The 144,179-nt window shown below is 44.5% G+C and overlaps 1 protein-coding gene across 1 annotated transcript; it reads left to right on the top strand.

Moving 5' to 3' along the window:
* Positions 1-37,752: 37,752 nt before the first annotated feature.
* KLHL31 (kelch like family member 31) lies at positions 37,753-116,626 on the top strand. The gene is made up of 3 exons (XM_069606132.1): positions 37,753-38,017; positions 110,610-111,812; positions 112,714-116,626. The coding sequence occupies exons 2-3, from the start codon at positions 110,641-110,643 to the stop codon at positions 113,444-113,446; spliced, it is 1,905 nt and encodes a 634-aa protein (XP_069462233.1). The 5' UTR covers positions 37,753-38,017; positions 110,610-110,640; the 3' UTR covers positions 113,447-116,626.
* The last annotated feature ends 27,553 nt before the right edge of the window (positions 116,627-144,179 follow it).

The following is a 144,179-nucleotide window of genomic DNA, read 5'->3' as shown; positions in this document are numbered from 1 at the left end:
GGTTGGTATAACCACCATTGGCAAGGCTATTCAACACTGTAATGGCAGTGGATACAGTTTGTTTATTTATTTATATAGCGCACCGGACCCTCAGGTATCTGGGCGCATTCAAGTTACATAGGAGGTACATAAGCATGGGTAAAAATATACAGCATATAGATGTAACAAATTGCATATAAGTACGAAGTATATGAGAAATATGTACATGAGCTACGTTACAAGGCATTACAGATATATACAGGGAAGGCAGATGGATGCATTAATTATGCTTCTTGCAAGAAGAGCCAGATTTTAGTATTTTTTCTGAAGCCATGGTAGGAGGGTTCAGATCTTAGGTCAACAGGTGGGGCGTTCCAAGTTTTGGCTGCCAGCACGGGGAAGCTACTTCATCCTGCTTTCTGAAGCTTATATCTTGGAACTTTGATTCAGTGTGAGTGTAAGGTTCTGGTAGGTCGGTCAGATGTGTTTCTGGAGAATTTGCATGCCAAGTATTTAGGCGCCGTGTTGGTGAGGCATGTGTGGGTGAGGGATAGTGTTTTGAACGTGATTCTGTCCTTAAAAGAGAGCCATTGGGTGTTGCGTCTAGCAGCTGAAATGTGCTGGATTCTTGGGATGTTGAGGGCGGTTCTCAGCATGTTATTTTGTAAAGTGTGTAGTTTCTTTATATTGTGCTGTCCTGTGCCTAGGTATAATGCGTTGCAATAGTCTAATTTCAATACGATTAATGCTCTTGCCAGTTTAATGCAGCTTGCTGCTGAGAGAAAAGGTCTTCAGGCATTCATAAGTTTGCAAGTGTATGCAGTGGCTGAGGCTGTGGTGTTGACTTCTTTATTCAAGGTTAATGCTGAGTCGAGATAAATGCCATGGATTTTTACCTCCTTGGGAACATTAATATTCATACCATATATGTTGAATGATTTAAATTGGTTGCTTATTTTATTTAGTCTTGCCATGGAGCCAGTGAGAAGTATCTCAGTCTTTTCGTTGTTAAGACAAAGACTGTGGGTGGCCATCCAGGCTTGGATAATGAGGCAGATTTTGTCGAGCAGTGTTGAGTCAGGGTTATAGTCACCTGAGATGGGAATGAGAATCTGAGTGTCATCTGCGTACTTAGTGTAGGTGACACCCAGATTTTCAAGATCATCAAAGAGTGGCTTAGTAAAAATATTATACATCGTTGGAGAGACAAACAACCCCTGAGGTACTCCGCAAGTGACTGGTATAGGCGCAGCTGATGCATTTGGGGTGAAGACCCTCATGGTTCTATTTTTCAAAAAGGATTGTATCCAGGCAGTGGCTTTGGTGGAGAAGTGGGCTGCTGTGGTCAAGTGGTGGCATAGTACTTTGTGATCGACTAAATCAAACAAGGTCCAAAAGAAGAAGGAGCGCAAGCTTACCTTTATCCTTTAAATCGTCCATTTGGTTTTTTAGATCAATTAAGGCTGTTTCTGTACAGTGTTTAGGTCTAAAACATGACTGTTGTAATCCTAGGAGGTTGTTAGATTCGAGGTGAGCCTGAATCTGTAGATAGGCTGCCCTGTCTAGAATTGTCAGGAGAAACGTAACAGTGGTTATTGGCCTGTAGTTGGTTGGGATGTTTGGGTCAAGGCTGGGTTTTTTTAATAGAGGGATGACCCAAGCATCTTTAAGATTGGTGGCGATGATGCATGTTTTGAAGGATGTATTGATTAAAGTTGCGATAAAGGGCGCTAGCTCCCTGGCGGCTTCTTTAATAATTGGAGCAGGGCAAGTGTCCCCCTGGCATTTAGAAGGTTTGAGGCTGGTTATTATGTTTATTACTTCGTGGATGGAAACGGGGGCGAATTTGAATCTGTTGCCTGGTTTTACAAAGGTTGCCTGCGACTCATGCAAGGGAAGGTCCTCTGAGAGACTTTGTTTTTTTATTTCGATTTTCTCTTGTAGGAGATTCATTTAATTAAGGAGTGCGGATTGAATATTCGTGCACCAGGTTTTGTCTTTGGTGCAGGTTTCCACTGGAGGTATAGGAGATGCTAACTCTCTCAGGATGATGAATAGTTCTCTAGTGCTAGAGTCGGCTTTGTTGCTTCTATCATTGTAGGTGTCCTTTTTAGTTTGACTGATCTCAGATTTGTATCGCGTAGAGCTTTTGGAGAGTTTTTCCTTATTGAGTGCTGAGAGTTATTCTTCCATAAGGATTCAGAACTTCCTTTTTCGTTGTGTTAGGCTTTTAGATTGGGGGTGAACCAGGAGTTTGTGTGCTCAAGGTTTTGCTTTTGGCATTTTTAACGGCGCTATTTTGTCATTTGCTTGCTGTATGGTGTGGTTGTGTAAATGTACTACTACTGAGGGATCTGTGTTGGTGTGGGTAGGATTGGTAATAGGTTAGCGTATAGGTAATAGATTCTCCACTGTTATGTTGGGATTGTTTCTGGTGAGTGCCGGGGGAGCCGGTGAGTTCGACAGATATGGTTGTATAATATTTGTAGGCTGAAGGAAATGATGTGGTGGTCGGCCCATGCACATGGTTCATTAGATAGGATCTTAATGTCATAGTTAAGATCAGCTAACCAGTCTAAAGTTCTTCCTTTGTTATGCATGGGTAGGTTGATGCGATGGGAGAAACATAATTCAGTGATAGTGTTGGCAAGTGCTGAGGCATTGTCGTCGTTCGTATTGTGTAGACCGGTTTATAGTCATAATTTCGAAACAAAAATGTCGACAAACAAAAATGTTGAAAAAAAATGTCGAAAACAATAATGTCGACATCCTATACTTATAATGTAAAAAGTCATTTTTTAGAAAAAAAAATGTCGACAAAAAAAATGTCACTTAGAACTATCAACACCTCACCCAACACCCCCCTGCAACACCCCCACCACCACCCTCCCACCCCTCATACTCAACACATACTAATTATATATTTATTTATTTATTTATTCAATAATTAAATAAATAAAAAGAGTATCATTTACTATGGGGAGGGTTCCCCCCCTCACCCAACACCCCCCTGCCACCCCCCCACACCCCACCCAACCACCCTCTCACCCCTCATACTCAACACATACTAATTATACATTTATTTATTTATTCAATAATTAAATAAATAATAAGAGTATCATTCACTATGGGGGGGGTCCCCCCAACCCCCCCTCATCCAACACCCCTCTGCCACCCCCCCACACCCCCCCAACCACCCTCTCACCCCTCATACTCAACACATACTAATTATTTATTTATTTATTTATGTATTTATTCAATAATTAAATAAATAAAAAGAGTATCATTTACTATGGGGGTGTCTCCACCAACCCCTCTCACCCAACACTCCCTGCCACCACCCCACACCCCCCACCACCCCTCATACTCAACACATCTAAGTTATATATATTTATTTATTTATTCATACAATAAACAGTCAAAATTTCGAAAAAATATCGAAAAAATGTCGACATTGTTTGTCGACATTATTTTTTTCGACATTTATTTTTCGAAATTTTGACTGTCGACATTTTTACTGTCGACATTATGACTGTCCACCGTGTAGACCCAGGTTGAGGTCTCCTAGTAGTATGATTTGTGATCCTGTTTTAGTGTTAGAAGTGAGTAGAAGTGAGTAGTGAGGTGATATCTTCCTCAAAGGTAGATATTGGGCCTGGTGGTCTGTATATGAGGTGCATGGTTATGGTGTGTGACGCCGTGAGTGGTAATTTATGATGGGAAGGGTGGGTGGGGTATGACTCTTAGTCCCAGCTTGGTAAAGTGTAGTCTTCGGGAATGGCTAACGACAGGGTTGGTACTGCTGTGGCATAAATCCAAGTCTCGGTTATGGCTAGGAAGTCTAATTGATTGGCGACTATGAGGTCTGCTATGTCTAGGACGTGTGCTGACATGGATCTGGCATTTACTAGTGCAGCTTTGATAGGAGATGTGACGTAGTCAGGTGTATTTGGAGGCGGTGTCATAGTTGTTAGACCGTGGTTGATTGGCCTTGTTGAATCTAGATCTGAGCCTATGGTTTCTGAGGCAGGCAGGTTTGGTTGGGTGTGGGTCAGGTGGCATATAATTGGATCCATTAAGATGGGAGATTGGGCAGTTGGGGTTAGTAGTTGTCCTGCTGGTCACAGTGGGCTTGACATAGCCTGGTTGGTACTATGTGTGCTGATGGGGCTGGCGTAGTGGCCATAGTGAGGGAGATGCAAGGTTTACCAGCCATGGCGGTCATGGTCTTGTCTGTCTCCAAGGAAATATGTGCCTGCAGGTTAGATATGGCAGCCATGGTGTATGCAAGTAATATAATTTTGAGTAGTAGGTTAAACACTGGCAGTATGCATAGGTTAGTGGTGGTGAGCCGGTATATGACCTAAGGTGCAGAGAGAGCTGATCGTAAGATACTCCGTTGGTAGGTTAGGGGTAGTCTCAGCATAGCTTCATAGAGGTAGGCAAGATGGTTCAGGTGTGATTTGTATGAGACAGAGATAGTATAGTCTGGTAATAGTGCAGTCCTAGAGGGAGGCAGGCAACGTGCATGCCTACATGGAGCTGATGTGGGCAATGTGTCATATGTCTCAGGACGTGCCTGTGGTTTAAGGAGGTGACACTATCTGTGGATAGTAGGCCAGACGAGGATAGATAACACTAAGGCTGTTGATTATACATAGGGTGAACAGAGGATGCAGAGGGTGCTATTGCGCACAAGAGGTGTGTGGGCTAACATATATTGTGGCACAATAAAGCAATATGATAGAGTAATGTTAAGCAGCAGGCATAGCAGTATGTTTCAATACGGTTAATTAGCGAGCATGGCAATATCTTGCAATAATATTCACCAGCGAACACTGCTTTGTGTTTCACTAATGTTAAGCAACGATCATTACAGTATATTTCAATAATTATAACTAGCGAACATGGTAATATATTGCAATAATATTAACCAATGATGATTGCAGTATATTACAGTAAGTTTAACCATCAAATAGTACAGTATGTGTCAGTAATGTTAACTAGCGAGCATGGCAGCATATTGCGCTTATGTTAACCAACGTGCCTGCTCATGATGGTGAGTGGGTCAGAGGATGCAGAAATACGTGGGGTCACAAATAATGTGGTGCATTTATGCAGTATATGTCAATGAAGTTAATCAACGAGCTTGGCAATAAATTACAGTAATTGTAGCTAGCGAGCCTCTGGATCCATTACTTGTGGGGGTGAGCCAGCCACCATGTGAGGTGATACACGAAGGCCAAATACGTCAGGAGGTATTACCGCCGTCAATATAGTGAAGCAGTGATGATCAATGAGCGCAGGGGGGTGTTACTCGTATTGGTGAACAAATAACATGATAAGCTAACAGCATTGAATTAACAACATTTGCTGATCATCGTAGATAGGCGTATATGGTGCTGTTGCCACAGGGGCAACAGATGAGCATGTGGTGGCAGTGTTGCGCAACAAGGTCCAGAACATCAAGGGTTAATACAGTAGCAGCATGGTGTCGGGTGCAGTCAAAGGCATAGTTGAATGCCGCACAGTTTGTGTGAATATTATTCTTATCGTGGAGGGCATAGAGGGCATGCGTTAGTTGTTCTGTGGTTTTTGCCGTGATGTAGTCAGACTACAGACATGGTGGGCAGGGAGATTCTGTGCAGGGTCGGTGAGATCATATGCAGGGGCTGTGGGGTTGATGGTCTTACCCTGGGTGCCAAGTGGGTCCAGGTGAGGGTGGCGGCTTAGCAGAGAAATTAGAGCATGTCACGGTGTGCAGAATGTGGCAGTGAGCTAAGTTGCAGGTGAATGCACCGGTGAGCCCTTGCATTTCGTGCGCTTTCCAGCGCTTAGACAGGCTCGGACAGGAGCCTTCCTCGTGGGCCTTCGCAGTGGGCGGGCCTTCGCCATTCCACTACTAGGGGCAGTTTAGAGGCAGCAAAGGTGATTCAAAATAGGGTGGTGGCCATCTTAGTATATGTTAACCATTGTGGTTAACTGCAGCAATGATGGGGCAAAATACTGGATGGAGTGCGCGGCTGCACTCGTGATGCCTAGAAATCGGAGCAGCAGGCTCCGATCAATTTGGTTGGAAAATCAGCTATTGCAGCTGAAATTCTTCAGAAAGCCCACAGGGTTACCTTCCTATCCGATCACGTTCTGGGGTGAGTGAAGCTGCTGCTCCTACAGTGTGTGGCGGAGGACAAGCTCCTGCTCCTGGTCGCCTCCTAGGTTCTAATGCTGATGGGCTCGGACAGGAGCCTTCCTCGTGGGCCTTCATAGTGGGCCGGTGTTCGCCTGCCTGCGTCCCTGATTGGTGGATATGCTGCATGGCAGCCAATCCACTAACAGGGGCAGTTTAGAGGCAGCAAAGATGATTCAAAATAGGGCGGCGGCCATCTTGGTATATGTTAACCCTTGTGGTTAACTGCAGTGACGATGGTGCAAAATACTGGATGGAGTGCTCGGCACAAGGTCAGTTTCACAAGATATGTCACTCTCTGCGACAACATTACTACTTATGCTAGGTAAAGACTGGGACTGTGCAAGTTATCTCCCTATGTCTCTTCTTAATGCACATGCTAACATTCTGGCCACTCTCTTGATGGTGGTCCTACTAAAGATAATGCATTTGGACCAAATAGGTTTTATAATGGATCAGAATAACCTTGACATCATTAGGAGGGCTGTTAATGTAATAGACTGAAGGAGCAGTCATGGCAGAAAATGTCAATAGTCACATTGGAAGCCCAGCAAGCGTTTGATAGTATGGATTGAACGTATCTGAGATATATGTAGTAAGCATTTGGTTTGGGGCTTACAATTATCCAAATGATTTTGGTCAGCTTCCAAATTTCCACCACAAGAATACATTTTAATGGGGTGTTAACAGCCCCCATCAAAATAATATGAGGCACCCGTCAGGACTGTCCACTTCTCCTCCTTGGTCCTTTCAATGTCCATAGAACCCCTGGCCTGTGTAATAGGCAAGATAGAAGAATTGTGGGAGTGAAAAGTAGGGACCAACAGCACAAGATCGCATTTTATGCAGATAATGTGTTGTTATTTCTGGGAGACGCAGGGAAATCATTACCAGTAGGAATGGAGGTCCGATGTAGTTTTAGAGAAATATCTGAGTTCTTAATTAATTATGCTAAATCTAAAGCACATAGTATAAATGAAAACCACAAAATGGTGCGTGTTTGGGGTAGAGCATTTCCTATCGTCTGGGGAAGTGATGGGATTGATTATATAGGGGTAAAATTAATGCCATCCTATGGGGACCTGTATAATGTTAATATCTCTGGCCTTTGGTGGGATCTGCAAGAATTGTCCGGGTTTGCTAGAATATCAGAGGTAAACATGACTTTATTACCAAGATTTCTATACGTGTTTCATGCACTCCCTAAACATATTTCAGTGATGATGACTAAAAAGGTTGCAAAGTGAAATATCTTCCTTTATCATGAATTGGAAAAGGCATAAAATTGCGAAAAAGGTCCTTACTCAATCCCAAATGTTAGCAGATATTTGTTTGCCGCGCAAATTACACCCATGTTAAAAAGAACATTAAAACCTAGTGTCAAAGGATGGAGAGATATAGAACAAGACGCTAGATCCATCCTGCTTGTTAAGCTCCCTTTGCTGAGAGGCGCATCAAGACAGGCTATTAGCCTCCACTAGTTGTTCACTACTATATTGGTATAGAGCATTGAGAACAGGGGGATTGGCTGTGGGACTGGGACCCTTGTCGTCTATTAGTCATAACCCAGAATTCACACCGGGGAGGAGTACAGATTATCTGGAAGGACGGGTGCTATAACATTACCGGACCTATCTAATGAACGGAGTCCTCTATCCTTTGAGGAATGTGAAGCTAAATGTACAGTAGGGGAACGAGAACGCTTTAGATACACCCAAATATGGCACTGGATCACACACACAGTACTGAGAATGACTGGCACCAGAGCAACTAGGGGAGTTGAGATCACAGTGAACAGGGTGTCATTTCTAAGTTATATGAACTGTTGGATAAGGCTTCTCTTGAAGACAGGTTATCCATCATGGAGCATTGGGAAAGAGAGTTAGATACAGAAATCTGTAAAGAAGTGTGAGGACATATTTGGGAGAGGGCACATAAGGCATCTAAATGCACCACCATTAAAGAAATAGCGTGCAAAATATGTTAGTGATGGTACCTTACCCCATTACGTCCTTTTCACCTCTTTGTTGGAGAGAGTGCTGAAAAATGGGTGCCTTGAGTCATATGTGGTGGTCTGCGGTGGTCTGTCCGAAATCTCACATTTATTGGAAAGAGATACTGGGACATAGTAAAGATATTAGGGTTATTCAATTGCCATTAGACTCTAGGGTCATGGTTCTGGGGGCTCTGTCGGAAGGGTCCTATGCTTTGAGAGGAGGCCAGGCAGATCTGCTGAGGTACTTGTTGAACGTGGCTAAATTAATGCTAGCCCAATATTGGAAAACTAAAGAGGGCCCAATCCTTACGCAATGGTAAGTTAAAATATGGGGCGGGGTGGTCCTGGCGATGGAAAAAATATATGCGTTGGCCAATGGAAGCTGTCACACATGTCTCAGAGTATAGCTCCCTTTTCATGAATTTGTGCGTGAGAGAGAGCACTTTCATAAGCCTATGTTGTTGAAAAACTTAAAAATATTATGAGTTAAGGATACCTTCTGGCCAAATGGAAGATTACATTAAATGGGGACGGTGTAATTATTAAATGGGTTTGAGTAGGAGTTAATTTTGTTGGTTAAAACTTTTAACTGATTTTTGTCAAGACTGTCTGCGCACCAGATGAAGATGGATATCTACAAGTGTATGAAGATATATGTTTAAAAGGCACAAATAAAGCTTTACAAAAATGCAATACACAAGTACAAAACTATTGCCATTGCCAATGCTTGTTATATGTTGGGACTATTTCAGACAGTTTTCAACTAGACTGAACACAGTCAGCCTCAATCAAATCCATATACTAGGCTCTTCTTTAAAAAAAGTCTATGGGAAATCTGTCCATTCGACCATTAAGGCCACTTCCATTTCAGTAATGTTAAGCTGGTTCTGTGAGAAGTGTTGTACAGTTACAAAGCTGGTTGTCGTCGTTTAAAAAAAAAATCTTTTCTTTTCTTTTTTAAATTTCTTTATTGATTTTCAAACAGCGCTCAGTTACGCTTACAAAACAGACAGCCAATAGTTACGTTTACATCCAGAATTGCACAGGGCTAGCATAATGATAGACAACACACTGCAACATGGTAAGTTGCAGGGCGCAGCCATAGGCATAAGTGCAGACACTCTGGGCCCCGTCTAATGCACTTTTGTATCTTCCATGAAACACTGGCAGTTGAAGGTGGCTTGTCATCTGATGGTGGAACTGAGATTGGATCAATGCATTCTATGCAGAGAGCATTTCCCCCTTCATCGCCATTTCGTTTGTACATGAGCCATACTTTAGTTTCAATCAAAGACTACGTCTTCAAATCCACCATCTCATAAACTCCGGGCCACTCGGTTTCTTCCAAGTAAATATACACACCAAATCAATGAACTTCGTTACATGCCTCCACTTCTTAAGTCTAGGATACAATCGCAACAATCGGGTCTCGGGCGTCCATTCATATCCAGTTATACCAAGATCTAGCACCTTCTGTCGAATCTTATCCCAAAAAGAGTAAACAACAGGACAGATCCAGAATTTGTGAATTAACAACATTTAGGGCATGCAGCTGAGTATTTGGTTGAAAACGTTTTAGACAGCCTATGTTGGGTCAAATAAGTTCTATGAAGCAAGTTTAGTTGCAACAACGTGTGTCTGTAATTGTAAATCGTAATTGGTTATTTATAAAGCGCTAAGCGCAGACCCGGAAATCAAACCTGTCTTGTTCTGCGTCGTCTTGCTTCCAAGGCTGTCTTGTTCTGCGTCGTCTTGCTTCCAAGGCGAGCGTTTGCCCCTGAGCTATCCTCCCGAGACGTCTGGCACGTCTGAGCTATCCTCCCGGTATTCCGAGAAACCCTTTGTATGTAGCTCAAAGCTGCGTCCCACTTTCTATCATCAACGCTAGCACCAATGTCCCGCTTCCAATCAGGTTTGACCTTATGATCAAACCAGTTTGATCCTGGGGTATTATGGTAGATTATTTGTTTAAGTCTGACTGCAAGAAGGGAGCTTAATATCTTAACGTCCTGATTGAGCATGGACAGGGGCTGGTATGATTCATAAAGGTGTTTATGCTTACCAGGCTTCAAAATGGGCACTATTATGGCTTCACGCATACTCCGTGGAAATTGCTCTCTCTCAAAGGCAGAGAAGTATGTTCTCTTAGGTGCCACTATATGGTGGAACGTCTTGTAAAATTCAGACTGGATACCATCGCCACCCTCCATTTTATCCAGAGCTTAAGTTTGTAATCACTGTTATGAGTTCCTGCTCCATTATGGGGGAGTCCAGCCTCTCAGCTTGTTCAATAGAGACCGTGGGTAAAGCTATGTGGTGCAACGTCTAATCAATATCATGTACTAGCGATTCTGTCTTGTTATTATATAATGTCTCATAATAACTTTTAAATGTGTCATTTATTTACAAGTAAGCCCTCCAACCACACCATATTCATCTATCATGGCTTGAATGGCCTGTCAGGGTTTCCTCCTTCAACAGCCACCAAAGCAGTTTCACTGCAAATAACTATTGTACTCAAATTTGTCTAACCTATCCCAGATCTGAATGCACTGAAATCTCAATTTAACCAGCTCGGTCTTGTATAGCACACTGCCTCGGGTACCATTCTCAGCATCTGCAATTTCTTGCTCTACAATGGTGAGGGTATTATGTAACAACTTCCTGACACCGCCCACTTTGCCAATCGATTCACCTCTAAGCACCACCTTGTAAGCATCCCATATCACCCCCCCGTGCTCAACACTACCGTCACTATCATAAAACTCAACAGTTACCCCCTCTAAGTGTGCTTTAAATGGCAGGTCTGCCAAGGATTCAGGCTGTAGTCTCCATGTTATCAGGAGGGCTGGGCTTGCCAACAAAAATGTGGCACACAGGGGGGCGAGTGACTCGATATTATCCTTCCCAAATTATGAGGTTGGAAAACAAATGTATGCATTCCGTACCAGTGATTAAATATTCAATGCGCATGTACACTTCATGTACTGCCGAATAGTCCGAGAAGGTCTTAGCTGCCCTATTTTTCACTCTCCAAATATCTGTGGGATCTAGATCCTCTATAACCGTAAGGAGGGCCTTCGACGCAGCAAATTGTGTGCTACGTATGACTGATCTATCTAAGTGGCGATCTAGGACACAGTTAACGTTGCCACGCATATCCACAACATATTCCTAAGGGAGGACAAGATTTCATAGAGTTCATTAAACAAATGAGAAGTTTACAATTTTGCGCCTATGTGTTCATTTTGCATATTTTCCTGCCGTATACGTCCACGCTTTCCGAGTTGTGCAGATTGCTGACGTGTGAATGCCAGCATTCCTTGGTTATAAATGTTTTGATTTCATTATTGGTTTCGAGGCGAGAGGATAGCATGTTTTAGATAAAGATCCCTCTCACTGCCTCTGAACTACACTACCATATTCGATCCCACATCATTCACTGGTCTTAATAAACAATATACATATTCGATTTAGGCCTTGTGCGCAGTGTACAATTACCACTATCACATTACATACAGAAACATGTGATTCTTTGTCATCAAGACTTGTAATTTATTACAGAATTATAGACTATTTTTTGTATACCTCCTATAATATGTGTTCTTAAATAAATAAAAATAAGATATCTACAGTGCTAGTGCTGTGAATATGCTTAAAGTTCTCCTTTAGAAATATTTACATCGTCATTTCATTATACAATTCATTACAGCATCAAGACATAATACACGATCTAACAATTCATTAAAAGGAATTCATAATACATTATTATTTTTTTGTAAATGCTAGATGCATTTGTTTACAACAGACAGCTAATATCCTATTCTGAGTACCCCACCTGCACACGTTTCGGTCTAATCTTGCTCCTAGTGCATAGACATTCCTCGGGGTCTTCTTAGCCTCATAGGCAATCTGTAAAGGAGATAATAATCTTGCTCCTAGTGCATAGACATTCCTCTGGGTCTTCTTAACCTCATAGGCAATCTTCAAAGGAGCGAATAATCTTGCTCCTAGTGCATGGCCATTCCTCAGCCTCATAGGCAATCTTCAAACTAGATAATAATCTTGCTCCTAGTGCATGGCCATTCCTCGGGGGTCTTCTTAACCTCATAGGCAATCTTCAAAGGAGATATTAATCTTGCTCCTAGTGCATGGCCATTTCACGGGGGTCTTCTTAACCTCATAGGCAATCTGTAAAGGAGATAATAATCTTGCTCCTAGTGCATGGCCGTTCCTCTGGGGTCTTTTTAACCTCATAGGCAATCTTGATGGGAGATAATAATCTTGCTCCTAGTGCATGGCCATTCCTCGGGGGTCTTCTTAACTTCATAGGCAATCTTCAAAGGAGATATTAATCTTGCTCCTAGTGCATGGCCATTCCTCGGGGGGGGTCTTCTTAACCTCATAGGCAATCTGTAAAGGAGATAATAATATTGCTCCTGGTGCTTGGCCGTTCCTCAGGGGTCTTTTTAACCTCATAGGCAATCTTCAAAGGAGATACTAATCTTGCTCCTAGTGCATGGCCATTCCTCAGGGGTCTTCTTAACCTCATAGGCAATCTTCAAACGAGATATTAATCTTGCTCCTAGTGTATGGCCATTCCCCGGGGGTCTTCTTAACCTCATAGGCAATCTGTAAAGGAGATAATAATCTTGCTCCTAGTGCATGGCCGTTCCTCAGGGGTCTTTTTAACCTGATAGGCAATCTTCAAAGGAGATAATAATCTTGCTCCTCGTGCATGGCCGTTCCTCAGGGGTCTTTTTAACCTGATAGGCAATCTTCAAAGGAGATAATAATCTTGCTCCTAGTGCATGGCCATTCCTCGGGGGTCTTCTTAACCACATAGGCAATCTGTAAAGGAGATAATAATCTTGCTCCTAGTGCATAAACTTTCCCCAACTCTCTTCTTGACATTGCTGGTAATCTGCATAGGAAATTCTATTCAGGTCACACTCTCATTCTCTTCCTCTGGGATTCTCATTTCAATAATAAAACTACATGAATGGTATGAATGTTATCCTTCTATCCCCATTTTAATGTCTTCTATTAATCCATTCATTTATCGATTACAGATTATTTAGTTAAAGACCACTGCACTTTTTGGCACCTTATTTTCTGCCATTTTCTTTTTTAGAGTTTCCCATTTGTCAAATATCGCCGTTTTCTTTTTACTGTGCAATAGACGTTTGTCAGATGTACAAAGCATTGATATTTGATCACACTTTTTTGTGGATTCCATACCCATTATTAACATCAGACAATACAGAAATGATGTCAAGTCCCTCCGCTCCAAGAGGATTTCTACATAAACTGTAATATGCACCCCGAAACCCTCAAAGCCAGCCAGCCGAGAATCATTCCCTGATACCCAATATCACAGATCCTTGCCCTTTTCAATACTGTTGCACGTTTCCTACTAACTATACATGTTACCTATTCTCTAATAAATTACATGATGTTATTTTTTTTAAAACTTTCTTTATTGTTTTATAACAACGAACTTCACAACGCCATACAACCCAACGTACCCCCCACATGGATACATTTAACAACAGCAGCAATACAGTTCAGTTAATATTATTCCAGCATCACCTAGGTATATATAAACACCAGTAGACTAACACACCACTGCATCTGCAGGTACAGTTCTAACAAGGGCCTTTAACTTGTGGCCGGCTCCACATCATGTAGCTCCCGATCCTTTTCAAGCAGGTAGCACCTGAAGGGGGCCCAATAATCAAATGGGCGACTAGAGGCAGGAAGCGTCGCTGCATACCTGGTCTCTCTCTGCTCGCACAGGCGCATACTGTCCAGCCAACGTGAAAACATGGGGGCGACTGGTCTAGCCCAAGCCCTCTCCACGAGGGACCTGGCTATCACCGTAGCCATCCCTGTATGTTTTTTCTCAGTACGAGTTCCACCCTCGATCAAAGCCAGTAGCCACAGTTCTGGACCAAAAGCCCTCACATCTGGTAACATACTAGACTTTGCCTCCTCTATGGAGTCCCAAAAAGCCTGAATCCTGGGGCATTGCCATGCCGCATGATAGAAGTCTGCAAGCTCCAACCCACACCTCTTACAGGCAGATGATCTGTCTGGGTAAAGCCCATGCAGAAGAAGTGGAAAATAATAAGACTGGTATACAAACTTGTAGTGTATCATCCTGTACCGACAGTTTATGGATATGTAGCGGGTTTGCATGCAGACAAGTTTCAATTGTGCTTCGCTCAGTGCCCTTCCCAGCGCCACCTCCCATTTGACTTTGTAAGGATGACTCACCGTCCCCCTCCCAGCCCTAACCAATTTATAGGTAGTGGACACCATTTTCCCAGACAAGCCAGGGTTGATCAAGTGATTCTGCACAGGAAGTGGTACTGGGGCTTGCGGGAAGTCAGGCCATTTATCTTTCAGGATACTTTGCAACCTATAATAGTGCAGCAGCGTCACCGCATTATGCTCCCCTCTGAGGCGGAGTTCCTCCCATGATATGAAACGACCATCCCGCACCACATCCCCCAGTGTCAAAACACCCAATGCCCGAAAATGCTCCCCAAATTACCTCTCGTGTGTAGGTGGGATCCCAATTACCTTGTATAGAGGAAAGTCGGGCAGATAACAGGGGATAGATCAGTGGCACATCCAACCCCAGGCTTTACTTGTTGTCTCTATGGGTTGGATCTCGCCCCGAGGGGCCGCACCTCTATGTCCCCACAGCATGCCCAATAGCACATCCGGGCTACTTATGTCCCTCGCCAATCGTGTATATGGAGAGACATTGACCGAAATGTTCCAGCCAGGTATATATTGCACATGCGCAGCCAAATAATACATATTCATGGCTGGATATTCTAAGCCACCAAGTTCATACGGTCGGGTCAACATTTCATAGGCTATCCTGGGTTTCTTCCCAGCCCATACCAGTCTGTCCATCATCATTCCCCGTACATGGTTCCAGTAACGAACTGAAGGCCACACCGGTACATTGTTATAAACATATAGAAGCTTTGGAAGTATCACCATCTTAGCCAAGGCTGCACGGGCCTCCTGTGAGATAGGTAGTTGTATCCAATCTTCAACTTTTTGCTCTATTGCTTCCAATGGGGTCATATAGTTATCTCTGTATAACCTGTCCCTATCAGTGGAGACTGAGATGCTTGGATACCATATCGATTATGGGCACCAGCGGAACCTATCCCCTATATCCACCTGCTACACAGCAGGGGTCAGGGGGAGGATCTCAGGCTTATCCCAATTAATCCTGAGCCCCGAGTGCTCACCAAATCCAACCACTTCTTGTACCAGAGGGGTAACATTTTTGCGTGGGTGCTTTTATATACAGAAGTATATCATCTGCATATAAGGCTATAGAAGAGAGGTGTGTACGAACCCAAATCCCCCGGTGCGCATGTAGCTCTTGGATATGGCAGGCCAGCGGCTCCATTACTAGTGCAAATAGAACCGGGGAAAAGGGGCAGCCCTGACGGATACCACGTGTGGGGTAAATGTACTGCGAAAGCAGCCCATTCGTATATATCGCCGCCCGGGGGGCCGTGTATAATAGCTTGACCCAGTTAATATAGGTAAACCCAAATCCCGAGCGTAGCAACACTTTGCATAAAAAAGGCCACTCAACCGAGTCGAACGCCTTCTCGGCATCTAAAGCGGCAACCACCATTGGCACCTCTAGATTAACGTTATGGACTAGGAAAAAGAACCGGCGCAGGTTATACTGATTGGATCTACCCAGGATAAATCCTGGTCCGGTAATACTCACACTGGCATGTGAGGGAGGACACAGTTTGTAAGGATCCTAGCTAGTATTTTATTATCCGTGTTAATAAGTAACAAGTGACAATGGCCTATATGACGACATTAGTCAGGGGTTTTTGCCAGGCTTCAGAAGGACTGTCACCTGCGCCGACCTGGTGGATTCAGGAAGAGACCCACAGTCCAAAGCACTTTCGTACATTCTCATCAGGTGGGGGATCACCAAATCAGCATATGCTTTATAAAATTCAGCAGTTATGCCGTCCATCCCGGGAGCTTTCCCATTTGGGAGAGACTTAATAGCATCACGAATCTCATCTTCAGTGATGGGGACATTTAGATCATTACCCTGCTCGCTGTTGATCCACCCAAGAGCTATCTCGTCCAAATAATGTATCAGTTCGTCATGACCAGGAGTGGGCCGGGAGGTATATAGCTGATCATAATATTCCCTGAATTCCTCACTGATCCCTTGTGGGTCAGCCTTGATTTCCCCATTTTTACCCTCAATATCCACTATATATGTGCTCTGGCGCTCCTTACGGATAGCCCAAGCCAGCGTTTTGCTCGGCCTATCCCCCTCTCCATGCCTGGCCGCAAGTATTGCATCCCCTATAAACTTACTACTAGCTAACTTCCGGAGCTCCTCTCTAAGCACCGCCAATTCACTACGGAGATCAGGTGAATCCTGCCTCCCTTGACTATTCTCTCTTTTGCAGATCTGGGATTCCAGCCTTTGCAGGGCTTGGCGGACAGTCTTAAGCACCACCCCATCCTTAGATATACAACATCCCTGTATATAGGGCTTAAAGGCTTCCCATATTACACCCTGGTCCGGAACTGAACCCTCATTTGCTTGAAAATAGGTGACAATTTCCTGTTCAAGTTCTGCACGTAATACTGCGTCTTCAAGCGCAGTGGCTCTAAATCACCATCTTAGCAGGCTTGGAGAGGCCTTAGATATCTCCAGACACACCTTAACCGGTGAGTGGTCCAAAAGGGTCCGGGGCAGGATGTACGCCCCGATCACTCCGCCTAATATATGAGAGGTAGCCATTATATAATCAACCCTAGAAGCACTACTGTGAACCCCCAATAAGAATGTGTATTCCCTGCCCCCCAGGTGCTTGTATCTCCATACATCTAGCAGCCCATGATACTGGGATATGGAAGACCATGCTTTAACTGCCTGTGGCAGCGCTGTTTGCGTTGTAGATGACCTGTCCAATTCTAGCGTGAGGGCCAGGTTAAAGTCACCGAACCACAATATTTCGTATCCTGGGAATTTGTGAATATGGCTTGCACATTGATGGAAAAAGTCGGGCGAATCCGTGTTGGGAGCATAAATGTTCCTCAAAAGGATATTTGTGCCCTGTATCTCACCCGCCAGCATTATGAAACGCCCCTCCTCATCTGCGATTTGTGCGTCTAGTCTAAATTGCAGCGTGCTATGTATATAAATGGCAACCCCTCTGGAATGTGAGGTGTAGGAAGAGTTATATCTGTGTACACCCCACCCTGGGAATCTGGGGAGAGGAACGCCTCGGGCCAGGAGTGTCTCCTGGAGACACATCACGTTTGCGCCATGATTCCTACCATAATTTGCTATTAAGCAGGTTTTCTTCTGATTAGTAAACCCCCTGATATTCCAGGAGAGGAGTGATAGCATCGTCCCAGGCCTACCCCCCGAAGCTGGATTAGTCATATCACCGGTGACTCCCTATTATGCCCTGCCATGAGTCTCATCATGTGAACATTAGGAATGACACCCCATTTACCTGCATCCGCTGCGGCTATGTATTCCATGAAAGTTACCAAGTAACAACAAGCAACCCCAATCCCACAAACAATAGAGCATACCCACCAAACAGCTGGTATCCCCCCAACCCCACCCCACCCACGCCAGAAACAGAAACCTACCGGCATCCCATCAACACTCCCCTCCTCATGCATCCACCTGCTTCAACCAAAACAAACCGCAGATAGTACGGTCAATGAAGCTCTAAGGGCGGCCTACGCGCTCCTAAAGGCGACAGCAACTATGACACCACATCTGGGACTTTTTCCTGTTGTTCCGGGTTATTAGTCAAATCATTATTACACACACCATTTCAGCGCCCATCATGTCTTTTTGCTCGCTCAAGGGTGTCACAGGGAGCGGTCCTGTGGCTCATGAGGATCAGGCAAGTTCATCGCAAACCGCTCCGCCATTTCCGGCGATGTGAAACAAATTGTGGAGCCATTGTGTTGCACCCTGAGCTTGGCTGGGAATAGCATCGCATAATTGACCCCTTTCCTGCGCAGAGCTGCTTTTGCCGCTTGAAATGTTTTCCGCTGGTCCTGTACCCCAGGGCTGAAGTCAGGAAACAGCCTGATTGTGGAGGAACCCCAACACAGTTCGCCCTTCTCCCTGGCAGCACGGAGAATAACATCACAATCCCTATAGTTGAATATTCTGGCTATGATCGGACGTTCAGGAGCCCCTGGCGGGGGGCGATTAGCCAGGGATCTGTGAGCCCTTCCGACCATGAACAGTGGGGTAAACAGGGGATTATCCAAAACTTCCACCAGCAATGTTTCCACAAATTTCTCCATGTTATCAATGGCCGTCGACTCCGGCACCCCAAGGATCCTGACATTATGCCGCCCCTCTAAGTCCTCATTCTTGGCCTGGATCTTCTTGACTGTCTGCTGCATTTCCGCCATTTCTCTCTGAAGAGTAACCACCTTGTCCTCACTTTCCCCAATCTGCTGCTCTGCCTCAGACATATGGCCACATAGCTTCTCTATTTGCACAGCTGACACATCAACTTTGCACGTTAAGGCATCAATTTTGCCCCCCAGGCTGTCTGTACTATTCTTCAGGACCAACAACATTTGGTTCAGGGTAGCCACATCCAGCTGAGCTTGTGGGGGGCGGGGGGCTGGTCGAGGCCACTGGAGATGTTTGGGCCTGATCAGGGCGGGCAAACTGGTCCATTTTGGCCTGTTTTCGATGATTCCCCATTCAAGCCAATGTCTTTAATCCTGTCACAGTAGTAACAGAGCTCCTGCAGCTCCAGCAGGGTCCGACCCCACCAACTGCCCAGGACCAGGAAGAACCACACACTGCCCCCACAAATAAACTAGGGCACACCACTACCCAATCTGGTGTGCAGGGCAAAAATCAGTTGTCCCGAAGCTCTGGTGCCGAGTCTCAGGACAACCCCTCCTGCCCCCGGATGCTACCTGTAAGTGCCATACAAAGGGGCTTAGGCAAGGACTGCGCAGCGATGCGCCCACCATACACTCCCCATCAGCCGTCCCAGCCACTGACTTCAAATGTTCTCCAGCTGGCGACTCTACCCAACCTGGCAGGATCCCAGGCGCCAGCTGGGTGAAACTAGTCCAGGACCTTGTAGAATGGTAGAGGCTGCTCTCCGCTAGGCAGCAGCCCAGAGTCCAGACACCAGTACCTTATGAGGGGTTCCCCCCAGCACTCACAATATGGCGCTTCTCCCCCACGGGGCGTAAGTATCTTCAGGGTTCAGGCTGCTCGGGGACCGCCTCCATCGGCCTGCCACCACCAGCCGGTCCTTAATGGTGTATTTAGGGCCAGGGAGAAGCCAAACAGGGACTTGCCCAGCACCCCGGCGCCACAAGGAAGGAGCGGGAGGAAACCCCGGAGCTCCCCAACACGCCGGCAGCCTTCTCCGAACTGGAGCCGTGCCGCGCTCCACAGAAGCAGCCACTGACCCCACACAAGCAGCCTCCACAGGTATCTCCCCTACGACTCTCCTGCAAACCACCGGCTGGGCAGTCCGCTCCTCCACCGCCTCAGCTGCTGATGCGGAGTCCAGCAGCCGTCACCAGCATCGCTCTGCCGCACACCCAGTCGCGGCCCCACGATACCTCTCAACTCCGACGGGGCTGGGGACGCTCCACCCGAGCAGGAGCCTTCCAGGGGAGCGGGGACACCAAAACCTCTCTCCGCTCTGTCACAGCGCGGCAGCCACCCCATTATGCCAGCGGCTCACCAGTACTCAGGGATCCTCCTCAAGGGTCCTCCCGCCAGGCGTCCCGGACCAGACGCTCCCCCTCTCCCCTCCTCCACCAGGGCTCAGCAGGGCCACGGTCTTCAGTGCACCCCTCACAAGGGCTGAGGTCTCCACAGAAAGCGCACACGCCGGCCCGCTATTTGTCACAACCCCTGTCGCTGCTATTGCCACTCGATTTGCATCCCAAAAATGCAGGATATTAATCAGGATAGTGATGCTGTCGCCGGAGCCTCTCAGGCTGCGGCTATTTTGCAAGCTGCGCATCAGCGCCCCCCTCCATGATGTTTTTTAATAACATATATATTGTAAAGCCCGTTCCGGCCCCCCTTATACAATGTGTTGGAGCCCTTCTACTGAGAGCGAACGTGGGTCAAATAACCATGTTTTAGCTTGCTGAACGTTTCAGAGGAGATTCTTTGTATTCATATTTTCCAAAGCAATATAGTTCTAAAGCATTAGGCAGTGCTTGTGATATAAAAATAGAGAACAATCATAAACCCCGAGCTTCATCGCACACTCTCCCCCTGCCCCCTCATCCCTCCACCACTTGCTGGGAGAAAAGTGGATGAGGGTGACCAGCCATCTTCTTCAGGTACAAGTGTTAAACCTGGTTCTTCACTGGACCCATCAACAAGAGATCAAGATGTGAGAAGACTAGAAGCCAGAGTCTCTGCAGTTATTGGAGACATCTCAACAGAGGCAGATGCTGCAGCAACTACAATGTCAGCAATCATTGAATGTGCCCCCCAAGAGGAAGTGTCGGAATCAAGTCTGCCAGAAATAATTGAGGCTGTCCATCTCGAGGAAGAGGCAGTCGGTGGTGGTACCAGTCTGCCACAAACAATTGAAGATTCCCCCAAGGAAGAAGTGTTGGAATCAAGTCTTCCAGAAATAATTGAGACTGTCCATCTCGAGGAAGAGGCAGCCAGTGGTGGCACCAGTCTGCCACAAACAATTGAAGATTCCCCCAAGGAAGAAGTGTCGGAATCAAGTCTTCCAGAAATAATTGAGGCTGTCCATCTCGAGGAAGAGGCAGCCAGTGGTGGTACCAGTCTGCCACGAACAATTGAAGATTCCCCCAAGGAAGAAGTGTCAGAATCAAGTCTGCCAGAAATAATTGGAGACATCATCTCCCCAGAGGACGTGGCAGGTACTAGTCATTCGGAAGAATCTTTATCTGCTTTACAACATACTGAAGACTCAGGGAACGGGGGTGTGAAGCACAGAGCACGGAAAGATGATCTACAGGTGGCAGACTACTTGTTTCAACGTCCAAAACCAGATCAACTTTCCTATTTCTTTCAGCACCATCCAATTCAACCTCCCAAACATAGACACATCAAAGCCAGCTTAGCCTTTTGGAGGAAAGATGGGGGAAAACGGTATTGGTTAAGTTACTCTGAAATACAAAAGGCCCTTTTTTGCACAGTTTGTTTAGTGTTTACTAAACATGGAGAGAGGGGTCTTTTCATCAACGGGATGAAAAACTGGAGGCGTATTTACCAGTGCATTGCAGAACATGAGGCAGGCCAAGGTCACCGGAGGTGCACAGATTCATATATGTTAAACTTTTCAGGGGTCGACATAGGCGGTTTACTCTTTCACCGACAGAAATTAGCTCGAAGTGAGCAAATCAGAAAAAGGAGAGACATATTGGAGCGCGTTATTGATGTTGTAAAAGTCATTGCGAAAAGGGGGCTCAGTTTTCGTGGGAAATCAGAGTCCATGTCCGAGCTGGATAATGAAGAGCTGGATCATGGCAACTTCCTTGAAATCCTTCTGCTCCTAAGTAAATATGACAGACCTCTAAAGGAACATATTGAGGTCATTCAAACCAAATCCAAAAAGAAAAGTGGGCAAGGCCGGGGTGCTTCTGTGACCTTCATGTCAAAGACTACAGTTGGGTATGTGATTGAAGCCATTTCCAAACTGATCACAATGGTAATCTGTCAAGAAATAAAGGAAGCAGAGATATTTTCCATTCAGATAGACTCAACCCAAGATGTGAGTGTTACTGATCAGTGCTCTATAATTATTAGATATGTTGCTGACACTGTACATGAACGCCTACTAGCAGTAACCAACTGCACTTTGTCTACTGGAAAGGGGCTGTTTGAGTTGGTGTAGAGTGTTATTAAAGATAATGGTCTGGACCTACGCAAGTGCATTGGGAATTCAACCGATGGTGCATCCAATATGCAGGGGCAGTACAATGGTCTCACATCCTGGCTCAGTAAGGAATCCCCTGGTCAAATACATGTCTGGTGCTATGCACATGTATTAAATCTTGTACTTGTAGAGGGGACACAAGTATCAAATGAATCCATGGCTTTGTTTGGCCTGTTAAACTCCTGTGCCGTTTTTTTCCGGGAGTCCCACAAAAGGATTGATGTGTGGCGTGAGCTGTCTGTGGAAGGCCGCACAATCCAAATAATAGGAGAAACAAGGTGGTGGGCAAAGGATGCAGCACTACGGAAAGTTTTTGGCTCCTTTAATAACCCAAACAAAGCAATGTTCATTGATGTGGTTGTTGCACTCAATAATATTGGCTCAAATACAGATAAATTCAATGCAAGCGTCCGTTACCAAGCTTTAAACTTTTCTGAATCTCTGTGCAAATTCCAAACAGTGCTCACAGTTCAGTTATATCTCAGAGTATTTAATTCGACAACTCCATTATCTAAGTACCTCCAGACAAGTGGAATGGACATCCTACAGGCACAAAGAATGGTCTTGGACACTACAAAAGCGCTTGCTGCACAGTCAAGAAATTTTGATTGTGTATTCTGCAGCTGAAAAATTTGCAGAATGGGCCAACGTGGGCTTGGAAGAGAGAGGCTATGATAAAAGAGTAGAAACTGCACTTCCAGAGGGTAGAGTGGCCCACAAAAAGAGGATGCCTGGAATGAATGCAAGGGATGAGCCAATCACCTTGGCTAAAGACCGGTTTAGAGTTACTGTACATAATGCCATTATGGACAACATTCTTCAAAGCCTAACTAGTCGTTTTAAAACCCACTCATCACTTGCCGCAGATATAGCATGCCTGGATCCCAAAAATTTCAATGAAAGTCTACCCGACAATGCTCTTACAAATATGTGCTCCTTGCTTGAAAGACTGGATGACTCCATAACGCTACAGGGGTTAAGGGAAGAACTCTCAGACTATGCAAGGAAGTGGACTAAACTGAGGAGGACACTACCAGAAGAGTATGCCTTTGAAGCCCTACACAGTGAAGATCTAGCACTACACGATTTTGGAGGGCTACCTTTAGTACAGAAATGCAATACATGCCGTAACTGTGCAATATGTTGCTATGCAATTCTAAAAAGGTATGAACTTTTTAGTAGTGCTTACCGGCAATTGTATTTGGCATACAAGTTCATCTTGACCTTATCTTGCACACAGGTAGCATGTGAAAGAAGTTTTTCAAAATTGAAGAATATTAAAACCCGCCTAAGAAACCACCTCTGCCAGGACAACCTCGAAGCCTTTATGCTCATGTCAGTGGAGCGTAATGTGCTTGTCCAATTGCAAAATCCGCATATAATCGACCTGGTTGCACATAAAAGTGCATTGTTGCAGGAACTCTTGATTGAGTGATTTCCAGGATTTTCATGAAGCTGGAAGCAGGATTTCCAGGAGCTGTGGACCCTGTCACAGAACTGTATGCAACGTTATGTTATTTTATGAGTTGTGTTGTTATTGTGTCATCATTTGGCTGTACTGCTTATTAAATGCAACTCTATTTTCATTACTGGTGTCAACGAGTAGACATGCTTTGAGTCTGGTTCTGCAAAATAAGTATTTTACTAAGTGATGATGTTTTTATTTTTTAAAAAGAACAAAAGGAATGTTATAAAATAATAATAATAATAATTTAGCATTTATATAGCGCTACGAACCCTCAGGTATCTGAGCACCGCTTATTAATACCCACGGTGTGTGGTGCTCATTTATCGACCTCGGAAGGATGAAAGGCTGAGTCTGATCCTGCCGGGATTTGAACCTGCATCAGCAGGCTCTGCACAAATGTCAAAGCAAGTGCTCTAATTCTAATTTTTTTTTTTATAGTGCTTTACTCGCTGTGCTATAGGACCGGGTATCACTTTCCCAGGCGTTTTACATAAAACATAGCATGCAACAGACACATGAACCCTCCATAAGTAGCATTTTCTGTTAAGTTGTGAATTGACGCGATTCACGGATGATGGTTTGAGGGCCACTTTTTTGAGGTGAGGGGTGGGCCACTTTTCTGAGGCGAGGGGTGGGCCACTTTTTTTGTGTGTCCGGGCCTATTTCTAGTCCCAGTCCGACCCTGCACTTACCCTGTCCTGTGAAGCATGAGTTCTTCAATAGTCATCAGTTTTCATTTTCACCTGCTTAACCGCCAGAATATGGCCTATCCAATAGGGATACACTTGCACGTGACCTTCTTTCAGAGCCTCGGGTTATCCTCCCCTTTCTGTACATGCACCCCACCATCACCCCTGGCTCCAAAAGCCCAGTAATCTTAATCTAGTGGGGGCACGTAGGTTCTTTATTCTAAGAATGGCCCCCAGATCGATGTATAACTTGTGAGGTCTCCCTTAGCGCCTGAGCTAGTTTTTCATTCCGAATAATGCCCCACAACTTAGTGTACCAGTCCGTTGGGACTGGGCAACTCTGGGACTTCTCCAGTTGGGCTATGGTTAGCCTTGCTGATAAAAGGGCCTTCCCCACTAATTCTGCAGCTCTTTTGGGTAGCCTTCGCCCTTCTGTTTGTGTTTCCAGTAATCGCAGCACTGGTACTCTGGGGATTGAGAAATGTAGAATAGCCTCAGTTTCCTTAAGTTCCAATAGTACATTAGCTTCGGACAAGTCCACCAGATGTGCATTAATTTCCCACCCCTCTGCCATCCCTGCCAGCAAAGCCCTGTCTCATCTGTCCGGTATATGCTCATCCTGGTGGGGGGCAGGTACCACCTATAAAGCATCTTAGATAGATGTTCCGTATGCCGAATGCAAACAGATGACTTATGTATGTGCTGCCAGATTTGTTCCCACCCCCTCATGTTTATGTTCCATTCCAGATCCTTATGCCATCCTCTTATGTGCAAACTCTCTCCAGTCATAGGCTGGGAAAGGAGGGTATTTTATATTCTAGAGATAAGACCTTTGTTAAACATCTCGAATGCGGTATGTGTGCGAGTTGCGCCCTTGTCATGGTGAAGTGCCCAATATCGAGGCTGCCAGTATCTAAACCTTTATCACTAATTTTGAACAAGCCTGTGCTTTCTTGGAATAATGAGCTAGTGGTGAACATATGTCCTAAAAACTCACACCCTTCGTTCTCTCAGTTCTGGAAACTAGGGTACCTGTATGCTGGTGTAAATTGAGGGTTTCCAGGTATTGATGTAGCCAGCCCCAGGAAAGTTGTGAGCCCCAGGGAGTCATATCTACCATAGCAACACATCTTCCTCCATTCTTTTCCATGCCTTATTTAGAGAGACCTACCCAACCGCTTAATATCCGTGACTGTAAAGCCTAATAGTACTGTAAAACGTCTTGGCATGCTAAACCAACCAGACTTTTCGAAGAAACCTTGGCTTCTTCCCTTGCCAAATAAAATGCATATCTTTTTGAAGCTGCCTAAGTATTTGGTCCATAATACAAAGAGGCATCTACACTGTCAGTTGCTTGCCGGCCTACCACAAACCGGCATTGGTCTTTGACACGCGTTTTGGGTGTAAAGGTAACAGCCTTTTTGGCTAGATGTTTTGCTTAGATCTTCGCATCAATATTAAAGAGTGCGATTGGGGATTACTGAAATGATTGCCTTAAATGATTGCCTCACCCATTGCGGTCAAGACCGATTCTTTATGTATGCTGGAGTTAAAGAGGTTGACAAAAGGCTGGTATTTCTTATTTTTAATTGCTTTTTTGGGTGGCTTCTTATATCCTGGTGACACTTTATTCTTTAATCAAACAATAAGTGACACTCATGCATATTTCTCTTAAATCTAAATGACGTTTAGTAGACTGAATATGTCTATTTTAAATTGTTCTTCAGATTTCTTTTGAGATCTTGGCTCTTGAGAAAGGGTATGTCCCGAAACGTGTCGAGCTCATTGTTTGGTTCTATGATTAAAAAACATTGTGGTGATTTAAATCTGCTGTTTTACTTATGATGAATCTGCTATCATACGTGCTGTGAATCTTTTACTGTTTTATAGTGTAGTGGTGTGCGTGGGACTGTAGTGTCCATATCCTTGGAAACTACACATGTTTTCAATAACCAGGATGCAGCCTCTATTGAAGCCAAGGGAGGAATCATAACCTCTCCCCGCAAGGCCAATAACCTCTCAGTAGGATATCACCTTTGAGTCAGTGCTGAAAAAGCAAAGCCAACCTCAAATCAAGGTGATCTACACCAGAATTCCATTTAAGTCGGCAGGCATGGGAAAAGGGTGGGCTTAGAGCAGCCAGAGAGGGAAGGTTGGCCTGAGAAGGGGTTCCACCGTCTGGGTTTTCCTCCAGTTCTCTCTGTGTTCCTGGCCCCTGCTGTACCTGTAGACCAAGGCATCACTGGGTATGTCAGAAGACATGGTCACCTGTTATGTCAACTGGGATTGGCCCCCTACAGCTTGTTTTGGATTAGTCCCCTGTGGCAATTTGTCTTAATAAGGAAGGGTTCTCCCACCGCTGCCTTGATTCATCTTTGGAAACCAAGAAGAAGAAGAATACACGTTTGGACCTCTTTTGGGAGTGCTGTCCATTCAGCGTCCTCTATCATGAAGGTAACGACAGAAGGTACCCAGGGCAGAGGAGAGCTGTGTCTCCTAACCATCCTAAGGGCACAGTGTGGGTGAACTCTAGTGGGTCAAGGCATGCCACTCTGCAAGCTGCACTAAAACCAGGCTGCTGACTGGAAGTGAAGGAACCCCTGTAGGTGCCAGCCACACTTCTTGGACTAGGAATGTAGACCAAGAAGAACGTTTCCCTAGTGGCCCTGGAGTGGGACTCACAGTAACCTGGGATGCCTAATAGCAGCTGGAATCATTTTCTGCTGCTTCAAGCTGCCTTTGAGCTGCTTTGACATGATTGATGCCTTTAAACCATCAAAGGGCGCAGCGTGGCATGAAACCGAGGCTGAGGCCTCGTTGCTAGGATACTAGCAGCAACTTGTTCCCCCCACATCTGCCTGCAGGCGGAAGTGCCGGCCACACGAAGGCCCACATAAAGGCTCCTGTTTGCACCCTGGAGCCCAGTCATCTTCGCCAGGAGTCATCATGAGGAGAGGGCAGGAGCCCCTCCTCATGCACAGCAGCATCCAGCAACACACCTCGTGCATCGGCCCTTATGCCCACGGCACCATGCAGCATCGAGAGCTGCTCTGCTTGGGGTAAGGTCTAAATCCCCCAACTTCACCCTGCCTCCACCTGCAACCCCGAAATTTTCGTGCCAACGGGTAGGCTTCCTCGATCCCGTACTGCCTGACCCTTCCCGCCTTACCTCACAATGCCGGGCGCAGCGTGGCATGAAACCGAGGCTGAGGCCTCGTTGCTAGGATACTAGCAGCAACTTGTTCCCCCCACATCCGCCGGCAGGCGGAAGCGCTGGCCACACGAAGGCCCACATAAAGGCTCATGTTTGCACCCTGGAGCCCAGTCATCTTCGCCAGGAGTCATCGTGAGGAGAGGGCAGGAGCCCCTCCTCATGCACAGCAGCATCCAGCAACACACCACGTGCATCGGCCCTTATACCCACGGCACCATGCACCATCGAGAGCCACAGAAGAGCTGCTCTGCTTGGGGTAAGGTCTAAATTCCCCAACTTCACCCTGCCTCCACCTGCAACCCTGAAATTCTCGTGCCAACGGGTAGGCTTCCTCGATCCCGTACTGCCTGACCCTTCCCGCCTGACCTCACAATGCCGGGCACAGCGCGGCATGAAACCGAGGCTGAGGCCTCATTGCTAGGATACTAGCAGCAACTTGTTCCCCTCACATCCGCCGGCAGGCGGAAGCGCCGGCCACACGAAGGCCCACATAAAGGCTCCTGTTTGCACCCTGGAGCCCAGTCATCTTCGCCAGGAGTCGTTGTGAGGAGAGGGCAGGAGCCCCTCCTCATGCACAGCAGCATCCAGCAACACACCACGTGCATCGGCCCTTATACCCACGGCACCATGCAGCATCGAGAGCCACAGAAGAGCTGCTCTGCTTGGGGTAAGGTCTAAATCCCCCAACTTCACCAAGCCTCCACCTGCAACCCCGAAGTTTTCGTGCCAACGGGTAGGCTTCCTCGATCCCGTACTGCCTGACCATTCCCGCCTGACCTCACAATGCCGGGCGCAGCGTGGCATGAAACCGAGGCTGAGGCCTCGTTGCTAGGATACTAGCAGCAACTTGTTCCCCTCACATCTGCCGGCAGGTGGAAGCGCTGGCCACACGAAGGCCCACATAAAGGCTCCTGTTTGCACCCTGTTCGCGTCCTGGAGCGCGACAGAGCGCCTTACTCTGCTCTTCTTTACACAAAGTATGTTCACTGGACCAGCATCTCCACCTGAATCCTGGAGGAGCAGGAGCTCCCTCCATCCACTGCAGGAGCAGCAGGCTACAGGATCGAGGCCCACGTGCCTTGCCAGATGCAAGGTAGGCCATATGCCTCTCCCAGCTGCACTCTAGATTTCGGCAGCATGATTGTTTTTTCCGCCACATTTGGTAATTGTACCCTAGCATTCTAACCCACCAGCTTGTGCCTTATAGATTTGCGCTCTGACACACTACTACTGTCTTCGCACACAACACTTTAGCTTTGTAGCTTTAGGCACGACTCGGAAATCAGTTGCTGCCCTACTGCATTATTAGCTTAAGTGTCCTACCCTCCTCTTCAGTTTATGATGCTGCCACACTGCATCAGGTGTTGTGCCTTATGGTCGCTAAGAGACCACACCTGATTTATGTTGTGCCTATGGTCGTTAACAGACCACATTTGATTTGTGTTGTGCCTTATGGTCGCTAACAGACCACATTTGATTTGTGTTGTGCCCTATGGTCGCTAACAGACCACATTTGATTTGTGTTGTGCCTTATGGTCGCTAACAGACCACATTTGATTTGTGTTGTGCCCTTTGGTCGCTAACAGACCACATTTGATTTGTGTTGTGCCCTATGGTCGCCAACAGACCACATTTGATTTGTGTTGTGCCTTATGGTCGCTAACAGACCACATTTGATTTGTGTTGTGCCCTATGGTCGCTGACCATATTTGATTTGTGTTGTGCCTTATGGTCGCTAACAGACCACATTTGATTTGTGTTGTGCCCTTTGGTCGCTAACAGACCACATTTGATTTGTGTTGTGCCTTATGGTCGCTAACAGACCACATTTGATTTGTGTTGTGCCCTTATGGTCGCTAACAGACCACATTTGATTTGTGTTGCGCCATTATGGTCGCTGACCACATTTGATTTGTGTTGTGCCTTATGGTCGCTAACAGACCACATTTGATTTGTGTTGTGCCTTATGGTCGTCAACTGACCACATTTGATTTGTGTTGTGCCTTATGGTCGCTAATAGACCTCATTTGATTTGTGTTGTGCATTATGGTCGCTAACAGACCACATTTGATTTGTGTTGTGCCCTATGGTCGCTGACCACATTTGATTTTTGTTGTGCCTTATGGTCGCTAACAGACCACATTTGATTTGTGTTGTGCCCTTTGGTCGCTAACAGACCACATTTGATTTGTGTTGTGCCTTATGGTCGCTAACAGACCACATTTTATTTGTGTTGTGCCCTTATGGTCGCTAACAGACCACATTTGATTTGAGTTGCGCCCTTATGGTCGCTGACCACATTTGATTTGTGTTGTGCCTTATGGTCGCTAACTGACCACATTTGATTTGTGTTGTGCCTTATGGTCGTCAACTGACCACATTTGATTTGTGTTGTGCCTTATGGTCGCTAATAGACCTCATTTGATTTGTGTTGTGCGTTATGGTCGCTAGCTAGTCGCTACCTGAATCCATATCTGAACAATGCCAGCCTGGCTATTATTCATCATGTTCCCTTTCTGCATTATGCCCGATTGCATGCCATGTAGCAGAAATAGCTATATCCCATTCAGAAATGGACTTGCCAAGCTTGGCTGTCCTAGACACCACCCCATTCCCTGCCCCACACCCTTCCTGCCTTCCCTACCTCCTTTCCCCCACAGTGCACCTACAGACCATAGTACTAAAATTAGTGTTACTTTAGGTAACCTTCCACCTAACCGCACCATAGATGACCATCCTGACAACACCCAGTACTCGCGCAATATGCTTGCACATCACCCTTCAGCCTACCTTAACCTCATGTCCCGTAATGACAGACTAGGTTGTAGACTCCCCGCCTTACTTAGCAAAATGACCAACAGTCCTACAACTAAAATTATGAATAAAAACACCATTGCAAACCTTGTGCCATTCAAAGGAGCCTTACTCAATGTTAGATCCCTTGTGGCCCACCTTACGGAAATTGCCGATATCATCCGATCAGCAGACCTGGATTTCTTCGCCACCACAGAAACCTGGCTTCATGCCGCAGCAGGTCCCTCTCTAACCCTTGCGGTTCCAGACAACTACTCCATCCTAAGGGCAGACAGACCTAATGCCCGTGGAGGAGGCGTAGCACTTATATTCAAATCCTCGCTCGACATCAGATATGTGACCTTCCGTCCCCTAAATTCCTGTGAACATCTATCCATTAAAATTCAAACCACCCCTAAGAACACTATCACCCTGGAACTAATATACAGACCCCCTGGTCCCATAGGTTCCTTCGAGGAAGATATAACTTCCCTCATAGCTGAAAAATCTAAACCTATATCACACCACATTCTAGGTGACTTTAACTTAGGATACAATGACCCCCACGACACTCCAGCATCCTCCCTTGCTAACGCACTCTGCGTACACAACTACATTCAACTCAACACCTTACCTACACATCAGAAAGGCAGAACTTTAGACTGGCTCGCGTCCCAAAACTGTAACATTATCTGCAAGGCCCCCAACCACTTATATGGACCGACCACTTCCTACTCTCATTCGACATTAGCACTAATAACCAACACCACACACAGTGCCTACCTGCACCAGCATGTCTGACGAGAAATAAGCGGAACATCACAGCTGAAGCACTCATACCACTGGTTCTACCTACCCTAAACATGATCCTCAACACATCGGACCTCAGCTTACTAGTACACACCTACAATAATGCCATGACCAAAGCTATTGACCTTGTTCCCCCTCTAAAACTATTCAAAGGCAAACCCAAAGCACATCTTAACTCCTGGTACACACCAGAACTTAAAATACTAAGAAATAGAAAGTCCAAATTGGAAACCCTTTGGAAAATGAATCCATCAGAGGAACACAAAATCAATCTCACAAATGCATCCTCCCTTTATAAAAAAAGAAATAATTTGCACTAAAAAGGAAGCCTGTAATATAAGAATAAGCAATGCAAGTTCCAGTACTAAAGAATTATTCACCATCCTGAAGGAGTTAGAAAACCCCAAGCCACCTACAGACATGTCCGTGAAGGACCAACTCTGGTGCATTGGTATCCAAGATCCCCTTGCGAACAAAATCACTGGCCTACAAACTAAAATTGAAAATAAAAGACTACAAGTGTCTAATAGTAGCCCCACCCCTAGCCCCCCTATCCCCAGCCTATCCACCACCCCTAACACTAACCATGGCTTCACCTTCAAAAAAGTAACCGTACTTGAAGTGCAAAAAATTATAACATCCCTCAAACCATCAAACTGCAAAGGGGACAGCTGCCCCGCTAAGATCATAAAAGATGCAGAAAGAGACCTCGCCCCCTTCATTTCTAAGCTCATAAATGCATCATTCTCCACTAATTCGGTATCCAACAACTTGAAACAGTCATGGGTCCTCCCACTACTAAAAAACAGACCTTGGACCCAACCATCCCCACAAATTACAGGCCTATCACAACCGTTCCCTTCCTGTTAAAAATCCTTGACAGAGTTGCCTACTTACAAATTCACCATTACCTAGAGTCCAACCAGCTACTCGGATTGCGTCAGTCTGGCTTCTGGCCTCAACATGGAACAGAAACTGCCCTTGTTGATCTTAAAAGTCAGATTGACGAAATCAAAGATAAGGGCAAGGCTGCCATCCTACTCCTCTTAGATCTCTCAGCAGCCTTCGACCTGGTCGACCACAAAATTCTCTGCAACCACCTCTCCTCTGCCGCCCACTTTTCCCCCCTCTGCTGTCACGTGGATACAGTCCTTCCTGGCCAATAGAACCATGAGTCTTCTCTCCTGTGGCAGCAGCAGACCCTATCCCTATCACTTGTGGTGTCCCACAAGGCTCATGTGTTTCACCCACCCTGTACAATATCTTTACAAAGCCCCTCTTCGATAAACTGGATCGTCTGGGTGTCACCTACACAAACTACGCGGATGACACCCAGATACTCCTCACCATTTCGGGCAATTATAATACTGATGTAGCTAGGATCAATGAAATCTTCTCCATCATTCAGGCATGGATGGCCACCCACGGTCTCTGCCTGAATGTTGAGAAGACTGAACTGCTCATTGTTGGCTCACCGAACAATTTACAAAAACTAAGTCCCAATTATTCCAACATCACAATTGATGGCAACTCCATCCCGGTCGCCAAAAACGTGAAAACACTTGGTTTCTATCTTGATGCCAACATTAACCTCACTAAGCAAGTCAACTCCACCGCTTCTGCCACTGCCTACACTGGAAAACTAATCAGAGCCTGTAGACCTTTTCTTTCCCCTAACAGTTGCCTCACGCTAGCTAGAGCTCTTACACAATCTAAGTTAGACTACTGCAACAGCCTCTACTTAGGCGCCAACCAAGCGATAATTAGTAAACTCCAAGTCCTTCAAAATAATGCGCTACGGACAGCGCTAAACATTCCTAGCCGTGAGCACATCTCGGCCACTAGAACCACATCAAATGGCTCACCATCCAACATAAAATCGATCTAAAAACACTCTGCCTCACTTACAAAGCTCTCAACCATCTAGTCCCCCCCACCTGACTAACAAATTCACCATGAAATCTTCCATCATAACCACGAGATCTTCCAATACCTTATGTCTCACAGTACCTAGATTTACCTCCAAAAGAGCCGGAGGCTTGAGTTTCACCGTCCTTGCCTCCCAACTCTGGAACACCCTGCCACTGAATATTAAGTCATCCAAATCCTTCCAGTCGTTCAGGAAACTTGCCATCGGGTGGCTTCTGACAAAAGGTCAACCTTAAAGTCAGACTTGGCTATAAACTGTACTTATTGCACTTGCCTCATCCATGTCATGTTTGATTACTATCACCTCCACTGCCTGTATATCTTGTATATAACTGTTGTTTACCATGTACTATGTCTTGTAATTTGTAATAAGCACCCTTTTACTCCCGGGTCCGGAGAGCTATAGAAATAAAATAAACAAAACAAACAAACAAACGAAGGATATGTGGTGCTGGTTTTGGAACTCTTTCAACCTACGAACCGCTGACTGCATCTTTGAACCGGTTTGACGCCTCCTCGCACCAGTACTGCTGATCATCGCATCTACTTGAGTGCTGGCTCCATGCTTCAGCATCAGACTCACTTCATCTTCGAGCACCATATTGAACCAACAGAACCTCATCTCAACCTGACTCAACCAATAGTTTGAACTGCTGGAAGCCACTGTTTCACATGCAGACTCAACCCTATGAAGCATTGTCTCGAACTGACTTGACCCCCTATTCAAACCTGTTGGATTCATCGAACTGCATTGCCTCAAACGCTGACTCGAACCACACAAACCCCTGTTTCCATATGGACCTGCTGCTGACTTGCTGCTGGATCAATGCAACTTGCCAAATCTCTAATCAGGGTCAAACACAAGGAAAGGGCTGAGAAGCTTTGTTCAACCCACCCAAGACAAACAATCATTTATTGTGAAGAGGCCCTGTCCCCCTAGTCCACTTAATGGGACCATAGTGACTTGTAAGCCCCCTTTTCCACATTATTCTTGGGGAACACATGCTTTTGAACAGTGACATTGCTGTAAGTATTTTGCCTGATCAACACAGCTCTATATCTGTCTGCACATTTTGTGTTCTACTTATAGGGTTGGGTTTTTGCTACAGGTTTTAGTTAGTTGATTGCATTTTTATTGTTTAATTAAATAGTATATATTTTTTAGAACTTTGATGGGACATTCTTTTATTTTGGAGTCATTGTACAATTGCTGTTTCGGTTGTTACTGTTATCACCTCATACCCCTCCAGAGAGTACAGCCTGCTCTTGGCCCATTTTAAAGTAACAGACAATGGTAGTAGACCCATTGGGTTGTGTCTGTTTAATCTTTAAAATTTGAATCATTGCTGGTTTAGAAGTATTGTAGGCGGCAAGGCAATTTAATACACTAGCACTCATATGATCCTGCAGGGCTGTAGTCATTTTGTCCCAGTCTGTTTTACCTTTATGATTGGGATCACTGCTGATTTAGTAGTAATGTGGGACTGAGTAGGGGTTTTAGCCAATACACATCCCTGTACTTTTCCAGCGCAGTAGTAATTTCATCACAATGTGGTTTTTCAATGTACTTTTCTAGCGGTTATTATGATATTTCATATGATGGTGGTGCTCTAACTAGTTGGTATGTTCTTCAATTGTATGCAATTTGAGAAATGCAACGATTTATTTAATGGAATATGACTGTTTTGTATGTAATCTTGTTTTTTTTTCTACACATGTCATTTTTTGCTGCTGTGTTTTTATGGAACAGCTGTTCCTAAATAAACAGAATCACTCACAATGTATCATTCTGTTCCGCCCACCCCCCGCACAGGGGCCGTCCATCACCCAAGTGCTAGGCAATTTGCCTCCGAACAAGAGTACCATCAGTAATCCCAGATACGTTTCAGACTCTTTGGGCATCCTCGGTGAGATAAAGTTGAGCCTCGCTAATCACAGTGAGCAAGGAGTCCATGTGTGGATACCCTTATTAGTTTAGGGTTAAAATACAAGTTTTACTAAATTTACAAAAATTTGGCAGACCTCCACTAAGAATGAACATGGCTCAAATAACCTCTCTGGGTGGTCTAAAGGGGCATTATTGCTCACTATACCTTTCATAGAGGAGAAATGCCCATTTGCACAGCAGTTTGGTCCCACCCACAAAGGCAGTCCAGTAGCATAAAGCCAGGCAATTATCCTCTGAACAAGACTACCGCCAGCATCCCCAGACACATTTATTTTTGTGTGGGGTCATTGTTCCATTCAGATATGGTAGATTGTCAGTTCCGGAATAGCCCACTTTATTCATCAGTATCAAGAATCCTCAAGACAACATGTGTACAAGCTTTTTCTGTTGACCTTTGCCTATGAAAGGAAAAGGTAATGTTGTGTTAAGTGTACATTACTTACTCATCCTCGTTTTAGCACTGATTAATGTTTCTTTCTTCTCCACCACTGGGTGGTTCCTGGAGGAAAACAACAAGAACTGGCGATCAGAGTGAACATTACTCACTCCTCATCGCTGTCATCATCTGATCTGTTGATGATGCTGTAGTCCCTCAGGAAGCTGTGGATCATCCGCCGTCAGGATTTGGTCGATGTTTCTTTTTTCCCCCACCACTAGGCGGTTCCTGGAAAAGAGCAGCACACCTTTAAAACAGCGCAAGATTCTCCAGCAGGCCCTTGTAGGGATCATGTTCCCTAGCTCTGTGGACAGGTCCCTCATTAGGCCTCTGGAGTAGGGCCACTCCAAGAAGAGGTGGTACTCCGTCTCATCTGCTGTGCCTCCCCTCAGGTAGTTCCTGAAGTGATTCAGTCCTCTGGCATGAATGAAGGCTTGCACCGGCAGACCCCCCTTTACGGCCATCCAGGGGATTTCTTTGTGCTTGTTTGTCACTTGCTCCGATGTTCTCCCACATGTGTTCTGCTGTCGCTGGTCCAGGGTGCTGATCTTTTTGCAGAAGTCCCTCTCACAGATGTGCTACAGAAAATAACCCCTGTTTTCCACTGGTCTGTGTCACTGCCTCCTGCTGGAAGTACCTCATGAATCCCTCTGCTTCTGTGTAGTAACAAGGTGCCAGCATGTCCAGTTGTATGAGATCTTGGTGTTCCACTCTGCCCAACCCAGTCTTCTCCAGAGCAGCAGGAGGAAGAAGCGGGTCATCAAGAATCTGACATGACTCTTGTTGCTGCTCTTCACTGTGATCCTCATGTAGTTACAAGTAAAGAAGCCTCTCAGGATGGCCGGGAAGTCTGGCACTCCCTCCCCTCCCTTTTAATTCTCCTTGTGCATTGTGTCCCTCTTCACTCAGTCCGTCTTGGAGTTCCAGATGAAGTAGAACACCGCCGGGTGTTGGTCCTCCCTTCCTCTTCTGCATGGGCCAGACCTGAGCCACGTACTTGAGCACCGGTAGCATGCCGCTCCTCCGGGCCAGTGTCTTCCCTTTGATGGCCAGCTTCTGCAGGCTTCAGAGTCCCATGTTCTGCTTTGCCTTCGACACTCATTTGTCCCACATCCTCACTGCGGCTCCATCGTGCCTGAACCGGACTCCCACGATCTTCATATCGACTAGCCAGATGGGGAAACGCAGCAATACGTGTGCAGTGTTCGAGTCTCCGAAGAACATCGTTTCCGTTCACCAGGGCTTTCACAGAAACATCTGCACAGACCGTAGCTTCCTGTCACCTTGCTCACCAGACACATGTTTTAGCCTCATTGGGCATCATCAGTCAGGTAAAGTTCAACCGCTAGGTTTTAGTGAGCAAGTAACCAATGTCTGGATTACACATAGTAATTTAGAGTTATACTCCAAGTTTTACAAAATGTAAACAAATGTGGGAGCCACTCTACTGAAAGCAAACATGGCTCAAATAACATGTTCTGTAGGATGTTTCCCACTCAGGTGGGTCTACAACCACATTTTAGCCCAATGCACCTATCACAGAGGAGACATATCTGTTTGCATTTCAATCTGGTCCCACCCACAATCATTACTGAAATGTTTGTCTTAATAAGAGAACCACCAGCAACCCCAAATAGGGGTGTTTTAGCCTTGTTGGGTATCATCAGTGAGTTGAAGCTTAATGTCTCTTAGCACAGCGAGAAAGGGATCCACGTCAGGATTACTCAAAGTAATTTCGGATTAAAACTCACATTTTTCAGAATTTACAAAAATGTGGGAGCCTTGCTAACACCTTTTCCCTGCTACTCTGCAAGATATGCTGCTAATAAATTATATATTGGAAGGACTGTTGCCCCTGTAACCATGTTGTCCCTGTAACCAGCAAATGTCTTCCTTTAAACCCCTGCCACTGCACTCTGTTACTTATCAGTCTAGGTTTGCAATCAAAATGTTGTATTAGAAATGAGCATGTGATGTAAATAGATAACCCACTTACTTTTTTATATCTATTTTGCTGCACTATTAACGAGTAAAATCTTATACATTTGTCTTTTTCTTATGAGTTGTTCATATCCCGTGAACCTCCGAAGGGGTGGTGGGAGCGCAATTCTCACAGACCCTTTTCAGGCATAGTTCTTAGGAGGTGAGGGGGTGTTTTTAGAGCGTTCTTGGCGTGCGTGTATCTGCAGGCACAGACTGGACACGCACACCTGACACGCGCATCTATTATTACACCAAAGCCGGCTCCAGTGTCAGCAACTGCGTCAGGCGAAGAGAGAAGAGACCTCCCTCCCCCGCCCAGGGAATGGGGCAGCTAAGTAAGGAACCACTGGCTTTGGCCCACTACCACCCCTGTGACGCATCTCCTGGGCAAGGCCTTGCCGCCGGGTGTGATTCGCTCTGCTCGCCTTCAGGGGCGCTTCTGAGGGGAACGAGTCTCCTTGCCTCTCATTCCATCCCCAGCTCTCTTGCGAGGGGGGTCCTGGTCCGGAGAACAGCTACTGCTCCGGGGAAGATCTCCTGCTCTCAGTCCGTGCCGCCGCTACCTGACCCGCCCTGCTGCTGCTACCCGGAACCGGCACCCCTCTAAGCAAGGTAAGCATTATCTACCCCCCAGAGAACATCTTGGATGCCATGAATGACCTGTTTAGTCGTTTAACCCACCCCATGCATTACTTTGTACAGAGCATTGCTGGCAGAAAACACCGCTAGGAGTTTTAACCTAGAAACCGTGTAGCTAGGAAAATTAACCAGGTTTATTTTCCCAACTATGCGGTTTATTCTCCCAGCTACACGTTTTCAGCTTAGAACTCCTAGTGATGTGGCAATCACTTATTCAAGGATACTGCTTTGTCCTACATACCCTATGTTATCCGAAATAGTTAACAGCATGGTTCGTTGTTTCTGCCTTCCTGAGATTAAACAACATTACCAAAGGTGTTTAATACCATGCTCACATAACATGGTGTTTCTATTGCACAGTACATAATAAACTGTATTCCTGTCGCTTGGAGGTTACGTTGTGTTTTCCCAACTTTGCCAAAGTTCTGTCTGCCCGGGGCATATTCTTTGACGTGTGCTTAAGTCTCCAGGCTGCGACCAGAAGCGTTTAATGTAAGCATAGAAACATCCCGGCCTGAGCTATCTTTGGAACTCTCTGCCTAAGCACTCCGGGGCGCTATCTTTGGAGCTGTGTCTGATAGCTTTGAACAGATGCAGTCCCGGGAATACCGAGCAAGGGGTGGTGGGGAGGGGCCCAGAGAGGCTAGCTGGTTCTTTGGAGAGGAGGGGGGACGCGGATGCCAGAAGAGCAGCTGACACTCGTGTTAGGTAATTGCACAATTTAAAGGGCCGTCGTGTTCAAGCCTGGCCTGTAAGTGACACTGATACTGTGTACGCACGTACAGCTTGCAGCGTTCGGCACATGGAGAAGACGGGACCAAGGCATTCTATATTTAATACCTCGGGGTATTTCTAGCTGCACACTTTTACAGCAGTAAACGTGTGTGTGCGGGAGTGCAGTGCACGTATTTCATTCTGCATGTAAAAGAAACACATGCAGAGGTGCACTGTCAAGTAGGTATGTCATCTTACACAGCTGGGGTCCAACATGGCCAGATCCTGGGAGCACGCTATGAATATTTGTAATAAAAACAAGAATTTTACCGGAGTCACTTTCATCAGAACGCTTGAATACGTGTAAACAAAATGTACAGCATTCCTCTAGAACATTCCGAAGAAGCAGAAACACGCAGCAGATTACATAGCATGTGGCTCCACCAGAGGCACGTGAACCCATATGTAAAATGGTGGCAAGTTCATCCAAGAACCTGGAAACGGGTCCCTGACACTTGGAACCTCGTGAAACATTGTTTTGCGCTGAAGTGTCCAGAAAACATAATTTTCCTTAAACATAGGTTGCTTGATTTGATTTGATTTGGCATTTATATAAGCGCATATCCCAAGGGAACCTGGCAGCAAGCTGCATCTAGGCACTGATGTCAAAAGTGATGATAACCTAGAAGCCAGTCAATTCAAATACTACACAAACAGATAGGTTTTTAAGTGTTTGTTTACGGAAAACCGTTAGAGAAGCTTGTTGATGAAGATGTATCAGCAAAGAGTTCCTCGCTCAGGGGCCTGCAGCAGAGAAGGGTCGGCCACCCCACATAATGGCTCTAGAGGAAGGGACCACCAGCAAACATTTGTCCATTGAGCGCAATAAACGAGAAGGTTTATACGTTCTGATCTTCGACACTGAATAAACAGGCGTGAGATCATGGACACATTTAAAAACCAGACACAGCAGCTTAAACTGCACTCGTTCCTGAATTACGAGTCAGTGAAGTCTCCTCTGAAAACCTGAAACGACATCTCACGAGACAGTGAACAAATCAGATGTACTGCAGAGTTCTGTAACCTGCAGCCATTGGAGTTGGTGTTTGGGCAAACCAGTCAGCAGAGCGTTCCAGTAGTCCAACTTGATGTTCACGAGGGAGCCCACCACCATCCTTCTCAGAGATCAATCAAAGCAGTGGTTTTAACAGCTTCATCTGATAGTAACAGGATTTCAGTATCTGATTCACCTGTAGATTGCCCTTCATGTTGGATTGCCAAATTACACCAACATTCTTCATGGTTGGTTGGAAGCACAAGCTAAATTGGGTTCAGGAGTGGTTCGCTGTTTATGCTTAGTGTAGTCGCATGGCATTGACCCGGGCATTGACCTCACTGATACAGGGGTGTAGTGACTCTGGAATCAGCCACCATGCATAGGCTGTTGAGGGGAGCCAATATCCAGAGCAGGTAAAAAAATACACTGCATTTATTGGAAACCATTGTTTGAGGATGCGCGAGAGCAGGAGCAATAGCAGTAGGACTGATCAGGCATGGGCCACTCAGGATATGGCAAGGCCGCAGGTCTTGATGAACTGACAGATGAAGCTCTACACAAGACAAGAATGGGTGGCAGAATGCGAAAAGGGGGCAGTGTGTTAGAAAGGAGCAAGGACACCATTCGTTCTGTTATAAATAATGAGGGCTTTACAAAGTTATCCCACAATTCCATTACATCATAGACGTGAGGTGCTTTGTTGAGCAGTGCGTTAGTTGCAGAAGATTGGCAAGAGGCAGTAATGAATGCACTATCATCTATTGGAACTTTAGCAGCATGTGCAGTACATCAAGGCACTCAGCTACTTTGAATATTTTATTTAGTGGCAGTGCTTTAGTCGCAGAAGATTGGCAAGAGGAATTTATGAATGCACTATCATCTATTGGAACTTATTACATCAATGTACTTAGCTACTGTGAATCTTTCCCTAGTGGAATGCCTGAACGTATCTGTACTACTTTACAATAGGAACAATATGAAGGCTTGCTATCTGGGCTCTTTTTGTTTATGCCATTGAGGTATAACTGGCAAGATAACTCAGCTTGTAATGTGCTTGCATTAGAGATTTGAGAGCAACCCACAGTCACATCTATGAATTCCAAAATGGCCAGCACAGACACAGTGCTTTATACTGGAAAGGTTGATGCACTTTCGAACCAATGATTTGGATAGTCCATGCTTTCTTTAGTTCATTCTAGCAAAACAATGTTTTCTGATGTGTGTTTTACAAGCGAATAAATACTTAAATAAAAAGAATAACTATTATTTGAAAGCTTCGGAATGGGAGAAAACACATGATGTTATTTGAACAAGTCACAGTACCGTTTCCTTTAATCTGGTCGTGGTGTTGGGCAGGCTTATTCTGTTCGGGATCTTTATAAGAATAGTCAGCCGTAAATCCAGTAATTTCTTTTTAAACATCTTTTATATTAAAAAACGTACAAATATAATTTCACACAGAACCTTTAACACATCACCTCCCAATATAACGCTTGCAAACAATGTCCAATTTGTTATTTGTATTTTATTGAGGTTTACATGTCTCCAAAGTGCTAACAATTTTAAACAATCAATACAAAAAATGATACAAAAAATGACTAAGGGGAAAATTAGGAATTAGAAGAAAAAGAAAATGGCTTTTAAGACGAATATGGAGTGTATGAAAAGAGGTAGAGAACGATTAGATACAGGAAGTGAGTGCCATTGTTTTGGAGCGAGAAGAGCAAAGGAACAGAAAAAGGTCCAGCCCATGGAGGCCGGGGAGCACCGAGAATATCTAGAGATCGAAAGTGTAGAGGGCAGAGAAGTTAGGGGACACCAGAGAAAAGAGATTGGGGCGAGACCTTGCACGCATTTGTAGATAATGCTAAGAAAATTAAATAAAAGCTGAATGTCAACCGGTAGGAGGAAGATAGCGTGGAGACCAGCGGTGATAGAAGTGCGGAGAGGAAGAGAGCAGCGGAGACGGACATCAGAGTTATAAACAGAAAGACGAGGGGTGAGATGAGCTATTGGAAGCCCAACTAGAAGGGCAGAACATTAGTCGGGTCAAGAAAATAGAAGAGGGAAGATAAGTTTAGTCGCATGATACAATGGGCCGTGCAAATATTAAAAAGATGAAAATGACAAGTACAAGCCAAACTAGAAATCTAAGAAAAAAAGGAAAGGGAATGTTCTAAAACAGCACTTACATTCCGACCAGAAGTGGAGAAGAAAAAGGAGCAAGGAGAGAGCAGGAGGACAGTGGGAGGCACAGGGGGACGGAGGGAGGATGCAGGGAAAAAGTGAACTCCACTCTTGGTAGGGTAAGGTGCAGAGAGCAAGGGTGCATTCAGGATTGCACAGCAGACAGTTTGAAAAGGTAGTTTGAATAGTGTTGGAAAAAGAAGAGAAGGACAAAGATCTGAGAGCCATTTGCATAGAAGTGATGGGGCAAAAATGAATGAAGTGGTGAGTGGAGGGAGAAATATTATCAATATCTGCACCTCTCTCGGAATGGGAGACCAGGTATGGGGGTGCAGTGGGAGACCATGGGAGTTACAAAGCCCCTAGTTGAAACTACCCGAGCGTCTGAATCATATTAAGTCTTAGTGGCAATCACTATGTCCCTCAGGGTCACAGACAAGTGGATCCAGTAAACAAACATACACAACAAACGAACAGGGCCCGGAGCAAACAGTACCCATGCAAAATGTCAGTATAGCCCTGACTCCTATCGTTCCAGATAAGAGCATGTTGCCACCACATCTGTAAGCGCAATGATATTCCCTTTTATAAAGCACCATGAGTCTTGCTGGGTGAAAGACAGTGGTGGAAATTCCCTTCTGCAAGAGTTTCTTCCTGACCTCCATCAGGTCCATCCTCCTGGATGAGGAAACCTGGCCCAGATCTGGGAACAACACCATTGTCAGATACTCATAACAAGTCTCCTTTTTCGTTCCTGTGACCCATAGCAAATTCTTCTTTGATCCTGGGACTCTGAAGTCCCTACTGACCTCTCAGTTCAGATCTTTTCCCAGAAAACCTATATACTTCATTTATTTAAAGGGGGATTTCAACTGCATTTAAGCTAACCCACTTTTTAAGAAACCCCTTCAATCGAGTCCATTATCCTGGTATACAAATCCCAGCTAAGATGTTCAAACAACAAAATCTTCACATTTTCACATAGTCTCCTTTTTTTTAGCTGCTGCGGTACCAATGCCTCCCATAATCTTGAAACCATCATTATGCCTCCTGACCCACATCCACTTTCATATATGAGTATCTCAAAGAGACCTGCCACACATGGACTACGCCACTATAGTAAAAAACGTTCATCCCTAAGTCATTGGAAATGATAGTTGATTTAATATAACATTGTAGCCCTTGTTTGAGACACGTTTTTCAGTCAGGGCAGTAGAGGCTTTTTGACGCAATTGGTTGAGACCCTGTAGGTCTAGTGTCGTTAGTTGTTAGGATGTCCAGGGTTAAATCCCTCCTGCAAAGTGCCTTTGTTAGTCTCCGCGCGCCGGCTTTACACTGTGCGACCCCAATTGATCAATACATTTTCAGATGTGGTCTCAGATAACCTGTATACCTTCTCTATTTCAAAGGGCACAGCCTGCTACATCCAACAGAAACTCCTTTCTAAAGAAAACGTCAAGACGTTTTGCAGGTCTTCTTAGTCTGCTTTTCGTAGATATCCCTGCACTCTCACGTTAGCTTCCTGTGCTCTATTTTCCACTGTAATTTGCACACCCATCCTGAAATCTAGATGTGTACTCCTGAAGGACCACCATATCTGCAGTCATTCCTTTCACCTTTGACATCTATCTGCCAAGTTCTGCCAATCCACTGCCAGTCACTGCCACCTTTCAAGCTAGATCCCAAAGGGTAGCCTCCACTCCACAGTGGACAATCTGAGCTCCAGGCTACCCTCTGTTTTTATGGAGCTCGTTCGTGGATTTCAGACTGAGCAATGTACTGCTTTATGCTTCACCATCATGTCTTGTCTTGGTCTAAATGAGGCCACAACTGAAAGATATGTTTGTGCTTTTTGTATGACAGTTCTTCACCACTCTCTACTGAAGACCCCAATGTTGGCACAACTACCCAAAGGAAGCTTCCTGGGAACACCGAAGAAGAGTTTATGCGGACGAACCCGCCCTACTACGTCCATCTTTTGAGCCATGAATCTTTAGTGCACTGTCTGTCAATTCTGCTCTTTCACACTTACACTCTGGATACATGGCCACATGGCCTCAGTAGATCCTGTAATGGCGTCCAGGTCTGTGCTGTGGCCTCCCCTCTCCCTGTGATTGCTGGTACTACAGTGCACCCTCCTCAAAACCACTATCTGTGGATCTGGTTTATCCACAGCTACCTCCATGTGGTACTCTTCTCACCTGTTTGATAGTCAAACCAAAATCTCTGGTCTGCAGGCCGGCACTTCAGCACGACCACTTCCATGCTGCCACCATCTTGGATTCTCATCACGGGTGGGTGAACCAGGATACCCTATATTAATGGTGCCTACGGTAACCAGAAACCTCTGTCATAGTCTCCCATGATACTTCACTACTTCCCACATACTCTCCCTGTGCCACTGGTGTAGCACATACAACTAGAATGGAGTCAGTGGCCTCAGCAGTTGAGCCATGTTGGAGTCACCCAAAACATCTCCACATTGGCCCATGGAAAGATTAGCCTTCAAAAAGTACAGTATGTTTGGCACTAAGGTCTCCGTGACTCAATGTATTTTGGAAGTCGAAATCTTTATATCTGTGAAACAAAGTCAGGTGCATTTACAAACAAGCTTTGCTAACATTTTGGTTGGGGTACGAGCAGTGAAGATGTCTGTGCACTCAATGACAAGTGAACACGGATTACAGTAGTGGCTTGGGTGAAATTTAGCACTGTTCCGCCTTCCAATGGACAATTGCCAAATCGTATGGGGTTGCTCAAATATTAAGGCAGGTGAGAACTATTGAACACATTAGTGGGCATATCAGCGGTATCGAAAACTACATTCAAAAGGCCCACTTTCTGAAGTGTCTCAAAACGATAGAGAATCTTGTTTGTGTACTAATTTAAGGATAATCATGCCACTTGAACTGCGCTTCAACTTAACCAGCGACCATAGCATATAACAGGGCGTGCACGCTCGGGTGCCTTCGAATGCCTTTGGATGAAACCATTGCAGACTTGTATAGGAACCTTGCCTTCATTCAGAGTTTTCTCACCCTGGTTTAAGGCTTGGTATACATCTGGAATAAGGCTTGGTATACATCTGGAGTACACATTATTTACTTTGTATGCCACAACCAAAGGGAGTACCCGCATGGCACTAAGGCCATAAGTCAATGACACCGATTTACTGCACCTCTTGAAACGAATATGGTTGCAGCCATTCACTTCTCTAATGTGAGCGTAGGAAGGGTTTAGGGCAGTGCTGCACAACTCATTCCCTCAAGCCCACAATCATATACTGTTTAAAGGATAACCACTGAACAAGTAAAGGAAATGCCATTTGGATCCAATGCAAATTTACCTCATGAATATTCATGTTGGATATCCTCACGTGACCTGTTTGCAGCTCTCAAGGGCAAGTGTTGTGGACTGCTCGTTCCAGAGGATAGAGTTAACGCTTGTACGGCACTGAACATATTCTTTGCCTGGTTGCCCTAACTCATTTTGTTGTCTTTTGTTAAATTATGGCAGTAGACGAAGGCCAGAGCTCAGTTGTGGGGGTGAGTTCTGCTTCCAGGATGGTGTACACATTGGAGGTTGACTCACTCTTGGCCTCCTTGACCACAGTCCACAGATTGTAAAGCACACTGTTTCTTTCCGAAGTTAGGTCTGCACTCAATAAATACCCCAATAATAAAAGGGGAGGAGGCAGTGGTGGAAATGGAACAAAAATTGGTGGGGGCGGAGTTTGGGGGGCGGTGCCTGAGCAGGCAGGGTTTAGGGGGGCAGAGCTGGCAGTTGACCTCCGATCGAAAGAAATGCGCAAAATTATAGTTTTAAACGCCACTATTTCTTTCATGCTGCTTCTCTTCCAAACTATGTATCAATTGCACTTTAAACCACTTTCATGGCACTGGTGATGCGTTACTTCACTATGCGGATAATAGCTTTGACCAGTGTTGCTGGGTAAATATACTTTAAAAATCAAACGAATTTTATAAAAAAAAAATCCCCCTTGGGCACTACTCAAACAGGGTGATTTCTGTTCGCCATAAGCAACGTTTTCTTTTACTTGAACCACACCCGGCACAGCTCCTGCAGCTCCCCTCTGAAAGCAGTTGGGGGCTGCATTGTGTGTGATATTTTCAATGTTAATAGGGGTAATTATTTATTCATGCAATGTTGGTTGGATACCTGTATATTTATTTATTTATGCAATGTTTGTCGGATAGTCGAACATTGCATAAACAAATAATCCGGGTACATGTATCCGACAAACATTGCATAAATAAATAAATAAATGAACCAGGTCGTGGCTGAGGACTGTAACTTCCTCTGGTGACCCCTGGGTCACCAGAGGAAGTTACAGTTTGCCCGGGCACTTTTTTTTTCCCGGCACTGGCTCTGGCCAGATCCCCAGATCCTGCTACACATCTGGTGCCGGATCTCGGATCCGGCGAGTGCCGGCCCAATCGCCAGCACTGGGAGGAGGGAGGAGGGAGAAGGGAGGGGAGGACGGGGAGGAAAGGAAGGGTGGAAGGCAGACAGGGGGTTGGGTGTGATTAGCAACGGGAGAGAGAGAGAGAGAGAGAAACTGGTTCTGACTCTTCTGGTGAACAGAAATAGGACATTTTCCATTCTAGGTTTTGATCATTCAGATGCACACATGCAAGAGAATCATTAGAAAATAATAGTAAAGTAGGTAGTTATGGATTAAAGGTTGGTAGTCTTAGAAAGTTTGAATATCCAGCGTCTCGGGAGGATAGCTCAGGGGCAACGTGCTCGCCTTGGAAGCAAGACGACACGGAGCAACACAGGTTCGATACCAGGGTCCGCGCTTAGAAACCTCTGAGTATTAAACGCATTATAAATAACCTAACGTATTATGCCTATCATATCATAGTAATTTACTATGTATCCATAGACCGTTAATACTGGTTGGATTAATTTATGGCCTAGTTTATTATCACCATAAAGAGAGCCGCAGGTTCTAACTATTGAAATTGAACATGGGTTAAATGGACATCTCCATGTACTTGGAAGTAAGGTGCTAGTATGTACGTGAAAAAAATGTGTCATGGCAGAGTGCATCAAAGCAATACCCAGAAGCACCATTCTTGATCATTGCCACACAGGCAGCCCAATACAATCCACCCTGAAACCCACACTTAACGTTTTATTCTCAATACTCAATTTCACGCATTGTATTAGATGGTAATTCTCAACGTTTAGTCACTTTTGTGATGTCAGTATTATGATTGCTGGACACCACCTTCCAAATAGATTGAACAAGCATTGTCAAAGCCAATATGTTTTTGGTTTCAAATGCCAAGTTCAGCCTCGAATGCCCCAATAATGCCATCATATTCCTTTCACAGGCGCGATTTTGTAAGGAGTAACTCCACATGTTCAGCAGCTGCTGTCCTCAAATGCCACGTACCTTATCAAACTCACTAGTATTGTGCTATATAAAACTTCCAAAAAGATAAAGACGTGTAGGCATGCATTTAATCCTTCAGAAGCGGTGAGTCACGTAAGTGACCCTTTTCATATAGACATTCCTGCAGATTCTAAGTGCTGAAACAATAGCTGGAAGGATGAAGAACACAGTCTGCTTTGCCAGAATTCAAACTCGTGATGTGCAGGCTTGCCCCATGTCTGAGGTGACTGCTTAATGTGTCAGCAATCCACCCCACCTCAATATGAATTATATATTTTCACTAGTAAGTCAGAGTAACAAACATTTCTCCATCAGTCCATGAACCATCCCCTAGATTGCGTTTGTATGTGTATGTGTGTGCACGTGCGCATGTGTTTCATGCAATAACTAATCACTACAGATATTATTTCACCTGGGTTCTGAAGGTGTACAAAACCCATATGTCAGCAACTGGATCCAGTAGAAACAAACAGAAAATAGTTTTACTGGACCAGTTTCTGAGATATAGCTTTCCTATTTGACGATCAAGTAACCTACACAAATGCATGGTTTCTTTTTGATTATTTCTTCTTACTTTGTATTACTTTGCAGTATTTTTTGCATCACTTAATATTTTGCACTCATTTGGATTATTTTAGATCACTTTGAACTCCATTGGATTAGTTCAGATAACGCTGGCCTACTTATTTCACGGCAACACTTTGACTTGAATCCGTAGTTGTGGGATTGCATGTCTATACTACAGTACAAGGGAAATCATGCACATCCTTACAGTGAAGAGAACAAAACATACCTTACAGATTAAACAGTCAAACAATGTGTGCACATATTTTCACACAGGCCTATGCGCTGAATGCTGTATTGCTTAAAAATCAAGTCTTTAAAAAGAACACTTAGTTAAGATGTTTGTATTAGTTTTATTATCTTTCAGGCATGTGGTTATATTCTTATTAGCACCCTGGGGGGGGGAGTTGAGGGGGCCCCAAAAAATTAGCAAGCTCGGAACTGGGGCTTTATCTCATAATAAATCCTGCATTCCGAGCCTCCTCAGAAGCAGGAGGCTGCTGTCTTTCCTGCCGGGCAGCAGGTAAGTGCTCCCTTGCTCCCAAACCCCAATTTCCACCTCCCTCGCTGTGATGAATTGGTTTCTGCCTTGCAGGAGTACAAGGATGAGTAGGGGCTAAAATGCCCTATAAACCCTCACACTGCTACAAATCAAGGGCCAACAGAATAATAAAGGAAAAACGGGCACAGTTAAGAGATATACCTCCTGCTATGCTCTCAAGAGGGGAGTGAATGTGATTCAGTAGCAACCCAAACAGCAAAACACAACAGTCTCAATTAAATGGAATGTCCAATCAAGGTTCCATAAAATAGACATACTTTACTAAAACACACCATCTGCAAAATAACTAAATAGAAAACAACTACACAAAACCGACCACTGAGGAAAAAACAGTGAATAAGCTAGGATAGCACAATGCCCCACTCTGAGTAATGAATTTGAAGATCGGGAGCGGGCAAAAGGCAGCATCAGAGGTTCCTGGTGAGTCAAATGTGTTGAATGGTTCTTGAAAGCATGGCTCCAAGCAATTCAATGGCAAAACACTTGGATCCCAGTTGTCTTGCCTTTCAGGGTGCTGTGAGTCCCGCTCCAGGTACTCAGGGGAAAGACAAGTCCTTTCCTCGTGCTCCCAAACACTGGGTAGATTGGCACACAACTGCATGGGTCCTTCAATACACTACAGTCCTGGTGGAGGACTTTTCCAAGGTGATTCAAAGATCCGGTGGGAGACCTCTTCTTTTAAAGTCAAAAGCCCCCAGGGGATTGGAATAAAGCTAGCCTGCCTTAGTGGTTCAATACTTGTTCCTGAATTAAGGGCACTTTACCCTTCTGACATCACACCCAAAGTGCTTTGCTTTAGAGGAAGTGATGGGGTGTTAGGCAGAAACCTGTGCAGTTCCCTCTGGGACCACTGCAAAAGATTTAAGACTACAGGTGTTTGGCAGTAAACCCACTTGGTAGCAGTCTGTACCACACAGATTCCCTTGGTAGCTGTGGCTGAGCAGTCAGACTTCCCTCAGGAAGAGTTAGACAATATACAGAGTATTCACAATAGGTCAAAAGAACACAGTAGAACAAGTAAACATTGACCAGAGCTTGGTGTAAAAGAGATATAATTATTTATTTAAAACCCACATCTAGAAAAACACACAGGCACTAATAGTAAGCAGTTCAAAAACATGGTCACTAAAAGATATACACTCCCTTAGAAGAATATTAGACAAGTCTTAAGTAAAGCCCCACTTATTTTCAGACAGCGGTGAGCGCTTAACGTAGATGGCACTCTAATAATTTGTTTTAAAAGGGAGAGAAAAGCAGAGTACAATTTGAAACAGATCCCAACACTTTCACAAAAACAAAAAAAGAGAGGAAGGCAAGTAAAACCGTGAAGTTAGAGTTCAGTATGCCGGATCCATTTTAAGAGGATCAGAACGAAATGTGTCCAAGGTCACACGGTTGAAGTGCACAAGAGTCTTGCAAAGGTTCAAAAAGAGTTGGCCCAAAAGAAAGGGACCAGTTAGAAGGTCAAGGCGGCCAGCCGAGTCCAGAAGGTTAAGGGATTATTATTACCGTGTAGCAATCTTTAGAAAGGGAGGCCTGGTGGACACGGTACTTTAAAGTGGTGAGAATACTCCAGCAGGGGCAGTTGTTCCCGGCAGCGGATGCAAGTCGGTGCTTAGTCCGGGGTAAGAGAGGATCTCGTCGGGGAGGAAGACAGGAGTCCGTTGCACTGCCAGGGAAGAAACCAGCCGCTGAGTTCTCGGGTAAAAGGAGCAGTCCTTTTATTCGCGGTCCAGTGGTAAGTGGCTATCCGGTTGCCGGGGTGCTTGGCACGGGAAATTCCACCACAAGACGTCCTAGGCTGCGAGGAAAAGAAGGTAAACTGGTTGTGCCCACCAGTCAGGGGAAGAAGCCTCTCCAGCCGGGAGATCTTCTTTGTCATCGGGAAGTGGTGAGTCGGTTCCGCAGGGCTCCACCGGTGGTGTCGTCGTGGTAGGTCGGCTTCTCCCTCATCGGATTCTCAGGTCCTGTGGGGACTTCTGAAGTTCCAGTCCCCAAAGCACTGCTTTTATGCAGCACACCCCCATTCACTCAGCCTAGCTGTCAATCAAACATGCTAAGTGGTGAGCCGGCCGGCTCACCACTTGGGCCAATCACACAAGAGTGCGACTTGAGTTACTAAGGTAACTCAGTCCAGGGTGCCTAAACCCCCTCCCACACCCCCTGTGGTACCCAGACAGAGTGGCACCACTTCTGTGGAGAAGCCCGCCAAAAAGTGGAACAAAGGGCTCGACTTGTGTTGGAGTCACAGAGGAGAACAGAAACGCCTGGCAAAAAATACCAACCGGCGAATTAATATTAAATAAATAAACCGGCGGTATGTTCGAGGCTATGAGAATTAAATAATTAAAGTTGGTAGCCTCGAACAATGGGAAAATCCCATAGGGATATATTCGCGGTCGAATATAAAAAGTAGTATCCACTGCCACCAGCCAAAACTCGAACAGGGGGGACGGAGACGTGCCCCCTGGACTAACAGACCCCGGGGCAATCGAATTGCCCAGACCAGTACGTCCACAATAGGATGGTTTGTACTAGTTTCTGTTCATAAGTAGGGACTAGTAAAGCCAATGGTGACTTTACATGCTCTGGGAGACAGTAGTCAGTCCCAGGGTATGGAGTCTATGGTGAGGTGTCACTATGACACCCCTGTGTTACTGCACGGAGGGTGCTGTGTAACACACATAGTAAAAACACATAAGACCCTATGGAGTAAAGGACCCCATAGCCCATAAAACACATTAACAGTCAAAGGAACACCATAAATTATGTCCAAGAGTGGGAGTAAAAGAGTCTCACTCTTGGCAGGAGAAAAAAACAAACTCCAGATATCCAGCAAAGCTGCTGGGGGACTTACTAGGTTAGGAAATTCAGCCTAAAGAGAGAATTCTCCCTAACAAGGGGACAGGAAGGAGAGAGAAAGGCATGGAGAAACAAGAAGGTGGATGTCTACTTACATTTTACAGAGCCCTCCTGTCTACTGTAACCTGCCCCTCCCCTTTTCACTTGGAACAAATGCCTTTAGAATTGCAGAACCCTGGTGTGAGGCTACCACCTCTGAATGGGTGTGCTGCTTTGATGCCTGAGCACGGGACAGCTGTGTGTTATGCGGCTGTGTCTGGTTGGAGGGTGTTACCTGCCCTCACAAAGAGATCAAAGAGGAGGCATTTAGCAGGCTCAGCCTGTCTGGCCAGAATACACATCACCTTCCACACCTGAGCGGACTCACAGGAGCTGACACATGTGTGATATCAAATTGGATGTGACTGTAATTGTAAAAGAAAAAAGAAATATCGAGGCTGAATACCACAACAGAAAATACACCAAACACGGGCTTATAAAGATTCTCAGACCTTTATTCAAATAACTGTTCAGATTACAAAGAAACAAAGTATCAGATAGCTATCTGGCCATCAGTACACCACAGCGAATACCAGCACTTTCGGTGTGAGAAGTGAGAGGTACTAGACATCTAAATATTCACATCTTTTATACAGTTCTCAATCTTAATGTCCAGCCCCTCTGCCAGTTAATTATTCTCGGTCTAGGGTTCGTGCCGAGTTCACCACTAGTTAGTCCAACTATATGCATTTGGATTACTTCTAATTTATACAACACCAAGTCAAAATGACAACCAATGTATCTTCGAATTTAGCATTAAGGCTTTGTACATGTTTTATACAATGTATTTCAACAAGTGTTCACATTCAGTATTTAAACATTGTTATTCGATGTATGTCCGCGGATCGGGCTTGTTGGTGCAGGTAATCCTTTGATCTACACGTCAAACATAGGACATGGCCTCATTACACGACCCACACATTTAGCGTCCGGGCAGTTTAGACATTAACCTATGTGAAGGTCGGGGTGGCTAGGTTATGAGCAGGAGAACACTGTCCACCATTTTAGAATACAGAGTGACTTTGAAACAGAAATCAAAACGGAGGATGAACCTAAAATGTCGGCTAAGTCGATCTAAGGTCGGAACTTCGCAACGCGGACTTCTTCGCAGAGCGACTGGGCTTAGGCCAATATATGCGATAAAAGAGGCACAATATGGCATCCCGTTTAACAAACCCTCCTTTTGGCCTAGGCCAAGCGCTAAACTACTTCTAGTCACTTTACGAATAACTCCACGTCTCAATGTCCATACATCCTGAATCACTATCGGAGATATCAATTGCCATGAGGTCTGATACTAACATTTCTTTCACCACAAATTCATTGGAGATCTTCTCTGGGGCGTGTATCTTGTGCCCTAATGCACCCATTGCTTGTGCACACCATCCTCCTAACATCGAACATATACCAGGAAGACATTGTATATAGCAGCATGTATACAGCAGCAAAGAAACAACAGAATACCTAACATAATCAGCAAGACCGAAAGTAGCTTCTATCCCCACGATCGTAGGAAGTCCCAGAACCAAGCACTGAGATCCCAGTTTCCCTCGGGAACATGCACTTCTGAACTGAGAAAATGCAGATTGGGGAGGAATCTGGCACAACCATGTTCTGCCAGGATGACATCTAATGCCATCCGGTTCTGAAGTGCTACTAATCTTATTGCTTTCTGTTCTAACGTCATATTATAGAGTATGTCAGTGGTCCGGTTGATGGTCCTCTCCAGTACTCTCGCTAGTCTCCTGATATCTTCTGAGTTCAATATTTGCCCCTAAAATGGCACAAAAGATTTAGCTACATCGCCCAGACCTTGTGCTGAAGTATCACCATCCTCGTCCCGTCGTGGATGAGCCTTTGAGATTTCTACCGTACTAGCAATGAATACCCCGGGTAACAGAATCCCTAAAGAAGTTCCCTGCCAATCCCTCGGTAACCATGGAAATGCTACATTAGCGCAAAAAAGTGTAGGTGCGCCTACATACAAAGGTCTGTCCTCACTAGTCAAATTTGCAACGTTGGCGCAACCCTTAAAATTCCTCTGTATGCAGAAAGAAACTGAATCGGGGCCGTGGTTAACAGTATAAGAAGGTGGCGTGACATCCCTATTGCCTACAGGAGCCATCTTGAAAGAGATGAGAGATTGAAAAGGACGGGACAGTCTGTCAAAGGACTAATAGAAGCAACATTTGGCTTGCTCCTATTCGCAAAGAGTGAGCATCCCAGGGGTGTCGGAACACGTCTTTCAAAATTATTCAAGTTAGTCCCATCAAGGTTCCCTGAGATGCTATCGTTCCATCGACCAAAGAATAGTGCTCTAAGAGAAGCATAGTAAGCAGTTGTCAAAGGGAAAGGATGAATATACCAACCCAGCCCCTTATCCCCGTGTTGCGGTAAATGTGAACAAACCCAACAGTTGGACCTATTAAGAATGGTATGTGTAGCATTCATAATGAGTAATAAAGTGTTGTTGTGGTAACTCTGTCTGTGCTGAGAGTCTCTAGGAGATAAAGTATGCAGATGTACAAAAGGAGTAGAAACAGTGGGTACATATTCAGTGGGTAACACATTTTCAAACGGATGTACTTCTTCCAGATACCAGAATCCTAAGGCAGTGACTATTGTAAAACCAATCAACATTATCACTAAACAACAATACGTTTTCGGGGCCCACACATTTGAATGTTCGTTTCCGTAGCTGGTCACACAGTCTCTTATCTTTTCCGTACGAGCGGGAGCGGTTGCAAGCATTGTTCTTCAAATTATTTGCACCAATGTTTTTTTGCTGGCGACCTCCAGGCCGAGCGTCTTCTTAGTCCTTTCACAAACCCTAGCCAACAGAATCCCCTTATGCACAAATGATTCGGCCAAAAAGACAAGCCCTTGATGACTTTTCTTCGAAGGAACAGCCGAACCGTGCAGTAGGTCTATTTCCTCGGACGCAGATCGTACCTTGCGACTCCTGGCACTGAATGATCTGTGAACAATGGGTCGTCACTTCCCGATGGAAGCAACAAATCCAAAGCGGGATCTGATGCAAGATCCGGAGCAAATTTAAAAGACAAAGCTGTTGGAGAGTGTGGAGGCAAAATGGCTGTTTCCCCTGGCCCCTCGGGCTCAGGGAGAGTCTCCGATGCACTCTCGATGCTGTTTACTGCTTTGTGATCGTTAGTTGCAGTACTGGTGAGGGGTTCTGTATCTTCTGTAGCGTGTGGCACAGGGTGTGGAATTCTCTTGATATGCAACGCGTGGATCCAATTCCTCTTTCCTGCTACCCGCACCACCGTCTGTGTGACCAGGAGGACCCAACGAGGTGCGAGGCAAGAAGATCACTCGAATGCCTTCGTAAGGACCAAGTCACCCGGCCGTATGCTGTGGCCAGGGCCTCATACTTTACAGGTAAAGCGTCTTGCACCTGGTGATAAATCAAATACAGATTTTTAGTTAACTGGTCACAGTAGTCAGAAAGAAGTACATTATCGACCTCGCGCAAAGAACGGGGCCTTGGGATATTCCAAATGTTAGCTGGCCTACCCATGATCACCTCAAAGGGAGAGAACCCAGTCTTAGTTTGAGGGGTCGTCCTCATGGACAATAATACGATCAGTAAGGCGTCCGGCCATTTTAGTTTGGTGCCGGCACACGTCTTAGCGAGCTTGTTTTTGATGATGCCATTGTGTCTTTCTCCTAGTCCAGCAATCTGTGCATGTCTGGCCAAATGGAACCGTTTATCGATCTGTAATCCTGCGCAGATCTGCAGAATTACAGCAGCGATAAAATGTGGACCATTGTCCGACCAGATGACTCTTGGCAAACCAAATCTTGGAAAATATTCCTTTAGCATGGTCTTTGCCGTGGTCATGGCTGTTGCATCTTTGACGGGAAAAGCTTCAACCCATTTGCTAAAGGCAAAAATGACAACTAATACGTACTTGAAATTATAACAACGCTCCATTTCAATAATGTCAAAATGAATAACCTCAAAGGGGACAGAAGGTGGACCGAAACTACCCCTAGGAGTTGATGTGCCCTTTCCCACATTGTGCTGTAAACACATCATACACCCCTGAACAAAGCGTTCAGCAACTTTAGGGATTTTGTCATTTACCCACCCATTTTGCAACATCCTGGTGACCTTAGGAGCACAAATATGGGTAGGAGCATGAGCCATAACAACCATCATCATAACATACGCGTCAGGCAATAACCACTTCCCTTCAACTTTGTCCACCCAACACCCATCATCATCCAATTTTCCCAAACCCACAGCCCAATTCTTAGATTCTTCTAACGTGGCATCGGCTTGAATATTCTTTACGGAGTCAATACCCTCACCCAAAGTACAGGCATTTGTGGCTCCCCTTGAAGTATACATTTCTGAAGAGAGATTAGAGGCAGTCTGTTTGGCTATCTGGTCAGCGAAAGCATTCCCTTTTCCTACATTGTCTATAACCTTCTGATGTGCTGCGCATTTCATAATCGCTAGCTGAATAGGGAGTGTAAGTGCTGAGAGTAACCGTACTATCAAGGAGCCATGCTGAATTTTAGTGCCATGTGAGGTCAAGAAACCTCTTTCTGCCCAAAGTCTGCCGAAGTTGTGAACCACCCCAAAGGCATACTGACTGTCAGTATATATGTTTACGGTAAGCCCTTTGGAAAGTTCACAAGCTCGGGTCAATGCTATAATATCTGTGGCCTGCGCAGAGGTATGCGTGATTCTTTTGGTCTCCACGACCGTGCTCAATGTGGTGATTGCCTAAATAGGCAGCCTCCTGTCGACAATATTGACATTTTTTAAGCAAAGCTTTGTGTCCATGTTGTGCTAGGTGACTAAGCAACAACACAGTGCCCTCCTTACAAGCGCTCTCTGAGTCAGCAGCTAAAAGCAGGTCGTCGACTTATTGAAGCAGTGTACAAGTAGAGGGCAACTCAAGGGTATCGAGCTGCTCTTTCAAAGCCCTACTATAGATGCTAGGACTTTCGTGTAACATTGCGGAGCACGGGTGAAGGTAAATGAGCATCCCTCTAAGGTGAACGCGAACAAGTATCTACTGTCCTTATGTATAGGGATACTAAAGAAGGCGTTCTTTAGATCCACAACACTAAAGTGAGTAGCTGAAGCCAGAATCATAGTCAATATTGTTGTCACATTAGGCACAATAGGGAATTGTGGGGCAACGATCTTATTAATGGCACGTAAATCAATAATGAAACGGAAGGGAATTGCATTATCGCCTTTTTTGTACACGGGCAAAATCGGACTATTGCACAAACTACCTGCAATTTCCTCAATCACCCCTCGATGCACAACATCGGAGACAATGCTTTTCAAAGCTTGCTCACCATCGACCGAGATCTTATACTGGGGAATACGTGGCAACTTTACTCCATGTTTCAGAATAATCTAAACGGGCTCAATTTGTAAAACACTGACATCATTGTCGTCAATTGCCCACAAACACTCCGGAACATCACTAAATTCTGGCGGCAAAGGTCTGGTTAAGAATTGAGAGACAGAAAGTTGCTGTGGTGAAATCATCAAACGCACTCCATCAGAAGGACAATTAATTACTGCATTTAATTCCTTCAACAGATCCAACCCCAACAAATTCTCTCCACAATTTGTGGTCAAAAGGAATGGACAGTGGTCCGTAAATGGACCCAAAATAATAGGTACCGGCGAAGAAACCGGACAGACAACTGGTGTGCCAGAAAACATTACAGAAACATTGGTTTGCCCTGACAGTGGAATGTTTGGAACCCGCGAATGGTCAATGGAACACTTCTGTGCCCCTCTATCTATCAAAAATAGATGGTTCCTATTTCCCACTAACATTTCAATGTAGGGACCTTTCTGATTAACGGGAATAGGCATTGGTTCCAAACCCTGCTTCGGGCAATCTTAGCGAAACAGAATGTCGTTGAAAGGAAGTTCTTCAGAGAGGTAAGCAGCAGAAGGATGATCAAAAATGTTTCTATTATCCACACTTGGTGCCTGATTGTCCTGTGAAAAAGGTTGCTGTGAATCTTGTGAAAACTGACCTCTACCAGGACCCCCTGTCCCTGGGCGGCCTCTGGATCGTCTACCCATATTCCCAAATGCGTTATTCGACCTCTGCTGGAGGATTGGGCAATGTGCATGCCAATGACCCTCTTGTCTGCAATAAGCACACTGGTGTATGTTTACAGGACCCAATGGCACATTTCCCTGTGGAACATACTGACCCCCAAATTGCAAATTACCCCCTCTAGGGCCTCTAACAATTTGTTGCAATAGTACTTTTGTCTTTTAGTCGTCTTTTCTCTTTTCAACCCTTTCTTTTTCGTTATTGACACGATTCTCGTAGTACTGAGCCATGTGCAGTACTTCTGACTGAGACTTTGTTTGCCAAGCGCTCTCGGAGGACATGATTTGCGACTGGATGTCAGGCAGCAATCCACGCACAAATTTGTCCACAAATAACCTTTTCCCAGACTCTGTGCTTAAGTCTTGCCCACTGTAATCCGAAAATACTTGTTCGAACCGGTTGAAGAACTCGGTAGCACCCTCAGATTTCCCTTGGACACAGGCCGTAAGCTTGTCCCAAATAATCCTTCTCTCAGGAATTATGGTTTTCAACTTTGTAACTATTCTATCAGGCAAAGTTAGTATTACCTGTGGTGGTCTCTCGCCAGCTGGCCTCTCTCTATCGAGTCTAGCCATATTATCCCATGAATCTCCTAACCCTGGTACATCATCTACAGTCCTAATCTGTTTCCATAAATCAATAGGCAGGAGTACGGGAAATAACAAATCAATATCACTTAAGGTGAATACTAAAGACTATAAGACAGACTCTATTTCTTTGTAGAACCCCGTCGGATTCTTCCTAATATCGGGAATAGATTGTTTAATGGTGTTCACTTCCTGTCTTGAGAACGGGACGTGAACGAACTGAGACACATAGTGTGCAGGAATGTCATAGGCAGCTGCACCTGTTACGGCATCAGCTGGAACCTCGACTTTTGGGACAAATGTCGGAGGAACCTCTCTCATAGGCAACTGAGAAATAGGCACCTCCGAATGCTTACTAAGCAACAGAGCTAAATTGAGCGCTAAAGCAGCTGAAGAAGTGTCAAACGAAAAAGCCCTCTTAGAAATACTCAATAACTCTGCGGGACAACAAATCTTCCTTTTTACGCATTCATCCTGTAGGTACTCTGACATTACCTGTATCACTTTCCTCTGCATTTCTGGCGTATACTGACTATACGTGTCATATACTTCAACGGGAGTTAACGATGTGTCTGAGATCCACCTAATGGTGTCTTTCGTACAAATTCATGTTTCCTCATTTATCGATTTATGACAAGGGGAAAACCGTTTCTGTACGAACATAACATCCAAACTATCACCATCTACATCTTCATTTTTTAGCCCTTCCAACTCCCTTCTATACCCAAAACCCCTCTCAACATCCTCTTGTACCTTCTCCGCAGTATCTCTAAAAAACGCTAAAGTATTCAAATCCCTTAACCCTTGTGGGAGATCTGTATCACTTAGTCTGTTCCACATTACACAGAAATGAATGCCTAATCCTTCAATAAAAACGTTTTTCTCAGTAAAATTGTCTAAATTATAAAGTGTTGCAAGAACATCAGCTTGGTCACCCTTCTCCATGCAACGCTTAGCCCATGCAGTTAATTCACGCTTTTTCTCTGAAGATACAATATTACGAGTTACAATCCTTGAACCCGCTCCCTGATCTATTACAAGCGGTGTACAACCACTTGGAAGAGGGAGAGTAGGCAAATTCAGAACATCCGGATATAGAGGTACTATCACTGGCGCGGCAGGCAAGCCCACTGGACCCGTAACAGCAAGCAAAGGTGGAGGAGCAGGTGGATGAGCAACGACAAGAGGAGGAACAATAGCTGGAGGAAGAGGAACATTAAGAGGAACGATAGGAGGAGTGGGAGGAACAATGGGAGGAGGAATAACAGCAGGAAGAGGAACATACGGAGGTGGCGCAGTGGCACCAGGCCTTCGTTCATTTAGAAGTTTATCGATAAGTTCATCAGATATATGGAAGTCTTTAGAAGGATACATTTTTTGAACACCAAGTGAAAAAGCCCTATCCATATTCCTAACTGACTCAGACTGTTTATTCTGGTCATATAACAATGCTTTTTCGGCGTTCGTCATATGACGGCGCACGTGCTTTTCACTACTCTTAAGCTGCTGCATAGCTTCTTTCTTCCAATTTTGTAATACATCGAATGCTGCAGGTCTAGCCTTTTTCTTCAATAATATGGATTCTAATTATTCAATACGAGGAATTTCAAAACTACCATTGATTGGCCACTGAAGTTCGGAAACATGTCTAGTTCGTCTGTGCCAAATATCATTAAATACTATACTACCAATGCCGTGCTTACAGTACATAGTACACGCCGGCGACCCCTCCATTGGTGCCGGTCGGCCAAATTCCAAAGATTGTCTGTCACTGCGGAATAATGCCATGAAGCAGGCAGACAATTTCCCAGGCATATCAGAAAACTGGTGTTACCTGGTCAATAATTGCACTTGCAAGTGTAATACGCCAAAACAAATTATCAGGATACTTAAGAATCGGGTCACGACTTACCTGATCAAATCCTAAGGAAGTCCGATCGGAATACAAATTTTCTAATTAAGGTCCCTCGTGGTTGGTGATTTCAGCAAATCTGCCCGCCTCGATATATGGACCTTTGTCAAGATGCCGACTCGGACCGCATGCTCACGATCCAGGGATCGGGTCGTGCAGCACTGCTGAGGTGTCACGTCTCATCCAAGAAAGGGGCCCCCTTTTACACTGTCAGATCCCAGTCCGATAGCCGCGTCAACCTTCAACGAGCTGGTATCAATCTTGAGGGTCCCTTTTCAGGCGCCATTGAAGACCTCATCCCGCACCAGCGCCTGGAACACTCAGTGTTCTGACACTTCTCCCACCACCGCAATGGCTGCCAGGGAAAGGGAGAGGGTACTACATTGTTTTGTAATTATTTTAAGTTGAGAAACGGCAAACAGGCCATTTCTCAACTTTAAAAAACGATTAGCATGCCTGAAAACATGATGAGCGATAATATTCCCTTCAGCTGATTGTATACCCTTAATGTGTCCCTCTGCTTGCTAGTAAAGCTAGTGATTGCTGTCTCTTAGTACTCCCTTGTATGCTTCCCACAGTGTACTTGCAACTCCTTTAGTTTAGGAAGAGAAACAGAAGAGTAAGAAATCTACTGCATGTCATGTCCCCCTCAACAAAAGTAAAGGTGCTAACATATGTGCGTGGGTGCAAAGCAGCGTTTCTATTTCTATCCCTTGATGTGTAAATCAGAATATGGAACATGCTACTGTGTAGGTAGTTCTAGCCCAGTAAGAAATACAGCAAAGTGAAGGAGGCTCTATGTGACCTTTCCGCCTTGTAGCAGACCAAGTCAAGTGGCAGAGTAGGAAGGGAACTGCACCCCTTTTTACTTCTGGATTGTTCCACAGCTGACCTTATGGTTAGGAGGGGTAGACCAACCTCACTGCCTAGTCTATGTGTGGTCCCTCTAAAGAAAGCTTTATCATTAAAATATTCCCTAGTGGATTTAGTATATTGTATAAATATTCAGATGTAACCTTGTCTACATGCTAGATTACACAGATAAATATCTCTGCAGTCATTAGACTGACCATCTCCCACTTGAAGACCTATCTCATTTGGTTATCTTCCTCCACATTCAAGCTCAACGTAGCGGAGTATTGTCTTTCTCCAGCAAATGCACATTTAAGGTGACACAGCCTTTAGTTTGTGTACACTGATGCCTCCTTAGGGAGTATGTGTATACCATCAGCCCTACCTTGGTGCTTCACTCTATAGCAAAATCCTAGATAAAGCAATGGTGGGAGGAGTGAGTGGCTGCAGATTATTATGTGACAGGTCTATTGGCCTCTGCACTTGAGAACAAAGAAAGGCAGCCAGTGGGGAGCTGAAACCATGAAAGACCACCTTAAAGCTATTAGGCTTTATGGTGGGTCAGAAGAAGGAGTCAGACACAGATTGGAAATTTCTATCAGGTTTATTCAAAATGATAAAGAAAATACCTATCTTGCCATATTACTATTGGGGTGTTCCCTACCTATCAGGTGCTCATTAGTCATCAGCAAGTCCAATGTCCTCTGTCTAAAACCTAATCTATATGACCCTACCACTAAACCTTATAACTAACGTTTGCCAACAAAAAGTATTTTTCTTGGCTGCTTCCTTTCAGCCGTCGGTCTCGAGACTTTACTTCAGGGTTCACTTAGTTCATATATACATCAGATGAAAAAAAAGTCATCCTCTAGAAACAAGTTCATTATGATTGTCTCTTCCTGTTCCCAACGTCTGAGATGTGAGCTCCTGTAGCTCCTTCCCACTACTCATAGGCTTTGTTTCTCTGCTGGTGTACTGCTTATCTGTAGTCTCAAGAGTTTTCTTAATGGGTTTCTTAAGATAGTCTTTTTTTATTAGTGCCAGGCGAGGGCCAATGAGCTTGTTACAAGCAAAGAATCCCTCTCCCCACAAGAAATCCCTCTCCCCACAACACTTCTGTCCCCAGCGCATCTGCTCCCGATCCGCGACAGGTCGTCATGGAGAGGAAAAAGGACTACACGTTGTCCCTTCTGTCCATTCCATGGTGGTCATTTCTTTTGTTTACATTTTTCCATATTTTTTTAATGGCCCCCAAGTAAAGGGAGAAGGGACTACATGTAGTCCCTTCTGCCTTTCCATGGTGGCCATTTTGTTTGTTTACTTTTTGGCATTCATTTTCAATGGCCGACATGAAAAGGGAAAACAGACTTAGTTTTGCCCTCCCTGGTGGCCATTAACTTTTTTTTTTTCTGTTCCGAAACGCCAAAGCGTCTCAGAACAGAAATAAAATGCTCTTAATACCCTGGTTTTACGGGCCGGGGTACCAATAGCAATAGGCCACTTGCAGGGCAGGGGGCATTACCACTTCGTTAACTATGGCCCCGGGGCATTACCTGAAGTGGTAATGCCCCCCCCGCTCGGGGCCTATTGCTTAAGTCCTTCCGTTTGCTTTTACTAGCTCACTCTCTTTCCATTTGATCCTGCTGGTCTTTGATGTATTCTTATTATGGGAGCGACACCACTACTCCTGGGGTCTCTCTGCTAGGCTCTTGGGCCCTGCGGATAACATATAATCTTAATTCACATTGTTTCTCACAGTCTTTCATTAAGAGATTCACCCATTCTGGTTTTCTTGAGATAGTCTATTACAGTCCTTCCTCTGACTTTAAGTATCTCACCCTCTTTCTACTTAATCCTTTTGGTCTTTGGAATATCTTTATTATAGGTGGGCCACCACCACTCCTAGGATATCTCTGCTGGGTTATTTATTTATTTATTAAGCATTTGTTAGGCACCTATACAACAAGATGGTGTTTCCATGTGCCACAAGGCACTGTGGGGGGGGGGGATTCGGAGGGGGGAACAAGAGTAGCAAATAACATGACAAAACAGTAAATATACAATCGTGGTCCTACTAGGCCTTGTGACATTCGGACGTGCAAGTGCAGTGAAGAGAAGTGCAGGAGGGAGGGATGGATGGGGGGAGCAATGAATGGACAAGTGCTGATGGGTCCCGGGAGGGAAATGCCAAGGGGAGCCAGCGGGAGCCTCAGGCTAAGTGCTAGGGTGGACGAATACCAGGATGGGATGCACACACACCAGACAGGGACCCCGCAGGGGGCAGTGTTGAGGGGGTGGAATGTGCTGGGCTGGAGGGAGCTCTAGGCGTAAAATACGATCTTGACTCACTTTGCTTCTCACAATTCTTCATTAGGGATTCCCCCACTCTTCAATATTTAACTTTAGTCATTTCTTGCCTCATTCAGAGGATAGTCTTTCAGGCCTTCTCAAAGCCTCGTGCTTAATATTATTATTCACTTTCCTTGGATTCCTGGGATAAATCTCTTTATGCTTTCTCAATGTCCCAACATCTGTATCATGGTTTTTCCAAGTTCTGATATTTTAGATATGCTATGGGGTTGGCCACCCCTTCTTCGTTCCACCCTGATGCCTTTGTTTGTCGCGGGTGGCATTCTGGTTTTGGCGCTCTTTCTGGTTTCCTGCTTCGGTTGGTTGTCTCTGCGCTCCAGCCTTCCCAACGGCTCCTTTCTCTGTGCTTCCGTGGCTTATCACACTCTGCAAAGGATTTGCCAATGGAAGGTTTCAGGTCTCCCATCCTTATGGGTGTTGGCATCGATCGATGGGCCCTAGCCCACCACAGTGCTTCCGTGGTCACGCCACCACATCTGACGGTCCTCCGCTCTCCGTCTTCCCAGCAGCTCTTCTACTGCTTAGGTTGCCGGGTGTCTGGCGTCTCGGTCTGACGTCATCCGTTTCTTGGATTGCTGTGTGGTCCATGGCTCCAGTCTGCTCCACCCCTCGAAGGTGTAGTTACATCAGAGGGCTTCCCCTGCGTATGGCTCCTTCTTCTCTCTTGTATTCCACTTGTACCAGTTACATATAAGTCAGTTCTTAAAGGGCTATTCCCTTTTTCTTCAGGTGTGGTGGTTGATCCAGCATTGCCTGGAGCCAAAAAAGGGGAGTATGTTTTCCATTACTGAAGGCAGTCCCATATATGCAAATATAGTGACTTTGCAATGGGAGCTCCCTGTGGGAATGAGAGTCCTTGTCCCGTACGTCCTTGTCCCCTAAGGGGTAGTTACTCCCAGTGAGGTCCCACTTGCCAAGACCGTTGGGGAGCCTCAAAGGGGGTGGCTCCCGATTTGTCACAACTTTCTGTCCAAGTCACAAGCCCGCACCCCAAAACCTGTTTACAGTGACCATTATTACTGGCACAAATGGATTTTGGCCGCTGCCTCATTGAGTGATTTACAGTGATCATTAAAAGTGGTGTAGAGAGATTACGGCTGCTGCCACATGCAAGTGATTAACAGTGAGGATTTGTAATGGCAGAGACAGATTATGGCTATAACCTTGTGCAAGTGGTTTACATTGATCATTATTTCTGGCATTGATAGATTGTGCCCACAGCCTCATTCAAATTTTGTAAATTGGTCCTGTGTACTGTCGGTGATATGGCATTTACTGGATGTTTTCATGTCTTACTCTACAGAGCTTTTACCCATTTTTTTTGTACAATTTCAATGCATTATTTTAAACAAATGTTCTTGGGTGAGAACCAGTCGCCTACATTATGTTGGACTCCTTTGCTGTGCTCGGTCACTCATGCAAATTTGAGAAAATATTTAGAGTCCTCCACTGAAAAACTTTACCAATCTTTTTGACTGTTTTTCATGGCATTTACTGCATTTCTTCTTGTATGGCTTTTTAACTTTTCTTATCTCAATAAAGAATTGTGCTGTAAAATGCACCATTTGACCACAATATTCTAAAAATATTCTTGGGGGAGAAACCTCCTTTCCTCAAAACGCTCAATTATTTTGGGCTCCATTGCTTTGCTCTGCCACTCGCACTAGATTGGGGAATATTTAGGTTCCTCCACTGAAATATTCACCAGTGATGACTGACTGAATCCTGGTGCATCCCTCACGAGCCATTCTCTCTGCATAGCGCCAAAAGCTGCCTCCCACACTGGGAAAAAGTACAAGAAAGTGCAATGGAGAAGCAAAAGATTGGGTATATTAAAATAGGGAGTTCGTTTCAGCAAAACTAAAAATAACCAATGTGAAAATTAAGCAAGGCCCAAGTGGACCAGCAACAGCCCAAAAGAAGAGCAGAGAGTTCAAATGAGAGGCCTTAGCAGGAGAGTTTAGCTGACTGTTGTCCACAGCTTGTTGCTGTGAAGACATGAAGATGCTTGGAGGCTGGCTGTGTCTCGGCCCTCTGGTAGATCTGTATTCCTATTGGATGTGAGCATGCAACAACATCTTCACATGCTCAATCCTCGAAGAGCTGAGTGCCACTTCTGGTAAAGCATGTGGCTTCCCCTGCCCCTTGACCCCTACATCTCCAAGGGAGCACACAGTGACACTATCCAGGGCACTATTACCCTAGCAGTGTATACTACATCTCTAGTGTTCAGTGACAGGAAGTGGCTTAGCAGGATAAACTCCTTTCTCTCCCAATCGAATACAATTTTTGCAAATAGAAAACCACAGCCTCCGTCCTCATCCAGACGTCCTCTTGAGTCTGTCTATGGTACATCACTACCATTTTGCACTTCTGTATATGTAGCTTCCATAATGGAGTGTATGGCTATCTCTTTCCCCACTTCCCTGGGCTGAACTCATCTCTAACTCAAAATCTCTACAACCTAAAGCATCTATACATTTAAGAATTGCTTTTCCAAAATTACATTAGCTAGCTGTGCTGTCACTATCCCGTACACAACCCGTCTTACACATAATTACTCTTCAGTTCCTCCTGACATAGCACCATCCTGGTCCAGGCATAGCTCTCCAAACTTTCAATGGCTAGAGTACACCTTATATTTAGGCTTTCACCCTCCCCCAACCTATCCATGAATGTAACACCCCCCCCCCCCAAAACATCATACTATCATTAAATCACCCCATCACAGCTTCTGAAATGAAGTTCAAATTCTAGTTATATGCAGTCTGGAATGTAAAAATGTGCTAATTGCCAAACACCCCAAATCCTCTATACTTCCCTTCCAGGTTATCCTCCATGCTTCAGTCCATCATATCACCGGACCAGGATGTTTCAATCACACAAATCAACTCTGATCAGACGGCACTACCTCTAGTTACTCGTACATATTCTTGCAAAATTGGTATATTCCTATAAAAAAACAGTTAATCAAATGTAACCGGCCTAACTCTGCAAAAACAAATCATATGCCTAGAATTCCCAGACTTCCAAAAAAAATCACAACTGATCAAAAACTCTTGTCAGATAACTCTCCCTTGTTCTGCAATCTCAATATGCTGCTCTTCAAAAAATATCTTTGTGAGGAATTTGACCATCCGCACCGGGAGAGTGCGCTCGCCTGGGCTTTTTTGATTTTTTAATAATGAAAAGGAATGATGGGAGACCAACCTCAGAGGACTGTGTGAGGCCATTCCACACACAGTCTATCTGCTTAACGCACAGTCACATGTACTCTGGGAAGAGACAGTCTACATCGAAGCATCTCAAGGAGGGGGGAGGCACACCTTCCTCCAGCATGGGCAGCCTAATTTAAATATCAAAGGCCCCATGGATCTGCTTTCCCTTGTCCTCTGGCTGGTGGCACTGCATACTAATGACAGATAACTGAAGCAAGCATGAAGGAGCTTGGTTGCCGGAATAGGGAGCAGGAAAGGCGGGTCTAACACCCCTTTGGTATGCAATGTGTCAACATGAAGCTAGTTCCCACCACTCTGTATGAAAGGCAGTGAAATGCATGTTTGGGTCCACTATTTACCGTAGGCAAACCCCTGCAGAGCTGACCCCTTTCAGAATGGAGAAGTATGTGGTTTGAGGAGACAGGAAATCTGCTCCCAGCATAAACGTCAAGGGAACCCTGCGCTTTAATCAAGAGTCACAGAGGGCTTAGTTAACCAGAGAGACACGTTGATCTACAACAGACAGGGAGATGGGTGCGATTTAGGTATATGTTGTCACTCCCTTCTCTGTCCTGTTGCAGGGCACTCTGGTCCTGGCCTCATGCATAACAGAAAGTTGTTGGTGGGGACCCAGGATTGGTTCATTAAGGTGGGCTTAGCCTGCAGCAATCACTGGGGCCCATTTGGCTTTAAGAGAGGGTTGAACCCCTCACTTAGCAGATCATCTGAAGACTTCGAAAGGAGTAAGAAGGACTCATTTAGACCCAAGCTAAAGGTAGTCTACCTTACATCTTCTGCCAGTGAAGGAAGGCCAGGAGTTCCAAGAAGGAAGCAAGATCCCTCCCCTAAAGATCTCCCAGGGAACAGTGGGGGGGTACCGGACTCAGGGGATCCATCCAGCTCCAGAACCGGTACCCAGCCAGCACAGAGCGTGCCCTGCTAGGTTCTGCCAGCAAGCTTCCTAGGTGGGAAGTACCCGAGAGTATCTGAACTAAGGACAAGGCCGTTGCCTGCAAACACTCTCCTGAGCTTTGGGCCGTACGCCTTGAAAGGACACAATCCCTGCGAAGAAGCTAGGAGAAGTGCCACACAAGCATCATCCAGCGTCCATCTTTTAAGGACATTTTCGAGACAGTCAAGTCCTCGAACCGCATCCGGCTGCAGCGCTGACTGTTGTCCTGCTGCAGTCACCAGAGCCACCCGAGACGCCTTGTCCAGCCTTCCCGATCCACCAACCAGCACAGAGACAATGATTCTGGGCCCCAAGCTGCCACGCCGGACAGCCTGCACACCTCTGTCAAGCCTCACTTGCCGAACTGCCTGCCGCCTGGTACCCGCAGCCGTCTCCCACCACTAATTCTGTCTCAAGGGCTGCAAAGCACCCTGGAACCGCCTTGGTGCTGAAACCAAATAATCTTGAACAGTAAGACTAATTACTTTACCAACTACCCTCCGGTCAGTATCCAGAGTGCCTTCCTTTCGTGAAACTGTCTGTCCTGTGTGTTCCTTTACAGGGTGGGTTATATTTTGTAGTGTGCTAGAACTGTCTGTTGTAGTAATAATAAAGTAGATATTTTTATACAACCTTGACTGGACAGTCCCTTCTATCATTGGTAATAATTGTATTTTCACTGTGTTGCAACTAACCACGATCCACGACCTTGCAGAGATAAGCCTGCTGTTCCGTCCATGTTAACAAAAATTGGACAAGGAGGTCTTATAATTCACATGTATTCCAATCTGTTCGGATCCCTTCTGGTGTACTAGAAGCGCGGGGTTGATTGATGGTTTAGAAACCGATATTCATCCCTGGACCACTGGTGCCCTGGAAGTTGATTTGTCACAATCTTCTGCGATTGTAAAGGTATGACCCAGATGCATCCTCCCACAGCAATCCATTTTCTACACATATGTCATTATTTTTTTTTTGTGGCAATTTTGTAAAATGCTGTAGCTTTTTAACAGAGTTGTTCATAGTAGAAATATGCTGCTACTCACTCTTTAACCCAAGAGCCACAGTTGTATAGGTTGTGCTTTACTTTTACTTTATTAAATGTATAATGCGCCGCCCATGGACCCTTAGGCTTGAGGGCACAACACACACAAAAAACAAAAAAAGAGAACCAAAGCAGCGGACAGAATAGCGGTGAGGCATTATAACCAGTGGCAGGCATTCAGAATTAGAAGACCATGGTTCACGAAAACAGGAATGTTTTCAATTTCTTCCTGAATATTTCTGTGGACGTTATGCCCGTCAAGTTCTGTGGGAGGCCATTCCACGATATCGGCCCTGCAAACTGAAACTATCCCCTAGAAGCCCTAGAAGTTCTGGACCTTGAGATAGCTAATTGATCCGTATTATTAAATCACAAAGTTCTCATGCAGGGTTTTTCTTTCAGTAGTTCCTGTAGATACACTGGCATCAGTCCCTCTCTGCATTTCTGAGTGATGACCAGGAGACAAAACAAACATGTAGACTCCACAGGGAGCCAGTGCAAAGCTCGTCTGGCCACCAAGACATGTTCTCTACGAGCAATTCTCATGACTGCATGCACTACTCCGTTCTGGATTACCTAGAGCCTTTTAAGATCGCCTTTATTAATAACATAAAGCAAACTACAGCAATAATCTAGCTTCACGCCAACAATTGCTCTTGCGATAGTTTCGGCACTAGCTTGTGAAATAAAAGGTCTGAGATGAGTCAAGAGCCTGATATAATATGCTGATGAAGACACTAGGCTACTAACGTGCAGCCTTCATGTTGAGTTGTTGGTCCAAAATAACACCTAATGTCTTGACCTTCTTTGAGGTACACATTTTAGAGTCCTCATCCCAACCATCAGCAGCAGGGTTTTATCTCTATTCAGAGCTAGATTATTTGGAATCATCCAGTTCTCAATAAGAGAATAGACTTTATTTAGATATGCCTCATCTATCTCATGAATCCCATCAATCGGGATGATACATTGGGTATCATCGGCATAGTTCGTAAACACCACTCCCTCATGCTCCAGAAAGGCAAAAAAGGGAGCCGTGAAAATATTCTATAAACATGGTCATAGGCAGGATCCTTGTGGAACGCCAATATTTATGATTATAGGCGCAGTTACTGCCTCCTAACAGCCAAGGTAACAGCTGAGAGTACCTGAAACCAACTTGAAGTCCACTACTTCTTTTATTTGCATTAAAAGGGATTATGTATGACTGAGCCAACAATGGTGATGCTGAACACGGTATGGGGAACACTCTGGCCCCCAACCAGAGTCCTGCCTACCTTCAAAGCTGTGGTCCTCACTCCTTCCATGTCTACCCATATAATAGTTCAATGCTGTATCCCAGACAGTTAAACCAGTCACTTGTTTCTTAGCACTGTGCCTTCCTTGGCTGATGATGCAGCAGCTGTAGGATTACGCATTGGTCCTCCGGTATTCAGCTAGCTGGTGCCCCCACTTAGCACCCTTAAGTTGCCCGATGGGTTTTGGTGTCAGACATAGCATACAAAATTGGACCCCATGGTACTTCACCTCTGCCTGTCTTGCTTGGTCTTCTGAGAAAGCCTTCCCAACCTAGGATATTCTGGGTGCCACAAACTCTAGGGTTGGGTTTCTGGCACAGATATGGCCATTTCTATCTACATCATTGTAGGAATATTCTTCTAGTCCAGGTCCTGAAGGACTTCACTCACTGTGTCCTCAGACCCACTCCTCAGATCTCCTCCTTGGGGCTCCTGCCACTTCTCCAGTTGGAGTCCTCCTCCTCTCAGTCTCTTCCTATCATAATGAATTCCTTTCTCTTTTCTCTCTGGTGTTCGTCACTTTATTTTATACCTGAAGGCCTCACCCACCTGCACTCTTTCCCTTTAAATATGCTGTTGCTCCCCTCTTTCATCCAGCAATGGGTGATTTGTTTACACCTCCCCTCCTTTCTCCTCCCTTTGATGTTCCACCTCCTCTTCTCTAATGTGTCCTCTTGCCATGTGTTGTTGGCTTGACCTTTCTCTCCTTTCTGCTAGTTGCTTTCCTCCTCCTTCCCTTACTCTCTCTTCTTATGCTTCTCTTTCTGTATGTTTGTGCTTCACCGCCTCCTACCCTCTACACTCACACTCTTCCTCCACTACGTCACTGCTTTCCTCTTCTCCATCTTCTCTCCTTTCCCCATTTGACATCTTCTGCCACACCCACCCTCTGCTTGCTCTCCGACCATCTCCTAGGTCCCACACCTCTCTTCTGGTTTGCGCCCATTCTACACTCTAACAGGTTTGGTGCCAGGCTTCATGAGAGTGAGGTATGCATGAACTGTATATGGGTCAAACCTTGGCTTGGCAATTTGAGACATTTCAGGCAAACTATGATTCCCCAAGGTAATTTAACTTTAGCAGCTCCCGGCCTCTGAAGTTAGAAAACAGCTCTATGCTCTCTTGGGATCAGGCAGCACGTACATCCGAGCTGCCCTATTGTGTGATGACACTTTTGGGTTTGTGGCTGAATTATTTCTGTGGTATGTAGTCTGGTTTCCATAAAAGGTCTTAGGCGAGTGGGGCTCACTGCAGTATCCATAAGCAGTGCTCACAAACTTGTTTCTCTCTGTCAGACGAAATTCCTAATAGTGAATAAGCGATTTGCAGAGCCCAGTGGAAATAGTCATACAAGTGGCTCATTACACACTCTTCCAGCGTCCCTTTTCATTATCCTTATCATTCTACTTGGGCTACGGTATGCCAAATCTGTTGATCATGTTGGGGTCGTTGGTATGGTAGGTGAAACTTGGAGTACAAGGATAGGGATGAGATGTGATCCTGGTGGAATCCATCCTATATCGCCTTTGGGGCTAGTATCCCTGGCCCACTGGGTGTCCCAGCCCTCATCCCCTAACCTCTCACATGTGACTACAACGGCACAATGTGGCACCTATGTAAAATGTTGTCAATCATCTAAAATAATTCCCTGTTCTCGTTAACAAAATTCAGTATGGACCTCAATGCAATCATGTTGTAAAATACTCTGAGACCCTATACCAAGCCCTGCTGTAAGTACATTAAAAAATCAATTTGCATAGTTCCGAGTCGACACAGCTTTCTGTGGTCATACTCTTCATTAAACATTACATTTATGTCATACTCTCCATCTCCCTTATGCACTCTTCTACCATGAACCCTTTGACCTAGTTGGGTCCAGCCAGGTGCCCAATTACCCCTCCACCTGTGAAAACTGCCATTGATTCCAATGCAATGCATTTGGACCTTTCGAATAACCAATTTAATAATGATGCTCCTTCATGAAGATTTATAGGTTTCCAACCAACAGGGTTAGTTAGAAATATCAATATTGAGTACCCTATACTCTACCGTCCGAATGTGTGGAATTAAACATTATCTCTGAAATCATGTGAATTTACTTGCTCGTTAACAGGCACACAGTCTATAGGCCATGATGTCTTCAAGGGTCGTGTATGGGTACCAATAGGGATATTTACATAATTGGTCCATGTGCATTCGAGACATCCCTTTTTTCCCTAAAAAAAAGTTTTGACTATTAAAAAAGGTACCCACCCAAAGTATGAGAAACTGCACTTGTCGTTGTTTTACAAGTTGCCACTGCCCACATCTGCTTACACTGTGCCAACCAGTGCTGATGTGTATTTTCATTTGTGCACTTCTGTGGCTTCAAAACCACTTTAACAAGCACGTCTCCTCAAATATTCTAGTAATGTATCCAGTCCCAGACTATTATGAGGAAAGATTACTTACAAGCCGCTATATAGTTATCTCACCTTTCTATGAGCTTACAATTTGCTTTTCACAGACCCACTTCTACTTCCAGAAAGATACTATGAACAGTGGGCCTATATTGCTGGATCACCCGCCTGTGGTAGAAGTAATAGTGTGCGGCTCTCCTGTGGGGACAGATGGCATCTCCTACCATTAACAGAACAATGGTACAAAAAACAATCCGACGTTATCCCACGGTATGTGTTTATGTTAGGACAGAATAGCCTTCTGTCCTAAATCTTCTTAAATTCCAGAAGCTCCTTAAGACTCTCCTCTTTACCTCCTCCTTCCCTTCTTCTCTCGCTTGCTAATCGCACACGATTGGTGTCCTGGGCCCTCATGCATCCTCGGGCCCTGCCCTCCCGCACTCAACCGCCCCAGCTCCTTTCTATCCTCTGCATTTGCACTTACCCCCTCCACCTAGGAGGCTCGCTCTTGCACCCGTCGCGGTTCCAGGCTGTGTAACACTCACCAGGCTGTGTAACACTCAACGTTCCTGGCACTTCATCTGTGGCGCACCCATGAGCTCAGACTCCCCAGCACTTACCCCCCTGCCCTCTTCCTTGCTGCACTTGCACGTTCTGAATACTCCCAAGGCATAGCAGGATCGTCCTCTTTTCCTCCCCCCGCCCCCCCCCACTGCTCTTAAATGTTTTTTTTTATGTATTTCAATGTATTTTCTGCTCCCTTCTTTGCAATCTGGCCGCTTTGAAACAGTATTTTCTTATTGTAAAAGCGCCTAGCAAGCAAACAATAAAATAAATAAATAATAGATCCAGGCGTTTAAGGGTAAGAAGTGTACTTCTAATTGCAATGCTAGCAGAATCATTCACTACCTGGTATCTGCATTTGTGGAAAGTGAACATAGTGAAACCAGTACCTGAAAGGACTCTTACTGGCTTCGAGTTTAATCGACGATCAAAATAAGTACACGCTGTCTCATGCACAACAGCTGCAGGATCAAACACGCTGCATCCTTGAAAATGTCTGCCCTGCACTGCACAGCACCCTGAACAGCTGACCTACCCAATGTGCCAAAAAATAGGGCTGGTTGCAGGGAGTCAGCGTCTCACACTCGAACACACTGCACTCACACTTGAAGGCAGACCCAAACTGCCTTATCTTCCGGATGATGCCTTAGGCTTGCCAGGAATTGAAGCCTTTCACTTTAAGGACAGTTAAGGGCGACATAGGGTCCATACCTCGCATCCACACATACGTTTTCCTGCGCATGATTCACGAAGGTCTGTGCTGTACCAACTCTGAAATGTCCAGAAGTGAAGGGGGATGCTTTATTCAACTCGAAAAGAAAGCCGTTTTCTATGTTTTTCACAAACTAAAACAGACAGAGGACTAATCGCTGAGACATCCTCCTCGTGCCCGTTTTATCTTAATCTTTAAGCTAGAAGAAAGGAAATGTAAGCCCCCACCTCACCTTAAAACAGGTGCATGTTTGCTTGGAGCATCGGCAAGTATAGGGCCCCATTGTAACCCATGGCTTCAGACCTTGGGTGCTAAATGGATGTAATGGAGTAAATGAGAGGGCAAGCGGGCAAGGATGCTCCATTCAAAAAGCAAAGTCAAAATTGTTAGCTCATTGCGCTGGGTTTTGTATATTATGCGGTGTGTTCCGAAATGTTTACAAATGTCCACTTACTAAGAGTAGCGCTGAATACCTTCATTTTAAATCATTTATAAATACTCCCAATTTTAGCCGTCAATATGACAGAACTACAGATTATTGCCCAGGACCCCATGATTTTGTCGAGTGCAAAAAGCCAAGTTTAGAAACCTCGTGGTCTGGCTCTAATGTCAGCTGCTAGACCACATTCTCTTCTAAAGGTAACTAGTTTAGAGTTCGGCAAATTTAAGAGCATTTTAAATGTAGGCGACTGGTCCATTAGGGCATTTGGGGTGGTGCCCTGCCAACATCCAGCCGCTCTTCCCTCCATGTGCATGTTTGAAAAGTGGCTTAACAGGCCTGCCTCACGAAAAGACATGCCCTTTCGCCTGTGTAGTACTGTGGCAGATGTCAAACGGGGATCCAGGGATATGATGTAACCTGACTAAAAGGAAGAGGAAAGGTCAAGGCAGTGTCTGTCATGCCGTCCCTTCCTCAGCCATATCTCAGTTCATGACCCAACGTGATGTCCTGATTCGTGGAGCCAGAGACGCTTAAGAATGAAGCACCACTGTGGTAACAGGCAGTGTAATGATCTAGACGTTATGGGGCATAGTCTCAAAAATCAAAGCAAATGAAAAAAGCGCGGAGGGTGCGCTTATTTCATTTGCATTAATTGTAGAAATCTTCAGATCACCTTATCCAAGATGACCTGTGAATTTCTTGGGAGCTGTGCAGCAGCACAAAAGATGTGCTGGCCAGCCCCTTGCGACCATTAATGTCGGGTGCGCACTGCCAACGCTGACGTATGGCAGGCTCCCAGCACAAACATGGCGCTGGGAGCATATTTCAAGGTGACATGACATCAAAGAGCCCGTCACTGTGAACTGCAAACACATAAAGACGAGCATTTCTAGCTCTGCGGGATGGAGATGCAAGTGGGCCAGCAGCAGTTAATAGCACAGCGACTCCACTCACCCTGTCATGCAATGCGAATCCCCATGGGCCTGTTCCAAACAGGCATAGGGGGATGTCTTTGCTTTCTGTGCTTTTCAAAGCGCATCCTGTTTCTGGATATTGGATGCACTTTAAAATGTGCAGAAATACCCCCCGATTTGCGCAAATTGGGTAAATTAGCTCATTTGAATGTTTGCATCTATGATACGACCCAAAAAGGTTTTGAGAGACTCTACCCCTATGTATTCAGAAACAGTTAAGTAGTGTAACTGACTAAGCTCAGTTTACGTACTGTCTGACGAGCCACCGATTCTACCAATATTGAATATGGAACAGGACTCCATTTGTCAGAATATACCACAAGGGATTGGACTGGCCCAATGTACACTGATGTAGAAATAGGTAGTGGGGTGCTCGCGGACCATCCACGCCAGTGCCCATATTGTGGGAGACTCTACACCCAACAGCAGAGATGCCACAAACCCCAGTAAGCTGGTATGCATGAAGAAACGCAGAACCAGCAGATCAAAAGGGCACCTTAACCCTTCTCAACCTCTTGGAGGAATTGGACAGGTAAAGCTTGAGATTTTGTATCCATGACCCTTGACTAAAGAAAATACAACGTTTCAGACCCTGTGAGAATTCTGCTGTGTATGTTGAACACAAGGCCTACGAAAAGACCTATTGCGAATATGTTACCAAAGGCCTTACGAGAAAGGCCTTTTGTGAATATTGTACTCTTGATACAAAGAAGACAGAAGAAGGAAGGACCATGATACAAGGGTAGCCGAAGAAGAACAGCCCAGAAGGGGCATCTTGTGAATCCTGAAGCCAAGGTCCAGGAGGGATCTATCATAAATTCCAAAATTTAAGGTCATGGAGAGACCTGTTATAAACCTTGAGGACGTAAGGATCAAATGTGTTTTGCATTAGAATAGGGATGGACTTTGAACAGTAGGTTTTGGAATTTTGCTTTGGCCAAACGTTTGCACCTTTGAGTTGTTAGCATTGGGAAGCTGGGAGGATAAAGAATCATTACGCTTAGGATTGATACGTTTCTGTTGTCCACATCGTTTGGGCATTTCATGGTACAATAGGGCATCCCTGGAGGGGTGTGGACTTGCTAGAATAGGTTTTGAATTTTATGTTCATTCACCAGTGGGACATTGGCAGCACTAAGGGAACACTATTGAGTTCAGCCCATCCTGACACTGTTTCATGTAGAACTCTGTCTATATGTAGAGTTCACCATAGTTCCTGTTAGACGTTTGTCCAACCATTACCCTAATCTTTAGATGGATGATAAACGCTTTATAGCCTTACCTTCTGGTGTTGTTTTATCCTTGCTTGAAATACCACAGTTGGTGTCAAAAGTGGGATGCTGTGCACCGACACAATGAGCTCCTCACGACACCCTTATTTAAGTAAAACAATGAAGATATGTCACATCTCTGTGTAGGCCAAGCTACTGGTGCACGTTATTCCAGGATCTGCAGTTCTGAACTCATATAGTAGTGAAGAAGTCTGCATCTGTGCAGGTGGAAGAAAGACCAGTAAAACCAGGCTTGAAGTCCAACTGCCTTCTGGATCCTATGGATGAATAGCCCCAAATGTAGCACTCCTCAATTCTCTGGATATGAAGGCTGGAGTGATGGACCTCGATTATAGGGGAGAAACCCCCGTCCTCCTATCTTGTGGTGGGTATGATGACGTCCAGGTCCACATTGAGTACTCTGTTGCCCAACTCTTCGTCAAGGTCATCATTTTATCTGTTTCCACTGTTAGGGATAGTGGAGGTTTTAGGTCTGTGGCGATCACATCCACAGCAGCCGCTGTTTCCCAACTCATATGCAATATCATCATTTTACCTTATTCCACTGATAGTGGTAGAAGAGGCTTTAGGTCTATGACGATCAGGTCCACAGCATCCACCAGAAAGCGCTCATTCTGCAGATGCATTAACCAACCAGAACATCTTTGAGACCTCTTTTCTGCACTTTCCAAGCACCTAGAGGAACTGTCCAGCACTCTGGGAGGCCTTTAGGCAGGCTATTGCAGAGGAGGGTGGCGTGAACCACCTGGGCCATACTTTGTGGATAAGAAAAGTCTCTTGTATAAGCTGATAATAACTGTAAGAGGAACAAAAAACATAGATATCAACTGCTGTTCCCCCAATCATTTTAAAAAGTGGTTATGGAGATGGCTCATTCACACTTGGAAGCATTACAAATACCCAGGACCATGTCCTCTCAGGGTTTTAATATGTAGCCTCCCGTGAGCTATGTCACAAGGTCCCTCGAGCTCCCATGAAACCTTTAACCGTTGTTCAGGTACCATTTTGACCTGGACATAGTGGCCCCTGTGGAACCTGCGAAGTATAGGGATATATATATTTTGGTCGTGGTAGACTATGCTACTCAATACCCAGAGGGCGTCCTGCTATGATCCAATACCACTCAGCACATTTTCAATGATCTTCTCTCCTTTCTTTTGCCACTAGGTTTTCCGTAAGAAATCCTTATAGATCAGGGGAGTACCTTCATGTCCCACCTGATGAGAGAGATTTTATTTATTTGTATTTTTTGGGTATTTATAATGCAGCTATACACAATGTTTCAAGATGAAAGAGCTCCTTAGAATAAAGACTTATGAACATCTGTGCATAACCCACTGACTGATGGCCTGTCAATGACTGCGCTACGTCTGCGCTGCGTACCTGTGATTCTCTTTCGATCAATCATGGAATGTTCCAGGTGGCACGCCGGTGCACTGCTGTGTAAAGCAGAGAACCCTGGAAAGGAAAGCTGGATTTCCTAAAGCTGGTTGGGCTCACCAGGTGCAATAGGACCCAAAAGGCGAAGCAGGCTGTTGAGACAGAACCCAACAAGCATCAGGCTGGTGAGACAAGGCCCAACAGGCAAGGCAGGCTGGTGAGACAGGACAGAGAAGAACTAGGTGAAAGGGTCCAAATCTGGTATGGAGCCAGGAGCAGGCAGAGACACCGGTAAGGCTGTGCATCCATTTGGTGTCGAGAGGGGTTTAAATCTTTCCTGAAGCCCAGGAACGAGGAAGGGCGGTCTTTGCCGTGGTTGCCATGAAAGAATTCTGCCCAGACAGTGCGTGCGTGGAACCGTGGAGCTGGGCCACCACGAATGCACGAGGAAGAAAACATGGCGGCGCCCAAGAGGAACCAACATCCGGCTGTCTGGCTCTGCCACCACCTGGCTGGATCTCGCCCCAAGCTTGGGTACAGGCGTCAGGACGGGCGCCACACAGTTCGGGGAATGAATGTGAGATAGATGTGTGTTTACTGGTCTGTGTGTATTCATTGGGTATATGCATGGTTTTAAGCGTGGGATGCATGGATGTCTGAGTTGTTGAGTATCTGATGCTGTGCCGTGTGTGGTGGCTGAATCCGGGCGTGTAACAGGGCTGTGGGGAATATTTTAATAAAACCCTGAAAGCTCTTTTGTGGAAATTGGTGGATAAAATGGGAAACAATGGGATTCATTACTTCCCTTGTCTTTTTTGCTGTCCATAGGAATCCTGGGCTCTCCCGATTTGAGTTAGTATATGGAAGTGAATCAAAGGATATTTTAGACATCCTTAAAGAGAGATGCTGCCAGGCCGATCCCTGGGAAAATATAACACAGTTTGCCCAGGACACCAGAACCCGGGGCCCCTTATAGGTGACCTGGTGAAACAACATCCCACTATAGCGCATGAGAAACAAAAGACCTTTTACAATCGCGCAGTCCACGTGTGAGGCTTTAGGGTGGGAGATTGGGTACTGATCCATTTGCTTACCTCAGAGAACAAGTTAGTGCATCGTGGCATGGCCCATATGAAGTGATTAAGCTGGTAGGAGAATTAAACTACTCGGTACGACAGCTGGACGAGTAAAAGGCCAGGTCTACCATGTCAACATGTTGGAAGATTGGATAGACCCCGGTGTGGGGACTCCCAACTGTTAGCTGATTGTGACAGGAATATCTTGTGTGATTCACAGGGTATTTTTCATTTCACAGTGTTTTTCATTACATTATGTCCCTTCACTCACCCCTACTGCACATGTAATGCATGTTTGGCGCAGGAGATCATATAATACATGTTGCTGAATCCTTTTTATTTCAAGGAATACTTAATGTTTCCCCTCCAACTTTAGTGTGCATGACTGTGTAGAGGTGTGTAAGTATAGGAGGCTGCCAATGCTTTTGTGTTCATTTTGTAGAATTATTTTATTTTCTCGTTTTGTGCCTTTGTCCCTGCTGTGCATGTACTGTGGTCACACATTTGGTGCCGTGGATCATCTTGTGTGTTTTGCAGAATATTTTAGGATACTGCGTACTGCCCCGACCAAATGACTGTACACAGAGGACTGTCCCCACCAAGTAACTAAGGCAGCATACTGGCCCATCACATACTTTGATTGGGTTGACTTCCACGAATACATCTTTGGTTTGCCACATCCTGTGTGTTTCGCAAAATCTTTTTTCATATTGCGTTTCATTTTTTATTCCGTTTTGTTGATTCAAAACTATTGCGGATGTGTTGTGGCCCTACTGTGTTTTTGATGCAGCATTTATCTTGTGCGTTTTGCGCTGTTGTGTGGTTGGTGTGGCAGAAAATTTAATACATTTTGCTGAATATTTTTAATTTCAGTGTATGTTTTTGATGTTATTTTGTCCCACAAACCTTACTGTGCTTTTCACAGAATCATTTCATTTTGAAGAATGTTTTTCATTTTGCTTTGGCTCTCCAAACGTACTCTACACTTAAGGGGACCCTACTGTTTGTTGGGAGACGCCATTCATGTTGTGCACATCACAAGATATTTTTCATTTTGTTTTGGCCCTCTTACCTTGCTGCACATGTACAGTGGCCACACTGCATGTAGCGTGTTTTGGGGATTTTCTTGTGTGTTTCGCAGAATAGTTTTAATTTCACAGAATAGGTTGTTTTTGCTTTGATCTCTCTCGCCCTAGTGTGCATGACTGCATAGGGGTGGGTTTGTTTCTTGTGTGTGTGTTTCTCTGTTTTCATTCAGGTTGTCCCTACACAGCTACCGTGTATGTTTTTAAATGTTGACACATGTTTTTGGCCTTACAAAGTAAACTTTGAGTTTGGCTGATACGATTCTCGAAATTTGTGTGGCGCGCACTATTTGTGCCAATGATTTTGAAAACAAAAGCTGCCCATTTTGAAATATTGTGGGCTAAATGGTGCATTTTCCATCCTCTCTTGAAAGCTGCAAGCCTAAAAAATGTTATTCTTCAATCATTTTCATTCACATACAACAAATAACCCAGGCATTGGGTCTCACCCTTACGGATACAACAATCCAGTGCTCGCAACCAAGCCATCTGCAACCCAACACACACAGATGCCAGTTTCTCCTGGTTCTTCACTTAGCCTTTCACTCTATCCTCACTAACCCACCCCGTCCACTTTCTTGCAGAGCCACGTGAGCGCCTGGAGACCGCCTGTGTGATGTTAACGGTGCACGATATAAATTAACATAACATTACATGGAAACACTGGTAAAACCCTGCCAAATTTGCCATGAGTGTTTGGATTGGTCCAGATCAATTCCGTAACAAATTTGGTGAAGTTTCATTGATCGGCAAAAAAAGTTACAGAGGAATATATTTCTGCAGGTTCCAATGTAAAGTTCGATGTAAACTTGCAGTTTTGTAGGGATCAGCATAGATCCATTTTATGTCCAGTTTCACCGGCCCCTGTTAGCATTTAAAGAAAGTCAAAGAGTGTGCTATTAAGCACATCGTCTAATTTTTTTAAAACAATTTTTATTGCATTTTTATAAACAACAAACAACAACATTCACATATCTTCGACAGCGACTATCAGCATATGCATTTATTAACTACATCTAATACTACCATTCCCCCCCCCAATTTAGCCCATACAACCTATCCAGTTATACATGTTCTATCATGTCGCATCTCCCTCCCCAAATGCTGGCTCAGTTAATTATTCATTTCTCTCATCAGCTAACAATGTCACGGTCAACGCTATCCATCGCTGGATATCTGTACTCGCTTCAGCTTTTTGTTCTCTCAGTGTTTTCTCCCAAGCCCCAATGTGCCATCATCAAAGCTCATGTTCCACCATCCCAACTCACAAATGTGTAAAATCATGATTGGCAACTTTACTTATTTGTGGATGTGCATTTCATCACAAAGGTGTCTTAGCTTTTACATTTTTCCGTACATGCATACTGGGACTCGAACATTTCACCCAAGAAACAATAGAGATAGAGTTGAGATAATGTTGCCACTTCAGAAATAATCATTAACATTATCAGATTCATTTTAATCCAGCAGTGAGTGCCCCGCTGCTGCGGGCCTCCAATGGATTGATATTACCCTGTTGTGTTAATCCAAATGCTCAAATGTAACACTCAAGTTCATGTACGAGTAAAAATATGTTTAATCTGCAAGTGTCCTGAAAAAATGAACATTCTAGATGCGTATATATAAATCATAATAACTAAATACTTCCTCGACGGAGCAGGACTTTTAGGCAGGGTCTTTGTCATCTTCCGCATGGGGAGCAAACAGGCATGAGAATCCAGGTGGACTCCTGATTCCCATGCTTATTTACTCCCTATTCGAAAAGAAACTGGATCTTCTCCGTGCACGCATGCCCACACATTGAATATCTGTATCTTCAGCCTGCATGAAAACAAGCATTGGCAATGTCAGCAGTTTGAACTTTTGTGTAAGCATGGGAAAAGCACCTGCCAGGCACAGCCGTAGACGTATTAACTGGCCATTGATGGTAGCAGGTGCAAAAGGGTGGGAGTACTTGGGCATCTAATAGCAGTGCCTGGTAAATGCCTAACACATATATACAAGCCAAACATGTTGGCTTTGCCAATGCTTGTTTTTAACAGGACTTCAGTGAAGGACACGCATAGTGCTTATAAAGCAAGTGGCTCAAGGCAGACCTGATTAAGATGCTTTTATTACACCAGTTGTAGGTTTACAACTCCAACTAAGCCATCAACTCCCAGATGAATGCTTGGAAAAAAATACTGGCAGTCACTTCAAGTGCAAAGTTTGAATGTAAGGCTTGAATAAAGCTAGCTCAAAGAGTTCTCATGAGAAGGTGTTTTAGGCGGGTCGAGGCAGGAACTGGGTGGAAATGGCCATAGGAATTAGCATGGCCATGAGCAGTCAATGGGTGGGCAAATAAACAAACAACACCTACAAGCTGAGTGTCCCTCCTCTTATGCCATTTCTCCCTATCTGTAGTCTAATGCAATAGTTTCGGTTTATAGGTGTCGCAAGCAATACCTAATAGCCCAAACTGAAAACGGTGTCTTCCTCTATAGCAGACAATTATATGTTAGACAGGCACAGTCCAATGCGATCGCTTCCTCTCCACTGCCATGAGAAAACGGATGCAGGCAGAAACGCCTTAGGATGCCCTCTTCAGATCGGTGAAACACAGATAGTAGATTTTTCTGTTGTGATTTGCGCTCTGTACTGTGAATCACTTCTAAAATGTTGGGGTTGTGGAAAAACCTGCCAAAGATTTTTTTTTCCATTGGTTTTCCGGTATGCACAGCTTTTAATGCCATTATGGAAATGAGGGTGTACATAAGGAATAACGCTTCAGTCAATACAATTATATACAAAGGGCCTTTTTGCATAGGACACGATTAACAGAATCCGTTGTAGGTTAAGCCAAATTTGGAAACCGATAAATTAAACAGAAAGATTTGCGCACGGTCATAAAGTTTGGTCAAGTGGGGAAGCCGGTCTTTTCCTGTCCCCTCATTGTTACACTTTGGCTCATACGTGGTTGGTACGTAGAGCCTGAAGAAGAAGCATGGCATTTTTGGACGGATACCTAAATGCCTGTAATTGGGCATGCCCCGGCCTTTTGCACGCTCATGCTGTGAAGGCATTGTGGCTCACCTCACAGCAGGACATGGCCAGCATCCGGCAATGGCCTTGTGAAGTTGTCGTTTTCAAGTACAAGCTTTTGTAGGGAGCCCTGTTGCTGTGGTTTACATTCTTGTATACAACTTTCCAAATGTCAAATGAAAGTGATTTATGTGAAACTAATAGCCTGCAAATTGTTGACAAGTTTACTTTACTGAAAAACAACACATCTGCGTTTGTAATGCATTTCTGTAGATTGCTACACTTATTGCCCATTCTGAGTATTTTGGGTGCGTTTTTTAATAGAAAACAAGATATGCATACAGAGGTAGAATATATGCTCCGTGTTTATTAGGCACGCATACATAGTAATGACCTTAATTTTCATTAGCACCATGGGTGGCCATTCTAACCAACCAAAATGGCAAGGAACATTATTAACAAGAGAACAACTCTTGGACTTTATTAGCAAAGTGCCTAAAGTCAAATAAGAGAATGACTGAAAGGAAAAATGCTACAGGCTACAATTTAGTGATAAAGTTTATTTCTGACGCATGATAAAGAGACAGAAGAAAAATGTGCATACATTCATGTGACACCTGATAAACCTTTTAAAACTTTTAAGAAATCACCACAAGCGTTTTTTTCGCTCTCCAAAAAGGCATTTAATTAGTTACCACAGAGTATATTTTGTTGTGCACGTTTAATGAAAATTAAGTACGCATAGTAGAAATCTTATGCTTTTCCTAAAACACACTTTGATACATAGTCCAATGTGTCGACGCGCAAATGTCACAACTGTATTTAGTAGAAGGAGAAATGGAGCCACCGACGATAGTCCATCATTGCTGTACATTCTGTCGTTTCATGGCTTTCACGGAGGGGACAGTGTCCTGGTAAACAATTGATTGGACTGTTGCCGAATAGGTTCAGTCTTGTTGTTACGGTTAAGTTTAAGCACTTTCTTGAAATGCTCATAACGTTTGTGCCGTTCAGACAATATTCACAAAACGTTGAAAACTATAGATCCGAGTCGGGATTTATTTGAAACATTTCCTGAGTTCCCTTAAGTGGTGGGCAAAGTTATAGGGGCTCCAAACTCTTAATTTCCGATTAAATTTTTCAAAATGTTTCTCCTCTATAGCACACACCACTAGATGGCATGGCATTTAAATTTTGCGAGGAGCAGGTGTCTTCTCCATCAGTGTTCTTTCACAAGTTGAGTGCAAATCTTCCCATCATCTGAATTTTAATCCGTACATAAATGTGCAAAAATATGTTCGGGATATCTGAGTTAGTATAAAAAAGATTGAAGACTACTACCCTTGTTCAGGGAGATGATTGGTTTTTCTTTGTCCACAGACCCCACATGGGTTTGGAATTGGCTAGTCTGCAGAAAGCCTATGTGTCTTTTTTGCAGGGCCAACACACTTTTGGCGGGGTTCTTCCGGACTTTTATAAGAGACATAGTGCAGCACCTTGGGACATCCCCTGACCCTAGGCAAGATTAGGAATGTACTGAGGGGTGCAATATGCTCCCAAAACAGCAGGTTTGGTCTGTGGGTAACCAGCTGTGCCCATGGGCCTTGATGCAGATTTCATACAGGTTACCTTAGGATGCTCAAAGGGGCCAGTGGCCACTGTGAGTGCTTGAGCATGTGGCATGGCCAAAGCCGGTGCCTCATACAAAGCGTTCACTGTTCTTGGCTGTAGAGTAAGTCCAGTGGATTATTTGGGTGGCTTGGTAGAGTATACACCATGGCCATTCACTCTTAGACTTTCATTTGAGAAATAGTGGCCAGACTCATTGGCCATTTTGGTTTGCTTATAGCAGGACCTGGCTCGTGTCTGAAGGCCATGAGTCAGGCAAAGTGGGCTCTGGCAAGCATGCAGATCCACAAAGGGGGCAAGTGTCTCCCTGGCTTGGCTGTAGCCAGGTCAGGTGGCAACTTCAGGTTGTTTGTGAGAGCCAGGGGCATGGCTGCACGACATGCCCCAGGTAAGGGGGTCATAGGCCATGGTCTGTGAATTAACAAAAGGGGCAACGTGGAAAACCAGGCCATCAGTGACTCAGGGAAACTTGCAACAAGGAAGATGGCAAACGTCATAACTGGGTCCTTGAGGCCTGGTGGCACATTTATCTGTAAATCTAAGCCGGTCTGTTTTGACAGGGTGGCTCCCGAGGTTACACAGTTATACAAACTATACGCCTTTGGTGTCATTTTAATTGACAACCTGGTGAGAAGTGACACATCCTTACAGGGCTATGAGTGCATTCAGATTGTCTGGGCTGGGATTCTTCCAAAACAACACTTGGGTGTAGTCAAGAAGCCTTCTTTTTGATGCATCTTCCTCTGGGGAACAGGATATCACCCTGGGGGTTTGGCTTGGAACCGTGCTACAAAGGCAGCCTGCTGTAATGCAGTACAGAAGTCAAGGAACCACCCTGGGCCCTGATTCCCACCTTGAAGCGCTTGTGAGCTACATTGAACTGGACATCGTCTGCCTGTCTCAGGCTTCTTCGTGCTAGAACTGATGCTGCTGTCAATGGCATCATGTATTGATTAGTCGCCTAGCTCAGCAACCTGGCGCTGAATTGTCACCACAGAAAGCATCTTGCAGCCTGGCCTGATGGCTGCTGATCAACTGACAAAAGAGCTGCCAAACCATGGAACAAACAATTATATTTAATCCTTAAGGGATGAGCTGGTTGATCTGCAAGAATTAGAAAAAAGGTATTTTCAAGGGGGCCTGTAACCATGCCCCACCTTTGAGTGCCTGAGTGACTTGTAAGACCACACTTTCTGCCTTTGTCGAAAAATATATTCTTCACTCAGACATTGCTGCTGTAATGATTGCCTGTCTACCCCTCTCTTCAAGACCCAGAGTACCCTTTCACTACAAAAGTCTGTATTCTCTTTATTCTCTCCTACAGTGGGTGTTCGTGTTTTTATTAGTTTCTTGCATTTGTTTTTAGTTTAATTAAAGGTTCCTGTTTTTCTAGAACTTTGAATTGGACATTGTTTTATTTTGGGTTGTTGCACTATTGCTGTTTTGGTTGCTATTGTGCCAGTTAGCATCCCTTCTGAAGAGTATATTCTGCCCACAGCCCACTTTATCAAAAGAGGTGAAGAAGGTATTTATACCTATTGGGCTGTACTTGTTTCACCTTTATGATTTGGATCAATTTTGGCATAGAAGTCGTGTGGGCTGAGTAGGCTCTTTAGCTGTTACTGACCCCTGTACTCCTGCGGGACAGTTGTCATTTTGTCACAACCATAACTTGGCCCCGGCCATTGTAAATCAACCATAACTAAGCCACCGCCATCGCCTGTTCATGAGTCTACATATGTCCACAAATGTCATACATGTACCCACAGTTTGTACTTCGCACAAGCAGTAAAAAGGGGTTCAGAAAAATAGTACTATCCCAAACTGATTAGGATCTTTTACGTTACATATGATTAAGCCCAAAGTACTTGTAACGATTATTTTCGAGATCCAATTTTTCCTGTGCTATATATTTATTTTTTAAACGTGATCAATTAAAAGGGGCTAGAAATATTTTTTTTTAACTTCTTGCCTGGAGAAACATGAGATCAATACAACCAATGTGGCAGTGCGATTTCTGATGGAATTCTTTACAAACCTGTCAACTTTAGTAGTTCGTAGTATGTGGATAGAGATGGTAAATATTTATTGGGATGTGTCCATTTTGATTTTTGGACAGACTAATGGTGGTATGTATTGGTTTTTAGCATTTCTATATAATGCTTTCATTTGCTATTGATAGCACTGTCCATCCGTTATTAATGCACATCAATATATAGACATGGACAATACAAAATAAAAATGGGAGTTTGTTGAGTTCCTGAAGTACTTTTATTAATAGTTGTTTCTAAGCAGTTAATAATAGTAGCTTTTATTTTGCGGTTATTTAAAAAGTGCAGGCATCTACATTTATTGTCTATGCCATGCTGCCCATTCCTGCTTTTCTCTGAGCCTGCAGCCAACCAACCTCGCCTTTCCTCCAACATCAGGAGTAGGGTAAAAAAAGATTAAGTAGGTTTGCTAGTTAGAGCTCTGCTCTGACTGGCTTCAGCCGGTAAATTCCCCTCTCCCTACTCCTAATGGCAAGTATTCATAGACTCATTGCCTTTGCTGGGAAGTTGAAGAGCAGAAAAGGAGGCTAAAAATATAAGTTAGCAGGTGGTAGAATTTCGCTGGTAGGTTTTAAAATACCTGTTGTGCAGCTGCTTTCCATTGCGTAAAGCTTTATGCCTTCCTGTTATCTCTGTGACATAATTAAATCAGTATGTTTTACTCGCTGGTACTGAATTCACCTTTGTGTTTCTATGTTTTATTTGTAATACGGGCTTTGTAAGTGAAAAAAGATGGTGCAGACTTTCCAAACGTTTTTAATGTGTTGAATGTTTCACTTGGTAAGTTTTAATTGCATTGCTGGATTGAGTATTTGTTCAAGTTTTTAGGCTTTACTTTACGAATAATTTGTAAGTTGACATTTTTCATGTTTCTGCTAACATGTTCTCTAGTACAATAGTTATGGTCGTTAGTGTGAAATACATAATGTTAAATAGGTGAATGTAAACCTCTTTAGAAACCTGCAGATAACAGCCTTACCGGGGTGGTTCCCTGTAGTATCACAGCAAACTACAATTTAAAGATTGCCATTACAACATATTCTCATTACCAACATTTATATTACCTGATGCACAGTCTACACCAGGAATATATTGGATTGTGGCAGCGCAGCATATATGAAAAGTAATTTGTTCCATTCTTGTACATAGTAAGGAGATGACCAGTCGGGTTGGAGTTGTGTGATCTTGTAAATGCTCTGAACCCGCACTCACATGTCCAGGCCACTCATAAGCTATCTGATCACACACACACACATGCATGCACTTGTTGGAGATATTTATGCAGCAACAATCGATTCAGGGAATCCTTTCCTTCCCCAATCAAAAAGCACCACAGCCATATTCCTTTTATGTTCAATCTAGCCCTGTCTGGGATTTATATAGACCCACATAGGGCCCTCAACCTTTAGCAATAGATAAGCCAAGAGCCATGCCGGTGTACAGAACAAATATATATATTTTAATAAATAAGAAAAAAGAAATATTTGTACAAAATCATGAATCACTCCACCTCACTCTGTGGCCCAAATGCTTTTTCTTTCCTACCAATTCTCTTTTTACACAAATTGAAAACACTAGTTGGTTTAGGATAACACACATCACAAACTCTTTAACCCCACAACATGTGCAGCTGAAAAACTGTGCAGTAGGTTCACTTTAATAACATGTAGCACCTTGAAACAAGACAAGATCACAAGCTCGGCACTATACTTTAATTGAAGTTTAATTTAAATAATTTGCAACACTTTTCTATTTGCAAAAACAATTTCACACATGCAGCACTGTGTCGTTTTGATCTCCCTTTGCATTAGGCAATGCTAGCAGTGTTGGAGCACAAGAGACTTTTAAAACAAAACACTTTTAATATGTATAAAATCCTTCATCCTTCATCCTTCACCAGAATGCAATGAAGAATCTCTCCTTTATCACAAGTCCCTTTCTCAAACTCTGAAGAGAGTGTGCTTTTCAAATCAGGAACTTCCCTTTCTTTAATTTTGCAAGACAATTTTCTGCCCCAGCACACAACCCAGATATTAAGTTTACATTCATCACCCCTCTGCTTTAAGGCAGGATCTCAAGAATGGTGAACAGTTAGGAATTTCCTTTTTTAGGCACCCCACCCTTTTAGGAAATTTTGGGGTTGGCAATGAGAAATATGAGTACCCAATTACATTGCAGACTATATTTTTTATTCACACTGGAAGCAATGTTGTTGGGTTCGAATTTCATCAAAATCACCATGTGCTTTTTGGCTATAGGGGAATTCATTACACTATTATATAGTAAAAATCCTAAGGGCCTACGTAGTCTTCCCAACCCATCAATTATGGGAAGATATTAAATCAAACAGATCTCTACAAGACTTGGTGTGGTTGGACAAGTTTACTTACGTAGAATATATGATTTTTTTTGTGCTCAAGGAAAAGACACCACCTCAGGGCTCTTGGATACTCAGGGGAAACAGCAAAACTTGGTTATAGGCATCTCTAGGTTCAGTCAAGTATGTCCTCCACCATTAATCCCTTTATTTGCCTCTCCTTTTATAGATCCCTGCCAGATTGTATTCCTTCCTGGTTTCCTGCAGTAATTTGGTCAACAGTTCCAATGAGATGATATCAGTCAACCCCCCCTTATAATTGTGCGTCACCTAATGCAGCGATAATCACCCCCAAATTATTATAATTAGGATGTGCCAGCTTATTGGCTCTTGTTTTGGATTGGACTTCTTTTGTGACTCCCATTGTAATGATTGGTTCCTGAAGTTTCAAGGCATCATCCCTACGAATTACTGCCCATCTGGGACAGGCTTTTCACACATGTCAGTTTTGCACCAATGCACCAAAAAACTACAACATGGCGAAAAACCTCAATTTCTGAATAAACATAACAATACATATATAATTGAATTCTTCTCATGCCGGACATATTGAAATGAGTCCTGTCTCGGCACGAGGTTGACGGTTCGACTGACCGATTTTTGTGATTTATTAAAACAATTTTTCACTTATAAGCAGGAAACCAACCCACCATAAATCCCTCCGTGGTCACTGTTTTGGCTTCAAAAAGTTGTTTTAGATAGATAAAGTTAGGGTGGAGGTGAAAATATTTTATGGGCTAGCCCAGCGTTTCTGTAGAAAATGTTCTGAGCTAAGCACAGCTCTTCATTCAGTTCCTACAAACAGCAAAATAATGAGGCTTTTACATTCTAAAATGTTCTACATGGAACTTGTACCAATGTCTTGAAATACAAAATATATTTAGTTTTTCCATCTTCATTCTCGCAGATCCTTTTAAAACAGTTTTGAAAAGCCACCAATTTCCTTAATATATACCTTTAAATGTACTTATGCAGTGTAGTTTCATTTTCCATGTTCTTGGCTTCAAGCTGCAGAATTCACTTCTTTCCATTTCAGCTGTAGGATGTGTTTATTTCTATTTTTTATTGCAGCTTTCTTTTTGTGAAAAGTGCCTTTAATTCTTTTTCATAAGGTAGTGAAAGGTAGGCCTCCGATTTTAGTTCTTTGTCATTCACACACATGGCCAATTTCAGGGTTACACTCTGTCTTGCACTGTAACAGCATTTTGATGTGTGGCAGTTGATAATGAAATTCTGCCTTTTCAGTTTGGCAGTCATCTCTGTGTGTTCTCAAATTCCAGGGAAGTATTTCTTCATTTCCAAGCCCCAGTCAGCCAAGTTCAGTTTACTTTTGTTTTGGGGCTGCATTTGAACCCCTCATACTCATGCACATATGTTACTGATCTACTCAATACAATCAACAAAATAAGTAGTGGCCACATTCATTGTAGGGAAGTGTCCATGTAAAGTATTCATGCTTCAATTAACAACTATTAACATATGTTTGGTAGTGGAGGCAGCATGTAACTAATGATAACTCTGCATCCAACCACAGCTAATAATTGAAAAATAAATAATATAGAGTATTACTTCATGACTGAGTGCATAGAAGCCCACTTGGCTGCCATGCTTTTGCCAAGTTAGAGATGATTGCTTATCTCTGGTGGAATATACATCAGCACTCTGTGTGGGGTATGCTTTCATCATGCTTTGGTAGTAGGCCGAAAACAATTACTTAGAGAGTAATACAAAAGGAGTATTACAATATTCAACTGAAGGTGTCAAACAATTAGGGAATGTGAAGTAATGTATTTATTCATAATTGATTTTTTAGGTGCTAACTGGGATCGCAGTCACTTTGCAGTGCCGCAAGGGGAAAAGCAATCGGAAGGGTATTAGGGATTGCGAGGACCATGGTGTGAGAAGTCAGGAATGAAACTCGGACACAAGTTAGCCATGTTTTTGCTTAAAGAAGTTTGTTGAAAAGAAAAGGTGTTGGGTAAATGCCACTCTGACTCTGTTCTAAGAGGAATTTCCCTACCTAAACCAAAACTAAGGATCTGTCTGTGTCAGAATGTCCAAAACAAAACTGTCCCTTGTCCAAAGTCCTATTCTGACCCTCACACTATAAACTAAACTCTAATGTGAAACTGGAAATGTCTTTAACCTTGGGTGGTTTAGAAAAGTGTTCACAAAAGAGGAATACATGGCTCCAATACAAAAGTTCTTCAAGGATAAAGGTCCTTGATCCAAAAGTTTGCTTCCTTCCCCTGGATTCCTCTTTACTCTATGATGTTTCAACTACAACAGTTCCTTGTACCTTTCTTGCTCTACAACAATATTGATGTACAAACGTGTCTGACTTTGCAATTTTCATTAGTTTTTTAACTGTAGACTCTAAGGCTCTCATTTGAGGCTTATGGGAAGGAGGCTTAGGCTCCTTCACCAACCTTCCCAGCAAAATTATTGCATTGTGATTAGCAGGCCCAACTATTGCCAGCTCAAGTGGTTACTCTATATCGTGTGCACCTTTATTTAGTTGAGCAGTAGAAGCTGCTGCTTCATTCACTGAATGGATGGGAGTGCTGGTGGATGGCGGTAGCCTATCTATAGCTCTCATTCAAGGACATCCTAAGGGATTATCACCACTCAGCTACTCACACACGACTGAGAAGAGGAAATATATTTTATTTCCTCCACTCCTCGGAGGAGTATCGGGAGGGGTACCACCCTGTCAGATTTAAGGTGGTGGTTCATGTGACCATCCTGAGGCCACCAGCAGCTGCCTGGTGCTGTAAGTAATTTGACATGCGGAAGTGCTTCAGCCAGGCAGATTCACACCAGTTGTTAGTGCTTGTAACCCAATGTCAAAATAAGGATCCTCTCACATTTAGTTTTTGAAAATGTCCTTATCCGAATTAAGACAACACTTTGGGAATTGATTGAGACACCAATGTCCTTTTTTATCGGAACATCTAAAATTATAATAGGCAGGCATAATTGACTGCTGTAAAAATATGTATTGGTGCGAAGCAAAACCAGACTGAAATACATTGCCAATTGTAGCATTATTAATGTTAATTAAGTGTCAATTGTAAGGAAGACATGGTATCAATAGTAAGACAGACACACGTGACCACAGTTCAAGGGTGTTTATTAAACATCAAAAAGGGTTTGATAAGCACCTATCTAGTCCTAAAGCTACAGATGGAAGCATGCTATGACCATCAAATAATAATAATGCAGTCCTAGTAGTGTCTTGTCAAAATAAAAGGGCCTATACTAATAAATCTATTGCCAATCCTTACCTCTAAATACAAACAGTGTGGGAAATAGTGTTACGAAAAGAAAGAAGTGTTCACAAAATGATATGTCAGGAGGTTCAGGCCGTTAGCCTCCCTTCCCCACGTTTTGAGCATGGGATAAGGCTGTTCACTCGAGCGTAATACAGTCTCTGGCTTCTTTAGCACAAGGATACAGTTCAATCATTAGCATCAGGGCCTCTCTGCTTCTCAGAGTCTCTTCATTTAGAGGACCTCATGCAACCAAATAAACAACAAGTTCTTTTCATCTTTAGATTTTCACAAGTATTCACTTTAGGTGATTCACTATTCACCTCGGATCCCCCTCAGCCGGGCTCCGATCCCTTTAGTACAATGTTCATCACCTTGGATCCCCCTCATCTGGGCTCAGATCCCTTTAACACACTGTTCACAATTTGGTCTCCCTCATCCGGCCTCGGACCATGGATCCCCCTCTTTCAGTCTCAGATCCCTTTTTAACTCAATTAGTCTCCTCGTTCAGGCTCGGACCAATTTCAATTACTTTCGAATGTGTACAGGGTTTGGCTTGAACCGTTGCAGGACCACTCCGATTTCACAATTCCTTTTCTTTTAACATTCATCACCTTTCAGTTGGATACCTAACAGACACTTTCGAATGAGCACCCATGTGGCGCTGGACTACGCTGTCTACGGTATCGTATCTTAGCTTCAAAGTTCATTCACTGCTGTTTTTTATTATATTTGCGTCACTTGCCACATACGTTTCATACACTGTTCTCTACAATTTTCTTTATACAATGTTGCCGCTTGCATCCTTGGCTTCCACACAGACCGATCTGGTATCGGTCCCCCAACTCTTACTGGCTGTGCTGATTTCACTGGTGCTGCTTTGTTGTAGGACCCAAGGACAGTACCACAGCGGCAAATTATTCTCCCCACCTTGACTATCAACGTGGGAGAGCCCTGCTACCTCTGACCTTCGTCAGCTTTGATTCCTAGGTCTTATGTTTCCTATTCTCGAAGGCTCATGAAAGTTAGGTCTTTCAGTGAAAAGGTTAAGGGCATTTCCCTCCTTGCAATTCTCTTCCGTCTTGCCGTCTTTCGCCTTGTATTAAACTGCCATCTTGGAACTTCTGCTTCCTCGTGTGCTTTGCCTTGCTCAGAGTCTGCTTTCGTGCTCGCCTTTCATCCATGTGGGGGAAGTGTGATGTTCCTAAGTATCCTCCCTGGTAGGATGGGTTAAAGGTGTTACAGGGAAGGGGATACCAAGTCTCACCATCCGGTGTCTCACTTCCACTCCCTGAAGACCCCTCATCCAGGTGATCCTCCCGCACTGGTCCACCCCCAGGAACTGGATGCAAAAGCGATGGCTGTGTCCTGGCCACCTGGATGACAGGTACCCAGGGACTAGCGGGTGAGACACATTCATGTTTCTCATCACAATCTTATAAGAAAACAAACCAAAATGCACATAGAGTAATGGGTTCAAGTTGAGGCTTTGTGCATGCAACTAAAACATGGTAAGAACCTACTGCATAAGTCTACTAACAAGCAACTCCATTGATGCAATGGACAAAAAAACAAAAAGCTTGTGGAATTTTTTTGTAAAGCTGATTGTCAAATAAATCTTAGATGGAGTGATTTGTGTGCTTCTTTTGGTTAAATAATAAATACGCTAATGAACACACTAATAAGGCAGCAGGGATGAATCATGTAACCAGAATAATTTCATGGTGTGCTAAGAAACAGATCCTGCCGTTACAAGGGTATCAAAAGTGGACGCAGACAAGCTTGTGAAACACCCTTTGGTGTGCTATAGTTAAGCAATGACAGGGAAAAATGCCAAGAGATACATTTATTGAAGAAGGATGATAATCCATTATATGTCCATTTAAATGGAGCCTGTACACCAGTATTACTGGTTCCGCTCAGGGACAATGGGGATGTGAGGCCAATCCACACTGTTATTAATTGGACGTGGTAGCAAAGTACCATTGCATTTGCTTGTGTGGTAATCTTTACCCTACTCCCTCTTATTTTTTTCCCTGTTCCTTACCTCCACAGGCCATGGTCTGGTTCCCCTGGGGACACAATAGAGGGAAGGGGAAGACGGTTGCAGTCTTCAAGAGCTATACCTGCTTTGCACCTTCATGAGAAATGTGATTGAGTGTTCAATGTTAGCTGATGTATGAAAATGTGGTGCATTACTTGAGAGTAGGCTATCAAATTATAGTCATATTTAGCCACATATAGTAGGAAAATAGACCCTGAGATCGATGTCCAGGCGGCATTCTGCAGTCAAGGAAAAAGCCTCCTCTATTTCACTCCACAAAGAGACACAATCAGTATGTCCTCAGCTACTTTAAGTGAAGAATATATACATGGCTCATGTAAGCATCCTTTAAAAACTACGAAGTAGATATTCTTACGGTACCAAACTAGCAATAATAGGATAAAGGCATAGCTGCTATGAGCATTACACTAGTAGTACATTGGATGTGGTTTGCAAATAAAACCTATAGATCTGATACTATTTATCTGATACTATTGTGACAGATTGACATCTAGCAAGGGTGTGAACGCCTTAGTTATTTGAATTTTTATTAAACAATATAATGATGCAGATACTTCTGACCCAGACATTGTGGTCAGCTAATTAGACCCCCCTTTCTTGAAGGTGCATTACAAAAGCATAGTGAATACATGTACCTTGCTGCACCCATTTCCTGTCATCCAAATCACCTGCTCCTCAAAGGTCACTTGTACAATCTGACAGTTGCTGTGGGCCAAAATCACTGCAGACAGAGGCGATATTTAACTTTGGACATCTGTTCCAAAACCTCATATCATTCTGATGGCAGGGTGCATTCTTGAAATTAGCCATACCTGGTGTTGGTATGGTGACAGATGTTGCACACAAGTATTAAAGCCACATCAAATTGGTATCATACAAGTGTCAACTCTGTGATCCAGGTCAGCTACGTGAGGCTATGTGGATTCATGGCTATACAGCCTGTTCCACTTCAGCAAATGAGACAAGAGACTGAAAGCTGCCCTCCTTTGATTCAATGGGAGGCTGGGTAACACCTTCCATCAAGCAAAAGGAGCTCTCTCCACGAGGTCTCCTGGGAAACATACTTTAAAAAGGTGCACACATAACAAAAGCCAGCCTCACACCAGGGTGTTGCACACCAAAGGGCCTTTGAAGCTGCAGGCGTGGGAAGAGGGCAGGTTTAGAGGAACTAGAGAGGATCGAAGGGGAACTGAGAAGGGTTTCACCATCTTGCTTTTTTTTGTGTGGCCTCTTTGCTTCCTCATCCCTCCACTTCCTGTGAAACAAAACACAGTATGATGCAAGAAGGCAAAGGCCAGTTGTCACAGGAACCGGGTATTGGACTCCTTACCGCAAGTTTGTTTTGTCCAATCATGCCTGTCCTTTTACCTTTATAAGAAATGGGTCTCCCACTCCTTCCTTAATTCATGTTGGACCCACAAGAATAATTAATCGAGTCTCTATTGGAACATTCCATTTCGAATATCTCCAACATTAAGGCAGAGATAAAGTGCATACAAAATAGAGATGAGCTCAATTCCCTAACCAATCCCAGAGAACATTGAGCAAGAACTGCTGTGAAACAAGGCATGCACTCTGTTAACTGCACTGGAACCAGGCTACTCACTGGAGGCGAAGGAACCCTTAGTTGTGCCAGGTAAGCTCCCTCGACTGGGAGTGGAAAGTACAAGGACTCACCTTGTCCTAGAGCCCATGGAGTGAGACTCACAGCACCGTGAGAGGTCCAAAGCTGCTGTACTCCTATTTCTGCCACTTCGAACATCCTCAAACTGATTTGACTGTGTTTGGAGCCTTTGAACCAAGCATGACCACTGGTGCTGCCTTTGCCACTTTCATTGGATTTTGAACTGCCACCTGCATTCTTTGAACCAATCTGATGCCACATTGCACCATTGGGGCTCATCGCCGTTTTGGCTCGAACAACAGCTCACCACTGTCGAAGCCTTCAAACCCATGCATCTTCAAGCAACGTATCGAACCACCAGGACCTTAAAATCGGCCCGACCTGGACCTTAACTCAGACTGCTGGAAGAATCATATCACGCACCAACTTTATCCAGTGGTACCCATCGTCTCGATCCAGTTCGATTGTTGAACTGATCCTGGTGGAGTAATCAAACTGCACAGCATGAATCTTTCATAGACGGAGAGCCTCCTCATTGGCACACCTTCACCATCCTTTCCCCTCACTCTCTGGCCGGCCTCCCTTGGCCCTCCTCGTACCCCCACCTGCGAGGCTAAGAACCTCAGGGTCATTTTTGACTCCACACTTTCCTTCTCTGCCCACATCTCTAAAAAGTCAAACTTCCTACTGCACCTCCTCAGAGGTACTCTGCCTTTCCTCTCCTTCCCCCAGAAGCTCATGGTCTCCCAAGCTCTGGTTCTCTCTAGGTTGGACTATTTTAACAGCCTCTTTCTAAATATACCTGCCTCTACTCTCTGCCCTCTGCAACTAATCCAGGACTGCAATACTTGACCTTGGCCTCAAGCCCTGGGATCATATCTCTCCAGTTCTGAAATCTCTCCATTGGCTCCCAGTGGATGCAAGGATGAAATTCAAAACCCTCTGCATTGTCCACAAGGCTTTCTGGGGCCTGGGTCTGAAATACCTTCAGCTATCCCTCCACAAATACCTCCCCTCTCGAGCTCTCCGCTCCTCTGCCTCTAACTCGCTCAGGGTCAGTCGTTTTTCAAAGATACAAGCTGGGGTAGATCTGTCTTCAGCTGGGGCCTCCCTCTGGAACAGCCTCCCTGCCACTCTAAAAGTTGAGGAGAACCATCTCTGGTTCCTGAAGCACCTCAAGACCTTTCTCATTGCTTCTGCCTTCGCTCCCCCTCTCTCCTTCTGATCTGTTATCTCTTGGCACCGTGCACCTGGCCACCCTCTGTCCTCTGGGCCCAGGTACCGGCTCACCCTGCCACCCTCCCAGCCTCTGGGCCACCCCTTGCACTGGAGTCTGTATCTGTACCCATACATTTCTCACCCTTTTTTTCTTCCTGCACGTATCAGACATACCCTGTCTGCTGCCTTAAACCCACCATATTGCTGGCTGCACTGTCACTGTTTGTTGCCTTTATTATTTATTTATTATTATCTATCTGTTTCTCCTTTGCTCCGCACTCTCCACTTCTCCCCCTTCCATGCACTTGCACATTCTCAATGTCACTGGTCCTAGTAAGATCGTTGTTTTGTTCGCCCCTGTTCCACTCCCTTGCCTTGTTGCGCTCTGAAACACTTGTGTACGAGCGTGTAAAGACTGGTAGGGGGTGTCTGTACTTCTGCTCTCTATATGGTAGAGGAGAGGCATAGAGGACCCCAGCCAAGATTCTCTATTATTGGTACATGGTCGAGCAATCAAGGCCTAGCTTCTCAGGAGGTGATGCAGGCTGGTTCTTAAGTACAGTGTAGTCCCCGAACCCCCACAAAGGAATGTCCACACACTGTATTACTGAAAACACAGTCTTTATATAATTAATATTCAAAGGTATGTACATGATCGCAATAATGCACTTTGTACTCGGAAGTCAATAATGATAAATATATACAATTCTAAAGTGGCACTACCAATGTTATCGAATCTCATTAAAGTGCATCAACTGTACGGTTAAAATGTCACACAGATCAATAACGAGTAAACCAGCAATAGAGATAGGAGGGAACGCAAGATGGTTGAAACAGTAGGCAGAATACTGACCCCTACCACGAGGCACGGTTCTGTGTGGAGATCCCCCCACCTGGGCAACCTGTAAATAAAAATATATAGCACAAGCCCAGTCCATAGGTTCAATAGTCTCATGTCTTCCTATTACGGTTTTACCCCCCAATGTACCTGGTGGAGTAGAGTTCTCCGACGATGCGTCGACCAATCCTTCTTGAGTGACTCTCTTTCAGGCGGGACCCATGGATCGTCGAGAGGTGTCGGGGAACTTGGCGTACGGTGTCGGGGAATCGACGGCCCTTCTTGAGTGCCCTTTAAGGCAGGAGTCACGGGTCGTCGAACGTCCGACGATGAACAGGTGGAACTACGACAGGGAAGTGACAGCTTCGTTCCTAGCGGTGCTCGTCGACGACAGAGCGTTGGCGTCCTGCAAGGAAGAGGCGTGCGGGGCACCTCGGTGATGATAGTTCTGGACCGCAAAGAGATGATGAAGAACTGTGGCCCAGCAAGGGCGTCGAGTCGTCGGCGTCTCTGTGGTCCTTAGGTGGCGGGAAACCCACCGGTGGATGCTCCTCGGCGCGTCGACGGTCGGGCCTTCTCCAGCGGGAGACAAGAGGATGACGATGCAGGCGAGAGCGTCCGATGATCAATTGAAGTTCTTAGGCAAACCGGAGCACGGCGGCTCCGGTTGGCGACGGCGGTCGTCGACAGTGGCGGACAACAGTCCGAGTGCTTCTCCTTGGATTTCCGCAGCAGTCCCTGTATCGGGTCGACGGCCTGTAGTAGGTCTATCCACCAGGGAGCTTTGGCAAAGATCAGCTGTGCACGATGGTCCCTCGTAGCTCGGGAAGAGGGCGCCTTACCAGGTCCTCTCTGGGTCAGTCCTTGGAGGCACAGCAGCTTTCAGATTGTGAAGGAGAGCAACAGCAATTCTTCTCGTCCAGCAGGGCTTCAAGGTCAAACGTCAGTTACTCCAGTTACTCGTCGTAGTGGACTTCAGCTTCTGAACACGATTCCTAGCTGTGAGAGGTCCCCAGATATACTGTTGATCTCCCATTCATTCCGCTGGGTCACACTCAAGCATCCAATCACGACTACGGGCATTCATGCAGGCAGGCAGCCAATCAGGCACACAAGGTATTCAGGCCATTCACTTCTCTGGAGACACTCACAACAAGTTATGTGTATTGGGATAAGTACCGAGCCATTCAACACTCCAAGCTGCATTCATACCGGTTTCGGGCAGGGTTGTCTCAGTCATTGTGTCAACCACCAGATACTAGACACCCACAACACAGAATGCATATTCGTCACACACTCTATTCACCCAGGTCCCACCCACAGGAGGTACCCACAACATACATCACTGGGAAGGCTCCAGCTAGTCTGGCTGGGCCTTCACAACAACACCATATATGGCATTTCCACCCAACAGCCAGTCAGAGGGAAGGGACAGAGTCAGGGCTTCCCAGGACTTTGGGAAAACAAGGTAATGGGTAATAGAAAGCAAGAGGCCACCGGGGCCATCTTGTTTTCCATCAGGAATCAACTGATCCCAATGGCAGGACTGAGGTATCCCAAAATGGAGGATACTCCGCGCACCTGTCAAATTCAGCATGGAGCTGCCACCAGCCCATACCCTGCTTTGCGGGCCACCCACAGGTGCCCAAAAACATACACTAGGGGCTCAGGGTTGTACCCCCACCCATGGGTGCCATAAGGGTATCCCACAGGTCCGTTCACCAAACCAAAAGAGAGCTCCACCGCCAGGAGTCCCACATGAACTCCTGCGCGGAAAACAAGACAGAACACACGATAAAAAAGCAGTAAAGGACAAGGATACGGAGGCCCTGTCCCTCCGATGCATTTCCAGCATCACAGAGCGCAATAGAAATAAAATATCAATATCAACAGCAGAGAGCTCTGCTTCGAACCTGGATAAACACCACCTGCAACACTCAAACGTGGTTTGACTTGCAAGGACAGCGCTTAGAAGCCTGTCTTACACTGTGAAAACACCCAAGAAGAAGGCTATGTACAGTGGAGAGGCTCAGACCCCTGGTTCACGTTTGGGGCCATAGTAACAGATAAGCCCCCTTCCTGCACCTGCTTCTACAGAAGCCATATCCCTTTTAGTAATATTACTGCAATTTCTCGCCTATTTACCCCTGATTGATTCCGTACCAAGAGTGCTATTGCATATATGTTCTGCATTTTCTCTGTTCTTACCACGGGGTGGATTTCCTGTTAGTGTTTTTAGATAGTTATTTGCATATTGGTGTGTTTAATTAAAGTAAATATATTTGTATAGCAACTTCATTGGACATTCCTTTATATTTGTGCTATTGCTGTTTGGCTTGCTACTGTATCACCTCCCTACCCCTCTTAAGAGTATAGCCTGCCCTGGGTCCAAGTTACCACAAAAATCAAAGGAGGTGCATCACTTGACTGTGCCGTTTCACCTTTATGATTGGATCACTGTTCATGTGTGTATCTTCTAGATAGGCTATTTCTCAGCCATATCAGTGCGCACATCGGGAGTGAAAGGTTCTTCCCCATACGCTGAACAGTTTTCGTCCCAATAACAGCCCAGCTACAGCATCATCAGAATCCACTGCGTGACTCCCATCATATATGTGGTAACGTACACAGGTGAAGTACCCCTTTTCCCCAGCAGCTGTAGTAACTGTATTAACTGCCATTTCTCTTCCAAACACTCTGTCAAATGCTGATTGTACCATAAGTAACCTTCTTATCCCCACCCAACATTACACACCGTAGCCACCCAACATTACACACCCTAGCGTAGGATCTGCACACATCTGGAAAACAGGACTCCTTCCGGCTACTTATTAATAGCGTACATTGATCGGGACACTACATAAGTCCCTAACACATGTCTGCTTCCATTGTATTGCCCTTAGCATGCAGCCATTGTTCCTGTACATCTCAGGTCTTTCCGCCAGCTCAGCTGCAACGCAGTGGAACCGACTAAGCAACTCGGGTGTGCTAATACTTAGCGGAGTGACCCAGGTCAGCCGACCTTGCTGATGTTTGGCGCCCCCATTCACAATGACAAAGAATCATCCTTTCATAATTGTCTGTCGCCATCCCTAATATTTAAAGATGTCCACGCCCCGTAACTGCACTCACCCACAACCTGATTGATCATTATTCCGTGAGCATTGCCTCTACATGTGTGATTATAAGCATTTGTAGTCTCTATTACTACACACCATTTTGTTTCAATGTTTCTGCGCCAATGCACCCCCCAATCACACTGACCTTCACCCAAAATACCACAACATGCATCACAATTTCACAGTTTCCCCCGCCAGCTCACCTGCAGCGCCAGAACCCATATGGGTTTAAATGCACCATGGTAGCCCGATCTTGCCACCATTTGACCCCTTTTCCCCCAAAAAAAGGCTCAATCTGATATTGTTCCTACTTCCCTGTCACTCCTCACTTCTGCAATGCTGCTTGCATCTGTAGTGTTTCGGGGAGGGGGAGAACAGAGCAATCATCCTGTGGGATTACTGAGGCTCCAATGGTTTCTGAGAGACTAAGTGTTGCCATGATAGAGTATACTGCGTTTGTTTGCCTCACGAATCTTCAGTGCTGTAAGAAAGAAGTTGAAGCCCATAACCCATTCCCAAAATGTGTGCCAGTCTGCAGAGAGGATGGGCATAACAAATATTTTTCCTGCCGTGACTACAGCCGCGACTCACCCCTCTCTAAGCAACCAGACAGAAAAATATACAGGCCTGGAAATGACAATAATTTGTCACCTATCATTTGTTCAGGAGCTGAGAAGAGCATCCCCAAAACAACTATAGGGCTAGGTGGAAAGCCTTTTTTCAATCACACCTACTCTGAAATTGTCTGTGTAGCTTCCAGATCGGGATGACCAATATGCAGGCTGGTCTTGGTCCTGCCCCTCAAATGATCACTCCTGCCCAAACTGTGAGGGCATGTCAGCAATAAAGTAATTCATCAAGATTTCTTCTATGCACAAAACACATAACTATAAATAAATGTAAAATTCCATAAAAAATAAAAGCAGTCTGCAGGACCGCAGAGACCGGGAGCTGTGAGGTCCATCCAGTAAAGTGACGAGCTGAGCAAGCCGAGTGGTAAGCTGTGCACCTCCCCCTTCATAAAGTCTTTCTTATTTCATAAAGACTATTGAACTAAAATCTTTTTTTATCTCATAAAGTCTACTGAACTATTCTGACGTAGCGCCCAAAGTCTCAAATTATCAAAGGGATTGGTGACCCGAGTAAGTCTTTCACCTACTGTAACATCTGAGAAATATGCTGCATAACAGAGGCCACGACCATTTCCGAAAAGGAAGGAAAATGACTTACTCCCTTGTATAAGGAGAGGGCATTAACAATTGCTGAAACAAATCATGGAGAGCATACTGATAGGGGAACAATTACAGACTTCTTCCCAAATGTAAACCCACCCATGCCCATAAGAACGTATAGCCAGGTGGTACATTTCTCAGAAGCTCCAGCTATAGCACCTGGGCATGCCATGCTTGTGATGAATGGAACACAGTCTAGGCCCGGTGGTCCATATGCACACTACCGGCAAAGCTTGAATAATGGGAATGAAAGCATGGTTATCACGAATGGCAGAATTCTCTGATCAGAGAATGCAATGGCTATAAATATAAACACGGGTGCAAGCATGACAAATTAAACCTTATTTAATGCTTATGTAGGTCTAGTGTCGGGTACAAAAGAAGTTAAAATAACACCAACTTACTTAAGTGGCTTTCCATGTCTATCTGTGCCCTCACATGTAGCCATAGAGGACAAACAGTTTTTAGAAGAGTCAGTTAGAGGCTACCAACATGTTACAGACAGACTGGCGAGTGAACGTGTTTTAGACCCAACACTTGGTCATAATCCTGATTAGCACATTTTATCCAGAATATTTTCCACATGTCAAGTAGAATGTCTGACCAATTCCAAGGTACTAAATAAATGGTTCTCCCATTGGAACATACAGGATATCAAGGACCATATAATGCAATTGAGTAACTCAAGAGCATGTGGCCCAGATGGCATATCTAACCTAGTGTTGAAGAATCATTCAGATCTCTGGGCTGCGATTTCCCAGCCTCATGGCAACTGGTGGTAATGGTACCGACCTATAAGAAAGGTACTCATAATGAACCAAAGAGCTGCCTACCAATAACCCTTGTCATTTAATCGAAGAGATTTAATTAACATGGTTGAGCAGAGACATATTTTAATGTGAGGCATACAGGGTTCAGAAAAGGGTGTGGGACCTCCCTCAATGGTTTAATATTCATGTTATTAGCAAAAAAGACCTTCTTGGTGAAAAATAAACCACTGTTTGTGGCCTGTCTTCAAACGGTTGCCGCTTTCGATAAAGTTGATCGAAGGCGGCTATTGCAGAAACTTCAACAATAGGCTTTCCCTGAAGGCCTTTTAAATATAATCAAATTACTTTATCAACACAACTGCATAAGTCTTAGGTTGAACACTGGTGGCACACTTGCAAATGAGATTGATGTTGGGGAAGGGGTCAGACAGTGGTTTGTGCTTGCCCCTAGCCTACTCAATCTATATATGTCCGATATTGTGATGACTCTGGATAAAATTAATGATTTCCTACCGCGTTTTGGGGACTTTGACAGTTGGGTGGTTACTATGCGCAGATGACATTCTCTTTGACTTAACCCCAATTGGGCTTCAAAGATCCCGAGATGCGGAAGCTGAATATATTAAAGAAAATTATTTTGAGGTTAACTCTGCAAAATCACGAATAGCGGTTTACAATGCAAATAAGAATAGCGCTAGTAGTTTTACATGGAGTATAAATAATTGCGAATAATGGAGATTGTGGTTGTTGTTTATCTGGATTACATCTTCGCCACGAAATTTAGTATTGCTGCTGTTAAAAGAAATTGTTATCATAAATTGGAGGCAATGATATTAAAAAAAAATTAATTCTTGGGAGATTCTGTTACTTTTCGATGTTGCCATTGTTGCAATTCTACAAACAAAACGTTGTCCCTAAATTGATGTACAGACTCAAACTACTATCACCAACGATTGCGAAATGGCCATAGGTTATAGAAGGGCGTCTGTGGAGGTCTGTTTTAGCTATGCCAAATTTGGTTCCTCTCCAAGTGGTACATTGGGAGCTGGGGTTGTTGTCATTGTAGCATGTGTATACATGTAAAAGATTGAGTCCATATTTTAAATTGAAACAAAGAGAAAACGCTGCCTTTTTCACAAGCTGGCAGAGGTTTACCGAAATGGTTCTGATACGCATGTGGGTGAATTTATGCAGATGTGTGAAGAGTTCATGAAGGATGCTACCATTGAAGAAAAGTCTGGCCATCTTTTTTATTTGAACAAATTAGGTGCATGGGACAAGATTTGAATGTGGGACAAACTTCAAAAATATAAACTATATAGTGAGTATGTGGAGAACTCAGTAGGTTTGTATGAACCCTTGAAGTATTTGATAAAATCACTGTCAATGAAATTTGGAATGCTAAATTGTCTACTGACCCTAGAAGTATTAGGCCTGAGGATCGGACTCCCTTAAGAGCAGAGAGCCCATAGAGTGCGCCGGCTAAAGTATATAGAAACTTTAAAGCACTGGATTTTAAATTGTGAAGCATTCAATGAACTAAGTCTCGTGCACTTAGAGAGTTTTTTATCCATTCCCAGAACTGTACTTATGAATACCCTGTGGGCATGGATGATGAGGGGTGATTCCTTAGCACTTTCGATTGCCCGTATGAATTTTATAGATGTTGTTTTTAACTTGGTAGTGGACATATTTGCACAGACTATAGAGCTGATAAGTTTAGATTAATAATGTGTTTATCAAAGGTATAGGCTTAATGTACAATTTTAGATCTATTTTGATATGGAGATGGCTGAGTATTTATTTACTTAATTTATTGGACATTTGTATGGCACCTATACAAAAGTTTTTCCAGGCGCCACAAGACAAGGAGGACAGGGGGGCATGGGACTCACAAAAGTAGAACACCAAAAACGGTTATATTGACCTTGTACCAAGACTACCTAGTACACAATGAATAAGAAATTGATCTGATTATAACTGTAAACTAATTGACTGTTAATGTTTTTTAATCTTTTGTGACCATTAATGTAATGAATGTAATGAATTAAGAGTTGTATTTTATGATGTTTTTTAAAATGTTGATAAATGTTTGTAAAAGGTTTGATTTGTAACCAACTCACAATAAAACATGTTTTAAAATAGTTAATAATCACTAGTAAACTGCACAACTGGCCTCTTCATTTCTTCATTCATGCCCTGATAGCAACTAAAATATATTGCAATGTTGCATTAACCAAACCTTGGTTGTTAGCCAAATGTGGTAAGTCAGACCTAGGACACAAAGACATAGTTGATCCAGACTTTATTGGTGTGGGGGCGGGCCCCTTAATCACCTTAACCCAAGTGGGCCCACCACCTGAGGAATAAGTGCACGTTTTGTACGTAAAGCAAGTTTATCGTACAGTCGTCCCGGAGGAGCCAGATGACGCCGTGGAATCAAACTATCACTGAACCACATAAGTTGACACATCATAAACTTTTTTGCAACAGTTAAAACACTCCCATATATTTTATTACAATCTACTCCCCACATGTTATTGGACAAAACCTCTTCAAAAAATTCCCATCTTTCTCCAATTCCTACATTCTCATTGCTGGAAGCCGCAGCAGCTGCGATTCTATATGCTGCTGTCTTTCACCCTCAGTTGTGTTGTTTCTTACCTCAGCGGTCCTGCAGCACTTGTGGACTCCGCTTTCGTCAAAGCTAAAGTGTCCTCCACGCTGTCTGCTGTCTCCACCCACCTCAGTGTATGTTCCACACAGGACTCCTCCTATTCGTGGTTCCACATTCCATACTTCCTGCACCACGGAGGACATTCACCCCTATTCTGAACGTCAAGCACTTTTTAAGTTCCTCCCAGGAATGGAAGGGAGAATGTGTTTGGCCCTCGCTTGCATCAAAACGCATCAACAGGTAAAACTCAGAAACAAAGCCTCCTACCTTAACGGGGCCCATAGTTGCCCCGGTTAGTTCCCATGTATCCAACAAATAGGTCAGACTGTGAATTCAAGGGATGGAGGATGTTGTTTCTTTTCGGGCATTCCTTGTCCCCAAAGGGGGTCACTCCAGTTGGATTGCACTTGCCCTGTCCCCTAGTGAGTGTTTGCTCACCTCGCTAGTCTCAAAGGGGGTGGCTCCCCCTTGGGGAGAATGGACTGACTCCCTGCATTTGTCACACAAACAAAATACACCTTACAGTCTCTGTTCATGTTCAAATGGTCAAGGCTGCTACTAGGGCGCTGCCTACAATGCCCAGACTTAACCAAGAGCGACAAAATAGCTAATAGCTTTATCCATGCATTTTCAAAGATTTGCCTTATACTATAGGTATACTAGGTATAACCTGTAGGGGGCGAGAGCCACCAAATTAAAAAAAATCATCTTGGTGGGCTTAGTGCAAGAAAAGTGTCTGTCAGATCTGCATAACTGGGATGTACTCTATGAGAAGGAGGAAGTAGACTGTATTCAAGGCAGTGCAGGAGCAAGAGGGATGCACGGCGAGCAGAACCCAAAGGTACTGAGTTCTGGAAGGAGGGTACTGGAGGAGGAGACTGGCCTCACCACCAGGTGAGCAGGGACATTACCCAGACAATGCTTATCCTGTAGATGGGTTATCATTGATCGGAAATTCTTTGAGGTTATGGTTTGATCATCCTCTGGAGTGCTGATAAAAGTATGATAAGAACATTGATATGTACTCCATAAATGAAAGCCTTGATCTACTACTAATCAATCCTTGAACAAACCTTTTTTCAAACAAGTTTGGGTTTCTTTCCCTGAGCGTGCTTAGCTAGCTGGCAAGTATAGACTAGCCTCTATTCAACTATACACTTAACACCAAGTGCCTTGCCGTTATGGCCAGTGCATCTGATACTTGTTGAAAGATTATTGTTGAAAAATACAGAGAATTCTAAAAAGATCATCTGCGCCTGTCATCACTATTATTGGTATTTAGACTTCAGCAGCTCTTGACACATCACCCAGTCGTGTATAGTAATCACTTTATCTGCCATTATTGTAGGAAAGCCCATCTCTGCCAATGGTATAAAATATGCCTCTCATCAAATGGTATTGTATTTATTTACTGTTGCGCCTTTACGCCAAGGCGCTTAACAAACATTAATGAGTTGGTACTAATGAAGTTATGATGGAATACCGATAACAGATCTTGGAAGGAAGAAAAGAAACAAAAAAGCAGGAGAAAGCCATCAAAAAAGAAAATGGACCGGTAATCCCAGAAAACACAGTAAAAATGAAGGCCAGACAACATCAACAATGAACTATGAAGGACAAGAAGCCATCCACTCTCAGATTAATAACAAAAGGAGATAGGGGGCTTATCCTAAAAGTCAGTCAGTTCAGGTGAGCCAAAAACCCAGCTCAACCCAGTGCCAAATACTCCAGAAGGCAGAAGGCAACAACTGCCTGCACCATGGAACAAGTGTATCACGGGAAGCATCCAACAAAAGGGTCCCACGCCCATGGCAAAGTGGCAGGTTGACAAAGCAGGTCCACCCAGAACTCACAGCTCATGATATCCATAGGCTTGTCGCACTGGTTCCTCCTCATCAGTCCCCAAACCGAGAGTCCGCTGAAGCGACACCTGCCTGGATAACAGCTGCTCCAACACCAAGCTCCATGCACCCACAGGCTCAGGAAAAAGCAAGCCAAGCACAGAGGGTCCAAATCGACTCTGATGTGAGGGACAGCCACACATGTCCACAGCTCCCACCAGCACCAACTCTGGCCAGATCGACCACCACAGCAGCAAAGAGATGCCGCCGGGACACCACAAGCTTAGCTTGTGTGGGGGGGCACTTGTCACAGTCAACCAGATAGTGTTTTATAAGACACTGCTTGTGTTCAGATTTATATAAAAATCACGGAGTTATCACTTTTTAAAATCTAGTTACTAGTCCAAGCTCGTACTGTGCACTGGTCTAACCCATCATCGTAGAGTGCAATAGACTCCCTCATCAACCAGTACAGTGCAGTAGTCATACCCATCATACGGTACTGGGCAATTTCACAACCATGACTCAGTGTTGTTACATAAACAATGCCATGTAACAGCAGTCAGGCTACATTCACCTGTAGCAGTTTGCGTTGCACGGCAACCACAATCCACCAGTACTCTGCATATAATGCCTCCCTCTGACAGCAGCGACCATCATTAACAAGAATTTGCGATCGTCATCTATAAGGCAACAGTAAACCGATCATTAAACATTCTGCAATAATCACCCAAGTAGCCTGTCTCATCTACTAGTGCAGAGCAGGTATGGCCACATTATGAAATAGTGTGCAATTTTAAAGCCCCATCAAGCAATATTTATATCAGTGCGCAGTATTGCAGAACACACATTCCAGCAGAAAGTAATTACCTGCATCCTCCAAAAGTGGGAAATGGTCATCTGTGAAAGCATGCCTTGATGTCAAGCGCCTCGTCACGCCTCTGCTGGATGCCCTGACGTCATGAGCAAGACTCCGATCTGTCTTGAGTGTTCAGAGTTTTGTGTTGAAAGGAAAGCATGGAGACAGAGCCGTACTCTGCGCACAACCTGAGCATTCAAATTGATGGGGCCCCCGAAACAAGTTCCCTACACCATGAAGCAACTCCCTGGTATTAGTGTGATGCAGGTACAATTACCGGAGAGCTGCTGCTGCTGATGGAACAGGTGTAGAATCCTCATATGATGGGTAGACCAACAGTTGTCCACCAAGAAGAACGGCTAGGCTGGAAGACAGATTATTCAGCAATCAGGACAATAGCAGAGCGGGAGCGGAACACAAGAGAGGCAGGGCCACAGCACGAGGGGGCAACAAAGCAGAAGAGAAGGAGAAGGAGAGAACCCAGAAGTAGCAGAAAAGATGGACTGGTATCAGATCAGAAGAAGGCAAGAGCAATAGGAAACCAAAGAGCAGACAGAAAAGGCAATCCAAGGAATGTCTAAATTGAGGCACTGGCAACAGTAGAGTACCAAGCGGGTTAAAGACTCCCTCTGTTTCTAGCTGCTCAGGGTTTAAATACCCTGCTGCAGTGAAAGAGAGGCTTGCGGCCTCTGAGGGGGTTGCTACTGCAGTGGAGAATGCTAGCCACAATGCGCATGTGTGAGAGCACAGTACTGGTCTTCCGTGCGTGCGCAACCCCCGCAAGATGGTGGTGCTCTCGGCATTTGGGGACTTGGCATGCCCATCACCGTTCCAGGGCCCAGACCTCTTCCACATGCCCTCGTCTGGCTTGCTCTGGAGCATTAAGACCACAACTAGGGTAGACCCTCCAAGAAGGTAAGCACAGGATACTTCAGTGTCTGCGAGGTAGGACACCTGCAGATTAGAGGGTCCTTTCTCGTTGGCTCAGTGGCTTTAGGATGGCTCCGACTGAAGTGAAAGGACCTCTTGTAGTCTCAGCAAAAGACTCCCACACAAAATTTATTTCAGCCATCCTGTCACACATAAGTTTAATCCCGAAATGGAGGAGCTATCAAATTGATTTTCTAAATCATGACACTCAAAATCAATCATGACTTATGCTGTATCTGCCTCTCTCCCCCTTCTCTTTCTCTCTGTTACACAGACGCGTGCACACAATCACACACACACACTACAGTCTTAGTACCCACCTGCCAACATATCCACTTTGGAAACTCCCTACTCCACTCATACTGTTATAGAAGCTTAACACACCACCCAAAGGAAGGCAAAGCTGTTGTTATAAAAAGCGATATAGGCTGTCGCATGCATCAGACATTGTACATATTGGGCCTCATTACGACCCCTCCGCTAAACCATGGTGCTATTAGCACCATGGTCCAGGCTGGGGTCCGTCATGGTGAATGGCAGAATTACCGCCCCATTCCAAGGTTGGCGGGGCGGTAATTCCCCATTCACCATGGGCCATTCCCATTTTTGCCCCATAGGGCTCAATGGGAATGGGGAAGGCGCTAAGTACGGTGCCGCAAATTGCGGCACCGTACTTAGCACCAAGGTCCCTTTGCGGCACCCTACTTTAACAACTGGTAAAACCAGCCGTTAAGGTCGGGTCCCGCAAAGGGACCTCGTAATTAGGCGCTAATAGGTTAATGACGCCGCAGCCTTTCACGGCGCCGTTAACCCATTAGCGCCTGGGTCGTAATGAGGCCCATTGTTATTTCGTATCTCTCTCCGCAGGCGGTTGCATCAATGTTTTTTGCAATACCAGTTGTAGACTTCTTAGCAGTGTTCATTGTAAGGCTGTACTGTTACTGCTGAGTGCTTTTCCACTATGTCCACATCCTACCAGAAAAGCCTCTTGGATCCACAAAAGCATTTTGTTGGACCAAATTCACTTTCATGAGTCAGCCCATGCACACAATGGGTGCATTTTGTTCACGTGTGTGTGTGCAGAGTGCATGCAAGTGGACACAACTCTTTTGTGAATCTGACCCAAATACAGCTCGATTGAGAGAAGCTGTGCTAGTTCTTCCGTTTTAATCCGCTATTTATCAGATATGTTCCATAGCGTTTTAGGAGTTTTAATGAATTGTGCTAATTGTGTGTCACTGTATAACGTTTTGAAATAATCATAACAGTAATATGTAATGTAATTCTTGAAATCATTTTCACCATCTTCATACATGTTTTCTGTCTTTCTTTTCTTATATTTTCAGCAAGGCTTGGCTGTAATAGTCCATTGCAGTCATGGCTCCAAAGAAGAAGACCATCAAAAAGAGCAAAACAGAGCTCAACGAGATGACCATAATTGTGGAGGATAGCCCGCTCAGCAAACTCAATAGCTTGAATAGCCTTCTAGATGGAGGCAATGGCCTAAGCTGCATCTCTACCGAGGTGTGTGACTCCTCTTATGGCACCAATCTCATGGAAGGTCTAAGCAGAATGAGACAAGATGACTTTCTGTGTGACCTGACCATTGGCACCAAAACAAAATCATTTACAGTTCACAAGGTGGTCATGGCTTCCTGCAGTGAATACTTCCATGACATACTTAAAAAAGATCCAGCCACTAAAAGAGTTGACCTCAATGATATGTCCCCATTGGGATTAGCTACTGTTATCACTTATGCTTACACTGGAAAGCTTACCCTTTCACTGTACACAATCGGTAGTAGTCTATCGTCTGCAATCTATCTTCAGATCGAAACCCTTGTAAAGATGTGCTGTGACTTCCTGATGCAAGAGATCAACGTCGACAACTGCATGTACGTAGCCAATATTGCTGAAACATATGTGCTGAAAAGTACCAAGGAAGCCGCACAGAAGTTTATTAGAGACAACATTATCGAATTTTCCGAAACCGACCAGTTCTCAAAACTCACTTTTGACCAGATCAATGAACTCCTTGTAGATGATGACTTGCAGTTGCCTTCTGAAATAGTTGCTTTCCAGATTGCAATGAAATGGTTGGATATTGACGAAAAAAGAATGAAGTATGCAGCTGATCTGTTGAGCAACATTCGTTTTGGTACAATCTCAGCTCAAGACCTAGTCAACTATGTCCAGACGGTACCACGCATGATGCAAGATACAGAGTGCCACAGACTTCTAGTTGATGCCATGAATTACCACTTGCTGCCTTATCATCAGAACACACTGCAGTCAAGGAGAACAAAAATCCGAGGTGGATGCAGAGTCCTGGTAACTGTCGGTGGCCGACCAGCTCTAACGGAAAAATCTCTTAGTAGGGAAATCATGTACAAGGACTCTGAGGCAGGATGGAAAAGGCTGGCTGAGATGCCTGCTAAGAGCTTCAACCAATGTGTGACTGTGATGGATGGATTCCTTTATGTAGCCGGTGGGGAAGACCAGAACGATGCCAGAAACCAAGCCAAGCACGCAGTTAGCAACTTTTGCAGGTGAACACCTTCTGTTATTCCTATTTACGTCTTCAGTACTTTTATTTACCTAGCCATTGTCCTTGAATGTAAAAAAACCACCCTTATCATGGGACACCATGTTGGGTATAGGTACAATATGTGTTTAAAGGTCTCTTTTTATCTGGTACATACCAAGTTGTGTATGCTTTCTGTAATGTCTGATTATATTACCTATGCTATCAGAAAAAAGAAAATATCCTAAATTGGCCTCTTGCCAATGGAAGGACAAGATGAGTGAACAACATGGTCCTAATTACACAGTGGGGGGTAGTGGACCACCTGGCAATATCAGTGCTACGGCTGCATGGTCCACTGCTATCCATTGCCAAATGATGGAAGTATGGGACAAGCCTCGCACTGGCAGGAAAACCTGCTTCTTGTGCCTTTGGTTCCAGCAAAGTGGGCAATGTCTTTTAGCGTGAGGGCGTCTCCCATGCTCATTCAGCCCATGTACTGCCAGCTTTGCAGGCTGAATGGCAATGGAATGTCAGTGGTGTGGGATATATTAGACCCAATTTTAGATGAGCAAAGGGGAGGATTTAATTCTGTAATCCCACTTCATCTGGGTTTCACCGTTCAGCAGATAGCAAACAGTAATTCTTACGTAATGAGGGTCCATTCCCTATGCAGTGTTGTCCAGCTATTTCCATTTGTGGCCTTGGTGTCAATACTGTGCTGAGGCTACCCGAGCAGCATTTTTGCCGTTTTGTTTTTGGGCATGCACCCTATGAATAATGTGATTAAGTTCAGTCAGAAGGTGGATCCAAAAGCAAATGCATGACTGTATATATAAAATATAAATGTGAATCTTATTCAAAGTAGATAGTTTCAGTGATTTTGAATGCCCTCTAACATTGCTGTGTTTACTTTTTATTTCCAGATATGATCCTCGTTTCAACACATGGATCCACTTGGCAAATATGAATCAGAGACGCACCCATTTTAGCCTGAATGTATTTAATGGCCTCCTTTTTGCAGTGGGCGGTCGCAACTCCGAGGGTTGTCTGCTTTCAGTTGAATGCTATGTGCCATCAACCAATCAGTGGCAGCTGAAGGCCCCCCTGGAGACGCCAAGATGCTGCCATGCCAGTGCAGCTGTTGACGGCAGAATCTTAGTCACTGGGGGTTACATAAACAATGCGTACTCGCGCTCGACATGCATGTATGACCCCTCCACAGACAGCTGGCAGGATAAGGCTGGTATGAGTACTCCAAGAGGATGGCACTGTGCAGTATCCCTTAGCGACAGGGTCTATGTTATGGGTGGAAGCCAGCTTGGCTCACGCGGGGAAAGAGTTGATGTCCTCCCTGTTGAATGTTACAACCCCCATACTGGCCAGTGGACTTATTCCGCTCCACTTCCAACTGGTGTAAGTACCGCAGGTGCTACTTCCCTTAATGGTAGAGTTTACTTAGTGGGAGGCTGGAATGAAGTAGAGAAGAAATATAAGAAGTGCATTCAGTGCTACAATCCTGATCTTAATGAATGGACTGAGGATGATGAGCTGCCCGAGGCCACTGTAGGAGTGTCTTGTTGCACCATCACCATGCCCATGTGCAAATCACGGGACTCCAGGGCCAGTTCAGTCTCATCCATGCCTGTCAGTATTTAACAAAGTTACTATTAGCACCATACAAAAAAACTCAGTAACGTTAGAAAGCACCAGTACCGCCAAAATGATTTAGGACAACAATAGAGTTACTGACACTTCTGCATGGCACTTGCTTGTTTAGAGCTTTTCTTAACATTTTGTGGAGGTGCTCAAAAGGTTTGTAGTTTCTCAAATTGCCTTCTACATAGGCCTTCCCAGTAAACCAAAAAACACTTTATCTGGCTTTTGTTACATTAGAATTTGCTCGAGGAGCTGGGAAGGATTTAAAAATGTTGCCAAATCTGACTAGACTAAGAAATAGTCATAGGAAAAAGTAAAATAATGTAAAACATCTTTGGGAAAATAGAAAATGTCAGTAGAGTGATCAAAGAGAATTTCACATTTGATATTAGGTAGGCGGTTTGGGATTACTGGTGTATACGTTACATGCCAAAGTAGATGTACTGTTATATATTTTCCAAATTTGAGAAATGGAACAAAAGTATTTAAGATTGCTTCTTTATTGATGAAAAATGGGCAATGCTTTTTAATCAACGATGAATACGTTTATAATTTTACTCTGTGGATTCCATTGGATTGCTTTAATAGATTATCTTCCAAAATTGAACATTTCTCAGTGCTATGTAGGGCTAGCATGTGGCACAACCCCAAAACATATTTCCTGCATTTGTGATCTCAATTCCCCATGTATAACAATGGAACAGATCCTTTAGGGCCCAACGTGCTACATTTATGCCACACAATGAATAATTAAAAAAAATATAAAAACAGGAAGATAAAGGTGATTTTAGCGCTTTTAAAAAATAAAGCAGGATGACAACTTCAAAAAATCCAAATTTTTTTATTGTGACTGATCCAATACTCTACTGATTCTTACCTACTGGATAGCAATGGGGCATGTTCCTATGTTATGTTGGTAACACTAGATAGAATACATGTAAATGCAATGAGGTACAGTAATTCACATGGATGGATATTTGTTGAAGACAGATGACTTCCTTGCATCCCTGTTCTTTGGAAAGTTTCTAGTCAATCAGTTGGTTTTAATGGTTGTTAAGAATGCTTATATCTAGGCTAGGTAGTTGGCTAGTACCTGTATTGTTAAACAGGGTGCTGCATTTGTCAGGTCTTTATACTAAGTACACATGGAGTCAACAACAGTGCCGCCAGTTGATTTATGAGTAAGTAGCCAGCTGTTCATCTGTGCATACTGTACAGTATGTAGAATGCTAGCCTAGTGAATATAGTTTCAAGATTAAATCCCATTGCTCTACAATGCATGCCACAGGATCTCTGAAAGTAACTACACTACATAGACAAGATGGAGGATAAATATCCAGTCAAAATACAGTAAAACCGTGATTTCTTTTTGGAGATCAAATATTTGGAATGAGTAACATTCTTTTCAACACTTATATTTATTTCCTCTTGTGAGTAAATACCCATTCATCAGAGAAGAAAAATACAGGGATCTTGCCCATTGAGCCATTTATTTGCTTTGTTAGTCCCACATGTTTGCACATTTCTTCTTAAATAGGCTTTTCTGTGTCATAAAAATAGTTTCAAAAAGGCTTAACCTAAATACATGATAGATCATGCTCAATGATGTAGCGAAAAAAGAATGTATGAACCTATTTCTTTGCTACAAGTATTTAACACCTTACATATTGCAGGGTGTGGCATTTACCTTTTGGTCAAGGTGCTATAGAAATTTTGGATGTTAAATTTGTATACATCTTGGAATGTTTCAGAGCTGGAATTTGAGACATATTAATTATAAACACTGTAGTCCTGCTAGTATCCATAATCTTGTGAACTATACTAATATACCCTCATTTAATGAAAACTGGCCAAAGCACGGTGTGAAGTATGCAAACAAAAAGTGTTTCTTTCATTGTTGTATTTCATACGTTGCATTTTGAGTGTTTAATTTCACTACAAATAGAGCATCTTAACCTTCGTTATGCAATATTTTAAAAGCTAGTTTAAGGAGTGTATGAGAAATGTATTGGAACACGTATTTGAACTTACATCAATGCAATAAGAAATGAAGACACTGTCCAATGTGTTTTGTTAAATAAAATCAAAAATTCAAATCTAAAAGAACTAAGAAGCAAAAAGGCTGATGTAATTGACTTAGATAGCAGCTTACTTTTATGTAGGAAAATAGTTAATATCGTAGAATAAACATAAAATATCTCGATTTAGAGTCTACCACGTGCTAATGAGACTATGCTATGCGTAAGACAGTGTTTGTGGTGTACAGCCTTCAGGAGGAGTATGTTATAAGGAAGTAGAAATTAGGTCACATATTAAAAAAGAAAATGATCCTTGAATAGAAGGGATAGTATGATCAAGCTAACACATAGGCAGCACTTGGGATTTATGTTCTTATGTCGTTATTTCAACACACTCTGTCACCTCTGGACTATTTTTTTCAAAGAATTTTCGATTTTCCCCGAAATGATTGAAGGCACTATTAAGAAAGTAACTTCAATCAAAGAATGGAACAATCCATTCCAATGAAACAAAACATGTTACTTTAGTATTGCCTCATTCTAAAATGTTTAGTACTAAGAAACTGGTTCCTGATTGATTGAGCAATGTGGGAAAGCCTTGAATACCTCCTTGTCCTAGCTATTTTATTTGCTTTCCTTGGTGGAACATTTTGCACCTGGAATGTGATCATATGTCTACAGTGATGCACAATCATAGTTATGGGCCCTGGAATTATGAGGTGCCCCATTGTTAAATTCTCTGCCAATACTAGAATTACTTGGCTGTCGGTGTGTGCTGATTTTGTGTTTATTTGCGTTATGATATACCATGTTTATGATCTTAATACGTCACTGTATTTATTAGGTGACCATATTCAGTGACTCTATTTTCATGCTCCAGAACATTAGATATATGTTTCTTATACCACTGTTATTAATTCAGAATTATTGTTTAAATAAGCTGTTCCATACTTGTTTGCAAAGGGCTTGGTAAAGAAATATATGTAACGTCACTGCTTCAAGAGGTGATCCCTATGTGCCCAATGTAGGAGGTTCTATTTCTTGTAATTGAAGAAACGTATTTCCTGAATTTGTTTTGTTTGGTAAATAGTCTCCGAGTTAAGCCCCAAAACTCTATTAAATATATGCATACATCTAGATTGGTGTGTGTATTTTCAATGGACTGTCTCTATAGCTCAAAATAATTTCAATGAAAGTTGGTTCAGAAGGCTGCGGATGTACAGAAAACACTGTGTTGTCCTTTCAGTGCTGTTACATTACAGATTGTAAGCAATGGCATTTTAGTTGAAGGGAAATGCACTAATTTAGATGCTCGAAAAGAAGATGGGAAGGTTTTAGGGATAACTAAATTGGGTTGGGGTAGTTGGCCCTCTGAGGAGGCTAATTGCACACTCTTCCCTCCCAATGTGTTAAAGAATGTTAGGGTTTCAGCAATATATTGGTTGTGATTGACAATTGGCTTTTACAATTGTCTTGGTTTCAATAAAATGCAATTTGAGGATTTAGAAGGTTTTAGTTAAGGTGAGATAATAATTGACCTTTGTGGATGGAGTTGGATTCAATGTAATTTCTTCAATTTGGTTTAAGTTGTGGCACCAAGTTCTCAATGTCCCAACCTATTTCTTAAACGTTTGCAATGTTTATAGTCACTTCTGACTACTAATAATTGGCATATCATGTTACATTATTCATAGCCAACCCAACAGTACAGGAAATCCTCCAGAAACACTGGCCTCAACTGTATATAACATTGACTCTTATTCATGGAAGCATATTGTAATTGCTGGTGAATCCAAATGAAGCATATAGCTTGACACATATAGTGCACAGTGGATATGCTTTTAAAATGTGCACATGATATATGTACTCCAAAAGTTTGCATTTTTTATCGAACAGGGTTAAGTTTTTTTTAAATAAAATGTCTGAAAACAGGGTTTAAGCATAGTATTTGAGCATAAGTTAACAATAAAAAGCATGTCGATGGTATTGGGAGTTTGCTCTTCTATCATGCAAACAAAATCCACTTCTAATTCAGGTAGAATGTAACTAAATACATTGAAATGCAAATGCTTTTAGTGTTTTTTTCTTAAATAGTTTTATTAATGTACTATTTTAACTTTAAATTCTATCAGTTAGGTTTGAGCTAAATGTGAAAGTGATAAGAAGTGTAAACTACTATTAGTTGTTCTTTATAAATGAAGGAATTCCTGATAAGTAGGGTCAGAGATGAGGCCAGGGTTTGGACAGTCACCAGCTGATATCATATGCTTCCAAGAATAGAGTCCCTCCCAAACAAATCAAAAATAATGGCTATGTTGGATTAATCTGGAGAGTTTTGTTCACAGCAAGTACCTGAAATAGATTTAGATGGTGATTAACTAAGGAAAGGTTTTTCATGCATAATTTATGTAACACATAATTTTCAGCTTCCATAGAGGCGTAAATTACAAGTGAGCATTGTGTACACAAAGAACAATGTGTCACATATGCATCAATTATGCATGTCAGAAAAGCCTCATTACGACTCAGGCGGAAAGGGGTTTACGGCAGCGTAAACAGCACCGACCCTTACCGCCTGATTCCGAGGTTCCTTAGTGCCATGGCGGATTTAACACCTGCTTTTAGCAGGTGTTAAAATCCATGGCGCTAAGGGACCATGTTGTTAATTACGCCACCGTAATTTACGGTGGCGTAATTAACGCCTTCCCCACTCCCATTATGCCCTATGGGGCAAAAATGGCAATGGGGAAGGGTAAATGGGGATTGGGGACTTACCGCCACGCCGACCTCGGAATGGGGCGGTAAGTCCACCAACCACCATGGCGTAAACGTAGTTTACGCCATGGTGGTAAAGGTACGACCCAGGCGATAACTTGCCGCCTGGGTCCTAATGAGGCCCCATGTGTTTAATAACTAGGAATTCACAAAGAATGTGCCTTATGCCTAAATGCATAATCCTACATATTGGTACAGTAGAGAAATTCTTATTCATTATTCCAATTACATAAAATGGCTTTAAAATCATACATTTTAAATTAACTTTCGATTTTAAAATATATTACATGCATATTTCTTCAAAAATTCTGACAAAATCACACAAATTAGAACAGATTTGCACGATTATTGTGCCACATATACACAAACGGTGTGTGTGTAAATTCAGTGCAGATTTACCACGTTGCTGAATACGTAAAATATTTAGTGCTGTGTTTGTGTTTTTGTGTGTGTCGGGGAGCAACATTTGAATTAACGTTCCCTTGACAATCCTAGATAAATCCCCGGAGAATGCTCTCTCGTGCATGTCTGCTAACATGCTTCATGCATACGTGTGTGTTTACTGTGTACACATAATTTATAATTCTGTGACTGAAATCCAGCTATGATGAATTGTGCATATCTTAGCACATGTAAAGTGTGGTATTCTCCAACATAAGTCACCCCTGGAACATGTTTTGTGAATCTGCTTCTTGGCTTTTAGCCCCAATCCAAACACTTGTTTTTATAGGCAATATAGTGTCTTGTGTCCTTGTTTTCATAGGATGGTGCTTGTTTTCATGTGTCAATACTATATATACACACACCTATAATCATATTCATACCATTCACCAACTAACAAAGTTTTGTTTCAAACAGTAGGGTCCAATATTGTATATTTGATTAGTGTTCATATTGAACATAATTGCCTTTCATGCCTTACATGTGATGGTGTACAGCTATAGTGCATCATTATTATTTAATACAACTCAATTATATTTCACATTGAATATTCAAGGACATATTTACAAAAAAGATACTTAGCTAGAGGAATGCAAACTCTGGTAATGTGATGTGTCCCAATTTTAAAGGTTCATAAAATATCCACATGTATGAAAAAGATCATGTGGTTTTAGGTTCCAAAGTGACCTTTTCATTGCACTTCAGGTTGACTCATAATAATGTACATGTGTCATGTATGTCTTTATTTGATATGGTTCTGGAAATTGCCTTGTTAAAGGGACAGACAGCCTTCTAGGATAGGGCAGAGTGTTAACTGAGTTAACACCCATAAGGTCTGATTCATTAAGTGCTTTTCATTGAGAAAAATCCTATTGAAAAACGCTGTGTGAATCAAGTCCATAGTGTATTTGAGCATCAAGAGAAATCAGACACAAGAATGTAGTATGCACAAAACATATAAAAATGATTTTGAGTGGCCCTTTATCCCCAAAAACTGATACATTAGGTAAAGTTTATTATACAATAACATACCTATTGCATTTCATTAAAATGTAAACACAACTAATTATAAATTACACATCAGAAACATTTAAAGCAGGGGGGACATAAAACCACTGATCACGTTTCTAAACCAAATAGCAGCTACTGTGGTAACTGGTCCCTTTCAGACGGGACCTCTTTGTAACAAGTAGGACATAGCATAACTGTCAGCCAAGCGTTTTTGACTACCATGGCGGAAAGCGTGCTTTATTATCACTGATATAGTCGGAGCTCCCAAGGTTCTCGTGTGCATGCATGAGAATGCCATTCAGGCCTGTTTTTGCTTGGAATGCTGGGTCTTGTAGTTTTCCTAGCTTTCAAATGGGAAATAAAACTACAAGCCCCAGAATCCAGAGAGAAAAACAGGACTGCATGGCATTAACATGCTTGGCCATGGGAAACTTGAGAGATCTGGACAGTAATGCTTTGAGTCAAAAGGAGTGTGATCGAAATTGTACTATCATTTTGTATGCTGGGAGACGATGCTACTATGCCAGCTGCATAGTCACAGATATAAATAATTGCGTGTTTCACTAGACAGCAACAATTTAACAAGCAGAAACCATTTACATTAGAATGGGCTTTTGCCATAAATGCTAGGACAGGATAGGTGAGAACCCAACTCCTTCTATTACTGGGACTCGGGCAAATGCTCATCAGATGATTATATATGTCTTAGAACATTCTGTGAGGTGTCTAATTCAAAAGATTATCAGTTACATAGTGTTGTTTTTACCCTTCTATGAAATACATCAATAAAACGTAAAACTCAACTGGTTGCATCTTTCTTTACTGTTTCCATCTTGGTTGAGTGATCTTAAAAGAACAATTGCTTTTTCAAAAATGATTATGTATTTATTTTTTTGTAGTGTATACTTAGCTCAAGAGCAGTGGAGTGCTTTGCAATAGGAGGATGCTAGTGTTAGGCTTGGTTTTTTATGCAGTAGCACAATACTGATATTGTTGTAAGAGCCATATTTCTAGGGTTTTGTAGAATTTAAGGGTAATGGGGGCATTTTGAGCTTCTGCTGGGATTGAGTTCCAGATGGTCACGGTATGGCAGACGGACTGCTTGCGAGTCTTCTCGTTACGGCTAACTTAGACTCCAACCTTTTGATAGTGTTAATAGGTGAGGTGCGCCTGTGGAGTTAAGCTACCAAGTATGTTTCTGTTCTGTTCGAGACTGCTTTGCAGGTGATACATGCAGTTTGAATATGATTCTGGCAGGACGGGTGAGCCAGTGAGACTCGCACAGAGTTGGAGAGATTCAATCGCATTTGCAGGCACCTGTAGCGAGTGGCGACTGGTCCATTTTTTGACTGAAGGGGTGTAAATATTTGTCCCTGATATGGGCGAGCGATCGAGCATAGCGAGTGACCCCACACAAGTGTATGGAGTTTGGAGGGGTTTTCCCACTAAGAAATATTTTTAAATAATGTGTCAAAATAGTGCATTTTATAGCCACTTTTTAGGAAAATTGGGTAAAAAGCCAAGTTTGCAATTGGGTTTTGTTGGGTAATACCATGCCTGAACCCTGGCACTAACAGCGCCAACCACGCACAATCAAAGTGATTATGTGTGTATGCAAGGTGCTGGGGGGCAGGTATGGTATTTATTACTAGACATCTATCATAGATGTCCAGTAAATAAATACCATGCCTGTCGCCTGGGCCTCAGAGTACCAAACACATTACACACAATCAAAGTGATATTTTGTCTATGCAAGGCGCTGGTGGCCCAGGGGGGCAGATATGGTATTTTTTACTGGACATCTATGATTGATATTCAGTAAAATAATACCATCCCTGTCCCCTGGGCCCCGCAGCACCTCAGACAGAGAGGTGATATTGGCCAGTGGGGAGGGGGTTTGTGCAACAAAGGCATTTTTAAAATGCCTTTGTTGTACAAACCTCCTAACCCCCACCCGACAAAATAATCTGAGACCAGCACAAACACACACACACACTTACACAACATATACACAGCAAGCACTTGCTGTCTCATTCACAGTCACAAACACCCATTATGCACTCACATAAGACAAGTATACATACCTCCATACACATATTTAAATAATAAACATACAAACACACATTTGCACAACATACACAACCTACACACAGCAAGCACTCTTTCCTTCACACAAACATCCATCATGCACTCACTCAAAACAGAAGCATACATGCATCCATAAACATAATTAAAAAATAAAAATACAAACACACACATTTACACAACATACACACAGCAAGCACTCTCAGCATTATTCACACAAACATCCATCATGCACTCACTCAAAACACATGCATAGACGTACCGGTCCACATATTTAAATAAATAAATGAACATACAAATGCACACATTTAGACAACATATGCACTGCAAGCAATCTTCCATTCACACAAGTACCCATCATGCACTCTCACAACACAAGCATACACGCATCCATATACATACTTAAATAATAAATAAATGAGCATACAAACACACAACACATACGCAGCAAACACTCTGTTTCATTCACACGAGCATGCATCATGCACTCATAACACAAGCATACACGCATCCATACACATATTTAAATACTAAATAAACGAACATACAAACACACACATTTACACAACATACACACAGAAAGCACTTACACCAGCATCCATCATCTTACATTCACCTAACAACACAAGCATGCACACATCCATACACATAATTATAATTTTAAAAAAAGAACATAAACAAACTTACCTTCTGCTGCAGGTCCAGAGGTTCCAGTGCTCCAGCCACCTGCAAACATGAACAGGAATCAGGAGGTTTGTCCCTGCATATGCCTGCAAGGGGCCTGAGCGTGGATCAGGAGACGCCCCACTCCAGCCTGCTCTGTCTGTATGTACAAGGAGGTGTGGTAGCGCCCCCTTGCACATACAGACGTGCAGTTCCCCAGCCAGCATTTCAAATGAGCATGTGAGGCTTGGGAAGCAAGCACCCCCAGTCTTGCATTGCTCATTGAGTTTGCGCGTCTGGTGCAATTAACTGTGAAAGGGAAACTTAGTTTCTCTTTCACAGTTAAGAGCACGCTCATATTTTACTGGGCTGGCTCCTCCATAATGGGTCAGAGGGGGCCAAAACCCAGTGGGTCGATGGCGATGCCCCCTCACCCATTATGGATGAGCCGCCCCTGCCTGTAATGAGGTGGGCTATTGTGTGTGAGCTGCCTTTAGAGGGGGGCAGGTGTGCATCTGGGTGCTTATTAAGGATGATGTTTCACCCATCGATGGCAAAAGGGCTTTGGCCACTGTGTGCAAGTCATGCCTGGGATGAAGTGTATGATTTTGCATAGTGTGGAGAGCTGTAGCCACTGTTTGTATGTATGCAAGAGCCTGTGTTTCCTCATTCAAAGATAAGGCAACACGGCACATTCTGAGTTAAATATATGTTTCAAGAAGGATTGCTTTATGTTCATGATGCGGATGCTTCATGCCATAATTGGTATGATGTGTCTTCATTATCGTATTTAAAGGGGTCACCAGGGCATCAGATACGGATGTGAGATTATTTCACTCCCTATTTTTTAGGTAGGCAGTGACATTTTTATTTAGGGAGTAAAAAAGTGCATCCCGTTGCCAATGGCGATATGGTTCAGGGCAGTAAAATAATAGTTTGAATATTAAAAAAGGTATATTTTTGTTATCCTAACTACATTGCACTTAGGAGTTCATGCACATTTACCCTAAAGTTCCTCTTTAGATCAAGCAGTAATGATATTCGATCATCTTACCTGTGATACTGCTCTTCTGTTACCGTGATTCGAACGAACCTCTGGAGCTCAGTGGATGGATGTAGGGGGGCAACATCTTCTGTGCCCTTAGTTTCCCATTTTCTGTTGGGAGTATGTTTACTCCCTATTTTTAAATGTTGTGTTATTGGCGTGCTGGTAGGTAGTAAAAGTGGCTGTTACGCTTCTTACCTGCAGAGTTGCGGGTGGGGGTTACATTGTAAAAAATGCCACAAAAGTTCTGAAAAACCAACAGGGAACGTCATATAGAAACTTTGCACTGGAGAAATTCAATCGTAGATGGTGTTTTCATTAGGAAAAACATTGCTATAATGCAAATATGTATTTTTTTCCAGTGTTTGCCAGAGTGCTATTATTGAGCCCTGATAACACGATAACATGATTCTGGTCCAGAAATACACTGAAACATTTGCTTTATTAAGTAGGCAATTTTTGCCCTGTTGCTCATACTGTGCAAAATTGCAGTTGTAACGGTGCAGTTTCTGTGATGAGGCACCAGTCACCATCAAAGGGGCATGCTCGATTGGTTAAAGAATAAACGTTTTGTTTCTTTTCACTAGATGACTTCTATAAACTGTATGTTTCAACTGACGCTTTAATAAAACATCTTTTGATAGAATTGTTTTAAAAACTAACTTCTCATGTTTTTATGTTCTTGTTTATTTTCTAATTAAGCCCTTCAATCCCAAATAATATTTGTTCTCTTAATTGACTCTAATTGGAGATGCAGCATGCATAATGTAGAAACAAGTTCAATTAAAGCAATTTTAAGATCTGTAAAAACAAAACTATAAAACCAATTTATCTTCACATTTAAACAACTGCAACACTGCATCCTGTACTACACAGGAAAATTCATTTATAACAGTTTTCAGTGGAAAATGTAGAAGCATATGTATTTTGAAGTACACAGTCCCCATGCAACACACTAACACATGAGGCAGGGTTAGCAGACATGATGTGCAATAATTAAGGTTTTCTCTACCCTGTGTATGTTGGAACCTTCTTACATCTTAAGATAACGCCAACAAATGGCAGAAGGCAGATTGAATACACAGAATGGCTGAGATAACCTATTTTGGAATAGTGCAGTCTGATTGTTTTTGAAAGTTGGACAAACAATGTATCTCTGAACAATATTTAGATAGCATTCTAAAAATATGTTCGTAAAACATGATAATATCACTTTTTATAAGAATTTGACATTTACGAACATCGGGAATACTAACATTAAGGTTTAACCTGCTATTAAACACTAAACTTAACAACGTTAAATCAACATTCATTCTAAAAATCAAAAATAAATTTAACTTTGCTGAAACCTTGACTCACCTTTTTTGTATTGCTGTTCAGTTGTTAATATGTAGATGTATTTATATCATTTTGTGCTTAGTTTGTATATTGAAGTTGTATGCGTGCCTGGTTGTACTTAGCATGTTAATTGTTTTTTGATGTTAAGTGTGGTATGAAGATGTTAGTAAGATCATATGCCGTTGTGAAATATTTACTATATTAATTGTCGATATATATGGTGAGATTATTAGAAAAAAGTCTGATTTTTCACGTACCGCCTATGGTAATTTAGCAAAATGTTCTTTTTATTTCTACCTACGTATTATACGTTTTCTCTGTATGTTGTTGGTGTGTTTTGTAAAGATGTTCCCATGTCATTTTTGTACTTGTTATTTGTGAAGGTGAGTTAACGTTCCAACAGTGTTGAGTTTATTTTATTCACTAAATTTAGTAAGAAATTGCTTGTTACAGATGCGATCAAGCATGCCAAATTTGGTAAAAATTCATCTACTTTGAAAAGTTGTAAGAACGTCAAAAAAATTAAATGTTTCTGTGAGGAACCAGGAATGAGACACTGACACAGAGGACTCAAAGTGGTTGCTATAAACTTTTATTTAAATAATAAAAGGGTTGGGAAAAGCCTCACGGTCCCTACTGTAGGAGGTATTTCACTACCTCAACCAAAACTAAGGGTCTGTCCTGTGTCAAGATGTCCAAAGCAAAAATGTACTGTGTCCGAAATCCTATCCTAGTCCCTGCATTCTAGAAACTAACTCAAAGGGAGCAAGGATATGTCTCTGATTTTAAAGGTGCACAACATTTTCGAGTTCAACAAAAAGGTATAACTCCAACTAAATAAGGTTCACAGTTCCAAGGATTGGCTCCCTTCCCCAGGTTTCATCCCAGCAAAACGAAAGTTCAAAGAAACAACTTCTTAGTAGCTCAAAAGGATGACTTCCTCCTCTTGGTATCACAATTCACTCCAGGAGAAATTAATTACTCCTTTCCCCAGGCTTTTTATGACATTCAGTTTTACTCAAATCCTAAAGCATGGATCTTCCTTGTGATTCTGTTTTCAAAAACAACACAACTTGAGTGCTGGTCAGACTTGCAAGACACCTGGTATACTCTCCTACCAGGTTCTTTTCCACATTCATGCAGTTCAAAAATCCTACGGGCATGGGTCTTCCTTGGGATTCGTCTTTCAAAACAACACAACTTGAGTGTGGATCCCAGACTCATAAACACACCTGGTATACTTTTCTGTCAAGTTTCTTTCTACATTCAATATAATTAAAGAAATCCTAAGGGGATGGGTCTTCCTTAGGATTCTCATCGTACAATATGCAGTACTCTTCACATACTTGTCTTTGCCTAGTATACTCTCCTGCAGGACTTTCGTATGCAGTTCACTTTACACACTTGGCCTGGCCTTGTATACGCCTCTGCCAGGACTTTCTTATGCAATTCACTTTGCAATGCAGTTCACTTTACACACTTGACTTGACCTGGTATACTCTCCAGCCAGGACTTTCTTATGTGGTTCACTTTATAATGCAGTTCATTTTACACACTCGACTTTTCCTGGTATACTCTCCTGCCAGGACTTTCTTTTTTTTTCAACATCTCTTTTTATTAGAATTTTCAATAACATACAGTGTGACAAACTGTTAAACACAAAATGAAATAAAATCATGTGGGTCGTGGCGGGGAACAGCAGTAGTCATGCATATAATTTATAATTGTAGGAGCAGTCATGCGTTCCTTATCCTTGTAACATTTCAGGTGATGGCCATCATGGTCTGGCGGTCCAGTCACTTGAATTAGAGGCTCTACTGGAAAACCACCAATTATTTCACTGTCTGAACCAGGATTTTGATTTCTTGCCTATTCCGGATTTATCGTAATGTTCGTGGGTTTACAGCGAGTCTGACATTGGGCCTGGCTTTCAGTTGTGCTTCGTGAACCAATCGGAGCGCTGGGGGTTGATGCACCATTCCCGGCAACTGCTCTGGGTAGTCTAGGATGGGTGCCCAGATCCTGTAGAATCTATGCATGCTTCCCATATGGGACGCAATGATTTTTTTCAGCGACTACTGTGTCCCAGCATTTCGTCAACCACATAGGGAGAGCCGGGCCCTCCGGTTGTTTCCAAAATCTAGCTATTGTGATTTTGGCCGCTGTGAGCAGTTGTGTGCAGAGCTCCGCTAAGAGACCGATCAGCGGGAATGCTCCCTCGCCCGTATCCCCCAACAGTACTATCCCCAAGTCCCATGGGATTGTTAACCCTGTTATTTGTCGGATCTGTTCCAGTACCTCCCCCCAGAATCTGGTTGATTTTGGGCATGTCCATAGTAAATGGAATAGCAGGCCTGTGGTTGAGCAGCCCCTTCAGCATTGTTATGGTATTGTTGGATTGCTTTTGTTTAGGTTTTCTGTGGTTAGATACCATCTATAGCACTCTTTTACTGCCCCCTTCTTGTTCATGATGCACATAGAAATTTGGTGTACTCAGGACCAAAGCCGGCCCCATTCCTCCAGACCTAACTCCCGTCCCAGGTTCCCCTCCCATTTGAGCATGTAGCTTTCTTTTTTGCTGGGGTCGGACTTGTCAAGTTGTCTATTTAGGGTTGATATCTGCCCCTTTGGGGCCGGTGCTATTAGGGTGCGTTCTAGTGCTGTTAGTTCCCTCCCCCCATGTGTTCTTGTGCTGTTTTGGGACATCCAGTGACTAAGTTGCACTTAGCAGAATGTTTCAGACTTTGGCACCTGAAATTTCGTTTTGCATTCTTTGAATGTTAGTGGGGTCCCCCTGGCGAAAAGGTCTGCCACCTGATTTAATCCCCCTTTGTTCCATTTATTAAAGCTCCCAGAGGGAACCCCAGGGGTGAAGTCAGTTTTGTTCCAAACTGGGGTCAGGGATCCCAGGGTTCTTTTGCAGCCCCATTTACGGGCTGCCGTCCTCCAATTTAGTATTGTGTTTCTGGTGGGTGTCAGTGGGCCGGTATTTGGGGATACCTGGGGCCTTGCGATGTCTGGGAGCGATGCAAGCAGTGCTTGACTCCAGGATTACTCTAGTTTTTTCAAACAGGGTCGATTGGTGGTGGCTTTGCACGTGAAGGTATGCGAGAATTGTGCTGCGAGGCAGTAGCTGGAAAAATCCAGCACCCCCAAGCTACCAGTGTTCATGCCACGGAGCATGACTCGCTTGTTTATTCACAGGTTTTTTCCTGCCCCATTTCAGTTATTTTATTTGAAACTTTTGGAAGTCTTTCTCTGGGATAGTGATTGGGAGGGCTAAGGAATGATAGAGTAGCCACGGATCCAGGTCCTTTTTCAGGGCTGTAATTCTCCCTAGCCATGACATCTCTTGTATATGCCAGCGCTCTAGGTCTCTGCGCATTTCCCTGAATAGTTGCGGGAAATTGACTCGGTATGTTCGCTCTATTTTGTTTGGGATATGTACCCCTAGGTAGTTGATGTGAGATTTGGCTCATGGAATGGGGTGTTTGGTTGCCAGTGTTTCTCTGTGCTTTTGTGGGATATTGATGCCTAAAGCTATTGATTTAGCAATATTGACCTTAAACCCTGATGCTTTGCCAAATGCTTCAATCTCTTGCCAGAGGGCTTCCAAAGAGTCATCCACCCGAATTAAGGTGAGGAGAACATTGTCCGCAAACATGGCCGCCTTGTAAGGGCTGCCTCCGACCTTCAGGCCCTGTGTACGCGGGTTTTCACAGATTCTGATCACGAATGGTTCCATAGAGAGAGGGAATATCAGTGGTGAAAGGGGGGGGCATCCTTGGCGCGTGCCTGTGGTGATGTCAATTTTGGGTGACCTGGCACCATTTATCCTCAGGGAGGTAGCGGGGCGTTGGTAGTAGACTAGGGTTCATTTTGTAAACCTCGGGCTGAGCCCAAAGTGGGCTAGTGTTTCATTTATGTATCCCCAGTCTAGCAGGTCGAATGCTTTATTTACATCGAGTGAGATAACTGCTAGTTCCGTCCATACCCTAGTTGCACTTTCTATTAGTTTTACGGTGCGCCTAATATTGTCCTGCATGTTGCGCCCCGGGATAAACCCTGTCCGATCTGGATGGATTAGTTCGGAGAGGACTCTTCCCAGTCTGCCTGCCAGGATCTTTGAGAAACTGTTAGTGTCGTTATTAATTAATGTAATGGGCTTGTAAGAGGCATATTACTCTACTTAGCGGCTTTGGGATGAGCACTGTCAGAGACTCTTCCATAGAGGGGGTGACACTATCGGTGGTGAGGAATGAATTAAATAGTTACACCAGTTGGTTTTTATTGTTTCGGTTACCTCCTCTGTTGTAATTGGGAGCTCAAGAAAGTCTAGTTGGGGTGAGGGGTCTTTAATTTGGGTGTCCTGCAAGTAGCGGTTTGTGTTGCTTTTTCTGTTGGGGTCCCTGACATCATTTCCTTGTGGTAGCCTACCGTTGCCTTCATTTTGTCTCTCTACGCGTACCAGGTCCCTCCATCCGGGCTCCTGAGCTTCTGAATGTTATTACGGGTGTGTAGCTTTTTTAGTTTGCAAGCTAGTAGCCGGTTTGCTTTATTGCTGTTCATGCAGTAGTATTGTTTGGTATATGCTAGTGCCCGCGCTGATCTGTCAGCCAGGTGCATTTCTAAGGTGGCTTTTGCTTTTTTAAGCTCTCTGCCTACTTTTGTGGCTTGGTGTTTTTTGAAGCTTTTTTCCAGTTACGCTACCCTCTCCTCTAGCCTAGCCTGTTGTAGATACCCCCTCTCTCTTTGCACAGCAGCACAATTGATCAGAACCCCCCATATCACTGGCTTCATTGCGTCCCAGACTGTTGCCTTGGAGCAACCCTTTTCTGTGTTTACCTTGAAATAACAGGCGAGTGATTCCGATAACTCGTCCCTCATTACTGTGTCAAGCAAAATGTGATCCTGCAGCTTCCAGTACCTTTGGGGGGTGGTGGGGATCTGGAAGGCCCTGAATCCACAAACGCACTGTTACAGGGGCGTGATCCGATAATACTATGGGGTGAATTTGGACCTCCTCAATACATGGGAAGAGTATGCTTCTCATCAAAAGTAGATCAGTTCTAAATAGTCTCTTGTGAACATGTGAGTAGAATGTATAATTGTGTACCCCCTCATTCACCAGTCTCCAGCTGTCCACCGTTCCTGTTTCACTCATGAATTCAGCAAGACCTATTGCCCGGGAGAAGTCTTCCCTGGTGGGTGGCAGCGTTTTATCATTATGTGGGTCTGGGATTAGGTTAAAATTGCCTCCGATCAGGAGGTGTCCTTCCGCAAAAGCTGTTATGGCTGGGAGAATATTGCAGAGGAACCGATCCTGTGCATTATTCGGGCAGTAAATGGAAGCCACCATTATTGGTTGTTCAATAAGGATTCCCTTGACCAATAAGTATCTCCCCGCTGGATCTCTGTTTACCGTGGCTCATGTTAGGGGGACCTCCCAGTTAATTCGTATGGCTACTCCCCTCGTCTTTTACCATGCTTTGGCTAAGTATCGCCCAGCATACCGGTTAAAGTTGATTTGCTTCTTGTCCGCCTCTAGGAGGTGAGTTTCCTGCAGGCATACTATGTCCACGGAGAGATGGGTTAGCCTACTTTCTACTGACTTTCTCTTCCCTGGAAAGTTGAGGCCCTCACGTTTCATGTAACTATGTATAGTTCCTTGCTCACGTTAGCCACCATATTTGCTCCTAGTGTTCATGCTTTGTTGCCCCCTTGTTATGTGTGTAGAGTTACTCCCGGTGTTTACCCTATTGATCGCCATGTTAGGTAATACCCTGCTATTGCTGTCCACTCCTGGCCCTCCCCTTGAACTCCCATTTCCCCAACTTTTCCCTCGCCCCCCCAACCGCCCCAGTAAAGTGGGTTCTTGGTCCCAGCCCTCAAACTTCCGGGCATCCGACCAGGCCTGCTCGACCAACCTTGTTAGAGGCCAACCGGGCCCAGAGGCGTTGCTAGGGGGGGGCTAAGGGGGCTATAGCCCCTGGTCTTTTGGTTGTAGCCCCGGATAGAATCTCAGGAGCTACAGCCAAAAGGCTAGCTAGCCCCCAGTCCCAACAGTTCGGACATCAGCGTAGCCCCGGGTCTTTTCCAGACCTAGCAACTCCCCTGTCCGGGCCTCTTGCAAATTTAGGCAAGATCTAGTACCTGCTTTCCGTTTCAGTCCGAGTTTCATTGGGTGTTCATCACAGCTTTCTGCACTGGTTGCCTCCATCCCTGATTGGGTCTTTTGACCCAGTGCACAGCAGCAATGGTTTAGGTCAGTGGTATTCAAACTGTGGGTCGCGACCCCCTAGGGGTCCGCGGGTGCATCCCAGGGGGGCCCTGAGAGCTCAGCATGAAAAAAGATTTTTTTTTTTTTTTTTAGATTAGAAGAAATGGGCAGGGGTGGCCCACATGGGCGGGCTGAAGCATGAAACTGTCTCAGGCAACAATGAAAAAGTGGCCCACAGTTGTAAATGGATATTCATTCCTTTAGTCACAGACTGGGCCTCATTACTACTATGGCGGACCAGTAACAACGGTGCTGGTAAGCTACCGGCACCGTTGCTACCGTTCCGCCATAGTAAGAGTTGTGCTCGTGGGTGCTTGACAGCCCTCGCCAGGTCTGACCTCAGCTCGTCGGATGCACCAGCACCGTTATTAACGGTGCCGGTGCATCCGAGCTCCCCCTTCCCATTTGAGCCATATGGGGCTCAAATGGGAATGGGGATCTACCGGCACCTTCGAAAGGGCAATTATCATGTCCGCCTAACTCGGCATGACCTAGTAATTGCCCATTCGCGGGTGCCAGACCCGGATGCAACTCCAGTGGCAGCCGTGCCGGTTTTACCGGCACAGCTACCGCCAGAGTAGTTATGAAGCCCACTGTTTCAATAGTACCCAAAGGGGTGCTTTGTGTTAAAATGTAAGTAAATTGTGATATATTCAGCAACAATGGTCAACATTACTAACTGCATAGTGGCCCCTCACCCATTATGGAGGAGCTAAGGAGCCAGCCCAGTGAAACAGTGAGCACTCCCTCAGCTGCTTTATCCAGCTAATGGAGTGCTCCTGGGCTGGCTGAACTGTCAAAGGGAAACACTGTTTCCCTTTGACAGTTCAGTTTAGTTCCCCAGCCGCACATGCTCACTGAGCCATGCAAGTGCTGGGGCGTTTTGCTTCGCCAGCATTGCATAGCTCATTGGAAATGCTGGCTGGGGCACTGCATGTCTGTATGTCCGAGGGGGAGCTCCTGCGCCTCCTCGCACATACGGACAGAGCAGCTGGAGCAGCACCCACACACAGGCCAATGCAGAAGGTACGTTTATGTTCATTGTTTTTATTTAAACATGTGTATGGATGCGTTATGAGTGAGTGTATGGTGATGGATGCTCATGTGAATGATAGAGTGATTGCTGTATGAATGTGCAGCGCCTTGCATATACACATAATCATGTTCATTGTGTTAGGACCAGTGGGGCCCAGGGGACAGGGATGGTATCTTTTTACCGGACATCTATCATTCAAAACCCTCTGCCTTGTCCACAAGGCTTTCTGGGGCCTCGGTCCAAAATACCTTCAGCTATTCCTCCGCAAATACCTCCCCTCTCAAGCTCTTCACTCCTCTACCTCCAACTCCCTCAGGGTCAGTCGTTTATCAAAGAAACGAGCTGGGGGTAGATCTCCGTCTTCGGCTGGGGCCTCCCTCTGGAACAGCGCCCTGCCACTCTAAAACTTGAGGAGAACCATCTTTCTTCCTGCACTTATCAGACCTACCCTGTCTGCTGCCTTAAACGTAGCACTTGCAAATTGCTGGCTGCACTACCACTGTTTGTTGCCTTTATTATTTATTTATTGTTATTTATCTGTTTCTCCTCTGCTTCGCACTTTCCACTTCTCCCCCCTTCCATGCACTTTTCCCCTCACACTTGCGCGTTCTCAATGTCACTGGGCCTAGTAAGATCGCTGTTTTATTCTTCTCTGTTCCCCTCCCTTGCCTTGTCACGCTCTGAAACACTTGTGTACGAGCGCGATAGAAATAAAATATCAATGCCTGCCCCCTGGACTCCCAGCAACAATTGCAAACTGTTTGGCTATTTACCCATTTTTTGTTAAAAGTATGCTCTACAATGCAACATTTTAACCTATTATTTAAAAAAAAATTCACAGGGGGAAACCCCCCCGAACCTCCCCTTAATGCCCCTCCACTTAAAAAAGATTCACCAGCCGCCACTGGCCCTCAGACTGTGTTGGGAACGGGATGGGGGAACCGAGGGACTATGGTGGGAGCACAATGGGCGGGAACCATGGGATAGTGATGGGAGCAGAGTGGGGAGAGCCCTGGGTGTGTAATGGGGTGGGGAGAGACCAGCGACTGGGTAGGAGTGGGATGAGGGAGCCCAGCGACTTTGATGAGAGCAGGTGACGGCGCGCAATATATACTGTCCATTTGGCATTTCTGGGGGGTCCCGACCTGCCCAAATTTTGCTCAGGGGGGCCCTGGCCAAAAAAGTTTGAAGACCACTGGTTTAGGTAGAGAGTGTTCAAATCCCAGTGAGGCAGAAGGCTGCCAGATTAGTGGCTAGGGCATGTGGGATCTGATGGCGGTCTGGCGATTCGGCATCATATATGAGTTATGGGTTTGCTCTAAGGGGCTCTTCCCCTCAATCTTTGTCACACCTCTTGCTTTTTTGTGGTGGGCCCTTGATCCTGCACCTCCTGTCCACCCGAGTCCAGGGCTTTGCATTGTCTCTCAGCGTGGTTGTGTTGAGGGCTATATCCTTTTCGTAGTTTTCACCTTCTACATCAGGATTTAGGAAGTTTTCTGCCTCCTTCAAGGTTCGAATTTGCCATGATTTCTCTTCCCAAGTGAAGTTCAGTACAGTAGGGAACCCCCATTGGTACAGCACTTTTTCCTCCCGCAGCCATTCTGTTAGTGGCTTGAAGGTTTTCCTCTTCAAGAGCGTGGTTGCTGCTAAGTCTTGGTACAGTTGAATGGATGAGTCCCTGAATTGAAAGCGCGCTGAACTTCTCGCTTCCTGCATTATCTCCTCCTTGACTCTGTAGAAGTGTACTCTCACCAGAACGTCTGCAGAGTAGAGGAGCCTTGTTTTGATCTAGTTATGTGTACCCTGTCGAGTTTGAGCAGGGAGCTGTTGGGTAGCATCAGGATGAAGGGGAATGGGTCCTACTTGAAGTCACCCAATTGAGCGTCTGTGACTGAGATTGGAATGCCCAGCAGGTGGATGTTGTTTTGCCTGGAGTGGTTCCCTTCGTCTTCTTGCTTAAGTTCCAGGTATTCGTACCTAGCTTCCAGCGCTGCAATTCTGCTCTCTCCCCTATTTTGAAGTTTTGGTCGCATAGTGTAGTTTCGATCTCTGTCATTCTGCTCTCAACCTCATGTATGCGTTTGTCCAGGGTTGTGATTTTCCTCATTAGTTCTTCCGTGCCCTAATGCTATCCTCCCTGCTGCGACTGCTCCTACAAAGCGGGATTGTGCTGGTGGTGCCTGGCGTTCAGACCCTATGCTGATTGATATTCAGTGAGCGAGGGAGTGGCCAGCAGAGCCACTATGCTTATTGGTATTGGGATGCCTTGTGTCTCCAAACCCGCCAGTGATCCCCCAGAGAAGGGGTGCTGTGCACCTCAGATTATCCTTTTTAGTTGGATGGATGGATCGGTGCCTCAGCTTTCCTATTTTCTCTGGTACTGTTCGGGGTTTAGGAGGGGGCATCTCTTCCGGCTGCCTCTCACTGACCCCAGGTGTCTATACTTGATCTTCATGCACCTATGGGGATGATCATTCCTCCCTTATTGCTGTGCTCTTAGTTGGCGCGTAGGTGTAGCTATTGTTGAGGGGGCCCAGGCCAGGATATTCTTCCTTGTGGGAAGCTGCTGCTGTGCTGTTGGGACTCCGGGCTGGGTTAAGGGGAGTCTCATGAGTGTAGGTTGTCCCCGCTGGCAGGTTCCTGCCCTTTCATTTCTCCTGTTCCCCTCCCAATTGGGACTCCGGACCATGAGGGGGCAGTGTCATCAATGGGGAGGCGATTCCAGTGTAGTAGGGGGCGCCGCTGTGTGCCCTCCTGAGTAGGGGAGAACGGCACCACCCCAGGGACAGCTGCTCCAGCTGAGGGGATCCACTACCCTCGATGGATGGGATCGGCAGTCAGGGTTGTTCGGGCGCCATCCCAGGCCGTACCTTCCCAGTCCTGCTTCCTTCTTTGGCCCTGGTGCAGCTTTGCTTCCTTGGGCTCTGGCGACTGCTCAGCAATCTCGGGGGTGCTGCTAGATGAAGCGCGGGGTGACTCAAGGACATTCAGTGTGAGAGGCTGGTTCCTCCCGGGAGATTGCCTCATTACACTGAGCCAGTCAGGTGTATCTATTGCACTGCTGCAGCCGATAGAGTTAGTGCTGCCTGTGCGGTAGGACTCCCTTAGACTGCAATGGGTCACGGATGGGAGCTCACACCATCAGCATGCCGCCTTCATTCCGGGGATTTTGGGGCTCGGTTCTTGTCTGCCATTTTTCCGCTCTGGCGGGTGTGTAGATGTTTGTGTGCCGTTGCTGGATTCTTTGCATTAGGGCCAGTAAACGAGCTGGGGATTTCGCCCATTTATGCTCCATAATACTTTCTGTTGAATCACTTGGTTTGCAGCTTACACCGTGTGATTTCCATGCTGTGTTCTTGTCGGGAGCTCTCAGGATTCTTTGTCATCCGCCATGGCTCCAAACCATGCCCCATGCCATGACTTTCTTATGCGGTTGACTTTATAATGCAGTTCACTTTAGGTGCAGGTCCCAGACTCGCTCAGCCCATGCGTTGGGTCCAAAGCCCTCTGTTTGTTCGTTTGTGGTTTACTTTCCACTCATGAAAGTTTTTCACTCTGCCCATTCAACAACTCCTTTATGGCTTCCAGGCTACACAGTATCCACTGTTAAGCGCACCGGCATCCCACCTCCTCCCGTTGGGCACACCAGTTTTCTGGGGTCGCTTTGGCGTCCTTTGCGCTTCTCAGCTACTGCTGCTGCTCGCCAACAGACTGGTGATGCACCTCACTCCCGCTTGGCTGCTTGTCAGGTTGCTTTCCTCTGACAGCCCTACGCTGTCAACAGCCTCACGTTGCCGGACCTCTGATTCTCCGGCGTACAGGGAACAATGTTTCCTGCAGTCCTCATCATTCAGGCAGTACTTCTCAGGCTTCCCCTTCTCCATCTGGTCTTGTCTGCAGCAGAGCTCTCCACCTGACGGGAGCCGCATGCTCCTATCAGCTTCTCTCTCCCTTCAGCTGTCGGGGTTTTAAATGTCCTGGTAATGTGTGCCTCTTTCCAATGACTAGAGCGCGACATTGGCTTCTCTGCTCTAGTGATCATTATTACTCCATTCCTCTTCCTCATCCCATTATTTTGGAAGGCTTCATATAGATGGGTTTGAAAGTCAGTTCTTGTAATTCTATTGATTACAGGATGTTGAAGCATCCTCTTTATCATCTCAGTCTCTGTCATTCTATTGATTGCAAGATTTCGAAAGATGGCATCAGCAAGTCTTGCGGGTTGTTGAAAGGGATAATCACAATAAGCCATCAAGGCATGAGGAATGGAGGGGAACACCATGTCTCTGTAAAGACTGGAGGGGGGGTATCTGTACTCCTGCTCTCTATATGGCAGAGTAGAGGCACAGAGCACCCCAGCCAAAATTCTCTATTGTTGGTAGCAATGGATGAGCAATCAAGGCTTAGCTCTCAGGTGGTGATGTGGGCTGGTTATTAAGTACAGTGTAGTCCCCAAGCACCCACAAAGGAATGTCCACACACTGTATTAGTTAAAACACAGTCTTTATATAATTAATATTCAAGGTTATGTACAATATCACGATAACTCACTTTGTACTCTGTTATCTACAGTGGCAAATCTATACAGTTCTACGTGGTACCACAATTACTATTAGATCTCTTTAAAGTGCATCAACTGTACGGTTAAATGTCACACAAATCAGTTCGGGGAAGGGAAAACAACAATAGATATACGAGGAAAGCAGTTGGTTGGAACAATTGGCAGAATACTGGCCCTGTTACCTAGACACATTTCTGTGTGGAGATCCCCCCCACCTGGGCAACCTGTAGAATAAAGATATATCACAAGCCCAGTCCATATATTGTTCACAAGAGTCTTTCCAATACTTCAGCAACCCCAAAGTACCTGGCATTGTAGCATTCTTCATCGGGGAATCGACCGCCCTTCTTGAGTGCCCTCCCTTTAAGGCAGGAGTCACGGGTCGTCAAATGTCCGGCGAAGAACAGGGTGAACTACAGCGGTGAAGTGGCAGCTTCTTTCTTAGTGGTGCTCGTCGACGGGGAATCGTAAACGTCCTGCCAGGAAGGGGCATGCAGGGCACCTCGATGTCGACAGTTCTGGACCGCAAAGAGTTTGAGAATTGTGGGCCAACAAGGGCATCAAGTCGTCGGCATCGCTGTGGTCCTTGGGTGGCGGGAAACCCACTGGTGGATGCTCCTTGGCGTGTCGACGGCCTGGCCTTCTCCGGCGGGATAAGGCAAGCAGCAGTGCGGACGAGCGCATCTGTGAATTGAAAGTTCTTAGGCAACGGGAGCATGGCGGCTCCGATCAGCAACGGTGGTCATCGACGGTGGCGGACAACAGTCCGGGCGATTCTCTTTGGGATTCCGCGGCAGTCCCCGTCTCCTGTCGGCAGCCTTTCGTAGATCTGTCTACCAGGAAGCTTTGGCAAAAATCAGCTGGTGCACAATGGTCCCTCGTAGCTCAGGAAGAGGGAACGTTACCAGGTCCTCTCTGGGTCAGTCCTTGGAGACAGGGCTTCAAGGCCAAGCTTCAGTTTCACTCCAGTTACTCTTCGTAGTTTGGACTTCAGCTTCTGAACAGGATTCCTAACAGTGAGAGGTCCCCAGATATACGGTTGATCTCCCATTCATTCTGCTGGGTCACACTCAAGCATCCAATCACTTCGAAGGGCATCCAGCAGTCAGTCAGCCAATCAGGCACACAGTGCATTCAGGCCATTCTTCTCCATCCAGACACGCACAACATAGAATGTGGATTTGGGCAAGTACCATGCCATTCAACACTACCAACTGCATTCATACCAGTTTTGGGCAGGGCTGTCTCAGTCATTGTGTCAAACACCAGATACCAGACATCCACAACAGGAAGTGTAGATTTGTCACACACTTCATTCATCCAGGTCCCACCCACAGGTGTACCCACAACATACGGTCGTTGGGAAGGCTCCAGCCAGTCTGGTCGGCACTTCCCCACACTACCATATATGGAACTTCCACCCAACAGCAGTCAGGGGGAAGGGACAGTCAGGGCTTCCTGGGACTTTGGGAAAATCAAAATTAACAGGCGATGGAAGGCAAGAGGCCACAGAGGCCATCTTGTTTCAATCAGGAATTTACCGATTCCAATGACAGGGCCTGGGCATCTGAAAATGGAGGACGCTCAGGGCACCAGTCAATTCAGCACAGAGCTGCCACCAGCCCGTACCCTGCTCTGTGGGCCACCACAGAGATGCCCAAAAACATACACTAGGGGCACAGGGTTGGACCCCCACCCATGGGTGCCGTAAGGGTATCCCATGGGTCTGTACACCAAACCAAAACAGAGAGCTGCACCGCCAGGAGTCCCACATGAACCCCTGTGCGGAAAACACGACAGAAACCACGATAAAAAGCAATAAAGGACAAGGATACGGAGACCCTGTCCCTCCGATGCATTTCCAGCATCACAGCACCAAACCCAGCGCCTATGCAGAATACGGCTGCCACACATGGCCCTTTGTCTCCTGAGGAAAGGGAACACAGGAAGAGGAACAACCTGTGTTTCTACTGTGGCTCCTCTGAACATTTCCTAAAACTATGCACCAAGAAACCCACCATGAAGCAGGGAAACTTGAAAGCTCGGCAATAAAGGGAGTCCAGTTGCTGGGCTATTTATCAACATTGGACTCACAGAATGTGGTACCTTTTACCTGATGTTGTCTTTCTTGGCTCTTCAGGTAGTTCTGCCTCGGCTACTGCAGTACTGGATTCCGTCACTACAGGGAATTACACTGATACCCTATACGCCAAAGATCTGGGATTACCAATTATTGACAAGGCAACCCTGCGGTCGCTAACAGTGTGGATGGCATGACTCTGTTATCAAGTTTGGTGACCAAACAGATAGCGGAGTTGCTCATGGAAACTGCACAGGGCCACACGGAGGCGATAACCTTTGATCTCATTTCCGCTCCCCAGTTTAATCTCATACTCGGAATTCCATGGCTCAGGGTGCATAGTCCGGTAATAGATTGGCATACCTGTAATATTGAATTCTTGTCCGAGTATTGTGAAAGGAACTGTCGGGGTGCCAATACTCAGGTCAACAGTCCTTGTTGTCCTTTACTGGATGTTGCCTCTACAATTGGGGTAGTGGTCACTGGAGTCCTGCCTAAGGAATACCTCGATTACCATGATGTCTTTAATGAAGGTGGGACTGCGGTTTTACCCCCGCACAGACCATATGATTGTCCCATCGATCTTGTACTAGGAGCTAAGATCCCTTCTGGGAGAATTTATTCCCTTACACAAAAGGAGGATCTTATTCTAAAGGAGTATATTGATAAGGCCCTAAAATCTGCGTTTATCCGTCCATCACAATCTTCTGCAGCTTCTCCTTTATTTTTCGTCCCTAAGAAGGAGGGGGACCTCCGTCCCTGTATTGATTACAGGGCCCTCAATGCCATTACTATTCGGAACCAGTACCCTATCCTGCTTATTTCAGTTCTGTTGGACCAGTTGGGTTCTTCGGTATTGTTTACCAGATTGGACCTCAGAGGAGCGCATTATTTGGTCCGAATACGTAGCGGCGACAGGTGGAAAAATGCATTTAAAACTAAGTATGTTATGTTATGTTCTGTTATTTTGCATTTATATAGCGCCTTATGTATCACTGGTATGATCTCAAGGCGCTGGTAGGTTGAATGCCATCGGGAACCGAAGTTCAAGTCAGTAGAGAGAGAGAGAGAGAGACAGTCATAAAGTGCATGTGAGCACTGGGTATGTGTGCAGCAGGTATTCGTGTGATAGCTACTTCTTAGCGGTAGGTGTGGTGGTTTGGAGATCAAGAGTATGCTTTTGTTCTGGCAGGTTGTAATCCAGACCGATTCTGGCTGCATTAGGCCTGAGGAGAAAGTCTAGGCTGGAGGGTGCGTAACCAGCTGTGTTTAGTTAGGATGATGGGCAGTATGAGGCAAGTGATGGTATGAGAACAGCTATACCGAATGGTGTCATAGTATCGCTGTGTTCTAGTTGAGTGGTGGTGTAAAAGAAGAGAGTAAGCATGGAAATGTGATATGGTGGTTTACCTTAGGTGCTTGAGATCAAGCACGCTCCAATGGTTCCAGGCACTCAAGCCGTTCCATGCACTCCGCCCTTTCCGTGTTCTCAAAACCGTTCTATACACTCAAACCGTTCCATACCCTCCAAACCTATCCATACAATCCAAACCAATCCATACACTCCGTTTTGTGCACTCGACCATTCTATCCATTCCAACCATTCAATGCACTGCAACCATTCTATGCACTTCGATCGTTTTATGCACTTCAGATCATTCCATGCACTCGAATCATTTATGTAAGTGTCCATTCCATGCCCTCTATCCGTTCCGTGCATTCCATCCGTTGCATGCACTCGCTCAGATTCTATGCACACTATCAGTTCGATCAGTTCTACTTGATCCTTGTGATCAATGCACTTCGTCCCATCTATACATCTATACATGTTATCCCTTCATCATCCGGTCTGCTGATTTCCATGTTATCCGTTCTCCATGCATCATCCATCCACATACTTGACCCGTTCCATACATCCTGTATTACTCGTTCCATCCACATACGTCATCCGTTCATCCACCCACTTCATCCGTTCCACCCACTTCATCCGTTTCATCCACACACTTCTACAGTTCTATCAACTTCACTCGTTCCACCCACTTCACCGGTTCCACGCACTTCACCCGTTCCATCCACATACTTTATCCGTTTCATCCACATACTTGACCCATTCCATCCACATACTTGACCCGTTCCATCTACCTACTTCACCCGTTCCATCCTTTTCACCCGTTCCTTCCACACACTTCACCATTCCATCCATCTACATACTTCATCCACATACTTCACCCATTCCATCCATATACTTCACCCTTTCCATACACCCACTTTCTCCGTTCCATCTACCTACTTCACCCGTTCCATCCACCCATTTTGCCCGACCCATCCACATACTCCATCCTTTTCATCCACATGCTTCATCCGTTCCGCCTAGTTCATCCGTTCCGCCTAGTTCATCTGTTCCGCCTAGTTCATCCGTTCCACTGTCATACTTCACCCATTCCGACCCCATACTATGTCCGTTCCAACCACATACTTCACACGTTCCATTCAACATACTTGACCCGTTCCTTCCAGATACATCACACCCATTCCATTCAACATATTTGACCCGTTCCATCCATATACATCACCCGTTCGCTCCACACTCTACATCCGTTTCATTCAACATACTTGACCCATTCCTTCCATCTACATCATCCATTCCATCACATACATCACCCATTCCGTCACAAACATCACCCGTTCCGTCAGATACATCACCTGCTCGCTCCACACTCTACAGCCGCACCACACTCTACACCCGCTCCACACTCTACAGCCGCTCCAGACCCTACATCTGCTACACATCTTACATCTGCTCAACACCCCCACATCCTACATATGCTAAACACCCTACATCTATTCAACACCCTACATCCGCTCCACACTGTCATCTACTCCACACCCTACATCCACCTCACATCCTAAATCCGCTCCACGCTGTCATCTGCTCCACGCTCTCAATCGTTCTGCATTCTCGTCCGCTCTACGCTCTCATCCGCTCTACGCTCTCATACGGTCTATGTACTTCGTCCTCTCCACCAACTTCATATGCTCCACCGACTTCAACTGCTTACTCAACTTCATCTGCTCCAATCACTTCATCCATTCATCATACCTTATCGGTTCAACTCATGTCACTTGTCGCACGCACTCGATCTGTCCCATGTCCAGCATCTGTCCCATGCACTACACCCGTCTCATGCACTTGAATCATCTATTCTATTTGTTCCATTTATACCATGCATTCTTACATTCCATGCCATCTATCTGTTTCATGCAATCTACCAGTTCCGTGTACTCTGTGCACTCATTCGTATCATTTATTTGTCTTTCCATCCTCTCCAGATTATTCCTCTTGTCCATTTTGTACCTTTTGTCCATTACATTCATTTAATTTATTTCATTAATTTCAACCACATTTACTGCTCAACACCCTACGTTCGCTCCATGCTATCATCTACTCCACAGCCTACCTATGCTCCATGCTCTCATCAGCTCCACGCTTGGAGGGATTTCGACCCACTCCATCCACTCCACCCGTTCCACCCACGTACTTCCCCATTCCAATCACATACTTCACCCGTTCCTTCCACATACTTTACACGTTCCTTCCACATACTTCACCCGTTCCTTCCACATACTTCACCCGTTCCATCCACCTACTTTACTCGTCCCATCCACATACTTCACCCGTTCCATCCACATACTTTACTCGTCCCATCCACATACGTCACCCGTTCCGTTACATACGTGACCCGAACTGTCCACATACATCACCCAATCGCTCCATACTCTACACATGCTCCACCCTCTACATCCGTTCCATTCAACCTAATTGACCCGTTCCTTCCACCTACATCATCCGTTCCATCACATACATAACCCGTTCCGTCACATACATCAACTGCTCCAACATATACATCATCCATACACCACCCGTTCATTCCACATACATCACCCGTTTGCTCCATACACTACACCCGCTCCACACTCTATATCCGTTCCATTCGACATACTTGACCCGTTCCTTCTACCTCCATCACCCGTTCCTTCTACCTACATCACCTGTTCCGACACATACATCACCCGTTCCAACACATACATCACCCGTGCCGACACATACATCATCTGCCCTCTCCACACTCAGTGCCCGCTCCACACTCTACGCCCTCTCCACACTTTATACGCCCGCTCCACACTCTATACACCCGCTCCACACTCTATACGCCCGCTCCACACTCTAGATCCACTACACACTCTATACTCGCTCCACACCTGCTCCACACTCTACAGCCGCTCCAGACACTACATTTGCTCCACACCTTACTTCCAATCCACACCCTACATCCACTCAACACCCTACATTTGCTTAAAACCCCCCACATCCTACATCCGCTCAACACCCTCCATCTGTTCAACACCCTATGTCCGCTCCATGCTATCATCTATTCCAAAGCCTATCTCCGCTTCACGCTCTCGTCAGCTTCACGCTCTCATCTGCTCCACGCTCTCGTGCATTCTGTGCTCTCATCCGCTATACGCTCTCATCCTCTCCACCGACATTCATCTGCTCTACCGACTTCAACTGATCAACTCACTTCATCTATTCATCATGCATTAGCGGTTCAACTTATGTCACTTATCGCACGCACGCGATCTGTCCCATGGTCTCCATCTGTCCCATGCACTACACTCGTTACATGTACTTGAATCGTCTAGTCTATTTGTTCCATTTGTACCATGCACTTTTTCCTTCCATGCCACATATCTGTTTCATGCACTCTACCAGTTCAGTGCACTCTGTGCACTCATCCGTATCATGTATTCGTCTTTCCATCCTCTCCATTTTATTCTTCTTGTCCATTTTGTTCCTCTCGTCCATTACATTAATTTCATCAATTTCATTAATTTCAGCCATTTTACTGCTTTCATACAACTTATACTTTTTATCATCTTCACTGATTTGTTCCACTTAATCATTCTATTTTGTTTGTCCTTTTTAGTTTACCTTAGCGGTTATTATCTTTCGATTTCTTGCTCGGATCATGATGCTGGTTTGTTATTTAAGATCTAGCATTTTGGGCTAATGTCATTGAGTTGATTTTATCCAGTTTGAGTCACGGGTCAGTTTTAGGGGACGACCCATGTTTTCAGTAGTTTGCGGAAAGACATGAGGTCCTCGGTGAGTTGGATGTGGGGTGGGAGTGCGTTGCACAGAGTGGAGGCCAAGGCTGAGAATGATGATCCACCTAACCTGACTGAGTTTGTTTTTGGTATGACTAGGAGGCCGGCTGAGCTTGGTCTTAGGGTACGAGCCAGGTGATAGGGTTTTAGTTTGTCTTGAAGATATTGAGGTCCGGTTTTATGCAATGCTCGGTGAGAAATGCATAATGTTTTGAAGGTCACCCTTTGGGC

The sequence above is a fragment of the Ambystoma mexicanum genome, chromosome 4p (genome assembly GCF_040938575.1).
Source record: "Ambystoma mexicanum isolate Mex_15411 chromosome 4p, UKY_AmexF1_1, whole genome shotgun sequence".
Taxonomy (NCBI): domain Eukaryota; kingdom Metazoa; phylum Chordata; class Amphibia; order Caudata; family Ambystomatidae; genus Ambystoma; species Ambystoma mexicanum.
This window is presented reverse-complemented; position numbering and strand designations above follow the sequence as displayed.

What these genes read in the sequence shown, in the direction of transcription:
- KLHL31 (XM_069606132.1), top strand. Translation starts at nt 110,641, where the DNA reads ATGGCTCCAAAGAAGAAGACCATCAAAAAGAGCAAAACAGAGCTCAAC. An exon ending in GCAGTTAGCAACTTTTGCAG is followed by an intron (nt 111,813 to 112,713) that starts GTGAACACCTTC and finishes TTTTATTTCCAG; the next exon opens with ATATGATCCTCGTTTCAACA.